This window comes from Falco biarmicus, chromosome 4 (assembly GCF_023638135.1).
Source record: "Falco biarmicus isolate bFalBia1 chromosome 4, bFalBia1.pri, whole genome shotgun sequence".
NCBI lineage: Eukaryota > Metazoa > Chordata > Aves > Falconiformes > Falconidae > Falco > Falco biarmicus.
Genome location: NC_079291.1, coordinates 14,154,724 through 14,297,602, shown reverse-complemented (window position 1 = coordinate 14,297,602; position 142,879 = coordinate 14,154,724). Strand labels below are relative to the sequence as shown.

General features: G+C 42.1%; 6 protein-coding genes and 1 long non-coding RNA gene across 15 annotated transcripts; 3 read left to right on the top strand and 4 right to left on the bottom strand.

Moving 5' to 3' along the window:
* Nucleotides 1-14,473: 14,473 nt before the first annotated feature.
* On the bottom strand, nt 14,474-61,036 carry GLB1 (galactosidase beta 1). The gene is made up of 16 exons (XM_056338479.1): nt 60,902-61,036; nt 49,428-49,597; nt 41,360-41,510; nt 41,011-41,071; nt 40,087-40,181; nt 38,621-38,801; nt 37,397-37,455; nt 36,412-36,533; nt 36,295-36,335; nt 35,735-35,847; nt 32,711-32,785; nt 29,398-29,487; nt 26,654-26,767; nt 25,402-25,533; nt 20,033-20,356; nt 14,474-15,973 (listed from the first exon to the last, which is right to left on the bottom strand). The coding sequence occupies exons 1-16, from the start codon at nt 60,953-60,955 to the stop codon at nt 15,713-15,715; spliced, it is 2,043 nt and encodes a 680-aa protein (XP_056194454.1). The 5' UTR covers nt 60,956-61,036; the 3' UTR covers nt 14,474-15,712.
* Nucleotides 53,764-61,023, bottom strand: TMPPE (transmembrane protein with metallophosphoesterase domain). 2 transcript variants are annotated; one of them, XM_056338480.1, is made up of 2 exons: nt 60,902-61,023; nt 53,764-58,335 (listed from the first exon to the last, which is right to left on the bottom strand). In XM_056338480.1, exon 2 carries the CDS (start codon nt 58,244-58,246, stop codon nt 56,930-56,932), a length of 1,317 nt encoding a protein of 438 aa, XP_056194455.1. In that variant the 5' UTR covers nt 58,247-58,335; nt 60,902-61,023; the 3' UTR covers nt 53,764-56,929. The 2 variants fall into 2 exon arrangements, with proteins under 2 accessions (XP_056194455.1, XP_056194456.1); XM_056338481.1 differs by lacking the exon at nt 60,902-61,023 and adding an exon at nt 59,156-60,469.
* Nucleotides 61,037-65,597: 4,561 nt separating the features above from the next.
* Nucleotides 65,598-72,681, top strand: CCR9 (C-C motif chemokine receptor 9). The gene is made up of 3 exons (XM_056338253.1): nt 65,598-66,703; nt 69,427-69,487; nt 69,983-72,681. Exons 2-3 carry the CDS (start codon nt 69,470-69,472, stop codon nt 71,144-71,146), a joined length of 1,182 nt encoding a protein of 393 aa, XP_056194228.1. The 5' UTR covers nt 65,598-66,703; nt 69,427-69,469; the 3' UTR covers nt 71,147-72,681.
* A 2,884-nt stretch (nt 72,682-75,565) lies between these two features.
* FYCO1 (FYVE and coiled-coil domain autophagy adaptor 1) lies at nt 75,566-127,004 on the bottom strand. 5 transcript variants are annotated; one of them, XM_056336939.1, is made up of 18 exons: nt 126,827-127,004; nt 119,542-119,726; nt 117,899-118,005; nt 116,492-116,617; nt 112,635-112,741; nt 111,590-111,733; nt 110,127-110,220; nt 107,086-109,716; nt 105,956-106,048; nt 104,802-104,920; nt 103,231-103,398; nt 102,644-102,793; nt 100,972-101,177; nt 100,487-100,631; nt 83,410-83,505; nt 81,266-81,476; nt 79,864-79,973; nt 75,566-79,449 (listed from the first exon to the last, which is right to left on the bottom strand). In XM_056336939.1, the coding sequence occupies exons 2-18, from the start codon at nt 119,594-119,596 to the stop codon at nt 79,374-79,376; spliced, it is 4,638 nt and encodes a 1,545-aa protein (XP_056192914.1). In that variant the 5' UTR covers nt 119,597-119,726; nt 126,827-127,004; the 3' UTR covers nt 75,566-79,373. The 5 variants fall into 5 exon arrangements, with proteins under 5 accessions (XP_056192914.1, XP_056192918.1, XP_056192919.1 ...); XM_056336943.1 differs by having other exon boundaries at nt 119,542-119,646; XM_056336944.1 differs by having other exon boundaries at nt 108,823-109,716; nt 126,827-126,999.
* CXCR6 (C-X-C motif chemokine receptor 6) lies at nt 89,979-95,722 on the top strand. 3 transcript variants are annotated; one of them, XM_056336954.1, is made up of 4 exons: nt 90,070-90,115; nt 91,382-91,466; nt 92,940-93,003; nt 94,276-95,722. In XM_056336954.1, the coding sequence occupies exon 4, from the start codon at nt 94,299-94,301 to the stop codon at nt 95,334-95,336; it is 1,038 nt and encodes a 345-aa protein (XP_056192929.1). In that variant the 5' UTR covers nt 90,070-90,115; nt 91,382-91,466; nt 92,940-93,003; nt 94,276-94,298; the 3' UTR covers nt 95,337-95,722. The 3 variants fall into 3 exon arrangements, with proteins under 3 accessions (XP_056192928.1, XP_056192929.1, XP_056192930.1); XM_056336955.1 differs by having other exon boundaries at nt 91,382-91,520; XM_056336953.1 differs by lacking the exon at nt 91,382-91,466 and having other exon boundaries at nt 89,979-90,115.
* Nucleotides 125,383-142,578, top strand: LOC130148428 (uncharacterized). 2 transcript variants are annotated; one of them, XR_008821558.1, is made up of 3 exons: nt 125,383-125,930; nt 127,290-127,423; nt 141,907-142,578. It is a non-coding gene; the product is annotated as an uncharacterized LOC130148428 (long non-coding RNA). The 2 variants fall into 2 exon arrangements; XR_008821557.1 differs by lacking the exon at nt 125,383-125,930 and adding an exon at nt 126,055-126,193.
* Nucleotides 135,252-139,116, bottom strand: XCR1 (X-C motif chemokine receptor 1). Its single transcript, XM_056336956.1, has one exon. The coding sequence runs from the start codon at nt 139,018-139,020 to the stop codon at nt 138,004-138,006; it is 1,017 nt and encodes a 338-aa protein (XP_056192931.1). The 5' UTR covers nt 139,021-139,116; the 3' UTR covers nt 135,252-138,003.
* Nucleotides 142,579-142,879: the final 301 nt, after the last annotated feature.

Below are 142,879 nucleotides of genomic sequence, written 5' to 3'. Positions count from 1 at the left end.
ATATTTCTAGTGTGTCTTTTTGCTGGACAACCACCATTCAGCAGGAAGCCTTATTTTTCTTAGGCTATCAATAACAAAGCACTCAGCTATGGCTGCAAAGACCAGACAAGACATTCAAATGCATCAGGAAAGGGCTGGAGAAGAAAAGTAAAAATGTTGCAGTGCCACTGTTCTCATCACCCTAATAAGAAATGTAAGTGGAAGCTCACCTTCATGTGACCTCACTCATGACACAAGACTGAAAATAAAAAGCAGCACACTTAAATACTCATGCACACACACACATCCATCATAATTAAGTTTGGGAATGCATTGCCATTAGCAGTTCTTCACTGACAAGTAAAGATCTGCATTAATGCAGATAATGAGAATAGCCGTGGAACATGTTCCTTGTGGCAAGAAGTGTCTTCCCAAGAAAATAAAATACTACTACTCAAAACCTTACAAGCCACTGAGTAAGCCAGTTGGGAAAAACTGTTGTAAGGGGTGGGCAAAGCCATCCGTTACCTATTTTGAAAAGGAAGAGGATGACAAATTGCAAGTGTTAGGTGCTTCAAAGTTTCACAGATGTCACTGAACCCAACAGCACGTCACTCCCAAGCTGGCATGGCACATTGTCCTCACAGATGTGATACTGAGAGCACAGGTACTGTGAACCGTTGAGCTATTCATCACTCAAGTGCATAGACTAACCTGGAAGGCAGACAGCGCACCGCAGTTACTTTTTTCTTGGTCCTACTCTGTGATTCCTCTAGTCAATAAGAATAAACAGGTCCTTTTGAGAAATCTTTGCAGACCAGGGGAAGGGCTGCCTGTGCTGGCCTGGCAAAACGATGGTCAGCAAGCAAAAAGGAAGCCATAGGCCCTTGAAGAGAAAACCGTGAGATAAGAGAGAGCCAGAGCTAAGAGCAGTGTTGAGGAATGGCACTGAGATGGCCAACAGCTTGCAGGCTGGTCCGGCTCTGGGCACACACCCTTTGGTGGGGAAGGGTGCTGAATCTGCTCATGTGTGGAATTCACAGGCCGCACCCAGCAGCATCGCCATAAACAGAGCTAGCGTAAAGCCCCTTTTCCACGCAGAACTCAAAGATGCTGCACATCCTTGCGTCGCTTTGTGCCCCTGCTGCCTGCGCACACGTGCCTTTGGTGCAGAGGGTGCCTGGCACCATCAGATCTCCCTCTGGGTGAATGCAGTCTTTGCATCTCTGTCCAGAAAACCTCTTCCACTCCTCCCAGTTATCACTACAATGCGCGTGCTGGACAAGCAATCATTCTGAAAACTGTGCTCTGAGCAGGTCTGCTGAACTGGGTGCAAGGGGGAGCTCACCTTTAAGTGATTTGCTCAGGAACCCACACCCTGGGAGATCATCAAACCTTGGTGGCATTCTCCTCTGTTACCTGGAACAAATCCTCCTCCCCCATGCCCCGAGCTACAGTGGATATTGCCACTCCTCTTTTGAGAGAGGGCTTTGAAATAAGAAAGGACGAGATAGTAGTATTAATACAGACAAAAATAAAGCTGGGATTTTCAAAGTGTCAGTTGACCAAAAGTGTCATTTTAGCTGAGCACGAGTTTCCAAGCAATGAATGATGGTATGATGAGACCTGCTGAACCATGAAAGGCAATGGACAGACATTTGAGTGAAGCAAAGCTGACTCATTCTTAAACCCACAATTTTACATTAGGGTTCCTCGGAAGGCCAGCCTGCGTCCTCTCTTCAGTTGTGCTAAGCCATCACAGAAAGACAGATGAGGGGAAAAATCAGCTTAATTATATTAAATACAAATTATGATGAAACGGTGAAAAACAAGTTGGTTGGTTTGTTTTCATACAGTGTTTAGGCCACCACAGTAACTCCCTAAACATTACATGCTTATCTTTTATTCTGAAAAATGGCTTCATCCCTTTTAATTGTGCAGAAGCAGCATCATGGTCAGCAGCTTCCTCCCAGTCTGCTCCTCTGAGAGCCTGTGAGGAACTGCTATTCTCCTTCCTGTACTATTACTACTTTCCACTGTCCCAGCACCAGCTCTGCACACCTAGTCTGAAGGAGAGTACAGTTCAATAGGCACTACAGTGCTCATCTGTTACCAGGATGCTTCCAGTCTAAAACTGCCAGCAGGGATCTACACTCACACCTTTTCCTCCAGGAGCTCCAGTTTTATCCAATACCTCTCTCAACACAGCCATATTAATTCCCATCCCTTACGCAAACATTTCCATTTTACTTGATTTACAGGTAGAAATCAAGGGCCGTATCATCAAAACGGAGCTTAAGGCAATGCTGACAAAGAACCCAACAGGACTCCACTACTCCAGGCATGAGAGAAACTTTTGATTAGGAGACTGGAAATGAACAGTCAATATAACCGCGGTGAGATTTCTAGCATTCGCATAACTGATAAGACCATTCAAAGGTCATATAGTGCTGGTCATATCTGCAGTCATCTTACTGTAACACAGCAATAACATATGCAGGGGATAGTGGCAGTCATGGAGAAATCACTCCTGATGGAGCAGGCATTATCAAGGAGGAGACACCGGGATCAATCCTTCCAGGATGATTTCCTTTTTCACAGTCATTCAGCAGCAGCAATACCCATCAGAAAAGTCAACAAAATCCCATCTTATGGGACAGTCACTGAGTCAAAGACACTTCTCACAGAAATGAGGCTCAAGAGTAGAAAAGCCCTTCATCTGTTCCAGACCATCAAAATCCAAGTCTCCTGCCAAGTCCCACTGGCATGACCAACCAATGATGCTGTTCTCTTACTCTTGGCAGAGCATATCTCTCCACACAACCCTCACATGCTCACCTCAAAAGAATATTGCTCACAGGCCACAGTCAGGCTTTCCTCTTTATTTCTGATCCTCCTTTGAACTCTCAGAAATGGCAGCATGTATATGGTATATCTCTACTGAAAAGAATAATTAATGTCTTCGCTTCTGCATCACTGGCCACTTGGCCTTATTTTTTTAAAAGCTGCTATCTTCCAGCTAGGGGAGGTGAGGCACAGAACAAGAGCTCAGATATTATGAGCAAAAAGCACATTTTTGTCAGAATCTCGGGGCCCTCCTAGCTCTCACTGGGGAAGATTCACATTTCAGGTTGGGTAGGGGCATTCCAGGTAAGAGCTGCCCATACTGTGCCTTTTCTGGTAGTCAAATTTGAGATGACCCAGCCAGGCAAGTCCCTGTCTGGATCCAGATTCTGCAAGGAAGACCACAGGTTAATATGAAGGGTATCTGAAGGTAAGTGGATGAAGACGAAGCTAACGCCATCTTCCAGTAAAAGATGTTCTTTGCTGGCACAGATGGTGTTGTCTGTCTTAGAACATCAGAAAGCAAGGATTCCTGTTTGCATGTGACAAAAAAAAAATCGCCCTCTGTGTAAATGCAGCCCAAATAAGTGATTAATCAATGCATCAGACTCCTTTAGTTTTTGTGCCAGTTGTTTTTTTCATTTTGTTTTTTTGTTTCAGGTCATCTTCGACGGGTTGAAGTTTCTCTGCGCTTTGGTTTCTTGTTTCAAAACAAGTACCAGCATGCATTCAGTATACATACCTCGGTAACTGCATATTGCACGCCTTTTGTTATTTCAGGTGTTGCAAAATAAGAACTACTAAAGCATTACAAATTTTTTGAAATTCCAGGAAGTTTGTTTCCTTGCTTTTGCTTTTAACAACTACAGCAAGTAATCAAGAATCTGATCTGCAAGAATCTGATATTTCCACAGATATGAAACCCTCATAAAAGGTACACTCGGTGCTGCCAGCAACCTGTAAGACAACAAAGACTGAAGGAAGATTGACATTATCAGATCTACTCTTCTGCTCAAAAAAGGCCAGTGGCATTTGATCAGCATTTTCTGAGAAACCCCAAGCATCCAAGTTCAGGAAGAGACTTTTGCACCTGGGACAGTGATTGAAACAATGGATGGACATCCCTGCAGGAAAAGCGTATTTCTCTCGAAGCACTGTGGTTTGGGCAGGTAGATCAAAGAAAGGGTCCCTCCCTGACTTTTAACCTGTCGCCATCACACACAAATAAGAGCAGTACCAGCTAGTAGTAACACAAAAGTGTCTTAAAGTGAAGACAGACCACAATTGATCTCTGTACTTGCTCATAACTGGTAAACTGAAATTTGACCACAAGTAAGACTGAATGACTTGTCTTTTCCACTACCAAAGTATGTGGGAAAGCTGTAAAAAACACGTAGAGAACAAAGAGAAGCATGGGTTTTCCTGTTGCTTATGCCCTTGCTGCTCATTCACAAGCACCAGGAATGGAAAGAAAATAAAGCTGTGTGATTGCAAGGTCCTGCAGACAAAGAGTGCTAAGAAGTTGCAGAGCACAGGTCTACCCTTGCTATCAAAAAAATCTTGTTTACACTTTCCAGAAAAGTGAAACCCGTAGCATGAGGTGTCATACAAAAACCTGCAATGCTACAGAGAAGGGGCTGAAGAGTCCACAAAAGGAAAGAAAAAGGAAGTTTGGATTTAGGCTGCTTCCTCCTCAGTTCTGCTTCACCAACCCATCCTTGCATAACACAGGTCAGTATTCGCTTCCTTTCCTCAGAAATATTAGGGAAACCCCAACACCCCCCCCACCCCCACCCCCTGGGGAGGCTGGCTCCCATCTGCTCCTGCTCTGGCTTTTTGCATGAATGTGCACACCACAACCTCCTCTCCCACAGTCACATGGAGTAAACCTATTAACTTGCTCTCCAGCTTAAGCTCACATTCTCCAACGAAGTGGTCACCCAAGTAGGATGCCCATCTTCTTGTGTCTACACTGGCAGAACATTTTGCATTTGAAAAGGCAGTTTGATGAAGATGTCCCTGCTCAGTACAGGGGGGCTGGACTAAATGATCTTTAAAAGGTCCTTTCCAACCCAAACCATTCTATGGTTTGGTTGCTTCCATGAAAATCTGAACACTGGAAAGAATAGATTTTTAGCAGCAGCTGCATTAGCTAACAATCTACACCTTTTAACCAATGCTATTGTTTGCATCATGATTCCACTTCATATTAAAACTATTTTAGAGTAAGCACAGAGTTTTTTCAATGTTATTGACATACATTTCATTACTTCTACTCTGAACTCTTACTAATTTGATTCTGATGGGGGAAATAATTTCAAAGTTCTCATGTAAACAAAAATTGTAGAAAGAACTCATGGATTTGTCTTGTTTAACACACTAGTCTTTATTAAAACTAACAGAATAAATCCACTGCACTGCTCAATCAGTACCTTATCCCACATAACCATAGGAATATGCCAGAATTTAGAAAAAAGCTAGCACTGGAAGCAAAATTTCAGTAATGAGTGTTACTGTGGAAGATTAACAGACAGAAAAAGGGGGTTTTATTGTTTTCTTTTTTTTGAAATCTACGGACTTTGCTCATGAGAATTTGCCTTGCAAATGAACTTTTGTTGCTTCTGTAGTGTAAAAAACTACACCACTTTGTAGACTCTAACAAAATGGGATTATGTAAATAAAATTTAAACAATAAAACATCAAATTAGCGTTCATGAAAGGGCACCTCTTAAGTGATAGTTACTTAACAATTTGTGTCAGAGACTGAGAAAGCAAGGTCAGCACCAAATATCCAAGGTTCTGCAGAATATATACTTTTTTTTTCTCTAAACTTTCAAGAACAGGTTTGTACATACACAGGGGAACTACTAATTGTGTCAGAAAAATAACGCCCACCTTTTCTGTAAGGTAATTCACAATAAAGACTTCAGTCATAATATGATGTGACTGAAGGCGGCTTGGATTTTCAAGAGGTCACTTGCCCAAATTTATGAACTGTCATGCCAACATAAACCACTGTGTATGTATAGGCTTCCATGTTCCTGAAAAAATGTAAAAAAAGCTCTAGAAACGTTAACCACTTCTAAAGAAATAGCTGTTGAAAAGCTGATACTACCTAACAATGGAGCAAATAGGTAGCTAGTATCAATATTCATTTTGGTGACACCTCCTAAAAAAATCTGCTATGTTTTCTAGACCTGAAGCCACAAGACCGCAAAATTACTGCTTTAGGAAAAGTGAAACAACACAACAGTGAAAAAAAAAAAATAGATCAGTGAGATCCTTCACAGAAAAAGCCATATCTGCATGGGCAGCGACTTGCACAAGCTAGATGGGTGTACTCCAACAAGAGCAGCGGCTGAGGATCCAGTACATGAGACCTTGTACAGACCCATCAGCCAGACATGCCCTTGTGACAGTAAAAATGCAGAGGGTCCCACACAGACAGGCTGCGGTGTATGGGGGCAGAACACAACTGGCCCCAGCAGTGTTCACGCAGACAATGGTTCTGTTTAGAAAAATCCCATGTTTTATTACCTGTAGCTTAGTAGACAGCTTCCACCGTCTGCACTGGCTTCCTTACCATATTGGGCTGCAGACTTAAACCGGGTAGTAGTAGCCCAACCACTATCAACCAGAGCAGATATCCCCAAAAGAGGCTGTAGCACCCTTATCCTTCTCCATTAAAAAAAAAAAAAAAAAAAAAAAAAAAAAAAAAGAAGCCATTTTTAAAGCCTTCAGCTTTGTCAGAGATCTTGGCGAATCCAACTGTTGCATCTGCTACACAGAAATCAAGACTGCCCTCCTTTAAAACAAGGCACTTTGCAGATAAAAAATACTACAATGAAACTGTGTATTCATTATTATAGACACAAAAATGTGTGTATTCATTGCTACGTTTCTTGCATTGTCACAAGACATCACGAACCATACACACTCTTTTACTCACAGCCCAGAAAGTTTCATCTCTTTCCACAGAAGAGGAAAACAGCTTTGCAATGCATTACTCTAAAAACAAGCCTTTGGTTTTGAGCAATTTCTTCCTAACATTTCTCAGGCAATGGGCAATTGTTGTCCTGAATCATGAAGGTTTGCAAACAAAACCCCTACCCCTTTTAGACTTGCTTACCTCATTTACTTCACATTTTGACACTTGCAATCAGCAGGGGGTTTCGCCAATTTGCATGAACACACTAAAACAGGTAGCAGAAAAAACCTAAGTATTTCATAAGAACAGGAACATTCTTTCCAAGTCAAACTACCATCACATTTTTGCACCAAAAGGCATACAGCCTGACAATAAGTAAGTAGCCCCCTAAATCAAAATATGCTGTGGAGTACAGGCCAAGATTGTTCAAAGAGAGCTGATGCTTTTAAATAATCTCAACTGCTGTACAACAGTTTGCACTGCAGAGTAAGAGATTTAGAGTTTTAGGTGTGTTTTTTTTCCAAACCAAGTCATGGTGAGCAAGCAGGGAGCAGCTGAATCTGCAGTCAAAGCTGAGTCTCTTCTACTAGAAAGAGTTTAAAAGCACTGAAATTTCAGCTCAACTTGGTAAGAACAAAATACTTCACCTGAGAGTTTTAGGTGCTTAAACCCAGAAAGAGATGATCAGATATGCTTGCCTTCAAAAGATGATACAAGGCTAGATGGAGCTTAGTCAAACTCAGTACCATTATTCTTATATGAAAAAATACATTTTCATTAAATGAGAAAAAGAAAACAAAGACAAATAATATGACCTGAGCCTCAGCCCCTAAGATAAAAGCATTCTTGTGTTCTGTGCCACCAGGGCAGACCCTTCACAAACTCATTACTCAGAGACAGAAGAAATGGTGGGATCCCTGAACGTTCTTTTGATCACCTTGCAGGACAAGTACAACAGCATGGTGGTATTTCTGAAGAAGGTACTTGCTCACCAGAAACCGTAGTGAAACTAAACCACATATCATCTAGCATTATTATTTTATGAACAACTGAAAGTACATGATGCATATCAAGGACTCAGAAAAAACATGGTTTCTACGTTGAATTACAAAGATAAAATGGAAGACAAGACTACGATAAGCAGTTGGGCAGCAAGTACCAGCAGTTACAGGTACTCACAGCGCTGCTACTAGGCAGATTTTTGTTAGGATTTGGATATATTTTCCCTACCCTGCACATCCAGCCAGGGGAGCTGAATCTTCACCCCAGTTCACCTCCTTTCTTTCATGTAAAATTTTCCTCTTGTAGCTATGAAAATCTGAAAACTACAGAGCCCAGCATCATTCACCTTTACCAGTAAGGCCACAGTCTGTAGCTGGTTGGTGGTAGCTGGAGGTACCAAAAGGAAAATTTTCTTTCCCCTCTCCACTGCAAACCTGCTTGGGTTTGAAAACAGAAAAATTTTTTTAAAAAGCCCAGAAAACAACGAACAACCCACTATTTACCTGACACATTACCATACTTTTCCCTCTGTCTTTACCAGCCTTCTCACCCAGATCATATTTTGTAACACTGAATATTCTTGTTTGCTTGTATCTCTATACTGCTTAAACATCCCCTGTTTCAGCCCTTTGTACTGTACCTACAGGAACAGGATAAACAAACTTCATGCAAGTATGTTACTACTGTAATCTCATTTCAGTATCTTTGCACAGGCTGGGTTTTTCAGAATTACAAAGAGAAAAAGCATCTTTTGAGGCAATTTCAGCATAGCTGGTTTCTACTCTTGCATCTGAACTACTGGCAACTTCTGTCCAAGTTCTCTTTATTTCCCAGGATAGGCAAACAAGCTTAACTTTGGGGTGGTATCCCTTTTTTTCCAATAAAATACATTAAGAGGAGTCCAAAATTTCACTAATACTAAAACACCAACTGTCTTGGTATCAGACAGTCAAAATTAGAAAGAACCCATAGAAGCTCTAGGTTTTCTTCAACACCTCCGAAGCCTTTGAGTCAATGCCAACAGACCTGAGAGGTTAGACTTGAAAAAGTAAAAAAAGAGCTACTTCAGTAGATACCAACCAGCGGCAAATTTCTTCTATTTCAACACAAGCTAGGTGGATGCAGAACTTTATGAAGTCACGTCTGCAAGTGTCTATGCTTGGCTGTAGTCAAAAGACTCACATTGTTTTAACTTTGGCTTTTGAAGTAGAAACTGCTCTGGATCAAAGAACCATAGGAATGCGTGGTAGCAGAAGTCACTACTTTGACAAAATTTTGCAGGAAACCATGCTAACCTGTGAGTTCAGTACTAGATTCTCAGGTTCTTCAGCACACCGGATCCACCTATTCATGATCAGTAGAAACCACATCCGCGGCGGCAAGTCGAAAAGCTTGCAAGAAAGTATGTAGAGTGTGCGCAGTATCCAGATCCACCCCTCAGAGCCTGAAGTCTTCCAGGAAGCCTCACTGGTACAGCAGAATATTTCAACATCCAGAAATAAGGTTTAACATGAAAGAGGCAAGCAAGGAGTGCAAATTTTCTTCTGCAGTTTCTTTCTTATCCCTTATGTGCCTGCAGTGAAAACAGTGACTAACATTTTTGGTAAACAAGAGAAAGGTTACAGTCTAAACCTCAGCAACAGACAGGGCATGAGGAAGGTTAATGGTAAGCTATCAGTTTCTTTTCCTCCTCCTCAACAATTCTACCTATGCTGCAGAAGGCCCCTTCACCTGTAGCGCAGGAACATGTCCAGATCCTGCAGCTGGCACACAGAACATGCAGCCATTTACCTTGTCTCAAGGCAAGTGCTTTGGAGAGTGCTGTTGCCAAGGTCCACAGCGAGGGGATGCTTCAGTTTAGACTACAAATCTAGTGTCACTCTGTGCACCTGACCAAAATTTGAGGGACTTGTGAAAAGGAACCTCTCTGAGTGGGATTTGGAAGAAAGGAGAAAGGCATAAGCAAGCTGAAAGCAAAGGCATCTTCATCCAGCTTGCAAACTTAACACTGGTTGGATGAAGGGGTGGAGATTAACTCTTCAGTCAGACAGACTGAAGGAAATGTTTTTAGTTTCTCTACACATAAGACTTGCCTAGTGTAAGAGGAAGAACCAGCAAGACTTAAGGAAGAATGAAACAGGAAAGAGAGAAGAATTTCTTAGCTATAGCATTAGAGGGATGACCCTCAATTTCCCCACACTGTGCTCAGATCTGTGCTCTGGCCCGCAACCACAGACAACACTGAAAATGCTCAGTTAGTATTGGCATAGTGCATACACTTTCAATGAATAAGGAAACTTTACAGAAAAATCCTTTCAAACTGCAAATATTGGCTGCATTTCCCTACTAGATTTGCACCAGTATTCCACAGATCCACTCTACTTAACAAAGGCCCTTTCCGTTGGAGTTTCAAACTCAATTCCCAGTTCCATTAAGGAGTCTTTTATTCCAACCCTTGCCTATCAAAAAAAAAATTTAAAAGGCTAAATTTTGATCATGCAGCTGTAAGCACAATGCCAAAGGGCAAGACAGCAACCTTACCATGATGTTTGCACAGTGTGCTATGAATGTGTGCTGGGGGGAGTTTCATTAGCAAGACTGTGCTTCCCATTACAACACTACAGAGTTAAAAGTGGGACCTTCCTAAGACCCTGACTTTGGAGTCCTATGTATATACTTGGCTCCTGAGGAACAGGAGCTAAATATGTGCACTAAAGCCCAAACCAAGAATTTTTAAGTACACCCCCAGTTCCTTGGCCACAAAGATCACATATCCTACATAAAGGGGACCGTATTACCGAGGGCCTGAAACAAGCACTGATTCTGTGAAATCTCTTGTAGGGAACACATGCTTTCAAGAGTTCCCCCAAAGCTGGGACTCTGGTTCATTACTCCCATCTTTTATAACATAACAAGCAACAGAAATTACCTTCTAAAAAGATTTTTAAACATACACAGTTTATTCAGCAAAACCACAAAGATCCCTGTGTCATCTTTTCCCAGCATTTTTCTATTCAGCTCTTTGCATCAAGTCCCAAGATCATCTCTTCCTGACCAGTTTTTTGCCTTATCACTGAAGGAGAACCATTAAAGCAGACCACATTTTTCTGTAGCTTCCAGCTCCTTTTGTCACGTGATCTTCCAGCCAGCACCTCAAGGCTGGCTACCACGCTTTCAAGTCCTGGCCTGCAAGACAGCTTTCTTGCAATTCTGTCACTTCTTTAAAAAAAAAACCTGCCGTAGCACCTAGACCAGATCATTCAGGACGTGGTCACCCTTTCACATCCTTGTCGAGTCCTCTGTATGTTGCTCTGAACCTCTTAAGATTTCTGTAAACCACCAGGGAGGTAAGAATATAACAGAGAGAGCACAAACCAGTCTCAGAGCACTAAGACATACTTTGTGCTGGCTATGGACAGTAAAAGTGGTAACTGGCTTACATACAGCAATGAAGACTTCAGCCAGCTGTTGACAAGTTTCCTAACAGCAAACACTAGAATAGCTTGCCTAGGGAAGGCTGGAATCCCCATCACAAGAAATTTTGAAGAACAGTTTAAACAAACACACTGGAAATACTTCAAATACAGATATCGTTGGCTTAGGGTAGAGAGGCATAGGGCTAGATCATCTCAAACCTTTCGTCTTGTATTATCTGTTAAAATGGTGTTTGCAGTCTTGAAAAAATACAACAGATTAAAAAGAAAATGTAGGGACTGCACATCAATCAGCTGTTGTTTTAGGAAGCATTTGCAAGCAAAAAGGGGAAGAAGATGAGTGATTGCAAAGACATGTAACAGAAAAACCATTCTCAAGCAGCTTCCTTCTGGTACAGAGACAACAGCCAGTAAATAACCAAGCTGCTGGCAGAGGCTCAGATTAGGATCTGTCAACACTGTGAGCTATTTGCTCAAATATGGATGGATTTCCAGGGAGAGCATCCTAGGAAAAGTGTCAGAATATCCATTTTACACATACAGAGATGCTGTTGCCCCCAGTGATTTGAATACATCCAAAATGAGAACACAAGGAGACTACAATAGTTTAGTCAGCCATCTAATTATATCAAAGTGACCAAGTCCATCCGAAGAGAGTAGATTCCTTCCCCTTGCAATCCAAACTTAAAGAGATTTGTTAACAGATTGCCTTCTCAGCCTGGACAATACAGTATCACGTCCTTCACAGCACACTGTTAAACACAGGATTCTACTTCTGTAATTGCCATTTCTGAACACCTGGCACATATCTGTCAGGTAGATAGTGTTTGCTGTCCCGTCAGGAGAATTATTTCTAGAGTCATACTCCTGTAAACATTCCAACTGTGCAAACAAATTAGTATTTAATTAAAAAATTGCAAAAGAAAACTAGGCACTGTAGAGCCCCCAAAGAGATGGGAGAGCAGGAAGACAAGGAGAGCTGCCTGCACAGAATTACAAAGGGCAGGGAGAGTCTAAAGAGGTATGGACAAGGTCAAGTCTCAACCCTGTGATTGATTCAGGAACCATGAAGTTTCATTCAACGCTTAGGAAGATAGTTATTATATGAATATAGAAGAAAGAGTATTCTTGTACGCAAGTTAAAAAAGAAAATTCAACTATATAGTGCACACTATTCACCAGTTTCATGTTCACCTACTTGCTCATTCATCCCAGGTAATCACATTTAAAGGCCTTCATTCACGCACAGGCAGGATTACAGTCTAAGCTTACAAACCCCACTCCAGGGCTGGAAAAAATACCTGTGCTAAGCTGAGCCCCTACAGCTATACTCTACAGGCAGATTTCAAATGGCAGCTCCTTACAGAACTTCAAAAATCACACCCACCTTCCATATAGGACCAATGTGAAATCTACACTTCTAAAACTGACTAAATCCAGGTTTGCACTGGCCTGCTGAAATCAGAGAACATTGTGCCCAATATTCAGCTGCTGTGCCAGCAAAGCACTTGCAAATTCCCAAGGACAGGCAGCAGGGAGGATCTGAGGAGCCACAACGTTAGCATTGGGAACGTTCCCTCTTGCCATGCCTTCAGGAGGGAAGTGGCTACGCCAGACAGCCCATCCCACTGAGCTTCAGCATCTGGAACAGATCACACAACTACACCACACATACTAGCTAGGGGTCTGACAATGTTTTCACACTATGCCCTTCAAATTGAAGCTAGACCCACCAGTGCGTTGACCACTGCGTCAAGGTGAGCCAGCTGACTCCTCACAGCCCCTCTTCTATGCATCTGCCCTCAGTCAGAAGGTTTCATTCAGATTTCATTTCTACCCCTGGACACAGCTGACAGAACTGCATTTGAGGATAGATTAAAGTAACTGATGTGCTTGAGACTGCAAAGGAGTAAATGCCATGCTGCCCCATTTTGTATGACATACTCAGTCCTAGCAGGACTGTATGCCAAGGCTAGGAAACCTAGGATAAGTCCCAGCCATGCAGTAGCAGCAGCGGTGTGGGCGCAGTGACCCAGTGTGTGGCATGGGCAGGGCAGAACACTCTGCTACAGCACCTACAGACACATCCTTGGGTAAAGCAGCAGCAAATGACAACAGGTTCTTCTTGGTAGTGCTGTACTCTGAAGGCTCCTTGTCACAGAGACCTCCCTTCTGCACACTCAAATACATACCACACTGCTTGGCAACCTCCAGCAGCGTTTTCATGTAGGTAAATCGGGATTAGGAATCAGGGCCCCAACTTTCAGTTCCTTTCTGTAGACAAGAGATAACTTCACTGAAAGCAGTAAGTAGGCAGGTGTGTTAATGAAGCTATTTAAGAGCCCTACTTGAAAAACTTTAAGCCCATTTTTCCCCATATTTGTTGTTCTTATTCTTGTATCTAACCAGATGCATGTTTGCAATCCTCAATGGAAAACCCTTCTGCTTGTAATATGATAGAGAATTATGGTAAGAAGTGAAATCTCATGTATTACACTACATTTTCACAAGTACACTGTAAAACAAAACAAAGTTAGAATGAGAGCCAGGCGTTCCATTCCCCTCACAGCACTAACTGCCAGGAAAATAAAAATACTCTTGGCTGTTAAAAGCCCTGAACTGTTGTAGGAGTAATATCTAAATAGTACTTTTACTCTGCACACTTCAAGCCACAAACCCCACAACTGGTATGAAACTAATTCTGTTTGATTCTTTACTTCCAAGACCTGGCTCTGAGGTAAATAATACTTCATAATAAACTGCTTGGAACACATTCTGGTGTCTGCATAGGGACGGTGCCACAAAAAAAAATATCTTGGGTTAGAGCAGACCACATTATTCCAAGAATGAAGTGTGTCTGGTACTGAACACACAGCACACAGCCATTAGACTTTGCATTTGGGGTGAGAATTTAAGAGAAGCTCTCTGGCTCAGGTGAAGTACACATGTCTGGTTCAAAACCCAATCAAACCTGTCAAACACATAGCAGAGATGTAGATACTCAAGTAAGCAGTGCTCCTTTTCGCACTTTCCTCAAGTGACAGTATCATCCTCACCAGCTGAGAAGAAATAGGCAGGTTTTGGCATTGGCCATCTCAGAAAAGGGTGGCACCTCTGGGGTCCACACAGCCCATTACAGCCTCTTCATAACACAGAAACAAATAAGAAATCAACAAGAATAACTTTGTCTTTACAGAGACTTTACAATCCCATTTCTCTCTTAATACTGTTATCTGCTCATAACTTCCTCCTCTCATTTTTCCTTCTCAAGCAAACAGAGAAAAGATTTCGTATCTAAAGAACCATTTTAATAATGTCAAATACAAATCAAAGGAACAAACCACAGATTATGAAAATAATTGATTCCATCGTCTTAATCTTGTGTTGTTCAAATCTCACCAAGGAGTTTGCATGACTGACATCAAAACCGTAAGAATTGGAAAGAAGATTCTGTTTGGTGTAGACATTCAACTTGAGTAACAGAAATTGTGCATTTTTGCAAATCAGGCGCTTACAAAGATCATCAGTTTACTTGAACAAACAGAAGATGTGGATTAATGAGTAAAACAGAATAAGAATTCTTTAACTTAAAGCCCTCCACATCCAAGGTGCTGGCCCATGAAAAAAAGATACTCCAGGCCCATTAGGGGGAAACAAAAAAAAAAACCCACCAAAAAAACCTACCATGAGAAAAAGAATACATTAAGGTTAAAATGTCTCATTTTAAGCTACATTCTGCAGGAAGTTAATTGGAGGCTACGGTCCAACCAAAACAGCCTAAATTCTGCGTATGTCCTTTTACTTATCAATTGACTTTAAGACTTTGGAGATAGCAGAAGGAAAGCAGTAAACAGGCTTTCCAAGAGGGAACAGATGGAGGCTAGAAAGTCCCTCTCCATGTTACTGCTGTTTGGACCAGCTTGCATTTAAGTGTTCTCTTCCACGGTTCTTCTCACTGTTCCCATAAGAAACCAACTTAAATTTTTCCAAGGTTACTTGCATAAACATGAAAAAAAGATATGAGGTCTGCTCAATGAAAGCCTGTTCAGACTAAAATGATATTGATACTAACCAGGTGATAAAATCAGCTGAAATTGTCTGGTCTGTTGGCAGCTCTGACCTGCCAGTCCACATGAATAAAACCAGCATGCTAGCAGGACCGTGCACCCCTTTTGTAAGCTCCTCTCCAGTTGCAAAACATGGTAAAAAAAAAGTCTAAGAGGGTTCCTGTAATGTAAACAGCATACAAGGACTAATTTCTACTAGGCTGAGACAAATATTATCTTCTAGTTGAGTTCAATTTCACAGTCCAAGGTAAATACTAAAGTTACAGCTTTTCTTTAAGAGAATTTCAGTATTTACCTCTGGGAGATTTTTTTTTTTAAAAAAAAAAAAGTCTTTGAAGATTTTAAAAAGTTGCCTCAGCTAAACAATTCACTTACTAACACTTAGGTCTTTAAAAACGTGAACTATGGTTTGGGAAAGGGAAGCAAAGTAGGGGGAAGATAAGAAAATACTCAAATCATTATAGATGGTTCAGCCATATGTCTCTAACAAACAGATGTGGGTCGTAACTTTCATACTGTGTGGTTGCATTGATATTAGGCTTGTCTACAAATTCTATCTCACACGCCTGAGTGCTGCAAGGAGAATGCTCCAGCTCCAACACTGTTATGTTGTTTGGCACCGATGAAAAAAGTATATTCCTTGGAACAAAAAGGGTCAACTGAGGACCACGGGCCGGCCAGTAGCGACCAAGATTAAAGCCATTGATCCAAATTTGCCCCTGTTAAGAAAGAGAAGAAAAAACCACAACATTTTAATAATTTGACAAATTACAAGACAGCTTTAAGCATAACACTCTTTACATAGTAACTGAACTTCCTCCATTTTTCAGTTTGATACAACACAAGGATAGAGAAATCTGTTCAAGAAAATGCTAAAGACAGTCAAAAGAATCTAAATTCCCTGATGAGTTAAAGCCATTTTAATATTTAAAGAGTGGTCAAATACTGCAGGAATTCCAAATATGACAACACCTAGGAAATCAGAATTGCAGGTTCCTGGCACTGAATTTTGCACCAAGTTTAAGACCAAAGCAAACCTGAAAATTGTATTTGCATGAAGCTGATTGTTAAAAGGAGACTGAACTCACAAAAGAAAAAAGCAGATCCTAATTCTGTTGTGGCTCTCTGTACAAATATAAGACTACACTACCTTGGTACTCCCTTCCTCTTGCATGATTTCATTAAAAAGATATAGCTTTCCTAAACACATGAAATTCAGATGTATATTATACTTGTAAGCACTTAGTCAAGAAAAGAACTTATGAAATCACACTGCAACCGAGTATTTTGTTGTAGTTACCTACGACCATTAAAATCTTTGGGGGTCTGCTAGCATTAATTTAAGTTCAATGAAATTGTGGTTATATATGTGTGTATATATATATATATATATTGGCATATAAACACTTTAAATTACTTTTTATAGTGAAGGTGGCCAGAACCCGTATTTCAAAATACTGTTCTAACATTATAAATACCTTAAGTTCAAAAGATAAAACAAAATTGGCAAGGGGAAAAAGAAGAAAGTCAAGAGTCATTTGTACACCACAAAATACACACGCTGGAGTGACACAAATGCAGATTTTTCCAGAAGTCTACAAACTGGTGACCTGCAGAATGTTTAATAAAACTGTAAATAGACTCCTACTAATTTGAGCTGAAGTTTGGCTCATTAAGCGAGGCAGAAGGGGAGAGACACAGCTGTTTTGGACAAATAATTTGCTTTTGCTCCTCCTAAGCATCCTGTCACCATGTCAGACGAGTTCAGTGAACATGAAAAGGGATGGGAACAGATAACTGTGTCTGTGTTTTTGCTTTTGGTAATCAGAATATAGAGATTAAAAACTAAGTGATGTACACTGATAAAAATAATAAAATAGTCTGAATCAGTGGAAAGTAATGACTTTTACTGCACTGAGTGATTTCTAAAATTGTCTAGGATAGCTGAAATTAGTATAATGATTTTAAAGCGTTTACTGAAGCACAATTGTAATATAGTGAGTACTGCTATTCAACCTGGTTTAGATATATTTTTCTTATGCTTTCTTTTTCAAGTATTTATGAAACTGAATTTTATGAAACACTCACAAGATAAATTTTATAAGGAGTTGGTGCATTTGCAAATGCAGGTGAGTTATTATTTCAGCTCTGTATCTACTTCCGTGGTATGAGATCCTATCTTGCACAGCTCTGCCAAGGTGTTAATAAGCTTTGACCTCAAACTTTTTTTTTCTTCTTTTTAATCAAGTTTATCTTGCTTTGTGGCTTGTTTTTGCTGTATTAAAAGGCAAGAAAAGAGCAATTTCTGCATGCTCACTAGTTTGCTTCTGTAGTAGTTTTAGAAGAAAACACTGCATTAATACAAACTCCCCACACAAGATGAATTAGTGAGTGTACCCACTAAGACAGCAGCCTACCTACTATAGAGTTTGGCTGTAACTCTGTGGGAAGTAGGAGTTTACCGTAGGAATCAACTGCATTAGGGTTCTACTGCAGGAGGAGTGATCAGACAGGTCTCTGCTCCTGATCTTAATCAGTCACTGGTTGTAACTTATTTTTCCGGTAAAGCTATAAACTTAATTTCTCAATTCCAAACTGTCGTTATTAAAATTGAAGTTTCTAAAGACTACGCACTTAGGAGTTTATATGCCTGGAACCAACAAATCATGACACTATACACACTATCAACAAATATGCCCTAGACAAAATAAAGGAGGGGGGATCCCTATCTTCAGTAACAAGATTTCCTTTGGCAGGGTCTGCAACTACAAACCCATGATTCCACTGAAAGCAAGACCAGCCCTGACTCCAAATCCTCTCCTCTGAAGCAAAAAACCCAACCAAAGTCCAATAAATCTAACCATACATGCAGGGGCATTGTATGGTTAAGGGCATCATGCTTCCTCAAGTGAGGGTGAAGGAAGTTTTATTAATAGTGAAGGATTTAAAAACCACTAAAGGCAAACAAGCTACTACATAGGTCACGACTGTTAATGCTGCACCCTCCCTTCAGGCTGTCCAGCACACCATATTCCTTGCCTTAATATGCAAAGGCAGGACTATCATTAGAACTATTGTGTTTTCTTGGAAAATGTTGTTTCCCTGGTTTTCCAATTACTCAAATAGGTGAATTTAAACCCCTATTAAGAGTCCCTCTCTACATCTTGACATCAGCAATTTATGCAGTGTCACTCAAGGAACTTGAGGCCCAGATACAGCGGGACCCAAGTGGAATTTACACCCTTAAAACCCTCTGCCTTAAAGGCATTTGCTCATTTGTAAAGTTATTTGGAAGTCTCTGTTTCCACACCCTGTATCACCTCAATCTTATTACTCCTATGTATTGTATTTAAAACTTTGGTCCAATCCATATAAAGCTTGAAGGATCAATTCAATAGTCCTACTTACAGTTCACTGGGATCATTTCACCACGACTGCATTAGAGGGTATACAAACTACGTAAAACAGAGGCTTCTATAGATCAGAAGAAAAGACTTCCACCAACACGTAAGAATTCTTAGAAGTCATTTATCATTTCACAGATGAGTTTGCCAACAGGCAGGTATGATCACCTTGCTTCCTTAAGAAGACTGGTGATTCATGGGGTCACAGACTTTACTGCAAAAGTCTCAGATTCCAGTTTCTGTGCAAAGAGCTATTTTTGGGTTTTATTCAGTGATTGTGTAAGACACGCACATATACAGGAACAGGGGCTAAGTTAGACTTCCTCATCCAAGCTCAGTGCCAGCAATGCAAAGTGCCTGCAATGAATCACAGTCCTGCATATTGGGAAGTGCTTTAACCACTACAATACTGTAGATGGATAACCAGCAACTCCTTCTCATACTCTCTTTTAATGGGAGTAAATTAATTATTTCAGAAAGAAATAATTTTGCTACCTAAGACTATCACAGGCACTTCCCTGAAGCCTGGACTTAAATGCTTAGGCCTCCAAGAGGAGTGGTACTTCAGTGCACACATTCTGCTCTCTGTGCCTCCCACCAGCTAGTTGAGCTGGTCCTTACCCATCCTGCATGCTAGCAGTTTCAAACACGGCACTGTGAAAACACACTCTTTGCTGCTCTACCTATGCTTCAGCTCTATGATAAGTACCCATTAAGAGACCTGCCCACAAGCTTCCATGGCAGTGCTCTCTGATCTGTTCAGTCTGGTTACAGGTAACTTCCAGAAGACAAGCAGTAATATCTTCCATGCATTGGATTAATTACCTATGGGCACAACACCAGCAGTTGTGTCCAGTGCTCTCTATGCTTTGTAACAGGATCTGCTGTTCCTCACACAGCACCACAAATATGTTCTTAGTCACTTTTAATCAATTAATATAACCAGGAAAGTGTACTGTAGCACCTCACTTTCTCCAGAATAAAAACCTGTTTTATCTCAAGACATGTATTCACTCCCTCCCTCCAAAAAGCTGTTTCTGCTCCACATCAAGACAAAACCTCCCCAGAATTAAATGCAGCATTTCTAAATAGCCTGATAGCTCATCTTTCTCACTGTTGAAAAACTAGTTTGGCTTTTTTTTTTTTTTTTGTGATACTCTACTTTCTAGACCAATACCATGATCTTTTGAATATGTTTCCCTTCTCTTAATGGTTTATCTCTAAGATTTGCTTAAAGCAAGGAATCCATTTCCTAATCGTTTAAATATATTTTAGACACCCCACCAGTACAACCAACTTCTACCTATCCAAGAGAGGTGGACTTTCAGTAGCTTTCTGAATGGACTTCCAAGTTTTCACAGCAAAAAGTTGTACCTTTGTCCAGCCAGGAAACTTGACATAGGTGTCTTGAGGCAAGTCTGGAATCCCTCCAGGAATTGAAAGTCTACCGGTGTAAAAAGTAGGTGCTTCATAACTAAGTGGATTGCCAATAAATCTCCTTGGTTGATCAAGGTGGCCATTAATGTCATGGTTCACTGCTCCATCTATGTCTAGAGGATAGATTTCCCATTCAACAGATCTCCTTGGTTGATCAAGGTGGCCATTAATGTCATGGTTCACTGCTCCATCTATGTCTAGAGGATAGATTTCCCATTCAACAAGTGTATCTTCATCAAGAGTTAGATTTGAAACTAGACCCTAGGAGGAAGAAAAAAAATACACAAACCCAAAATATAACATAATTAGCTTAATGTTGTTGGAAGTTATTTGGCTGCAACTATAAATCAGTCAGGAATAAAAGCTAAATCAAAGTACTTGCAACAGCTGCCAATCTGTGTATGAAAAAAACCACTAATGTGGTCTTCAACAAGTTATAAGCTTTGCTTAAGAATAAAGGGTTTCATTCATTCTCTGTGAAAGGCCTGTTCCTCTTCAAAGTTTTGAAGTTTTTCACTGATGCCCAAGGGGTTTTTTTCAAGCTTTTTCCCTGTAACTGAAAATTTCTGTTTTTCTTTAACATGAACACAATTCCAAAACCTGGGGCTTAACAAAAAGCAGAAGCAGCATTAAATATCATAAGTCTGAGATACCATCAAGAGATTTGGTAACAGTGAGTCACTAACACCAGACATTAACCTGCACGACAGCAGAGAAGGCAGTAGTTTACCTCCTACAAGTCATCTACAGCTAGCATACAGTATCACAGAATCAAGGCACATGCTTTGTGACCCCAATTCAGTGAAATACTTTAAGCTTAGAGTCAGCTTCAAGCCCACGGAGTCCTGTTTCACTTCCATGGTACAACATGTGCAGCACACTAAGGTGCTCACACAAAGAATGCAAAAAGCAAGGTAAGGTCATGATTTAAGAAGAATGAAAGGAACATTAAGTGACCCTTGCACACACCCTAATTGTGTTATAATAATAGTTTTTAAAGTGGTGTTTCAGTGCAATGCAAGAGGTTGATTTTAAACCGATGCTGCTACATCCATATAATTGCTTAAATAGACCCTGCATAGAAGATGTTTTTCTGTGCAACAATTTCTGTTGCAAACACCCCATGTCAAACAGGAACAAGCAAAACCACATTTTCTATGGCCTTGGAGAGCTGACACTATGTCATGTGTCTGTTCCGATATCTAATAAACATTGCACTGACTCCACAAGCCTAGTCACCAGTATGAGCACTAACTGGTTTTCTCTTCCTTTACCTAGATGCCCACTTTACAGAACAGGAACTTATTTTTCTTATATCAAAATAAAATATCCGTCCAGAGTTAAGTAGCAAAACTTTTCTGTACAACCTAGACTTTACTCTGTCTAGCAATCAATAGAAGTAATGCAATATAACTTCAGCCCAAACTTTCTAACCTGCCTCCCTAGTTCCATCTTTATATACTATGAACACTGTGATTTTTCAAATGAGATGAAGTGCCTACTAAGCAGTCTTACTTCGGTCTGCATAAGAATGCATATTCAACAGTCCAGATATGGATATAAGTTTTCCAAGTAAAAGAAAGGTAAGTGTCAGTGAGCATGTGAAAAAATATAGAAAAAACAGAACACACACTCTTCCTTCGTGTCCTTCAACAAGAAGACTTAGATCAGCAGAATGTTTTAAAACCAAAATCCTTTTAAGATTCCTTCCCAAAGCTAGATGTCTAGTTCCATTTCAAGCTCAAAAAAAGTGATTAAAAAATGCAGCCAAACAAAACCCAGAGAAGCTACGCTATTTACTTTAAAACGTGTGGCTTCACAAGGTAGGAACCTCTTCCCCTAAAGTTATTTTTGAAAGCACAAAGTATTTGAAACCCAAGGTATAATTATTCCCAGTTTTCACAATCAACATAAAGAAGAGAGTGCGGGAGTAACTCTATGGGAAGCAGCAGTGCACAAAAGCCAAAGCTACCCGAGAAAGGCTGCCTCTTGTACATGGAAGGATCCTGCTTTTAGAGGATTATTCTCATAGTGCATATCTACTAAAATTGCTTTTACTCTTACATCTTTAAAAGGTTGGAACTCTGTAGTGTGAACTTCAGTTCAACCACAACACTACAGAGCACCCCTCTAACCCTCCACTGTGCTACCTTAGTTTAGCACAAGGCACATAGCTTTCCTTATCACCTGGCTTGCTATTAAGTAAATAAATAAATGCAATCTTCCTGCTGCTTCAACATTAAGGTAAAACACTGGGATACTAGCTGCCCTCTCTTGCCACTCTGAAAAAGGCAAGGTACCAAAGACAGTATGAACAGAGTTGGCACTACTGCTACCCTCTGAACTTACATGCCACAAACACAGAAAAGCCCTCAGTTGCTGATGCTTCTAATTCAGAGGCTTTCATACATCCTAAAAGTTCCCACATATATTTAGCTGGTTCTGATTAGGATTTAAAGAACTGCATGCTTTCCAAAAGGTAAGACAGCAAAACTGCTTTTCAGCAGAGTGAAAGCAAGCTTAGCAAATGCTGAGAGTTATACTTTGCCTTGACTTATGAGTCTGAGCATAATTGGCAATGCAGCTAGAAATCCTCACCACAAAACACTAACTGGCCAATTAGACTCTTTTAAACCAAGTCTCAGCTTTGATTCTTCTATGCTGCTTAACCATAACTGATATATCCTTCTTCAACAATGTAAATGGGCCCACCTTACTCATGGCAGCAGAACACAAGTGTGAGAACAGTAGTTTCTGCCTACTGGTGATCTTGTAAGTCTCTTCCCAGTCCATGTTTTATGACTAAACCGGATTCCTTAACAGGTCCAAACTTGACCAGAGTTTGTGGTCTCATCCACTAGGCTAGTCAAGATGCCTCCACTCTTGGGTTTACTTTTTTCCCTACTTATAACCTTAAAAATCCTACTTCCTCACAGCATACGTGCATCTGCTTGATAACTAAATGGTACTGTTCAGGCACATGTCTTTCCTGTGATGTTTATCTTTCTTCTGCTCTTGCATCTAAACAAACCAAGAAACACTGAACAAGACTTTATTGTGCTCTGAGACACCTATCATAGACAGAATTCAGATCAAGAGAAAACAGGAGCTTTTAATTTACCTGATACCACCCTAGTACCAAAAAGCACCACAATCACCAGACATCTATTAATCTGGACAGTCATTAAACACTTTACACGATTTCTGAAGGAAAACTGCCAAATCAGTTTAGGCCAAGTCAAATCTAGCAGTTAGGGGGCTGCAAATACCTTCTTAATTGTAAAGTTTCATAATTACTTCATTATTACTTGTGGCCTAGTAATATCAAAAACTAAAATAGTAGCATGCTGTGGTACTGAACACAGCACAAACACAACACAAGACTGGCCTCTACAACACTCCCCTCTTCAGCAAATACCATACAGCACAGGGCAGGGGTCCTCAAACTTTTTAACCAGGGGGCCAGCGCGCGGATGAAGTGGCAGGCAGTCATCTGCGGCTGCTTGGTTTCCCCCCCCCCAAACCCTGGCAGGGGGGTCTGTAAATACCGGGGGCCGGATTGAGGACCCTGGGGGGCCGTATCCGGCCCATGGGCCGTAGTTTGAGGACCCCTGGCGCAGGGGATCCCATCAAGCCTAAAACCAGAAAAGTTTCCTTTTTGGCCCTGCTCTTCGTAGTGTTACATTAGCAGTACCTCCCCTGCATTGGGTTTACATGGCAAGGTTTTGGTAGCAGGGGGCTGCAGAGGTGGCTTCTGTGAGCTGCTGCCCCCATGCTGGTCAAAGCCAGCTCCAAAACAGACCCACTGCTGACCAAAGCTGAGCCCATCAGCGACACTGCCAGCACCTCTGCGATAACATATTTAAGAAAAGGTAAAATACCCAAAACAACCCCCCAAAAATGTAGCTGCTGTTACAGAGGAGTGAGGAAAATGGGAAATAAACAGCCCTGAAGATACCAAGGTCACTGAAGGAGGGTGAGGAGGTGCTCCAGGCTTTGGAACAGAGATTCCCCGGCAACCCGTGGTGACACAGGTTGTCTCCCTGCAGCCCATGGAGGTCCAAGGTGGAGCAAATATCTACCCTGCAGTTTGTGGAGGATGGCACACCAGAGCAGGTGCATGTGCCCTGGACAAAGCAGGAGTCTGTGCAGAGCCCGCACTGGAGCAGGCTCCTGGCAGGACCTGTGAACCTGTGGGGAACCCACACTGGAGCAGCCTGTTTCTGAAGGACTGCACCCTGTGGATGGGACCCATGCTAAAGCCCATGCAGCCCATAAGAAGGACCCACATTGGAGAAATTTCATGGACTGTCTCCTGTGGGTGGGATCCACACTGGAGCAGCAGAAGAATGCGAGGAAGAAGGAGCATGGCACAAAATGCTATCAACTGACCACATCCCCATTCCCCATCCCACTGTGCTGCTTAGGGGAGAAGGTACAGGAGTGAGGGTTGAGCCTGGGAAGAAGGGAGGCATGGGGGAAGGTGTTAAGATTTGTTCTTATTTCTTACTATCCTACTCTGTTTAACTGGCAATAAATCAATTTCCCCAAGCTGTGCTCACGACAGTAATTGCTGGGTGATCTCCTTGTCCTTACCTTGAACCCTTCATTGTACTTCCTCTCCTGTCCTGTTGATGGAAGAGTGGTAGAGTGGCTTGGTGGGCCAGCCAAGGTCAACCCACCACAGGCACTCATGCAGGGAGGTGACAATCCCAAAGAAGCATTTGGAAACTTGCTGATAATTACCTGTAACACCTAACGGTCCAAATCTGAACTGGCAATTTTGCTTGGTAAAGCGCTCGTGAGACAGCCTTTCCTAGCCACACTGAAAACACTGCAAGGGTATGCTGCTGGCAAATGCAACGGGACATGGAGAGATACACAGAAGTGTATACATACACACATTGGTACATATACACACGCAACTCCAGGATTCACAAGCCTTGAAGTACGACCAAGATCTAGACTGATTTCCAATCCATTACTGGAGTTTACCCAAACAGCTTTGCACAATTTAAAATGTTAGCTACAGGCTCAACTCAACCTGAAAGTCTTGTGGGCGACAATCTGGCTGACAAAATAAGTGAACCACAAAAAAAAATTTAAGAGATGTCTGTCAGTTTTTAATTCCACATCGATTTTGGTGACTGGAAAAACTCAAATGAAAACTAGTGAGTAGTTATATTTTGTGGCAAAGTTACAGCTGTGTAATCCTGATCTTTTTGCTCTTTCTAACCCACCACTTTCTTTTTAACCTGTGGCAAAGAGGAAAAACCACCACAATCCACTAACTCAATTTTACTTACCTTAAAGTCATTATTGTATCTACCAAAGTTGACTCTGCCCATATTCTCTACCAAGACATCCAGATTTGCTCCAGCCTTCCCAGTTATATTTATCATAAGTGACTTCTCCCTCTCAAGGACACCTTGAGGAACCTATATGAAATACACCAAGAGGAAGAAAACAATAACCATAAAAAACCAACAGAACTCTGTTATTTGTCTCTTCAACTTCCTTGAAGTAAAGAAAGAGGATAAAGGAAACAAAAAATGTAAAAACATTTATTTTCTTTTCCTCCTCTTGCATGCAAGCACACTCACACAGCTGCTATGTCAATATTCACATTTCAATATTTACATTTTACTACATCAACTGGATGTGCCAATAGGCAGCATTTGTCTAAATGACACCATCTCTTTCCTTATCTGATTTCAATTAACTCAATCAACTGTTAGAATCCTAGTGGGTTTTTATGCACCTGATTCACAAAAAGCAAGTTCTCAAATTTAGTCTAATGACTGAAAAGACTTGGGCAGTATCAGTGATTAAAAGGATCTTCATCTTCCAGCTAAGCTCACAACAATATTTAGTTTTATTTATTGACATGCCTACAACATAAGAAAAGGAGAGCTTGGCCTGGACACAGGTGATGACAGTAAGCAAAGGTCAAAGATAAATTAAAAAATAGCCTATCAAAGTCTGTGAATTGATATTAATTCTCATTAAGTAGGAACAAAACCCTGCTTAAGGGAAGAAAGGTAAAATTCACATCCTGTACAAAAAGCTGGTTTGGTTTTTTTTTAAACTTGTGGTCAGAAGCCAGTTTCATAAGGTAAGACACAGGTTCAAGCTTCCACTTCCCCCACCCTCAAAGGAGAGAAAAAAAAAGAAAAAAAAAAAATCTATGAAAAGACTGTAGAAAGCCACCAAGTACATATATCATTAACGTATTTCATAAACCTGCAAGTAAATCTAGGGTTTTATGGGGTTTTTTTCACTTAAGTCATGAATGCGTATCAACATTCAAATATCTCAAAAATGGAAACAATTACAATTTCCTTAGAAATAACAGATAGTCATATTTTCTGAAATACAAATATGAACATTTAGAATGATCAACTGTATACTTCCTTACTTCCTTCACCTGATTAAATAAGATTATCTAATAAAGTTCATTTGGTAAACCGGTGAAAGGAGAAAAGGCGGCAGACTATAACCGTGACTTTTTGTGAAGGTAATTCATGACAGAAAAGAATTCCAGCAAACAATGTTTACCCCATCAACAGAGACATAGGCACGATCATGGACTCCGTTTAAAGGTGAAGACAGCTGTGTTGGCTCCGTACAGTTTTTTGGAAGCGTAGTTCTGTACAGCACAAACCCAAAATACTAAGAAAAGAAAAGAAATAAAAAAGCCCCAAACAGATTAATGAATGAAGTCATTCCGTGGCTTCAGTTCAGGTAATGAATTAGAAATATCCCACATTCCTGCCTGCACGCTGAGGCTGAAATGTTAACTTTCATTCACTTCAGATAGCATCTATCACTCATAACAGCTTCAGATGAGAATTCACTTTGACCTTTAAGCAATGGGTGTAAATTCCACAAAGTTTCCGTTTTAAAATCTTTCATTAGAACATTTAAGTAACTTTAAAAGATAAGGGCCTTGGATATGAAGATATTTCCTCAATAAAAGCAAAGCAGTTAATGACCAACGCTATTATTTCTTCATTAAAATCAATAAGAAGATAGCTGGAAGATCCCCTCATTACTGAGTTTATGTATCAAACTTGAAAGTGCACTTGTCACCCAGTGCCCATAAATTGACATATTCATCAAATCGACATTATCTATTTTTAAAACTACCTGATTTACGTCAGGAACATTTCAGAATACTTTTTCATTAAGTTCCCCATCAGGAAAGGAAAAAAAAAGTCATAGTCATTGAATCTGTTCACATCACGAAGTGAAACACAAATTTAAAAAGTCAGAAAATGCATTCGTTGCCTCTTTTGCTCAGTAGCCACAAAACCATTTATCTTCTAGACTTTGATTAGAACATAACCCTGTGCTCTGGTTTCAGCTAGGATAGAGTAGCTGGTGTAGTGCTGTGTTTTAGATTTCTGATGAGAACAACATTGATAACACACTGATGTTTTAGTTGTTGCTGAACAGCTGACCCCTTATTCTATACCATCTACGCCATGCCCAGGTCCCACACTTTCCAATAATAAGGGGTGGATATAGGCAAAAGGGACTGTCGTGGTTTAATCCAGCAGGCAGTCAAACACCACATGTTTCTTTGCTCACTCCCCCCCAGTGGGATGGGGGAGAGAACTGAAAGAAAGGTGAAACTCGTGCATTGAGATAAAAACAGTTTAATAGGACAGAAAATGAAGAGAAAATAATAATAATGATATAAACATATACAAAACAAGTGATGCACAACACAATTGGTCACCACCTGCTGACCGATGCCGAGCCAGTCCCCGAGCATCAGCTGACACTCCCCAGCCAAATCCCCCCAGTTTCACTGTTCAGCCTGGCATCATAGAGTATGGAACATCCCTTTGGACAGTTTGGGTCAGCTGTCCTGGCTGTGTCCCCTTCCAGCTTTTTGGGCACCCCCAGCCTCCTCACTGGCAGGGCGGCATGAGAAGCTGAAAAGCCCTTGACTCAGTGTAAGCACTGTCCAGCAACAACTAAAACATCAGTGCGTAAATGTTATTTTCATCCTAATTCCAAATGACACAGCTACTAGGAAGAAAATTATCCCAGCCAAAACCAGAACACCCTGGCAGGAATAAGTGAGAGTAAACCATTTCTATTCTGCTGTAATTATTATATTTGCATTAAATTTGCAACAAGGTGCCCAGAAAAGTGGCAGAGGGCAGGGCAAGGGAGGGAAAGAAAAAAAAAATGCTAGGAAGCTTTGCTGGCTGCCCTGTTCTTTCAGAAGCTTTCTTAAGCAGACTACTAAGGGTAGGAAGGCCAGATGACAAAAGAAAGACCACTAGAAATTACATCCAGCCACAACATACTACCTGCAGCTTCTCTCATACCTCTCTAGTAGTGACTTGGAAAGGAGAAATGTGAGCTTTGAACCCCTACTTGACTAACACCATATCCCAGGCATCTGCTAATCTGCCTCTTCCTCTTCCCCATCCCCCAGCTGCATCACATTCTCTCAGAGTAGTAAATAGCACCCATGCTCCAGTCTCTTCTAAATTCAGCACAAAAGCTATCAAGGAACCATGCAACCTTAACAGAAAGGCAGAGCCCCTCAGCAGCAAGGGAAAGAACTTTGTGAAGGAAAATGAAGTCACCAAAATTGACCGGGGAACTGATGCATAGACTGACAGAGAGGGAAAATGGGAGAGCAGAAGTCAGCAGATGCCACAGGAAAATGAAGAGAAAGGTATTTTTCCTATCTCAGCCAGTGGGGTGAATGACCTTGACAGTGGGCTGCAGCAACTCCAAGAGGTTGCTTCTTAAGGGTTTCTCTCAATGCATTCTCTTGCTTTGCCATGCATGTAGTTAAAAAAAGGGAATACAAATAAGTAGGAGGCCCACAGAAGTGTCAAATAGCTTGCATTTCCCAATCTCCAGGCCCTATGACTTGTATGAGAAAGCAGCATCTCAGCCACTGTGCTCACTCTAATAGCAGGTGGAGAGAGGCAAAGAAAAAACAGAATAAAGAAAATCAATAGTGAAGAAAAAGATGGATTAAAAATGTCTCTTATGAACCTGAAAATCAAGACTTCAGAGAGATAAAGGTGAAAGCCTGGACAGCACAGATATCAACATTTATGGAAAGAGGAAAACCTCGGGTGTAAAATAGAAGCACTGTAGAATAGGAAAGGTCTCCAGTGCAAAATTCCCGGACACATTTATAATACTATTACTTCTGTGCTGAGATAAGGTGTAAGACACTGGACATAAGAAAAGTAATATCACAGAGGGTCATTCGAACAAACTTTAAAAAATTACTGCCAAGTGCCTACTGAAGGAATCCTCACCTGCTTTAGCTCAACGAAAGTTAATGGGTAAGTGCTTTTCACTGGCCCAGCAGATGACAGCCTGTCAAGAACCTCCACCACTGTACCCACCTGCAGCATAGAAAAAGCAGATATGTGAAGGTCAGTAAATTTCAATCCAAATATAACAGCTTGCCTAGCCAGCTAGCTGTGTCAGTCCAGAAAGCAAAGAAATCTTAAGCCTTTACACCATCCTTACGTACAAGTTATTAATACAATACAGTACAGAGAACTGATGAACACTGGAAGAAACATGCTACATGTGGAGCAACGTTTTAAAAATCCAGATGTGCTAAATTTGCTATGCATTCCTAAAAATAAAGTGACCCTTTATTAATGGGAATAAACCCAGGAGTTTCTCACGTAAGTTCTATAAACACACACAACTGCTCTGGACAAATATCACAAAACTTCTATGTTATCTAAATTTTGCCATTGATTTCCAGTGAGTTACTCTGGAATCCTTCTGAGCTAAGTAGGGATACAACTTGATTCCATCAAGAACTATCCAAAACAAATTTACCCTATTCAGTCTCAAATTATTTTAGAAACCCTAAGGCTGTAATTCAGTGTCACAAATAAGTAGCTGAACTGACTTCGGTGAGACTGGGAGCAAGGTTTAGGCTAAGCGCATGCGCAAGTATCTTGCTGAATATGGACTTACATGTGTACAATTAAATTGTCTTTTGTTGCCACCTGCTATTTCCTGCTGTGATTATAGTTTTATAGTCATCTACAGTTCTTTCTCAAATTCCACTGTCAATTTCAAGTTAGTCAAGATGCACACAATATGCCTAGTGTGTTACAAGTTCAAAAAAATTAATTGCACTCATATTATTCATGCAAAATGTCGGTCTGTTTCACCAGAATTGTTGTCGCTGTTCAGTGGTTATTACATATCAGACATTCAAAATATTTCTCAAATGCAGATTTACTTCCAAATGCTTGAGAAAAAAACCAGTAAAAAAATAATCAGGCATTCAATATAATCTAAAACCGATAAAAGCATTCACAGCAATATAAACTGCTGAGGCTGCTTCAGTAACAGAAGTACAGAATTTTTGCAAAACATACGTGAAAGTCAGCAGTGCTGAAATATTAAGATGTAAATCACTGTGCCAAATGCCATATGTGACAGAAGTCAGCATGAATCTTCTACACACATGCAGTTCCCTCAGTATAGTATTGGTTTAGGCTGGGATAGAGCTAAATTTCTTCATAGTACCTTGTATGGACTACAGTTTGGAATTGTGCCAAAAACAGCGTTGATAACACAGGGACATTTTAGCTACTGCTGAGCAGTGCTCACACAGAGTCAAGGCCTTTTCTGCTCCCCAGACCGCTCCACCAGCAATTAGGCTGGGGGTGCACAAGAAGTTGGGAGGGGACACAGCTGGGACAGCTGATCACCCCCAACTGACCAAAGGGATATTCCATACCACATGATGTCATGCTCAGCAATAAAAGCTTGGGGAAAAAGCAGGAAGAGAGGCAGATGTCCAGACTCGTGGCATTTGTCTTGCCAAATAACCATTACACATGATGGAGCTCTGCTTTCCTGCAAATGGCTGAACACCTGCATGCTGACGGGAAGCAACGAATTAATTCCTTATTTTGCTTTACTTGTGCATGCAGGTTTTCCTTTATCTATTAAACCGTCCTTATCTCAACCCACCAGGTTTTGCACTTGTACCTTTCCAGTTCTCTCCCCCATTCCACTGGTGGAGAGTGAGCAAGCAGCTGTGTGGTGCTTCGCTGCCTACCAGGACTAAACCACAAGAAGCATGCAGCTATAGATCTAAAGGGACTTTCAAAATAAGCTTATGTCAACTCTAGCCAAGAACAAGAAAGCAAAAGGAGGCCATAAGTATACAAAGGGTAACGCCATCACTGCCTGGAGGCTGGGTCACTAGTCCATAGCTAAGCACATTCACCAGGCACCCTGTAGCTTTCATCTCTTCAAGGCATGAAAGAGAAAGTTCATAGTTCTACTGATATTGGACAGCTTTATCTGAGAGCCATGAACCATGAGACTATGGAAGAGTCAAAATCTAATTGCTAGGTTCCCAAATGCTGGCAACCTGTGACAGCAGCAGAAGTGGCAGGCATACTGATAACTGTATATAATTAGTCAGTACCAAATATGAGGTTTCTGTGAACTGGCTTGTATGGCAAAACCTGCCCGAAAAGGTCTGAAGATACTCAAAGGTTGTGGAAAATGATATAGATCTGTTTCACCTTCACTGGCGAATCACTTTTATACAAAAAGTATTTCTGCCCACTTGAGTGGGATGACTTGAAAACACCTGTAAAGGCTTATCACTACCAAATTTTGCAATGCTTCAGCTGCAGTGCGTAACAGATCAGATACATCACTGATGGGAAAGATGGCTGTGAAATTAAAATTACAAAACATAAAATAAAAGCATTATGAGCTACAGTAACCAGTACACCAACTACGGTAATCCTTCATCTCAAAACAACATGTCTCCGCCCAGAAGAATTAATATAGCCAAGTTCATACCTGTTGTCTCTTCCATCCCCACTTAAATCATCCTGTACACTCACTGAAAGATCCCAGTTCTCAAGCATATTTCACAGAAGATTGTCCCTGGTCCTAAAACAATGGTGCCACAGACAAACCCCAACTACTCATGTGCATACCACTGTTGTCAGACAGGATATAGCAAAGTTGGGTTCTGCATGCTAGGTTCTGCATGCTCTTCTCTCCGCAGGAGACTTATTAAATTTCTCTCATCAGCTACAGATTTTCACAAAACTTGTAAGAAACTTTATCAATAAGACTTTCAAATTTATTGATAATGTCCCATATTCGGAACTGAAACACCCAGAAGTATTTAAAAGGTATGTATAGCCTACCGGCTGCTTCTACTTCAGAGGCATCACTAGCTACAAAAATACTCTTTGTTCATAGCTGTCATGCTAGCAGTCCCCCATCTATGTTACTCATACATGAGTTATCCTGGACAATCATGATTCTATTGTGTTAATAATAATTCAATTTCAGTTTAGTAAAACTTCAGGCATATACTACATATTGTAAAAATTATCTTCTTATATTGAGATTACAAACATTTTCTCATTTTCCACCACGGGCATGATTCTTAACTCTCAAGCTCTGCTCCTTCCTTCCTGAAAGTTTGCTTTCAAGGTTTCCCTCTTTATTTTGTATGATATCCAGATACTGTCATGACACCCTCATGAACATTTTTTGGAAAAAGCAAACATATAGCATTATGGAAAGATACCCAGCATATTATAGATGTTAATTTACCTTCTGCAAGCGAACCTTCCCATATGCAAATTTGGGTGTTGTTGGAGGGATAAGACCTTCTGGTAACTGCTTATACTAGAAAGGGAAGGAGGAGAAAAAAAAAACAAAACAAAAACACATGAAAGAAATACAAGCATGCTTTAATTGAATTCTCACTTTTAACTTCATAACTTACAAAAGCAGAACTTTGGTTAAAAGCAGGTAATATGACTGTGCTAAAGGATTAGTGCTGCATCTAGTCTGAGGGGGGGGGGTTAAAAAAAAAAAAAAAAACAAACCTGACTTGATCACATATGATAACAATTTTAATGACCATTCAACTTGTAACCATAAAAAGCATATCGAATAAACAAGCTGCCGAAGAATCACAGTGCCCTTGGAGCCCTCCTGTGGCTAAGAGCTTGTGTTACTGTCTTTTACAACCCTCTTGCAGCCAGCTCCCCAGCCCACGGGAGCTCAACTTAATGTTTCCAAGTCTGTAGGGCAGTATTTCCACCTGACCCTTCGTTAGCAGCACTTCTACATGGGAATTATTAGCCTCTTGTGCCTTTCCTTTCAGTTTTACTATACTCCACCACCACCTGCTAATCTATTACTGCCTGGGATGGTTTCTTTGAGGACAGGCCTTGAGACCTCCACAGCCTTCTCCACAGCTCCACAAACCCTTGAGGTCCACTGGTTAGCTTCCCTCTGGTCCTGGTCTAGACCACTTCCCCACCAGTCACAGGGAAGCATGACAAGGAAACACTCTGACTGCCAGGCTATTTCTGTTTACTTCTTTACTTCTAGGAGAAACCACCAGAGATCAGCAGGGAGAAGAGGTAAAGGATGTCCACCACCTTCTTGGACACCTTTGAGGAGTGGCAAGTCTAGACAGTGGCTTTCTGCCCCATACCCTAGCCGCCTCCTGAGCCTACAACCTTATTTTGTCCCTGCCATCATCCCCCTTCTCCCTTTCCTGCCATTACTTGTTTCCTGTAACGTCCACTCTTCTCATCTGTTTCATTTACCGAACATGGCCTTAACTGCATGCTACAGAGAAAAAACTGCAGACTAGATACCCATGTGATCAAACAATCTAAGCCTACATTTTAATACACTTGCACAAATGACCACCATTGTGAAGGCTAACTTAATCTGCACATTCGATGACTTCTGAGTGCTTACTTTGGCAGCTCCTAGGTTTTCTTTAAAATAAATTTGGTGAGGGGCTGAAAGGGCATTTTTCTTAAAGAGATTTTACTTTGATTTCAGCTTGAAAGTTTTAGCACAAGGCATGATTTTCTGGGCTTACACATAGTATATCCAGCATAAAACTCACTCTCAAAAGCTCAACTCTGCATTAAGGAGGTGTGGGTGGGGAGTGTATAGTTGGTCTTTTAAAAAAAAACCCACAACAGATCAGAGCAGTATAATTGCCTTCCTGTCAAATGTCAACTATGGACTGATGAAAGCCTGATTTATATTCCCAGTAACAAGTTCATTTCTTTCTGTGTTTGAAAATAAGAAAGATATTCAGGCTTAAAGAAAAGAAAAACTATATTCCCCCAAGACAAGAAGTCAAAAGTAAGAAGTTTCAGGCTAAACAGGAAAAATTAGAGAATGCTGTCACCAACTGAAAAAAGTTGTAGACTGAAACCCTTCTTTATTACATTAACTGTAAGAAACAGTAAAGGAAGATTATAATGTGTTAGCTTTGTAGCACAGCAACTTAATTGCCTTTCATCTGTTCCACCTCAAACTGCAACTGAGTAGATAAAATGTTACAGGTTTAGAACCCACAGCAGAGACAGGAAAACTTAACTGAGATCCTATGGATATGGAAGGTATGAGATAAACAAACCACACCAAAAAAAGCTGTACCATGACCCAAAACACCTTAGGTTATACTGAACACGTCAGATCTTATCAAGGCTCTCTCACTGCACTACAAACTACTTACATTTCAGATAGTGATCTTGCCTTGAAGAAAACCACTCAAAACAAGGACATCTGGGAATTTCTCTGGTGAGTAAAGCTGTATCAAGACAGGAGGCTTGCCTTGAAAGGCTATCAAAATTATGCCACCAACCGAAAGCTTAGGGATAGCAGAGAAACTGAAGAAAATAATCCACAGCAGGCCTTCCACAGGTACAGAGATAAAAGCGTGCTCAACCCTAGAGAAAGCATAATACACTTCTGGGAGATCTACTCCCATTAAAAAAAATGTCTTCTAGTGAATAGGGATGTTGCTGGCATGCAACAGGAGAGCACATACAATCCTGAGCCTAGGGATTCCTATGGGATCTGTTTTAAGCCTCATATGAACAGCCTCCAATGTAAGGCTATTCAAAATCCAGATACAGGTTCCATGTTTCACTTTGATCTCCAGTGTGCAAAGCAAAGCTGGTCCCACCCATTAGCTACAGTTTGTGGCATCACAAAACCAAGATGTGTTCATTTGGATAAGCACGCTCCTTCTCAGAGGCCCAAAACCGCAACATGAAGCTTGTGACACAGCCAGCCAAAGCATTAAGCTGCAGTGCATATCAGGTTGATATCAAGCGATGAGCCAGAACTGACTAAACAGCTGATTGATGCTGCAAGGGAAAAGCTCTGCCCACTCCTCCATCTCTACTCCCAGCCAAAACCTGCCTGCGTCCTTCTGCTCCCCTTGTGCCAGCACTGCCTCTCAGCTGACCAAGCGAGCCGATTCAGCTTACTAACCTTCAGCTGAAAGAAAACACACACAGGAAAAAAGCAGAGCTGAATCATTTCAGTGTCAGACCTGCACCTGTATCCCCTCTCTAAAAGGAAGGCGTGAGCCCTTGGGACAGAAAGGATAGCCAGAGAGGTGCAAGATCTTTCCCCTTTTGTAACAACAAGCAGATAGGCTGGCCTTAATGCCTTGTTCGACTTCATTTCCTTTACCTGCAGAAAATGGTAAATTCACAAGTAACTTATGCCAACACAAGAACAAGAGAGTTTGCAGCACACCAGGGATGTTCCAAAGAACCATTCTAAACATGTCCTGGGGACACTCACCATTCCAATTACTTCCCTCAAGGCAAAATATTTTTCTGTCAGATCCCCCGCTTCACTCAGTGGAGCATCATAGTCATAACTAGTGGGCTGTGGCATATAGGGCATATTAGCACCTAAGGGAGGGGAAAAAACAGAAACAGTAGAACAGTTGTTTTTTTTCCAAAGGTATCAACTTTCAGAATTCTTTCCAATCACAGTCAGACTTCGCTAATTTTAGATTCAATGTAGGCCTTGGTATTTGGCATAAAGAAACCCATTCCTGATGGAAGACAATGCCCTGAGCTCATACCACTCCGTTATACAGTCTTCAGAAATATTCTGAAGAGAAACAAATATATCCATGTTTCCACTGTTTCACAGTACTGAGTGAAACAGAAGTACCCTTTGAAAAGATAAATACCATATGTATTTAGTACAACATGGGGGCAACAGACAGAACAGCTAGCCAGTCATCTTCTGTCAGGTGAAAGCAAGCATAGCTTATTCTTTTACAGGATACATTACTACCTAATTCATAAAGAGCTCCCCTACATCATTATATCATCTAAACAATTTCTTACCATTCCAATAGGCAAAGTTAGTTCCACCTACAAACATGTACCTAAAAAGGAAAAAAAGCCATCCACTTAAATCAGGTTTTGCTGAATCGGGAAACAAAAAATAAAAATAACACTTACAGGTTAACGTTAGCACCACGTGCCAGGATTTCATTAAGTGTTTTAGCTATAGTTTGTGCAGGCACAACAGAATGATGGTGCCCCCAGTGATCCAACCATCCAGTATAAAACTCAGAATTAACCTGAAAGGAGGAAGCACAAAAGAGGAAGGGAAAACATGAAGAGGGAACAAAAACAGAACACGATGTGATTTAAGGTTACTAACTTTAGAAGGAAAGGAAAAAAGGCACCTTGACTCATTTGAGCCATACGCTAAGTCAGTCCTTTTCAGCAGATTTCTTGTCAAAGGAATTAAAGGATTGTTTCAACAATTTTATAAGGACATTGAAAATAATTGCCTAAGCACCAAAGAGCATGGATTTCCTTGGAACTTGTCAACACATACGTGTTCCACCCGCTTGGGATTCAAATAAATGGTGGAACCAACACATTCGCTGCAGAATAGCATATGTAGACTAGATGTAATGAAAAATAAACCTTTCAAATACTCAAATTGCATTCTAAATAATTTCATAGCACAGAGGTAATCTTGTACCCTACACCGGCCTTCTCCCTTTGTCAAAATAGCTTCCAGTGATCTCACATCCCATTATAGCTTGTGTAAAACCTCTAGGGTAGCTGAAAACAGGAAGCAACTTCGAACCTGCCCTTTTAATTTTGCTTCTAACTTCCACCTACACATGCACCTCACTAACTCATCTAATCATACTTGCTGTTTCCGCTGCTTTGTAAACATTTGTCTTCACAAGGAAAAATACTGAAACAAAATTAATACCTTCTCAGACTGAAACAGTATTTGCAGAACAGCAGTTAATGTGGATTTGCCAAACACACACAGAAGCACCTCTCTGCAGTTTTTCTGACTTGTAAATTATGCCTTCGTAAACATGTCCCTAAAATTGTCCAACACCCTGTTGTTAACTCCCCTCTTATTAACCATTGCAAGATTACAAATGATAGAAGAAATTTAAGTGAAAAGACATACCAAAGGGCCCATAGGTTCGCTGCCTCTTTGAGCTAAAAATGCTGCTGTGACATTGCCACCTATAAGCAGACAGAAATAAGACTGAGTTGCTACATCCATGACTTTTTCGGTCCTTCATTTTACTGAAATAGGTGTCTTATCTCCCTTCCAACACTTAACAAAAATGCAGACAAACACTGTTTTCTTTGATTCCAGCGTTCAAGTTGCAGAACTTATTTGAAATATATACATACATGTATGTATGCATGTCTTTGCTTTTGAGATACATCTTCTGAAAACCTGACTCTTCTCAGGAATGACAGCTTGGCACCATAAAGTTTGAGATTTTTCAGAACTCCTACTTGATCATTGGACAGTACAGGTCTGGGGATTCGGCACCAAGACTATGGGGAAGACAGAAGCCAGGGAATCTCAGAGAAGCTTCACTTCTGATCACTCCTAATGGCTTAAGCCATAGGGCTGGAAATAACTACATTCAAGAGCAGCTCACCATCTCATAAATGGTACACATGACCGAGTTCACAATTTCGATCTACTGTTAAGAAAATAGATTCCTGCTAAGAACACGTATTTGACTGTAGAGAAAATAACATACAAAAAAATATGGAAAGATTATCTTGGAGTTTGTTTTTTGTGCCTTAAGCCTATTATGCCAAGCCCATGCAGTGTATGAACATCATTAACTCTCCTATCAAAACAGCACTTTCTGTACACATTACAGTTGCTTAGCCATTCTTCAGGCCTGTATCACTGCAAATTGTGGCAGTGTGCACACTTCTAATGATGATCTTCAACAGTAAATTTTTTTCCAGTAAACCACTGGCTTAAAAAGAAATGAACTGAGAGCTGGATTCTGGGACAGACAAGAGGACACTAAAAAACCCAAAAAACATCAAACCCCCAAACCAAAAAACTCAACATCAAAAAATATATTAAAAAAAATAATCAATGGAATCAATGGCAACTATTACTGAGAATTTTTAGGAGATACGCACTATGAGCAGTGTAAATTGTTAATTCACCATTTCATGATGTGATGAAGTGATTACCGTTCTCTAACTGGGTACCTGTGGGTGATTCTTGTACATTTAAGAGTACATCAAATATACATAAGTGCCTACTACAGCATTTAAATGAAGCTGTCAGGTTTGTCAAGCAGCCAAAGTCAGTTTGTCATGCCACAAACACAACAGAATTATTTGGTAACAAACAATGGGCTCTAACCTGGGCCAAAGTCCACTGTTGCATAAAGACCCTGAAGAGCTCCACATTTCAAGTAAAATTGGCTTGCACCATCAGTTGTGAACAGCACCACCTCATCCCCAAGATGCTGGCGAAAGAGCTTCAGAAGGGAACGCAGATAGTCATAGTCACAAGTGAAGTAGCTTCCATACTCATTCTCTACCTGTACAGTAGAAGCAAGTCAGTAAAACAGTAGCCAACTTCAGTCTGCATCTGATACCAAAAATGGAAAGCCCAAATCCAACCCTCACCTTCCTTTGACAGCAATGCTGAAAATGTCATTTTAACTCCAGATCTGAGGACTAAGAGAAAACACTTCTAGGCACTCATTCCTCTCACCTGTACCTTACAGAACAACCATTGTGTGGAGGCAAATCATTTTCCCACAAAATCACCCTCCACATAAAAATCCCTACCCTAGCTACTTCACAACAGTGATAAAAACACAGAAGCTTCTATTAATAAATGGAGAGCTATGACCCACATCTCAAGCAGAACAATAAAACTATAGAACAGGTTGTGACATGATCAAAACAGCAGCAAAATTAAGAGTGCCAGAACAGAGACACCTACAAGGGGCTCACATGAGCAGCGAAGCCCTGCAATAGACTCAAAGGACTGAGAGGAAGACAACTCCATTACCACCAATAGGTACCACATCTTGCCCCTTTCCCAAGGGGATGGACTTTCAAGCTCTAGATCCAATGCCAAACACATCTGAAGGTCACTTCTGAAAATTCTGTTATAAGCATCTTATTTTGGTCAAAGAATTTCTGCCCAGTGCTTTTGCTCGATAGACATAATACATTATTCAAGAAAAATTATCTTGGGCATATTATAAGAAGGGTCTCCTATCCCATCCTGTGCCAACCGGCAGTTTTAAAAAAATTAAAACAAAGCTTGTATTATGGTCCAATACTAAGAATATGGAACAATCACCACTGCACATCTAGAAGGCGCTTAAGAGAGCAGGTACTCACCATGAACACACAATGTTGTGTCCTGAAACATTCACAACTTAATGTAGGTGTTAAGAACTTAAATGTCTAAATTTTGATGCCATTTTCATCACAAGTTTTAGGCTTACTCCATACTGCTTTTGCTTCTATTTGCAAGTATCCTTATTCCTCTTTTTCCTGTCAGAAGATTTCAGGCAGTTCTAGTTTTGTATTTATTTATGTGAGAACTGGCATGAAACTCAGATCTAAAAAGTTCCACAAGTTTCCTCTATTGCTTACTATAGTTGTGGGAAACAACTTTGATAGAGAAGACAAGTACACTCTGAATTCTGGAAACAGTGCATTCTGTTCTTTAGGATACGGGATTTTATCAGAAACTTGCAGCTACCTGAAACTGTTAAGGAACACCTGTGACATTACCACCCAACACCCATGGAGTGTCTGCAAGAGCAATATAAGCTCAGGTCCGTTTGATTTTCAGGAAGTTACCTGCACCATGATGATTGGACCCCCATTTTGATAGAGGTGAGGCCTCATCTTTGGCAAAAGGACACCCATCCATTTCTCTACTGCTGCCAGGTAATCTGAGATACACAAAGTATAAATCTTTCACAACTGTTTCTGTTTTTTTCTACTTTTTTTGTTTTAAATTATGTATGGGTAGTTTTTACCTACTGTTCTAAATATGTGAAGTATAAAAGAACAGCATTTAATGAACTGATGTGTTCTTATATTTGTTTTAAAATGTCAGCTTCCAGTACAGTTTACTAAAAAATAAAATATTTAAGTACTGATGAACTTTGAAAATCATCAGAGACACTTCAATATGTCTCACACATGTTGTCCTAATACATTTAAACAGAAAAATAAATGTGAATGTTGCTATATGTAGTATTTTTTTAAATAGATAATTTATCTCACAAAAAGCAGAACTGAAGTCAGATATGATATATAACTTTGTTCCCTAATATGCACTCCAATAACCACATTATTCTCCTGTCTCATCTCACCCCTCCATGTCTGGTCCATGACCAGGTAGCACATAAGAATGCTACAACTAGTTCTGGAATTACATGTACACTGACCAGTCAAGAGGGACCCCCACAATGAGTGGCCAGTTGGCTGTTGCAAAACCAAAAACCTCAAAGCTGAGCGCTACCTTCTTTTCCATCAGTGGTGATAATGACTTCTTTCTTGGCACCAATTTTCATGAAATTTGTCAATACTCTGGAAACTTTCTACCCTACTTTGTTCATTCTGTATACTTCGAATGCACACTTTTAATTAAAAGTACTGAAAATTCTACTCACAAGATAACTTAAGCTGAAATACGAATTATCTAGTAATGGCTTCAAACAGCAAGTTGCCTTGCTGCTAAAGTGCATTTTTGCTAGTCTTTCTTGATGCCTCTACCTGGATCAGAAGACCTGAGAACGATAGATTTCTTCTCCAACAGCCATGCAGGAAGGCCTCCCTGGGAAAAGAAAGGGAATCATTTCAGTGACCATTTCCATGGAACATAAGAAAAATTTAGCCTTTTATCAAAACATACACTGAGACCTTAAGACTGGTTTTCTACAAGTAACAATTCCCAATGAAAAAAGAATACCAAATAACCAAATGTTACAAGAAGTCACTTAGGAGGCATGGAATTTAATAAGTTAAACCAAGAGCCTTGTTCAAATATATACCAAGTATGTGTGTCTACTTTAAGACAAAAATACTTGCATTCCCTAGAAATAACTGTTACAAAAGGGTGTACCATGTCCCATTCTGCACAGATGTAAGGCCCAGCTCTCAGGATAACCAGCAAACCAGTGTCTTTAGCAAGTTGCAGGAAATACTCCAGATCTTTGTCACCAGAAAAGTCATACACGCCCAGCTGGGGTTCATGGTAGTTCCATGGCACATACCTATGAAGAGAGAAGATCACCTTCCATTAGGAAACTGAGACTAACCCAGAACTCCAAATAACAGCTGTTTGCACTACATGGCCCAGAGACTGTAATGCTGAACTGGTCTTCAGATCAGTAAAAAAGCAGAATAACTCCAGAGCCTTTCTTCTGTGAGGTACTACTTATGACAGAAGGTGTTAAAATTAATACTGAAATAAGGCTTAGTACTTTGCAGCTATGTCTGCACGAGTACATATCAATGCAAGAACAGGTGTTGTTAGTGCCATTTTGAACCCATGATGTCTGTTCCAAAATTTAAATAGTTAACAGTTTTGATGTTAGCAAGTCAGCTGCCAGTTGTATAGTGGTGGGAGGTTTGTGAAAAGGTGGATACTGTAAACCACTCATAAAAGAGGTGGTCAGGAATGAATTTGCCCAAAACAGCACGCGACCCTTTGCAAATGGATCATCCAGCTTGCACAAGGAATGCCAACCAGGCTGACAGGTCCACAGCGCTGCTGCCGCTAACAAAGAACTTAAAAACGTCCAAGCCTCAAATGATATTGCATCTAGGTCCTGAAAGTTTTTACTGACCGGGAGCAATGCAGGTTCTGGAACTGTGAAGTTAAAAGATGCTAAGTTGCCCAAGAGCCTGGACAAAGGAAAACTTCATTTCAACCAAGTAAACAAAGCTGCCAAACAAGCAGATAACCATTTAAAAGAACACCTCTGTCCTACTTCCAGGACTTAGGAAACCACAGCCTCAACACAGAACATCTCACAAAAGATAAAAATAATTTGCTTGGTTGCAAGACAACAAAGAAACATGTTATCTACCAACTGCCACGCGTAGGTGTTGTAGCTTAAGGCCCCTGCTTGACAACCCTGAGAGTTTTGGCTTGGTATAGTACTAAGTGGCGGCCGTAGCACAGACAGACATTAAAATTAGGGATGAGTACAGCCTGAGCAAGGATTCAAAAGAATGGGAAACTCATTCTCCATGCATTAATTTTTTTGCACATGGGTTTGTAATCCCTCTTAGAGAACTGTTGCCACTGTTCCAGGGAGAACAAATTTGAGAAAAAAAAAATTTAAAACCAAAACTGTGGTTAGTCAAGCAAAGATCCTCTCAGGCAACACTATTCTTACCGTCTGCATTTGTTTACATGCTCCAGAGTTAATTTTGTAATAACTACCCAAGAGGGAAAGAAAGTGCAGAAAACACTGCTTTTAATAAGCAAGAAAAACAGGAACCTTCACATGAGCACACTACTGAAATGGCCATGTTCACATGTACGCATGTCTGAGATTCAAATACAAAAATTACAATCTTTCAGCAACTTTAGTTAATATTATAGCCTCACAAAGGCCAAAATCTTAAGCCTCTGTTTGAAAATATGAAGCTTAAAATTCGTATGCCAGGATGGAGTCAAAGGAACACACTTAGGCATCAAAATGCAAATTTCCCATTTACATAGTGTATTTTATTTCTTTCTCAACCTGCTCTAATGTTTCCAAAGCACACAACTGACTCATTTGTAAATCAAACTAAAGTTGAATTTAATGAATATATGAAATGTGCATTTAATGAATATATGAACAATGTGAAAATACATTCAACGTTCATTTGGTTTTGTGCATTTGTCTAAATTTCAAGCAGAGCAGTAAAGTGATCGCTGACAACTAAGATGAAAGTAGATAAAGTAGAAAAATATTTTAAATGAATGAATGACCAACCTACCCCAAATAAACTAATACCAGAGTATCATATTGTGCTTGCTTTCCTTGTTTCATATACCATTACCCAAGTTATCACTGCAGAATAATTTTAGTTTTCTCTAAGCTGTAACAACTACGTTGTTTCCAAAACTATTGCTTAGACAAAGAGAATTACTTCAAGTTTTTTATATATATGTGAGTATGGACTTGTCAAGGACAGATAAACCTAACTCCATTTGTTCACAGGAAAATTTGCCTAAAGGATTAAAGAAAAGGAAAAAAGGTTATGTATCCTGACTTAGCAGGGGGTTTGGTACTTTGCTCATAGGAGCACTGTACAGCAGAAAAGGGAAAAAAAAGAGAGGCTAGTTGGTATAACATTAACACAGAATAAAAATTAACCATCAAAGAACAACCCACTATTTGCTGGGAAAGCAGTGGGATATTTTGAGGATTATCCCAAGTGTCTTTGGTAGATGTAACTATATCCCAAGCTTTTACTGACATTTGGGTGATGTAATACACAGCATGCTTTGCAAATGGGGAGCAGTTGCAAATCTGTCAGTGAACATGACGAGGATTCTAAGTGCTCCTTACTAATGAGCAATATGGTCTGGCATCAACAAGGAATGACAAGTTAGCACTTTTTAATTCTCTCTTACAAAGGAAAAGGCAAAATACAAAATGAGAAATAAGACATACAGAAGTGGTATTAATAGGAAAAGGATCTGCAGGTTCCACTGAAAAGTACCATCTGACATTGAATCACCAACATGACATTGCAATAACAGACACAGCTCTTTCTGGGAGGAATTACCAGGCATGTTGATGTAGCAACTCATTCACTGAAAAAATGTTTCTAGCAGAGAGCTGCACCTGTTTGAGCTAAATAAAGATGACTAGATATTAACTTCATAACTGTTTCTCGCTGTTTAAAATACTACTACAGAAAAACAGAAACAGCTTATGTTCCTTTCTCTTCAGGCAACGAAACAAATTACAAATAACTGATAAGTAAGTTACAGGTTAATCTGGGAAAAGACTTCTAGCTGAAATTTAACTACACCTTGTAACCTGTTAGTTACAAATATATACTCATTGGAGAGTTTTACAAACTTGTTCTAGAAACAAGTCTGAAGGTCTAATATTGTCTGAGGTAAGGACAAAAGGGTTTATCCAGCTCCCTTATGTTCAGGATGGAAGAAGATAGAAAAATTCTTCCAGAAACAGTTTTAAACTATGTCCCATGCTTCCCCACAAGGCCAGGAAAAAAAGCAGGTTTCTGTGGAGAAGGGAAAAAACTGAAGAAAAAAAAAAAAAAATCACACTAAATGCTTTCTTACAGAATGATTCATGATATAAATTTGTTACTAATACACTTTAATCCCCCAGTATATTTTGTACAGCTAGCAATGGCCTTAAATAATTTGAGGCCATTAATTAAATAATAAATTAAATAATTTTACTTCAAAATTGTTATTATTAGCAAGCATAATTTCTATATACCATTATATAAATTTGTAGTCAGTTGTTAATTCTGTACTGCTTTAGCTACATAATAGTTAATTTATAAAGGAATGCCACATTTCTTTTTTCAACCTGAAATGTGGTATTTCTTCTGTATTTGAGTAATAGCATTTACTTTCCATTTACACACAATTTCCAAGGTTCATCCTATACCCTTCCTTTTCCTTAAAAGTCACAGCTTTCCTATTTCAGTGATGTCAAATGGCAAAAAAAACCACTTTAACAACCTTAATACACAGCATAACTCTCTCTGTAATACCAGGTGGGGTTTTTTTAGTAGTGTAAATTTAAATAGCTTGTACTAATTTCATAAATAATAGAGTAGCATTTTATACACACTAGTTAAATCACACATTTATGAGTCCTTAGAAAAAAATGTAAATTGTGCTTATTTTTTAATTAATATTTTAACAGCAGCTCTTTCTCAGAGGGACTTTCTACAGGTTTATCTGCTCATTAGTCAACAAATACAGTAAAACAAATAAAAGGTCGACATTCTCTAACTTTCTATGGATTTGTAAGGTAACTGCCAGTTCTTACAGGAAGCTTCTCCACTGATCTGTAAATATTTAGCCCCATCTAGTGGTTAATTGTTTATCTTCTCCATACCAAAAAACCCAAAGCACTAATTTCCAGTCCTTTCCAGATGTCTTTGATAGCATGCATTTCTCCTTGGCAGACAGTACAGAAACTGAAAACAAGGACAGTTACCCCTGTATGACCAGTGCCTCTGTGTGCTACTTGCTGAGGTCGGGAGTGAAGCTCCCCGGTGGTACTCCATCATCTTCTGGCATGTCACACCAACCACATCAAATTTCAACCTACTATTTGAAAGATTTAAGCCTTGATATCTTAAGCTTTAATGCAAGATCAAGCTTCCTGTCACCTGTTTTCTCATATTCTGTTATTGCTTAAGATGTTTTCAGGTGCAGATGGTTATATACATATACTGACTTCACCCGTTCAAGAGTCCCAGTTGAGGTGCTGACTCAGTCATTAGTTGAATGATGCATCAAAGCATAGCAAGTCTTTTGGAAATGAGGCTGCAGAGAACAGGAAGAGCAGCAGGTCTGGCTTGCTTTGACCATAAGGTATTTATGAGGACAATCCTATAATAAAAGGATCCTGTTTCCCTTGAAGTAGCAAACCTCATTGAGAGCACCCTGAAAAGAACAAGGAAGGCTCCCATATTTCAAATTATAGCAAGACCCTTCCTTGTCTCATGGGAAAAACCCCAAGCAGCAAAATCACAGTCTCCAAGGTTGGGAGTCCAGCTACCATATTCTGCCAAAAGGTCTGGCAGTGCTGCTGCCCATTCCAGAAGGACTTCACATAACTGGTATCTCAGTCCCTTGATAATGTTACTGATCTAGGAAAGAGTAGGCAGAAGACGACAAAACAAAAACACAACTACTCATCTAGAGCAATTTCCATTTTTATCAAAATCACAGCAGAATTGTTGGGGTAACATGAAAATTTATTGTTTCATCTTAATAATCAAGAGCAGTAAGACTGGATTATCTGCAAACTTTAAAGAAAAACAAAAGGGGGTTTGGCGGGTGGGTTGGTGGGTGGGTTTTTTTATTGTCAAGAGAGAAAGAGAGAGATCAGTGTCAAATGGGAAGATGCATGTATTTGATCCTTGTAGAAAATGCAAGGGCACAGGGATACTTGCTGCTTATAAGATACACATTTCAGAGCTATCTCTTACCATTGTAGAAAAAAATCCAAAGGTAAGCAGTGATGGGGGAGAAAGTTAAAGAATGCCAGTCTGCTCTACAAAAAGAAAAGGATGTTGTAAAAAACCTGTTTTCTGCCATTGGTGATCCAGCAACACCATCTAAGCCCACAGGCCACATAACCACAGGGCAACACTTGCTAGCTGCACTGTGCCTTCCGTGCCAAAACAGAAACAACTCAGCTCTTCCAAAACTGACAGAGACCAGTTGAACCTGCAACCCAAGACAATCCCCACGCCATCCTGCACAGTGGTAGGACACTACTGTAAAACAGGAAAGCACAGAGGAGATCTCAATAAGGCGGGGGGCGGGGGGGGGCGGGGGGGAAGCCCTAGTTATTGGGAAATTACAAAGAAGGACAAAGCAACAGGGGGGAAAAAAAACACAGCCCTGAGGCAATTTTGCCATTAAACAACAGTCATGGGGTGAATGGGAAAGAAAACATTCCTATCCCAAAAGACCGGTGATGCAACAGAGACATGAACAGGCAATTAAAGAAAAAAGGAAGAAACAAGTTGAAGAAGCTGGAAATGAACAGAGGGCACCAAAAATATATGGGCGTTGGGAGAAGAAGGAAAATAAATCAAGAGACATAAGGGAAGTATGAGACACTATGGATCATATGTGTCGCAGAGCCACTGTCAGGACCCAGGCTGATCTTCAAGCCAGACATCAAAAGGTATAATTTTCAGGGCCATTTGAAATTATTTTTTGCTGCAATAAAAGTAATTACATGGGCAATTCCAGCAACTCTGTCCTGAACAAGTGTGTTACTTAATCCCATTGTTCTTATGTGATGTGAAGGAAGACAGAACTTGCTTGATTAGAAAACAACAAAAACCACCCCAAAAGACACACACCAAACAAAAAGTCACTGCATCATCACAACACTGGGAAGGGTTTTAAGACATACCAAAAAATTGAGGTAAATTTGGGGTGGTGGTGGAAAAAAGGCAACTCCTTTTCTTTCCCTGCCATCTGTTCTTCACAGTCTAACCCTCACTAATCACACCCAGAAGTACACAAGGCAACCGTGCAATCTGCAGGTCAAACAAAACACTGATTTCAAGGCAGGAGAAGGAGAAATAGTGCAACACTCCTGCTGAGCAAAGTAACCTGGCTTACAGAGCCAACACTGCCTGGCAGTCCATAGCACACAGGCAGGCTGTTTTGAAGAGAAGCTCTAAGCCTTCTAATGCTTTAGGAAAGAAAAACAAACATGCTTGGGAATTAGAATCATTGCTTGAAAAGACTATGCCTTACACTTCTTCACCACTCTTCCCTTTTTTTTTTTAATCTGTGCCTCACCTGTTGTAATTATGTATACAACCAGGTAGGAAAGACAAGAAAAATGGACTAAAGGTTCAGTACACACAACTGAAAGCTGTTTAAACAGTATTATTTTTTTTCAGAGAAGTACATCTAGTTCCCAACCATTTTTCTAAATTTAAACACTCCTGGTGAAATAACATTACTGCAGCTTTTGCCAGTATCTCCAAGACTTTAGAGTGATACAACTTAGGCTGTATTAAGAGGTCATTGTCCCCTCTCACCTCGTCTGCCTTTTGAACAGAGATTACAATGCCCTTGGCAGAAGCAAAGCACATATGTACTAGGTTCGCGTGGCCAGGGTTTGATAGCAGGGGGGCTACAGGGGTGGCTTCTGTGAGTAACTACCAGAAGCTTCCCCCATGTCCGATAGAGCCAATGCCAGACGGCTCCAAGACAGACCTGCTGCTGGCCAAGGCCAAGCCCATCAGCAATTATGGTAGTGCCTCTGACACCTGTGCAATTGCAGCTGGAGAGGAGTGAGACTATGTGAGAGCAACAGCTCTGCAGACACCCAGGTCAGTGCAGAAGGAGGGGAGGAGGTGCTCCAGGCACCAGCAGATATCCGCCTGCAGCCCACGGAGGTTAACAGTGGAGCAGATATCCACCTGCAGCCCATGGAGGAACCCATGCTGGAGCAGGGGATGCCTGAAGGAAGCTGTGACTGTGTGGGCAGCCCATGCTGGAGCAGCTCCTGGCAGGAACCATGGAGTGAGAAGCCCAAGGCTAGAGCAGGGTTGCTGGCCGGGCTTGTGACCCTGTGGAGACGCACACTGGAGCAGCCTGTTCCTGAGGGGCTGCACCCCGTGGAAGGGACCCATGCTGGAGCAGTTTGCTAAGAACAGTAGCCAGTGGGAAAGACACATATTGGAGAAGTTGTGGGGGGCTGTCTCCCGTGGGAGGGACCCCATGCTAGAGTATGGGAAGAGTGAGAGGAGCCGTCCCCCTGAAGGAAGGAGTGGCAGAGACAATGTGTAATAAACTGACCACAGCTCCCCATCTCCCTGCACCACTTAGGGGGAGGAGGCAGGGAATTCAGGAATAAAGCTGTGCCTGGGAAGGTATAAGGGGGAAGGTGTTTTAAAATCAGTTTTTATTTTCTTATTATCTTACTCTGATCTGATTGGTAATAAATTAATTTTTCCCCAAGTCAAGTCTGTTTTGCGTGTGACAGTAACTGGTGAGTGATCTCCCTGTCCTTATCTTGACCCACAAGCCCTTTGTTGTATTTTCGCTCCCTCGTCCAGTTGAGGAGGGGGAGTGATACAGCAGCTTTAGTGGGCACCTGGTGTCCTGCCACGGTCAACCCAACACAATATAAAACTGTTTTTCAGTTGCCAAAGTTTACAGTCCAACAACTTATTTCAGGTCACATTTGCATCCTGGGTTGTGAAGCAAGAGGTGTTGCTTATCGGCAGGGAAGTGGACTGCTAGCTATGACCTGCCCAGTTGTCCACCTATGCTGTTAAGAGGTCACCCTATCCACCCTTCACTTCTCCAGAGCTTTCTCACCTATTACTTAAAAATTAATAAACCAAGTCACAATGGTAGCATTCCACTTAACTACTACTCATACATCTCCCAGGACTACAAATCACTTTGAAAGTCAACAGCTACTTACGTTTGAATGGCATCAAGTCCTGCCATCTTCATCTTCAACAGGCGGTCTTTCCAGTAATACTGGGGCACCCGTGAGTAGTGAATACTACCTGAGATGTAACGGAAAGGCCTCCCATCCTTGACAAAGCAGTTGCAGCCATAATCAATCCCAAAACTCCTTTGGGGTATATTCTGTGTACAAAAAAAAAAATAAAAAAAATTACACAATATAATCTCTTTCTGCCTTGAAAGACATGGAGAACAGTCTACACAAGTCTCTGGATTGTCACAATAGAAAGTACAATGGCATTAAAATTAAAATGGTGAAGTGCTCTCCATTAGCTATACATATAGCCTGCCTGAGCTCAACACCAAAGGACTACAATACATCTGCCAACCACACAACAATTAACAGGATTCACTACTACACCAAAATATGCCACATGCATTCTGCACTTTCAACAAGTACGTAGTACCATCTCTCTACAGTGATACATTTTGCAGCTGCTTACACCAGTACAAATGGTGAGGAATCCATAAGGGGAGACTGGGTGAATGCCAACACTTTGCACCCAATGCTTCAACTTACTAAACTGTTGGAAAATACGATCCTAATTCCAACTCTTACTGCCATGCTCAAGTCTGGAAGCAAAAGCCAGCTGGGAGCTTTTAAGGAACAAAATGCACATTCTAAATACTCCAGAGCACAAATCCATACATGTTTGAAAGCTTAGTTTCTAGTAAGTATATAACTTTGATAGATCAGTCTGGCAAACCGCATACATTTATGTAAGTCATTAAAAAATAGTCATTTTTTGAGGAAGTCCTACTTTCAATACTTTTACAGCAAAGCACACCCAAACCCAGTGGACTTAAAAAAAAAAAAAAAGCAGGCAAATTAGGAATAAGAGTCCACACTTCCTAGCCATAAGAAAAATACCTTAATTTCAAGAGCATGGGATTACTCCTCAAGCGAGCCTAGTGAGCCTATGATCTTAGCAAAATTTAAGCTACTATGACCAACAGTAGTACTTCCTTTGCTTGTCAAAAAAAACAAAGGAAAAGCAGAAGACCTTTTAAGTGCCTGGCCCTATGTCTTTAAGCACTTTTAACTTTAATTTTTTTATTATTTTTTAAACAAGAGCTTTAACATTTCATATCTTCCATCTCTCATTTATCTTTGGCATCCCTGTCACCAGTACTACTGTTGTCCTCCACACATCACTGAATAGTTGGTTGTTTGTCTTCATGTTCTCTAACTTGGCATTTGCATTTTATCAGATTCATTACTGAGCACATAAAAAAAAAATCCCTTCAATGAAAGTTCAGTACGGATCTAGGAAGTAACATCACTTGACAGCAAATGTAATCAGTTAGTTCTTCATACCTACCAGAAAATAAATCAGAAGTCAGCCAAACAAACCTCAGCATTTATTGGACATTGTAATAGTCCAAATAAAACACATCTTAGAATAGTGTAAATTAAAAGCTGATGAAGCTGGCCTTGTTCCTGAAAAGATAGGCCTTGGTCTGTCCCTTATTGAGAATGGGGCTTAGCAATTAGCAAGTTGATTACATGAAACAAAAGTGATGACATTAGAAAGGCAAGAGAGATACAGACCACCATACAACCCCAGGTGACACATACATACCCCTCCTCACATGAAAGCCATCCACCTTTGGAGGAAATCTGCCCAAAGATTAAGTAGGGATTAACAGACCACACTGTTTTGAAGAATATTCTCATGTAACCACTTCTGTTAACTAGTGAAAAATTTTGTTACAGTACTGTGTGCAACTACAGGAAGAACAAAAGGAAAGGAATGGAAAAACTGAAATACAGCAGGCATGTATAACCATATAACAGCAAGCACTGAGACTCCCGGCCAACAACTGGACACAACTGCCAACCAAGAGCATACTCTTAGTGCAACAAGACAGCAAAAAGGAGCCAGTGCAATGTGTCAGAGGCCAAAAGAACAAGAGTATAAACTACTAGATGGAGTAAAAAGAAAAAGCTCTCCTGAAAAATTGAGGATGAAATTGAGTCAACATGCCTATCCCTAGACTGTCATTAAATGAAGCGACTGAGCGAGGTAACACTCCACAAACATTTGAAGACTACGAACTCCAAGGAGAAGGAAGACTATATGAAGTTGCAACTGTGATAAAGGCATTTATTCACAGAAAACCTAAAATAAAGTTGTGGAAAATGTCTTCAGTGCACACAGCAATCCAAAACAATCTGCCAACAGTGAACAAGTGAAACTGTCTCCGTGGTGGACATGTAACAACAGATGTGAGAAGATGCAGCCCTGAGCTGGCACGGAAACAAGAACTCAAGGGATTGCCAAGTATTGCATAGCGGAAGCTTTTTAAGCCCTGATTCCACAAACACAGACCCATTCTTAACATTTAACAAAGAGTTCCATCAAAGTTGAAATAAATCTTGACTCAAAAGTATGGACATGCCAGATCTGCACAAAATCAGAACCTTACAGAGCTGAAAAATACAAACCAACTGCTACGGAACAAAAGTAACTTGAAGGTTGGAATTCTCCCTGGGAAATGATGTTGTATAACTCCAGGCTGTTAAACCTCAAATAAATTACCACTGCAGAGGATGCACAGGTATGCCCCATCTGCTTACTTCCCTTTCAATTCAAATATATGTGCCTTTTTGCTGACCTTTAATTTATAACCTGCATCTTCATTCTTGGGCATGCTGCACCAGGATGGAATTATACTGTGTGTATCTCCAAAGGAAACCACTCACCCGTAGGAACACCAAGCAGATGCTTCACATCCTTCAGATTTTTCTACTCCAGGGCACTGTGACAAGTCACACTTGTTCAGCACTTCAAAATGATCATGACCACATGAAACTCAGAACTCAGGTGCAGCAAAGCCACACTGAAAGACCATTATCCCCGGAAATAAAGAAGGAGAGTCAAAATAAATTGCTGTTATTTCCCTCTGAAAGAGCATTTTAGCCCCGCCTTTAAACTAACCACATCAAAAGGCCTATGGAAAAGACACAATCCATTTATGGCAGGTAACTGTTGAGAGATGATGAAAGTTCAATCAACTGTTTACATAGCTCTACCCTCAGGGTACAGACACCTCTGGCAGAGAAACAACGCTTTCTTAGAACAATAAAACAATAAAAAGCAGGTATTAATTACGGAAATAGTCATCATTGAACTGGTTACCATTTAGAAGCCACACTTCTAAAGCTGTGACCATAACTGTAAATCACCTTCCTTACACATACATTTTCTGATACGGTATTACTATAGGTGTGAGAAGGAGGAAGCTTCCAGAGTACTTTGTCCGATTCACCTTATTCACTTCCCGCTGTAAATAGACTTCCCTTCATGACCAATTATTCAACATTCCTTTATTGCCAGTGCATGACACTACCCACTGCTCGCAGACCAGGGCTTGCAACAAACCCAAAACAATTCTTATGAATTTGTGTCTGGCTCTATCGCTATCATATACTCATGGTTGTGAATATGTGCAGGAATGAATTCCCTGCATCTTGCAGAAGATGGGGTAGTGGGTCTGCTAGTTTGGTAAGTAGATTCAACAGACTAACTGCAACACATCCTAGAGGATGCCAGTTAATTCATACCACATTGTATTAATGCCCAGCTGAAAACTCAGACCCTTAGAGGCAATGGTATAGTGTTGCATCTTACATGCTCAGAATATACTCACACGAAAAAGGGAAGAGCTACAAAATTTGTCCTTTCTTAAATCAAGTAAGAATTTACTTTTACAACCTTAATGCTCTTTCAACATATTGTAACATGCATGTGTTTCAACAGAGGAAAAAAATCATAGCTTCAGCACAAAAAACTATTTAACAGTGGCTAGAATATCTCATTCTCCAAATTCACAGGGCAGGTTTTTTTCTTATTTGGAAGGCAAAGAAATACAGATACAAATCCTCAATGAACTCCTCCACCTAGCATCTTTTATGTGGACCATTCAAGCATAGAACACCCCTTTCTCTACCCCAAAACCTAAGTACCAAAATTCATTTTCTCTTGTTCCTTCTTAGTATCCTTCCTCTGCCCTTGCATTGGTCCTTTTCACTGTATCACATCCTCATCTCCCTAGCCTACACTTCTTCCCCCTAGTAGGCATTAGGCAAATTTAACAGTGGCCTGACCTTTCCCACTTTCCACCATGCCTCACTTAGCAGTGTAAGACCAAGATTTTTCCAACAAAACTAGTCAGATTTATTGTCAGTAGCTTTCTGTGGATAAATAGAATTAGTGTGTTAAAACTATTCAGCATGAACTTCTATAATAAATACTGGTACAAAATAAAAGGTCATTAGAGGCATCTTTCTTGATAAGCAAATAAAGTTTTATTAAATCCCAACATTTAAAGCATTTGTTATACCACAATTTACATACTTTCAAATCCACTCTATACTGATTATATAATGTAAGAAATACAACTTTCACAAAGTGATGATACTATTCTATTTTGATATTATTCTGACAGTGATTAATTCCCCTCCGCAAAGAACCAGCCTTCTATAGGAAGAAATATAAATTAATTTAGTTAAGTTCTCCAGATCAAATACATTACACACACAAAATAAAAGATTTACAAAAAAATATTTTAGATAATTAAGTAGCACAGCAATTTTTTTTTTTTCATCTGGAGTACCAAACACAGGTCTATATCAGGCAAATTCAAGTCAAACTGGACGAAGTATAGAAAAAGCCTTGAAGGACAATTAGGGATTGCTGTCTGACAGAGATTTTAGAAAAGGTAGGTTAATTCCTCCGTTTACCAAAAAGAAAGTCAATCTAGGATACTTTCCATTCATAATTCAAAAAAAAGTGAAATAGGAAAAGGCTTTGAAGTGTTTTGGCACAGGAGGAAAATATTTCAAGTCACAACTAATTACCAAGCAAACAAGCTTTCAGAGGGAGACTTAAAGAAAAAAATTACCAAGAACTAAATTGCACTGGGAGAACTCAAATTTATGAAATGATAATATGACCATGTCTAAAAGGATGTGTATGTGCTCCTGAAAGGATACACAAAGATCTTTCAAAACGGGTACATACAATGTAATGAAGAAGTTATCTATGCACCCCTGGGATGGAAGGACCACTTCAGCCAGGTTTTGCACAATTTGGGCAGAACGAAAAGAGAAATAAAAAGGGTACGGGGAAAAAAAAAGAAAAAATTAATACTAGCAACTCACTGGGAAACTAACACCAGCTAAAATTAGTCCCACAAAAGCCTCCTGATACGGAAATTCACTTAATGTCTTCTTAACACAGTAATAACCCTCATCATAACAAAGGAAAAGCTATCCTCCTGGACCCCTGGCCTAGAGGAAACCCTCTGCACTACTAAACCCAGAACAAGGCTTTTAAATGAAGGCATGTTGGTAAATAAACAGAGGGCAACGGGCTATCAAAATTCTCTCTGCAGCAGACAATTTGACACTACACTACACCACGGATGGGCAAGAACCACAGAAGGACCCCATGCAAGTGGTGGACAGTGTTTAATACATGTGGAAACTTTAAAATACTTAAAGAGATACTATTGCACAAGCATGAAAAGAAAGTATACCAAATTATAGGTGCTGGGAAACAGAAATTATCTAGTCTGACTGGTCTGAAAGACTTCTCCGGCTCTTCCACCAACCTTCCAGTGCACGACACATTTACAGCATTTCTCAGCATTCCTGCGAGCAAAACCACAAGATGTTTGTACAGAGGAACATGACACAAAGCCAACTTAGCAGTTCAAAGCTCTGCCCTGGGCAGGGGCTGAAGGGACTGGATGAAACGAAACTTCAAAATTTCACTTGGAGAAAAACTCAACTTTACAAAGCCTATGGTACTCTTCAAATACACCTCCACACACCTCCCGCAAAACTACAACAGGAGTTGCAGACTAAAATATAAGTGTGTCTTGTTCAGCGTCACACAGGAAGGCAGGAAAAGACTGAACACCACAGTTCTGGCCCTGGCACCCTTGGTCTCCCATGTAAGCACTGATCTCTTTGGCCCCACGCTATGTGGGTTTGCCTGAGAGGAACCCGGTACTGGTGAGCAGAAAGGCTGAGCAACGGAAACCCTGTGGCTACAGCTGCAGACTTCAGAGTCAGAATTCCCTGACAAATGTATTGTTCATGGCGTTTCATACAGCAACACTGAGTGGAAGGGGGGGAAGAGAGGAAGACATACAGAGGTAACTTTCATCAGCCTGGACAATATACACACATTAATTTACATCCTGACTTTCTTATATGAACACAAAGATACGGAAGCAAGAATGTTATTATCTTCTAACTTGTCAAATTTTCCAGAACGATATTAATTTGTGCTAAGTCTTTCTAGCAAAGACAGAGAAATTCTCCATCCTTCATTATCCTGTAGCAGTTATTCTGCTATGTGCCTATCAGACAACCAGGACATTGATATGCAAATGCTATTAAGAAGAGTCACCTGCTGCAGAATTGGGGTGTTTTCTTCCTAAAAAGCACACCATTTATTTGAAATATTAACACTTTACACAATTCCAAGCATTAACCTATTTGCATCATTTTCAAATAGTATCGCCTTACTCTTACATGAGAGAAATTACAGAAGAGAAATTAAGCATAAAAAAATTTACAGAATTAAGAGAAAATACACTATTTCAGCTCTGGATTTTGTGCTTTACATCAGGAGGTATTGTATGCTCAGACATCATGCTCAGAACAACAGAAGTTATGTTAATGATGCATCTTCTTTCTCATTTGCTTTGATTACAGCTATTTTCAATAATTACTAGATGCCCAGTTATTCTAGGGAAAATGCTTTCAGAAAGACAGATACTTTCACTCTTTGATATCTGTCTCTCCAGCTTTTTAACCCAAAAAACTGAATTTCAGGAACTGATGCCTGGCAACTTACTGTACTGGTAAGCAGCACAGACTGGAAGCCCTAGCGCATGCTGCGGACAGCTAGCAGGATAGATATCCAGTCTCAATAAACAAAACTTTCTCCTTCCCATAACCCTTGTAGCATAAGGCTTCTACAGTTTACATATACTCAGTGGGCACTCTGTAGTCCCTTTTGCAAGACACGCATGAGTGATTGCACTGCAAGAGATCAGAACTTGACCTGCCTGAGATTTGATAAGGCAGCTGCCTGATGGATAATAAACAGTGGAACATGGAGTAAATGCAGGACACATATAATTACTAAACATGCACAGGCCACATTATCTCCATGACATCAGTGTTATCTTTAAATGCAGAACCTCATTAATAATGAACCCAAAGAATTCATTTCTTCAGCATTTTAACATGCCCCTGATTTGTTTCATAGGCCCAAAATCAGTTAGTGTTTTCTGCTCAAACTTAACAGAACCTGCTGAAGTCCACCCCAACACATCTTCTCCAACTTCCCTGAAAATGGATTTGCTTTCAAAGCAGTACAGCTAATATACTGACCAAAAAGGATGGCAGAAGTCTTTCAAACTGATAACTCCTCAAGGAGAACGCAGAATTATCTCTGTTATTTCAGCTCTGCTGCCCAGCCTCATGGGTATTCCAAAGTACATCGTCCCCGGGCTCACATAGACAAAGGTGTTCTGCCCAACTTTGTACAAACCAACAAAGAATGGATTCAGAAGATAAGCTCCAGCATTTAGTGGGAAGATCTGCCCTCCATGAGTATGACCAGAGAGAATTAAATTTATGTCTGGTCTCTCTTGAAGGGCCCACTTTGCTGCAATTGGCTGATGAGCTAACAGCACTATTGCATGCTCACTGCTACAGCCTGTGAGAGCTTTTTTTAAATCCATGCCATGTCCTGAGTAGCATAACACATCTGCTTCAATATCATCAACACCAGCCAAGCAGAACCAGTCATCAGTGCTCTTTGGTGAAACAATCTTCACATTCTCATTATGGAGTGGATGAATGTTAAATGATTTTAACAGCTCAAACCAGTTGCTAACATCTGATGTGTAGTATTCATGGTTTCCTGTGACAAAGTAAGTCCCAAGAGGGGAGTTAAGCTCTCCAAGAGGCTCAACAGCAGGTCGTATGATCTCTGCCTCAGCGTCAGTCAGGTCCCCGACAATCACAGTGATATCTGGTTTTAAAGCCTTAACCATTCTCACAATCATGGCAAGCTTGGTCTTCCCAACTGTAGGCCCGAGATGGATATCTGAAAGCAACACCACTTTCAGATTATTCATTGTTGAGGGCAGCTTGTGAACTGGAACCTCCACTGAATTCACAGTAGGAGGCTGGGAAGCGTTTAACAGCCCGACAACAGTCAGCACAACAGTCAGTATGACTGCCAAAACTGGTTTCATTGCTGTTCTGTTCTTGTTGCTAGTGCCTGCCTTAGCGCCTCTCCCAGCCAAGAACCTGTAAGCCTGCTCTACAGAGCCTAGAGTGAAGAGGAAGAAGATAAGAATGATATAAGCCCCCAGGCAAGTGTAGGCAGCTAAAGAAAAGAAATAGGGCTCTTCCGCAACAAGAAATAGCAATGTAAAGAAGCTTGAATGAGCCAAAGCTAGAAACATGAACACAGCTATTTTCCATGGCATGAAACAGAAGGAGCTGGAAGCTGAAGACCTGGAGAACGTGGTGACTGTGCTTCTCCAAACATGAAGAGATCCTATTAACATGAGTGCATTAGCAAAAAGTGCCATCTGCAGCCTTAGAAGCCAACGCCGTGTCCCAAGATCAAGTTTTTCCGCCAGATAACTGCGTGATAGCATCATGGAGAAGAAAACCACTCCTGCAGCCACTGCAGCCTTTGCTTCAAGGGGCAGTTGCTTGAAGGAGATCATCTTTGCTTCCTGACAGTTTCCTTCTGTTCTGCAGAAGCCTCCAGTAGGCAATAATGTGGTTATGAAGGGATGCCTTGGGTCAACAAAGCCTGCAACCAGGAACCAGTATCAGCCGTTTTAAAATATTACACACATTCCCTTTTTCCCAGACTGCAGCAAAGGACACTTACTTTGCACATACTACCCAAGACACAGGGTCATGCAGAATCACTATCACAAAGACAGAGAGGAGATTTCCTGACGTGGAATAATCACACAACTGAAAACACTGCATACCGGCAGCCCCCCCTTCCAAGCTCCCTGCTTGCCTCCCTCAGTAATTCCCCCTCCACCGCCCTACTAGCACATGCTACAGCAGCAGTGAAATCCCCACTGGAATGGGAGCTACCAGTTGCCACTGTGGTCCCAGAAACTGCAGATGATGTACGGGCAGATATCCTTGTCTCCAGTTGCGAGTAAAACTTCCCCAAAGCCTCAAAATCAGTACAGCCAGTGAAACCCACATTGTGTTTTGCTACTTGCCTCCTGCTCACTTCTACATCTACAGTTCCCAAGACTCAACACCTGTTTCAGCATATCCAGGTCTAACAGGATGCAATTAAGTTGAAAAGGAATTAAAAAAAAAAATCACATGCTGTGCTCCTTTAAAAGTAAAGGGAGCACTAAGTCTCATGTAGCTCTGTTCCCAGACTGAAAATAAAAAAAGCAAGCATCAGTTCTGTTTGAATTGTACCAGAAATCCCCATTTTGCTCTGTATTTTGCTTAGAGTTCATAGTGTTTCTGTTAATGCCCATTTTTCATATTTCTATTTAAAATAAACCTACTGTTTTATTTTGAACAAAGATGAAAAAGGTTTAGATGGTCTTTCACAACATACAACAGAGAACAAGTTTGAGGTAACAGACTACCTTATTTAAAGCCACGCAGCAGCATATGCTTACTTTCAAAACAGTTCTTGTCTCTCAGTCCACACTTAGCTAGAGAAAAAGTAAGCAACCATTACAGCCAAAAATACCTCAGAACTAGGGCACAAAAGCAACCTTACAGGGCTCTGCAGTGAGCCTGAGCCAAGAAGCCTACAAACCCAAGTTTCCCAGGCTGCTTTATCTGCAGCATTTATTTTCCCAAGCTAATTTAAAAGAATATTAGCACTTCTGTGATGATAGGACCCCATTATATTTTGAGGACTAGACCAAGTTTTTAAAAGATTCCTTCCCACCCACTGCTTGGTCAGGGAACTGTGAGTTCACAGAGAAATCATGCCTGCCAGCCTCTGTTCCTCAAGCCCTCTCAGCTGTTACAAAACTGTTCTTGAAAAACAGTGCTATTTCACACACGTCTCTACAGAAAATAAAGCCAGGAAGATAAGAGGATAAGAAATGCCCTACTGGTTCAAGTCCACAGTTCCTCTAGACACCAGGCCATATTTTGTCTGGACAACAGCAATAAAAACATGCTGTTTAAAGAAACGACACAACCCTGGCCACTGTCTGTGGTCTCCTCCCCACGCAGTCCTCCAGCTGATAAAGCTGCTACATTAGGGATGCCAGAAGGCAAATCCTTGCCCAGTCATTTTCGGATGTCGTTTATAAACCTAACATATTCTAATTAGGCTAATACTTTTTAAAAATCTGTTAAATACCGTCTACTTCTACAATCCCTCATAGCAGCAACTTCCTGAAATTTGCTACATAAAGTATTTCATGTGTTTTAAACTACTAAATCCACCAAGTGTCCCTCTTCTAATACTGCCAGCTTTGGTGAGTATAGACTCTCTGCTCCTCTCACCCACCACCTTCAGAATTTAGTAAGGTGCAGCCCTTAAGCCGCCACCGCCCAGAGACCATACTTACGGTGGCGACGCAACCTTCCCTTTGATAAAGGTCTCCCATGAGGCTGCACTGCTTTTTGCACAGCTTTAACCACCTCTGCACTATTCAGCTGCAACAGCAATCGAGATAACACTAACACTGCTTCAAACCCAAGCCGCTGGCGACAAGGCGCGGCTCCACAACAACTGTGAAGACTGTGAAGGATTTGCCCAGGCCGCTGGCTCGGCAGCGGTGCGGCGTCACACTGGACAAGCAGCAAGAGAGTCGCTGCCGAACCTGGGCAGAACAGGAAAAACTCCTCTCCCTCCTCTCGCACACCACAGGAAGAACAAGCTTTCCCGTGGGATCTACTAATGGAGTGACGGCATAAGGTAACTGCAGCTCGATTCGCCCCCCACCGCCGCCACGGGTGGCTTTGCGAGGCCTTGCAGCGTTTCTCAGAGCGGAGCCTGAAGGGCGGAGGGCGCAGAGCCGGCAGCCGGCCTCAGCCCGCACCTCCGCAGGCAGCGAGCCCTCGGTCACCCCCCGACGGCGGCGGCCCCCTCAGCGCGGCCCGGCGCGGCGGGAGCGGGCAGCCCGCTGAGGGGAGGGAGCCTCCTCCGCCGCCACCGGCCCCGCACGGCGCCCCCGAGCCGCCACCGCATTAAAAACGCACCGAAGTGACTCGCCTTGCCCCGGGGACGAGAGGAGGCCCCTGCCCCCCGCAGCCGTGCCCGCCCGGCGGCCCCCCGCGCCCCTCAGGGCTCGGGGCCGCCCCCCGCAGCCCCCCGGAGCCGCCGCCGCCGCCGCGCGGGTACCCTCCGAGGGGGGGAGGGGACTCACCGCCGCCCGGAGGAGCCCCGCCAAGCCGGCCAGCGGGAGCAGGAGCCGCAGCATGACGGACGGCGGCGGCCAGCCAGGAAGCGGCGGAGCGGGCGCTCCTCAGCCCGCCGGCCCGCGACCCGGCGGCGTCACCTGACTGGCCCGGCCCGGCCCGGCCCGCCCCCCGCTGCCTGGGAACCGCCGCGCGCAGCGCGCGCACCGCCCCTTCCCGCCGGCGCCCGCGGCCCCGCACCGGAGCTCTGCCCGCCCCGCCTCGCTCCGCCCCCCCAGGGCACCACACGGCTCCGGGGACTCGCCCCGGCTCCCCAGAGGGGACGAGGGAGGCCCCCCGCCACCCGGGCGGGCAGAAGGGGCCGTACGGCCCAGGGGCTGGAGGACGCGCCTCCAGCGCTCCGGGCCGGCAGCAGCGGCGCGGCCACCGCGGACCACGACGCCGGCGGGACGGGGTGGAGGTGGGAGGCGGTGCCACGGCCAGTCCGGCCCCGGGCGCCGGCGGGCTTTGGGAGGGGGGCGGCGGAGCCCAGGGCGAGAGAGGAAGGGGCAAAGCCCCGAACGGGAAGGGGCCGGTTCACCCTCCTGGCCGCCAGGGGGCGCTGCTGGCTGACACTGAGCCTGCTGCTGCCTGCCAGCACCCACAGACCCCCTCCTGCAGGGGCGCTCGCCCCCCCCCCCCGCTCCCAGTTCGTACCTGCACCCAGCACTGCTCCATCCCCGCTGCAAACTCGGCATTTGTTCAATTTCACGCCAGTGACGATTGCCCACTGCTCCGGTCTATCTAGATCCCTCTGCAAGGTGTCCTGTCCCTCAAGAGAGTCAACAGCACCTCCCGGTTCGGTAGCATAAGCAAACTTGCTAATGGGGCGTTCAACTCTTGCTTGAGTTTTTACACTAACAGATTGTTAATAAAAATACTCAGCAGAGCTGGCCCTAGGATTGAGTCCTGAGGACCACCACTGGTGGCTTGTCTCTAGCCAGATGTAGCCCCAATTCACTGCAACCCTCTGAGCCCTGCCCTTCAGCAGCTCTCTACCCAGCATACCATGAACCTGCTAATCCCACGGCTGGACAATTTGTCCGGGAGGATGCTGTGAGGGACACAAGTATCACAAGCTTTACTAAAACCCAGAAAAAGAACACCCACCACCTTCCCTTCATCCACTAGCCAGGTGAAATGTCAAAACTTATAAACTTACTGAAATGTCAAAACCATTTAAGAGGGAAATAAATTTAAAAAATGTGAGATAAGAATCCACATTAGTATATTTCTGATGTACTTTCTCCCCACTCTTCCTGACTTGTTTAACACAGTGAGGCAGAGACATAATATAGAGCTTTTCTTTTAACACGATCACTAAGGATTACAAAGTAAGAATAGACATTTGACAGTTAAATTAGGGAACATTTGCAAAGGACATGCCTGTGATCCTTTAAGGTGACTCAGCTGAGTAGCTGGATTCTGCTGACTACCAATGTGAAATCAGTTTCTGCTGTCACAACTGTCATTCAGCATTACCACGTTACCAATCTCTTCAGCAAAAACAGTGATAATATTGTGTGTGCTGACATCATTTACTGAATGAAATATTAATCCTCCTTACTGGAAATTAGGTTTGGTCCTGTAAAACATTTCAATAAATAAAGTTATTAAAACATATGTCTAACTAGGATGGTCTGATGCAGTTTAAAGTGGTGAAGCCAAAATACATTCTCTTGAGTAAATTAAGGACTGGAACAACTGTGCAAAATTGATTTTGAAAAACTTGTGGCTAGACTGTTCTTTGAGAATTTGAGAAAATGAGAATGCATCACATTCAGAAAAACATATTCTAGCCCAAAAAGAACACCTAAGCCATCTGTCATGGTTTAACCCCAGCCAGCAACTAAGTACCACACAGCTGCTTCCTCACCCCCCACCCCTGGTGAGATGGGGAGGAGAACTGAAAAAGGTAAAAGTCATGGGTTGAGATAAGAACAGTTTAATAATTGAAATAAAGTAAAAATAATAATAACAGCAACAACAATAACAATTGTAAGGAAGAGGAGAGGGAGAGAGAGGAGTAAAACCTAAGGGGAAAAAAAAAAGTGATGCACAGTACAGTTGCTCACCCCCTGCTGACCGATGCCCAGCCAGTCCCCCCAGCAGTGATCGGTGGCTCCCAGCCACCTCCCCCCAGTTTATATACTGTGCACAACATTCTATGGTATGGAATATCCCTTTGGCTAGTTCGGGTCAGCTGTCCTGGCCACGCTCCCTCCTGGCTTCTTGCGCACCTGCTCACTGGCAGAGCTTGGGAAACTGAAAAGTCCTTGATTTAGAGCAAGCACTACTCAGCAACATCTCAACCATCAGCATGTTATCAACATTATTCTCATACTACATCCAAAACACAGCACTGTACCAGCTACTAAGACGAAAATTAAGTCTATCCCAGCCGAAACCAGGACACCATCTAAACTGAGAGTTCTGTAATTCACAGATTTCAGCATCATTAAAAAGGTCAAATATGTCTTTCTCAAAATACCAAGTCAGAGAGACAAGGCTTCGTGACCAAGGTAGCCTGGTTCCCTGCAGGGGCATCTAACCCTGTGTCTGCCATGGCGAACTTGTGTGACAGCAGGGAGGGAGTCAGACCTGTGTCATTGCAGGTGGCTTCTGGTTGCTCATACCTCGCTTTCTGCAGACCCAGCATGTTATGCCTGGGATCAGATTCACAGGAGTGCTGCCTGCGCTTCCACCTGCAACCAGGTCCGTTGGGGGCACGTTATCAAAATAAATAAAAAAGAGAAATCAAACCAGGCAGGTCTTACACATCTCAAAATTTACATCTGAATTTGCAAACACTCTTGATCATTGTATTGACTGTCTACACGAACTGAAAATGGGAATAAGAGCGTCCTTTATTTTGCTCTGTATGGAAAGCCCCGGGAAACCCTGTGTTTAGTCTGCATAAGTAAGTAACCTGGCTGAAAGTGCATTATTGGTGGAATAAGAAATGCTGAAAAGATCTACAGAACCATACTTTTGATTTGCAAAGTGTTTGCGAGTGCCTAGTATGGGATGATACTATGCAGGGTCATCTTTGCTGGAAGATATCAGAGACTACTCAATGGAGAGAAACTTGCTCATCAGGAATAGCGCTGGTGCTTTGCCTTGCCTCACCGCGCAGAAACAAGGAACAGATGAGGTGACTTGTCAGGTCCAGTCTTATATTCCTAGGACTGGCCTTAAGTGTTTCGATCTATAGAAAGTTTCTGTGTAACATGATTCGCTTGCGTACGAGAGGCACTGATCTCACCGAGTGCAAATAGCCTCCTCACAGAGGACAGTGAATCGCAGCCACAGCCTCTCCTAAACAGACCTATGGAGGGGTTGTTGAACCTGTGAAACAGCCTGTTTGTAGAGAAGCAGGTTAATGCTTAAACACCTAGGGAGAGGAAAATAGGTATATTAAAAGACAAATTTAGCGCAAGCACAATGCCATTCTCACTGTGAAAAAAGGAAGCTTCTCGGTCAGCCTCAGCAAAGGGTGTAACCCCAAGTTTTGTTCTATTTCTGCAAAACCTTGCCAGCATCTGATCAGCCCATCAAGCTGAGTACATCTCTGCCATTAGTACATGCACTAAATGAGTAGCTCAAAAAATCGTTGCCAAGTTATGCTTAAAATTAAACACCCTAAAATTAAAAAGAAGATATATAAGAAATGCTGGTGATTTTAATTTTAGCGCACGCTTTAAACAAACAAAAAAACCCAACCCAAAACCAAAACAGTGTTACACTTGCAAGTTCTCTTGGTGAGCACGAAAGCAATATATTTGTAAGGAAAACAGACAGAGATGCTCTAGTTTTGTAATTATATGAGCTGGAGGGAAATCACAAGTTATCCTATGACACGTGCTGGTATTGCAAGAACAGACTGCACCATCTCCAGTTTGGTTCAAAGCACATTAACTGTGGATAGCACTGAGCAAGGATGCAAATAGGGAACCAGTTGGGCAGGAATTTTTCAAGATTTGTAAGGTTCACACCATTCTCCTGCTTCTGTTCCCACTGTCAGGGGCAAAAATGTTGTCAGTGAGACTCAATGAATAGCACGTGGCAGAAAAGTAACAAACAGGATGAGCAGCTGCCCATGTTCTGATCTGGAGGTTTATCTGTCCAGGGACTTTCAGAACCATGGAACTGGCTGTGTGAAGTGGGTAGTGTGAAGTTATAACTTTGCCTCTAGGGAGAATGAAACTAAGTCTAATTAAAGTCTCTTAAATCCAGAATGTGAGGGCTCAGATTCGTGGAGGAGAGACTAAAGGATGTGGAGATCCGTTGCATCAGGGACTTTGCCCATGGGCATGCCTCTACCCTGCTACAGTTAATGTAGCTCTCCCAGCACTGTATCACCTTGCATTACACCAAGGGCCAAACTAGCTTGAATTAGGGGCAATTACCATGGGTCTGCTGGCAGGCAGCTATCTGCCATGCTGGAGTAACTTGTGCCAGAATCCAGAAGCTACGCGCATGCTTTCACACCTGTGCTTTCCTTAGATGGTGCCCTGGGGTCCAGCTGACAGCTGCTCCCCCCCCTCTCTTTTTCTAGCCAGAAGTTCAGGAGGTGAGAGGGGCCACATGCCGTACAGAGGTATCATTGTATACAAACCCACACCTGTTTCAGGAAGAGTTTCAGGATTACAAGTAATTATTAAAGCTATAAAGACACATTCATGGGGATTTTGCGGTTGAGTGTGAAGCACCTTGGGCTCCTTGGCCTTGGAAGGGGATGCTGGAGCATGATGCCACGTGACAGCTGAGCCCAACCCAAAACCTAGCCTGAATCACTGTTTTCTTCATAATTGAACTGAGCCTGAACTGCAATTTGGAAATTTTCTTGAACTGTGAGTTGAACGAGCATCGGTCACAGCTGAACACCATCCAGCATTTAAGCAAAACCCCAAGGTGCTTGGACTTCCTGCAGAGAGGGGAATTTAAATCACTGTAATTTGCATGCCAGCTTGCCAGGAAGAAGACATAAGATGTGCGAGTTCATATATTTATTAACCACTTCTCACTGTCTTCCTCTTCAAAACCTTTCCTGCCAGACTCCTCTCGGTAGCTGTTGGCTAAGACATGTCACCAGCAGGGACTTCATGCAACTGCCTGCAGTCCTGCCCTGGGTCTCTCCAGCTTCTGCGGCAGGAATAGCTTGGTCTTTCCTCTTGAAGGTGGCACACTTTCATTTTGCTGTTGCTTGCAAAGCATCTGGTGTTGCAGGGCATCACACAGACCCTGTGATTCCAGCCCCCACTTGCAGCTTTGGTGGGCAGCCATGGGGAGCTGTGTCTGTGGGCCAGTTCGGAGCAGGCAGGACTAGACCTGGCTCCCCACTTCTGTCCCAGCCTCCCCAGGAGACACTGGTGGCTCCCCAGACAGACTCAGTTCTTGTCTGGGAATAGTTTTTTTTCCCCAGTGAAAGTGTTTTCCAGCAGGACACAGCTATACTGGGAGCAGTTTCTGATTTGCCCTGTGCTAGATGATGCACATGAACAGAAAAATGATCTTCCCTTTACTATTGAAAGATCTTGCCAGGAAAAAAAACCAAAGAAATAATAAAAAAAGAGAAGATTGCCATCTGTGTTTGAAACACCTGACCCATGTAAACCACAGAGAAAACAGCCTGTGACAGGTCTAGTTAGGCTGGGATCCTGGGAGCACACACCCACCTCAACCTACAAAAAGCCCAAAGCTTAATTGTGGGTGCAAAGAGCAAACACTGGGTACGACATCTGGGCTGACCCCCTGCGGCAACTGTCCTGGTGAGTCTCCTCCTCTGTTATTCATGTCTGTCTTTCCCACATGTAGCCTCCATAGAAAGGAAACCAAATTAAAAATTGACTTTTTTTCTTAATTTTTTTTTTTTAAAAAAAGCTCACTCGCCATTGACCTCACCCAGTAACAATGATCTTTTCGATTGCAGTTTACGGTAGGTCTGATGGCTGAAAGAAAATAACATAAAAAGCCCCCTGGGGATGCGCAGCTGTGCACCCTTTGAGCAGATGCTACAATGACATCTTGGAAACGGGTACTGGGGAGAAATCCGTAGCTCACTGCCTGCCTGCTGCTGGCCACAGCCACCTCTGGGTTGTATGTGGCAGGTCTCAGCCTTGATAGCCAGATTTTGCGCTGTTGTGATGGGGATGAGGCTCTGCTGGTTTGAGATTTCAGCTCGCTGAGGAGTCTCTGAGATCAGGAGTCACAGCAGGTGGAGCGCAGCAGGTCTGACATTGCTATGTAGCTGAGGATGAGTCACACGCTTAGTGCAGCAATTCCTGAAACCATGTTTTTCCCCCTAAAATCGGCAAAAAGGGATCAAATGAATTTTGATTAATAAGCACCCTCTCTGCACCTCCTGGGACATTCTGTTGCTTGTCAACTTTTAGCGTACTATGAAGTTCACCATAGGAAAAAATCAAGTGCTGGCTAGAACATCTGAAAGCTCATTGTATCTGAGCCCACATGATTGTTATTATTAATATAACCCGTAATAAGTGCAGTGGTAATGACAAAGCAAAACAAGGTGGCCACTGTGGTTAGCACGCTGCCTCTTCTGTGCTGTCAGTGAGGCCATGACACTTTGCTCCTCAGGCAGCAGGAATCCAGCTTGGCTTTTGGCTGTCCCTGTATTTAGGGTGATGTGCACGAGCCTGCCTGTGAGGAGGGGGCCGGGGTGGTGCAGCCTCGCTGCCTGCACCTGGCAGGGTTGGTCACCCCTCCAAGACCCTGCTGCACCCACTCTGCTTCCTGGGCTGGAGCCAGATGGGGAAGGGGACAGGGACAGGGACGAGGACAAGGAAAGCCCCTTGTGAGACTGTTGCTACCGGAGTTTGTTGTATTGAGCTGTGGCTGGGAGAGGCGCATTTTCTGCTTGTTTCAGCAGACCTGTCCAACATCATTTGTGTATGCATGGCTATAACTGGTCTTAATTTCTACACATTAGGACTTACATGTTGTTTGTCTGACTTATAAGCACTATATAGGGGGGTTCTTTCCGTCTGCTTGCATATTTTTACCAGTGTTAATTCTGTGCCATGCTGTAGCATTAGTATGCTTTGGCCATACACTTTCCTTGGTTGTCTGCTTTGAAAGGAAGTAAAAGAATAAAAATATAGTTTGACTTTTCTGCATCAGAAATTCAACTACTATGCACAGGGTATACGGGGCATCATTAAAAGCCAGATCTGAGTTTTTGTCTGTGCTTGAAACTCCAGGCACCAGCATAATTCTGCATACCTTGATGGAAAATTTAAAAACTAAGAACACATATTTATGACTGGTTTTATTTCTTCAATCTATTTTTAAGCAAAAACTCTGTGTTTAGACTCATATTCTTTTATTGCAAAGATCTCATGCTGCCTACTTTGCTCCTAAGTAACTCACATTCATTGAAGTTGCTTCATAAAGATAAAAAATGGAAGGATTAACCCCTAATTTGTGCTTTCTGAACACAATCATTTCTAAATAGACGAAAACAACTGCATTAAATTTTTTTTTACCAGATTCTGAAGCCCTGCAAATATTTGCTGCAAGTGTTCACTTCACACCAAGAACAGGCAAAGGGATCAAAAGCAGTTCGGGCCAGAGGGTGCCACAAACAGACATGGCTGCAAACACACTCACCAGCCCTAAACGTAGCTGCTTACAGCAAACTGGCTTTGCTGATGAACAGGGCTAACTCAGCACCGACATCCCGAGGAAAGATCTGTGCTAGCTGAAGAAAGGTCCCAGGTAGTGCCAACAGGACCCACCTCACGTTGTCCCCAGGCTTCATCCCCAGGCTCTAGCACAGGCAGGCTGGTGCAGAACATGTTGAATACTCAGGAGCATCTGACTTGTGTCGAGCGCACCAGGCTCAGCTACCTTTTGTGGTGGTAGACTGACTTGAAAAGCAGTCTGCAGCAGGAGAAACCTGTATTTTCAGGTTTACTGGGGCATAATGAACGGCTTTTCAGGCCAACATCAATGAAAATTGCACTTAAACTCACAGATAAGATGTGATAGTCAGACATTATCAGTTGCTACAGAAGATGCAAATATTTTGACACTGCAAACTACTACTAAAGGCAGGTATGTTTCCTTGTTAGTTGCTAGACAGCTTAAGAGATAGATTTCATTTATTCTCATGGATCTTTTGGAAGATACGGCGCTTTCACATTTTCACATTACTTTCTTTTTTAATGTGCGCACTGGGGATTCTACATCTTATTAAAAATGAGATCTCAATGACTCTAGTATGTCAAAGGCCTCAATCAGCATGGTGCTATAGAGAAGCCAAAGACCTAATACAGGCTAAATTTGTAAAATGCAAACAGCTAAATAATTCAAACCAACGACATTAATTTCTGTATAGTTTGTTTGTCTCCCAGCCAGACTGGTTTCAAAGGGTTGAGGTGTTTTATTAAAATAAGAACAATAAGAAGAAAACAGTTCTACTTCAAAGCTGTTTCAAATCAGTTGGGTTTCCCCCATCTTTCCTCTTCAGGTTACAGAGCTGCCTCCAAGACTGAGTAAAAATCTGGCTGAAGATGGCAGTTGCAAGCATAGTGAGTATACAGCTATGCTGTTGTGTACATCTCTGTTTTTCTTTCCCCTCTCTTTGCCTCCATCAGTTTTCTGCCTCTCTTGAGCCAATGATGCTATCCTACCATAGCAGTAACACAGAGCCTTCTTCCCCACCTCTTTTCAAAGTGGGGATTTTGCATTTTACTGGGTATTTGAAGCTGCCAAGCCAACAGTGTTTTGAATGATCTGACAGAAATAATGCTCTCACCACCTGCCATTTTAATAACTGAAGCTTGCTGGAGGTGGTGAGCTGCTGTTTTGTAAAGAAGTTGTTGCTCAGCAGGTCATTTTTATGTCTTTGCTGTGCCACACACTTCAAACAATCTGAAATGTGCTGTGTTTTGCTGGCAGCCTTTGTTCTTTCCCATCTAAAATAGAATATATTGGGGATCTTCAACTATATCTGGTGGAGAAGGGCAAATTTATTCTTTACTGAGCCACCTCTCAACACACATTTACTTGATGTCCCATTGCAGGTCACCCACCCTAGCAAGACCAGCCTGGATTACTACAGGAATGACAGCGCGGTGCTGTCCCTGTATGGAAACCCTGTGAACGACACAGACTTCATGTGCAACAAGAGGCAGGTCAGGCAGTTTGCTCGAGCCTTCCTGCCAGTGTTTTTCTGGCTCATCTTCTTGGTGGGCACAGTGGGAAACGCCTTGGTCATGCTCGTCTACTGCAAATACCGCTTCAGGAGGAGCATGATGGATCGGTACCTGGTGCATCTGGCCATTGCAGACCTGCTCCTCCTTTTCACCCTCCCTTTCTGGGCCAAGGCTGCCTCTGATGGCTGGATCTTCAAGAACTTCATGTGCAAACTTGTCAACAGTATGTATAAGATCAATTTCTATGGCTGCAGCTTGTTTCTAACCTGCATCAGCTTTGACAGGTACATCACTATTGTCCAGGCAACAAAAGCTAAAACTTTCAAGCGAAGGCAGCTCCTGCACAGCAAACTCATGTGCTTGGCTGTTTGGCTGATGTCCATGAGCCTGTGCATCCCAGAAATCATGTACAGCCAAAGCATGCGGGTAGGTGATGTAACAGTTTGCAAAATTACATACCCACCGAATGTCAGCATGACCTTCAGAGTTACTGTCCTGGCCTTGAAAGTCACAATCGGATTCTTCCTCCCGCTCCTAGTCATGGTTATTTGTTATGCCCTTATTATCAACACTCTCCTGCAAACCAAAAGATCCCAAAAGCAGAAGTCACTGAAGATTATCATCATGATCATCACTGCTTTCCTCCTCTCTCAGTTCCCATACAATATTGTTTTGCTGGTCAAAACCATCAGCACTTATGCCAGGGTGGTGTACAACTGCCAGGCCGCCAACCAGCTGGACATTGGGCTGCAGGTCACTCAGAGCATCGCCTTCCTCCACAGCTGCCTCAACCCCTTCCTCTACGTCTTTGCTGGCGAGCGATTCAGGACAGCACTGGGCAGGATGATGCAGAGCAGCAGCTGCTGGCGGAGCCGGGGCCAAGAGCAATGCTCCTCTGCCTGCAACAGCCAGGAGCACAGCTCAAACTGGTCCTTTGCCATGCTGGGGACACGGCGTGTGAGGAGCTCCCTTACCCTCAGCACCCACTTGACCTCCTCTGCTACGCCCCCTCCTTGCCAAGTCCTTTTGTAAGGTAGTTCCCCCACTTCTCCCCTCCAGAGGAGCACCAAACTCTTCGGAAACCATCTGTATACCCCAAAGACTGTCCCAGAGGAATGGGGAGCGCTGGGGGCTCCTTACATGCCCTGTCCTCACCGTGTGGGAGCCAGCTGGGGCTTGCTGGCTGAAAGGAAGGGAAACCTTCTGCACAGGGCAGCAAATGGAGCAGTACTTGCCGTACTGAGGACAAAAGCTATCTTTGTGGCAGCTGTAAATACCCAGCCCATCTGCAGCTCAGACCACAGCCTGAAACAACAAGCCTTGCAGGGAGGCAATAAAACCGGCAGCAACAGAGGCAGATGAAGCAGGATGAACCACCCATCCCGTCCGTAACACGCAGCAGGAGGGGGTTCAGCCTTCATTTGTGTTCCAGCCATGGTCTCCGACAGAGGCGGCCAGGCTTGGGAGCGCTGCCCGCTCCTACACCAGATGCCCCCGCCCCCATAAAAGAGAACAGCCTTTGGCTCCTGCACTGGTTTACAGCAGTAGGCAAATGCTGCTCTCTGTGCCCGTGCAGACGCAACTCTGGTTTGCTGTACAGGTGGCTCTTCTTGCAAAGCAAAGCCCATCGTTCATGTTCATAAAGTGCTCGTTGCAGAATTAGATCTATCTTTCTCCTGTGTTTTAGCTGTATACAATTTATTTGCTATGGCTCCTATTTTGATACTAGAAACAAATCACCTCACAATAAAAATTTGAGGGTGCCAGAGACACTGAGTTGTCTGTCCCGGGGATATTTGCCATATGGTGCAAAACTGTAATAAACCAGAATGCAAAAACCAAACCCATGATTCAACAGACTGCTGGTTGCACGCTGATTTCTTTGCTAACGGTGAGAAAATATATTTAGCTTGGGGACAGTAAGACAGAGAGTAATTAAGCATCAAGCCTAATGTGAATGAAATTTGAAGTGAGACTTCAGGTTGATGGAGGCAGCAGTTCCCAAAAGCAGTGTGCTGTAATGCGTCCCGCAACTTCTATAGGGCTTTCAGCGAGCCGGTGTTGGTGCCCAAGGCTGCAGGGCATCGCAGGGCTGTCCCCCCTCCCTCGTCCCCTCTCGGGGCCATGGCATCACCTGACCTGCCCAGCCGCAGCCTGCACCTCCCAGTCTTCAATCGCAAGGTGTAGTGCTCAGCAGATTTTGTTTTAAATAATCACGTTTAACCTGTTCTGCCTTCTGGCAATTATTTCTTGCAGGAAGAAAGTGTTTTCTTTGTGCATTAATCATTAAAGCATGTCAATAAACACAAGCTTTCTGCAAGGTTTGGCACTGCTTTTCTAGCCAATACAGTACATCTGAGCAGATGGTGTTCTATTTTCATATACTTCGATTAATGAATTTTTAATTTTTTTTTTACCTTCTCCTTAGGGAAGAAAATGGTGAAAGATTATGTATTTTTTCACTGTATGTGTAAGAAGGGTTTGGGGGAGCTTTTGCAATTTGTGTTGAGCTCAATGCAAACGGATGCTGAAATTCTGTTAAATAAAGGCACTGCCAGATACACTGAGGGGATGGACTGGTTGTTTCTTGCCCACATGTCCTTCCCAGGTTTGGCTCTGTACACGCAACCTGTTTCCAACGACAGGATTTACCTCTCCCAAAAAAGGCCAAAGGAAAACGTTGCTAACACGGTTTACTTCACATCTGTAACCCCTGGGGTGTGGGAGCCACGGCTGAGGACCCCGCTAGCGCCAGAGCGGGCTTAGGCTCCTGAGGCGAGGGGTGGGGTGCAGTTTTGGGAGGAAGGGCAGGTTTCTGAGGGCAGAAGGAGGGAGCATGCCGGGGGCAGGCGCTTCCCCACAGCAGCTGAGCTCCACGACACCTTCCCAGGGCTGGGGTGAGGGTGCTCCTACCCAGAGGGTCCTCCCGGCCCCAAAGGAGCCCTGGAGTCATGCAAACAAGCAAACAAGCATGCAAACTTCAGCTGCTGCTGACCCACGGGCCTGCCCGGAGGCCTCGAGCTCCCCTTCCCTGCACAGCATCCCGCCGGCCCCAAGAACTAGATTTTTGGGGACTTCTCAGAGAAGGTAAAAGCTTCTTCACTCGATGAAATGTGGTGGGAAATTTTCTTGCTTGGTTAGCAGGTGAAACTGTTGAGGGTGGTGAAACTGCGATGAACTTTCAGCAGTTTGGGGTGGTGGGGTTGTCCTCCGGTCACATCCCGCTCTGAGTCAGGCTGCTCACCGCAGGGAGCCGGGGGACCAGCCCCCTGGGGCAGATTTGCCCTCACCGGGCTGTCCCACCAGGGCTGCTGGCAGCCCAGCAGCTGCTGCTGGCTTCCCAGGTTGCTGGCACTTCCCAAACTTAGTATTGCCTCCCCTGCCCCATGGCCCCTCACATCCCCCGTGGGATGTTGCCTGAGCCTTACCCACAGCTCCAGCAGCATGTTCACCAAGCAGTTGCTGGAAGCCCTGGGAGAGGCCTGAGATCTACAGCTCCCCTACCCTCTCTTTAAGGCAATTTGTTCCCAGATGTTCCCAGTTTTGTGTTGCTGTCTCCTCTGCTGTCCCTTTTCTTTGAAGGAGCAGCTTGGCTTGCCTCTTCCCTAAGCACTCGCCCCCCCAGAGACCCTTCATTTTGGCTCCTAGTCCCCATCTGAGACTTCTGAGAGCCAGAAGCGTGCCAGGACCTGAGATTTTACCCAGGCAGGAACCAGACCAGACATGCCTGCTGGCCTAACATGCTCAAACTATGCAAAGGCTGGAAGCCCCACCACAGCAGGGACAGTAGCTTCAGGTTGTCATTGATCTGCTGTGATGAAGGGCTCAGAGGTAGCCACAACCACAGCGCAGGCAGTCACGTAGCCTTGCACTAGCCTGCTGGTGGTGCAAGGAGAGGAAGCTGGGAGAGCCGATGAGAAACTTTCACTCTCTGCAGGCAAACCCGCCTTCCTGCTGCCTGCTCCTGCCTGAGAGACGTGCTTTGTAGAAGTGCCTCTTCCAGAGAGCAGAAAAGCAACAGAAAGGTGTGAAAGAATCACACTTAGAGCTGTGAGCATCACTGAAGTGACAGTAGGCAAAGTCGACCAGGTGTTGATGCTCTGAAACCAGAACCATGGATCGGAGTTTGGTATGTGCAAACCCATCATTTCCAAGTATGGTCTGGATTGATTATCCATCATTTAACTGACCAGAGGCCTTAGTCTCAGTTCCCCCGAGTGCTGCCTGATTTTTTCAAGCCCTCCTGGGCCATATACATTTTAAAACCTTATATTTGGACTTCAAAGCATCCCTGTGACATTTCAAGGACTAATGGAGAGGATACCACTGTTTCATGGCAGCTTCACATGGCACCCACAGTAGAATGTCATACCGGATGTGCCAAGGCCAATTCTTGGGGCACAGGCCAAGAAACAGGTGGGTTAAGAGCCGACATAAGGCAGCGCCAGGGCAGGGAGAGCCTTGCCCCTGGCATCAAGGAAGGGAGGAGGTATTGTCCAGTACGACAAAAGATGGATTACTGGAGATGTACACAAAGGCTTTCAACAGCTACAGCCTCTCCTGCAGAGCTGTTGTACAGCAAGGTACAGTCACTTACATGTGCATCAGGTATATGTAAAACTCAGTCTTTGCAGGTCCTTTGTACTCCAGGTTAGGCTTTGTTGGATACTCTGTCCTAGAGAGAAGCCCCTGAGCGTGGTGTGGTGGCTGGTGCTCCTGCTGGAGCACAGGGACAGGAAGCATCGCAGCCTCCACCTCAGCAGCCTCCACCTCAGCAGGAAACTCCTGTGAGGAAACAGAAATAACTGAAGAAAGCAGCAATGACTGGTCATGACAGGGCTTGCTGTCCTCCTGACCCCATTCAGATGGCCCCAGTAGCTCAGAGGAGCCCACCCGCTTACCACGTGCCCTGGGGCTGGGACTACAGATGCAAACGCATTAGCGACAGGTGAACAGTGCCTGCGCCTCACACATCTTGCCCTCCCACAGCCATGCAACGTAATGCGGGCAAACAGACCCGTCCGGGACCGGAGGGAAGCCAGACGGGAGCCCTAAGCTGAAGAGCAGCGCTGCTCAGGGGCATGGACAACAGTGAGTGTGTAATTGCTGTCCTTGAGGGTGCTTTGTTTTTACCTTGACGGGGAAGCAAAGGCAGATGAAGGTGTTTCTCAGCCATGGGGCTGTGCCCTTGCTGAGGCAGGCTCAGCTGCTCCAAGCCACCAGGACATGGTGATACTTCCTCTAGCTTGGGGACTGACTCACTTAATACTTATTTAATGATCTCTGCTGTTGCTCTGTTGTACTGTACAGACGCAGCCTTTCTCCACCAGCATGACAAACTATTTTCCATTTTCCTTATCTTGTAAAATTTTTTTCTGCTTAGAAGTAGATCAATCATCTGACTTACATTCCAAACAAAGCTATCTCCGCAAGGCAGACAAGGGACACACATTCTCAATGATAGAGAATTTTATTTTTTTAATTCCTGAGGTTAAAAAAAGAAAAAAAAAAAGCATCAAGAAACATTCCAGTACACAACCGTCTACATCTCTGTAACTGTACAGAAGCTGGTATACATAAATCTCTTTTTCCCCTATCTGGAGCATGAAGTTTGATGTGAACTGGGTTTGCAATTCTTTGGCAGTTAAGACCAAAAGATGTTTCTTAACAAGTTATAATCTCAGTGACTGAGCATAATTAAAACTATAGTGCAATTTCAATTTTAAGAAAGGAGTGAAGTCAGGCTTTTGTAGCTTTGCTATTTTGTAACATGGTACACTCTTGTGCAATACATCTCTGATTTTTCATAAAGCAACATTGAATAATGCTGAGTAAAGGAACACTGTCATTTTCTTAAAGCAACTACTACATTCCTTCCTTCACATAAACTTCTGCATAACTAAAAAGACTACATTCCATTGCTCCAGCGCCCAGGAAAAACACCCAGTTGCTTATGCTGACCACAATGTATATACTCTCTTTGTCCCCTGAGTGTGACATCCCCTGCAATTAATTTCATGATCAATTTAAAATATTTCTTTTCTCTTAATTGCATTCCTGAGGATAATACAAGGCCCAACTCAACTAGCCACCTGAGCACCTGTAAATAGATTTATCAGCACCCCTGGCACAGCTCACATGAACAAGTGCTTTATGAATGGAGGTATAAGGTGCTTGAAAGAAATAATCGCTTTCACAAACCTATATTTGTGCTAAGTCCTTTATTGGGTTTCCATGGCTCCAGTAATAAACTGTCCGGGACATTCAAACAAAAGGTCAGTACTAATGACAGGTTCTTTACTGTCTTCTCTGCATGGCCTCTGAGGTGGAAAAGATTCCCCCTTCTAGCTGACATGAGGGGATTCCTGTTCTTGAATAGCTGCTTTAAACAGTTGTGCTCCTGTCCACTTGTTGTACCTTATTCACCTTTTGAAACTTTTTCTCCTTCTTAAATGCTCTCCTCTGTTAGAAGCAAATCTTTTCTTTTCATCTTTAAACTACAGGTTCTGGGTCCCACTCTTAGCCCTCTTTCAAAAAGCAAAATAAGCCATAAAACTACTCTCATGGGGCAGGAAAATGTGAAGAAAAGGTACCGCAAAGACTCAAATGCTAAATAAAAATAATTCAGTGTTTTTATTCCCCTCCTCCCAAGCATATGCCTCAGTCAGCCTCAACACTGTCTACATAAAAGATTTGCAGGGAAACATCTGGCTTACTAGATGGAGCCAATTACTTTAAGGGTTACATAAACAGTGGCTAAAAAAATGTTTGCCACAGGATGAAAAACATGTTAAGAACTGGGATGCAAAGAGGAGATCAAGAGGTAAGTCTGTCAAATAATTCTGAATGGAAATATTTCAAATACCTTTGAGGAGAGATGTATTTTCGCCTAAGATACTTGACAATGTCCCTTTACCTTACATTTGGCATTTTAAGAAAGATATCCTAGTAAGATTAGTATTCTAACTAAAACAACAGAAAAACGCATTTAAAAACCATACCTAAAAGCTTAAAGGAAAACTGCAGCAGACTTCAGTAACAGCTCAGTGAAATTGCATAGCGTATGGTACACAGTACTCCATTTTTAAGCAATAAATAATCTCTTTTTGCCTAATTAAATATAAAACATAGCTTCAACACTGAAATATGCCATAATTCATGAAGTGATCTGTGCGCCGTTTATTGCCTGTTTATTGCCCTCTTCAGTCTCTTGTCCATCTCAGTTTTCATGCACACAGCCAGGTAAGGGTTTAACTGCATTTCAGCCTGTTCCCTCAGGAGGGGAGTAAACCAGCTTGCACCTTCCACTGACCCCTCTGCCTGGCAGAGGCTGCGGAGCACACCACCAACATGAGAAGAGGTGTCTGAAGGGAAGGGAAAGGGAAAAGCTATTGATGAGCCAGACACCTAAAATCTAGGTGCTCCATGAAACGTAATCATTCTTTTACGATCTTTTTCAAGCTCACTGTATTTTATACATTGTTAACAACTGGAATGAGTGATTAGCAACCTCTAGCTTTATCTGCAGTATTCTTTTCTTTTGTATGATCAGAAATTTCCCCCTACCTCAGCTGCTGCCACGTAAATGTCCAACACTTGTCTTGTGATGCCCATCTTTCAACCAACCAGCTTTTCCATGTAGGAGATCCCTTATGAGTAATGGATTTGACCAGCAACACATAGACACCAGCTGGACGCTCCTGACTTCATTCCCTAGCTGAGCTGATCCTTCCAATTCCCTGCCCTTGTTTTTACATTTACAAATTTGCTGCCCCTTTCCTCTCTCCTAAATCACTTGCTTCAGCTTGTGCTTGCCCTTTTTCCTTCTTTCCTCTCATGTTTTATTTTCTGACTCCCACCACAACCCCTGTATAGCAGCTACAGCTGCCACCAAGAATCTACAGGGTTCCTGGCAGGCTGTGCTGTTCTTCTACCAAACGCTGCACAAAAACCTTCCACGTCTGAGGTTTCCTTGGGAGAACAAGAACTTTAAGAAATCAGACACACCTGAAATGGTGAGGAGGGCTGGCTCGGGAGAAAGAGCTTTTCTCCTTTCTCCTGCTAAGTGTTTTGCCTTTCCCTCAGAAGACAGGATTTTAAACCAGAAAAATCTGCTTTCAGATATTTTGACAAGAAGTTAAATTCTATATAGAAAGCAGATGGTTTGTATGGAAATTCTGTATGAATGAGAACCCAGTCTTCCCTTAAAAGGTAGTGTTTACAGCCAGCTTTGTCCCCAAATCCAAGATGGAAAGTTAGCAGCTGGCTAGGGCAACTGCAAGGGTTAGGAAAGGGACAGAATACACTAACACCGGGTGGAGAGCTCATCAAGGCTGGATATGCATTTGGGTTTGGATGGACATTTTGAAAGCAATTCAAACTTTATTGCTATCTTCCACATGATCTGGAGAGACTGTTGACCTCCTTAGAAACTGTGCTTTCCTGTAAATGATGATGACTAAGGTGCTAAAGCAGGAAAAAGGAATGCTCCTCTTCCTAATATCACACAGTGAGCAGTACTTTATTCCATAAATGATACTCCTGATTCTGCCACTGGTACTCTCCACAACAGCTGGTTTCACTGGACCAGCCTGCAGAGTACAGTGAGCAAAAGTGAAAGGAGTTGCTGCTTCATGTTGTATTATTTTGTCACTGGTATTCAGTACCACAGCATTTGTAAAAGCCAGTTAAGACTTACCAAATCTTAGCCCAAATTGTTAAAAACCCTGTGTTTGTTGTTTATAAAACTTGGAAAAGATAAAAAATTCTAGATGGATTACGATATATGCCTGTGAAGATTGAAGTATTGCATAATTGTTGTTCTGACTGTAAAAGCAGTACAGCAGAACAGAAATGGTTATGTTTACTCAGTGAAGAGGTCAACAAAAATATGCATTTTTCTTTACATTTCCTTTTGAAGGATATTTTTTTGGAAGAAAAGTAATCCAATTTCCAGTAGAGAATTTCAGTTTGCATTTAGACACCCCCACACTTATTTTTCTCCCCGCTGAAAAAGATTTGGTTATTATTGACCTGTTAAATCAAACAACATGGCTTTTCAGCAATCTGTACACAGTACAGAATCATTAGTGTTCCTAAAAAGGCTTCCATTTTTTAGTGTATACATGTTCTCTAAGTGCATTGTAAGTATTGCATAGTTTCAAAGTCTTCAAACACAGTGGTAATCATAATGCTTACATGTACAGAAGTAATAGCATTTCTTAAAAATGTAATTTAAAATAACACAGTATAGTCAAGGCTATGGAAAATCGCTTCCATCATAGATGACAGGTCGCTCGACAGCCAAATGATAAAACACTCTTTTTGAGATAAACCTGTCAAGAAAAAAAAAGAGAGCAAGATGATCACTTTAGCTGAAGCCAACTGGACAAGAAGCCTTAAAAGTATATTCAGTCTTTCAGTTCATACTCAAGCAAAAAATTGTTGTTAAAAAGTATGCCTGTGCAAGGGCTGTCAGGTTTGTTGTTAATAAGATGACAATTCTGACTAAACTGTCTTGGAAAGAGTCACAGATTACTTGCTTACTTCTGTTTACCTTCCCAGAGGTTGAAACAGAAAAGTGGAATTCTCCTATGAAGGAAGAAAAAAAACCACCAACAAGCAAAGGTCAGGCTGAAGATCTTCTGGCCAGCCGGGACCAATTTCTCATACTTCCTTCTGAATGGCAGAATACTGGTACATCCGTAAATACAAGCCCATTTCACCTTTTGCACCCAGCTAGGACTTACCTAGAGAACGTGTTGTCAAATATCAGCGTGTAGATTCCAGAGTTTCTGACTTTCACCTGTCCTCTGACAGTTTCCTTATGAGAATTGCAGCGGGTCATAGGAATAAGAACCTGAAATTCAATACAATCAAAATGAAACTATTTGCCCTATAAATTGTCATTTGTCTTGAGAAAAATACTTAACTTGAGCCATCTTGAAACTCCCAAAGTGCATATGTGCCTGCAAAACCATTTACTTTTACTGATTAGCATTAAAAATTCACCCAAACAAAAATCCCACAGCGAGACAACTGTTTTCCTTTGATAACTTCTTTACAGCATTAAGCTATGGCTATAAATCGGCGCTTGAGAGATAGAATCAAATCCTGATCTTTTTAGTGTTAATCTAAGCAAGTTTACTAACATCAGCAATGCTACATTAAATCTATACAAATATATCCAAGAGCAGGATTTAGCTAAATGTGTCTTTTAATATATGCTTTTATACTCCCTATATTATAAAAAAAGCTTTCTCAGCAAATCTTAATTGTTTATCTAACCTTACAGCAAAAGTGTGTGTAACCACCTATCTTGCTGTAAAACCCTAGCAGAGACAGTAGTCAGAACAGCAGCTGATGTAGATCAAGGATGACCCTATAAAATCCAAAGTTTTATCGAATAGATATATCAAGAGGAAAGCAACTTTTACTTTTCATTCAGCTTTCAGATTCAGAAAAAAAGGAGATTCTACATGGAATTAGTAAACATGGAGTGAATTAACTCATGCTGCATAAATGTCTTACTCTCACAGTGAAATCACAGCCTTAGAGTTCCCCCTACCGCCGAGTTGAACACTGCCTTGTCTTCATTAAAACACTGCAGTTAGCTGAGTAACACAGATTTACTTAATCCATAATCCTCATGAAATATGGACAAAGCATATAAAAACTGGTACCTTGGGCACTGGCAAAGCAATTTTGCATGCCATCAAGGCATTTAAATATATGCTTTGCTGTAAGAAATGCAGGTAACCCAATCAATTTATCTGTCTTCTTGTGACCTCTGCTCAAGAGCCTGGCAAGATCAGCCCTAAGCACCCCACAAATGAAGTAATATTGAGGAGGGAAAAAAGAAGAATTTTGCAGTCTTGGACTTCTATTTTTGCTTAATAATAGTGGCTGAATTTCAGGTGTGACCAACAGAAGCTACAGTGGTCTTCAACTCAACTTTTGCAGGCAACATCAAATAATTAAACACATAACTCTGCCTTCAGCAGAAGTGTGGCTTAATCGGAGAAGCAAGTCCTTAATGCAATAGCAACTGGCACTCATGTTGAGACCTCCTAGCCACACCTGCTGATTCCTCCAGGTGGCTGACTGTAGTGTACTACAGTCTCTAAGGTACTAAGGAAACAAAGGTCTTACTTTGCATTGATCCAGTGGTGTGTCTTCTGATTCTTGGTAGACAACGCTGAAAGATATACTTTTAGGGTCTGATGAAAAGATCCAGCTAATTGTCAGTCCCATCTCTGTAACAGTGATGGGAATGATACTGTAGGTGCTGGATTTAATGAACAGCTCTCTGTTACTTTCCCCAAAATTTAAGATCTCTTCCACTGTAAGGGGTAATTTGATCCTGTGAGAGAAAATACAATTACTTGAAGACATCCGATCTAATTACTCAAGACAGAAACAATAATCAATGCTTTTTATTTTCCATCTATTTGAGGCAGACTCCACAGCAACTTTGGGACAGGTCCACAAGGTACAGGAAAATTCAGCCTTGGACGAATGCAAGAACTACAGAAAAGATGACTGATATCAAGCACTCTCTCTGCTCTGGTAAATGTGTATATTATTCACTTACTTATTTCATTTTGACTAGAAAAATGTAGTGCTTGAATAAAACTTTTTAGAGTTACTAGATAAAAGTAGTCTACTGCCCTCTACTGTTCTTTTGAAATAAAAATTTACGCAAAGAATAGTGACCTGATTTATTCACCTTTCTAGATATCATTCGTAAAGGAAATAGGGATCAGGCGTACAGATGGGACAAAGGGATGGAATGTGAACAGCAGCTCTGTCTAGATCCTCTGAAGCACCTAGTGCTACAGCTTGGTCTGTTTTACCCAAGCAAGCTGCATAAAAGCTGATTCAAAGTACTTCCAATTAAAAAGGAAGTTCTTAGCACCATGATCCTGAGTCCTGCAGCATTATATTATCCTACCTCATTCTGATATCTATTTCAGACTGCAAACAGTGAGGCCCTTAAACAGGAGAATGCTGCCTGCTTCCTTCAAGAGAAACCTCTTAATTTCCAAGAAGCGTGGAACTCACCTACATTACCCTAATTAAAACTAATCTAACATATCATTCTTTTAGCCAAACAAATCGTTTCCCAATCAATGAGCTCACAGTAAATCACAGCACCGTGATTTGTCTGTCAGCAGCTATCAAAACCCAGCACATTTACCAGAAGATATCACACAGTCACCATGATGATTTACTGTTCTAGAGTAAGGAGGAGTTCAGTTTCCAGCCATGACTACACAGGGATCGTGGCTGATTTATTATGGTAACCATTGTTACCTCCTCTCCGGCCAGAGAGGAAGCTCCATATAAAGTTTCGCTTACCTTGTTACTTTTTCTGTTTAACTGAAGTAACTGCTGGGGTGTCTCAGGTAATCTTTGATTTTAATAAACTAATGCTCACTCTTCATTTTGCCCTACAACCCAGCTATGATTTTAGTTACTGCTTCATTTACCTGGTTCTCCAAACAGCAGCAACAAGGTTGAAACATGGACTAATTTATCTCCCTGCAGTCAAAAGTTTAAAACATTCCCCATAAATAAGCCAAAATTTCTAAGCTAGGATTAAGGGGAGAGTGAGATAAGGGGAATGTCTCTAAGTCATGGGCATTTTCATGTTAGATTCCCTTCTTGGCTGTGCAAGTGAGATGCTGTATCACTACTGCACATGGACTATTGATTTCAGAGCAGGATACATGGAGAGAATTGTGTGCACACAGTTCACAGAAGCTGAGCAGAGGCTCAGCTGAACATCTTATGCTATGGCATACATCAACCAGAGCAGGCAAGACAGTTTCTGTAAGGCCACCAATAAATAATAGCTACATGCTCCAAAAGGCCATGAATTCCATCCCTGTGACAAAGGTCCAACTAGCACCACACTCCTTGACTTGCCCTTGCAGTTTCTTCCAGAGACTACCAGAACTACACAGCCTTCTCTCTAAGCCCCCTTCCTGTTCACAGCATCTCCTGCAGTAAGAATAAGAAGGAAGGTTTTTTGATGTGATGCGGACCCAGATTTTTCTTTCTTATTCCCCACCTGCACTAAAGTTTTTCAGGACTGAAGACAGAGGGCCTGGCTCATTGCTGCTGCTCTGTGTAGTTGAGCTATACTCTCTGCTCCTCCTCAAACCAAATTCTACTGTGGGACATAAGTGATCAGCTCTTCCAAGAGTCTGCAAGGCTTGTGCTCAAATAGCTGATATCTGAGCTCAGACTTTATTCTTTCAGCCTGGGAGTAATAAAACTGTTCCACTTACATGACTTCTCCTGACTTCAACAAGCATATCTCAGCATCTTGAGCAACTTGCCACTCTTCCGACTCATCAAATGTTGAAGAATTACACGTGCTGTTTCTAGGACAAGGAAAAAGAGAAAAGTCATGATTAACTACTAGTATGTGGTCAAATACCACCTGCATGCTGATGCCTCCCTAAAACAGAAACGTTTTGATAGTCATCACGCTAAATTCTAGAATTCTTATTTTACACCTTCTAGTGACAAAACTGTCTGGGTGAAACTGCAGCCCCATTCTGCTAACCACTGTGCACAAATGTAAAACTGTTCCTATCCCGGTTTCATGAGCTAAGAGGAATACAGACATCCAGAACTTTTCTCTACGGTTTTAAGATAAATCCCCTACTGAGACGCTGCCAGGTTTTAAAGACTCCCTGGCAGGTGGAATTCTTTAAGGAGGGCAGACACGAGCAAAACAGTCTGAACTTGTTCTTGAAAGAAAGCTTGTGCAGGGATATCACGTGGATTTAATCTGTGAGGTGTTTTACAAAGAGATTATCCAGTTCCTTACCGTGACAACGATACACAAAACATATTTTATCACTATAGAATCACTACCATGTGTCTTCTTTTCATACAAGAAATACTGGATGGTTCAAACACAAATACACCAAAGAAGCTGCTACAAGATGACAAAGCAGGATGCCTTGTCCCCACCATGATGTGTCCAGGAGAGCAGAGGAAGCAGATGAAGAACTTGCTAACCACTCCTCACCTCAGAAAGGGTGCTTGCTCTGGGTGAACACTGGAATAGCACCAGCTATGAATTACAGGGCTGGGACACAGACAGAAGACTGAATCTGACAGTCAGTGAACAAATGCTGATAGTTTCCAAGTAAGTTAGGGCTTCCCTAACTGATACTTTGCTTCTCTGCATCTCAGTAGATTAGGCCATCATTCCCAGAAAAATGCCAAGGATTCTTATATACAGGGAACCAACTGGTCAGTTTCTTCCAAAAAACAGTGGAATCTAATAAAATGTAATATTACTTATATGTGCTTCTGAATCATCAAGTGTCGTCATGTAGCAGGGCATAATTGCCACATATTCCATAGACCAATTCTCAAAACCAATGCACAATTTGTTACTTTCTTTTAAATCCTACAGGACCTTGCTCTACAAGCAGCATTGCTGAGTAGAAGAGCAAGAGAAAATGTCTCCAGGTAACACCACCTTCAGCTGGTCATTAGCAGCATCTGAATATACTGTGTCAGCACATGCAACCACATGTGAGTTTAGTGGAGTGACACTACTGGTTGGAAACAGGAAGAATTTACTGTTATGACTGCAAATTAAACTGCACTTGCTGTCTACATGTTTCCTGAACTCATAAAGCAGTGTTATCTGTGGAATGCATGTTCTCTTACTCCTGTAGCCTTTTCGGTAATGTTTGACTTTGAAAAAGTCATACCACTACTGTTAATACCCTAAGGAGACAGCTGTGACCTGCAGGGAAGACTCAGACCTGTGAGTAAGTGCCAAAACCTGAGCTATAACCAAACACTACGTGCCAACTGAAATGTAGGAATGACATACTACATGTTGGTTCATAAAAGTTAATATAACATCTACGCAAATACTTAGCAAGTGATAACAAATAATTTAATTGCTATCTTTATACAATTAGATAAGAAAACTGATTCTGAAAAAACACCCTACAAAACTAAACTATAGCTTGTAAACCTATACATATATTTTGCTTGCACAGTGGGAAGAGCAACAGATTTTATGCTGTGATCCACAGAATTGTCCCATTCCACCATGGTAAGTACACAGCTTTAACTTCACAGCCTTGAATTCATACAGACCAAGAGAACTACAGGATTACAGGCTTCCTGGAAGTGTCAACTCCATGATTTATCATGCAACGCCATCAGTTCCTCATTTAATTCACTAATGTCACCTTTCTTTTAGGACCCTGAAGTGTAAATTAAACCCCAGGGCCAATACATTTTCCATGTTCTCCTCTAACCATGATTTTCCTTATTCCTGCTGCTGCAACCTAAAAGATGGTCAGGTGGTTAGCTTGCCACTTGGCTGCTCGAACCAATAAATTCACCGCACCTACTCACTATAGGGTAAGGGAAAACTAAGTCTCCTACTTTGTCTTTTAAACTCAAGCACATTACCATCACAAAGAAAATCCTGTTCCTTGCCATGATATCCCACAGAGCCAACAGTTTAAAGTGAGCCTGGTAGCCTTATGTGGAAAATATGAGAAACACAGTCTCACGATTTAACTGGAGCGCTTGCGTCTCTGAGAGAATTTATTCTTGCATGACCTATTCACACTAGGTGGCAGCATTAAGGATGTTGCTGTAGCTTGCCAGGTCCCCATCTTAAGAATATGCAAGACTGTTTTCTCTTCTTTTTCTTTTCAAAGTGAAATGAAGTGGGGCTGAAAAGCAGGAAGAACTGAAGCATGGAAAAGACACCACAGCAAGAAGAGAACAGTTCTGGTTCAGCAAATCCTTGTGACAGATTGTCAGAGACTGGCAGGGTATTTTGAAGAAGCATTACATGCTCGTCCTGTTTTTGTGCTCTTCCTCAGGCATCTGCTTTTGGTCACTGTCCCTCAGTTGGATGGTCTGGTCCAGTGTTCCTGTTCTTATATATGGAAATCATTTCTTACAAATGATAGTAAAAATACTGTGACCAACATCATGAATGGCTTTGGGAGTTAAAAATAGGAAGTCCCTTCCAGAACTGAAACCCGAAGAAAGCTGGTTCGACTCTGCTCTCGACAATTTTCTGTTTTCATAAACACCTGAGGTCTGGCAGCTCAGAGCTAGGTGTCTAAGGCATCAGCTTCATGTGGCTGAGCAGTGAAATCCTGTCAGCAGTGCAATGATTTCTGGAGAGAACTTCAATTGTCTAGAGCTAGAACTTTACTGAATTGTGTGAAAGCCAGAAACCTGAAACAGAGTGGAGGCTTTACAGAGCCCCTAACAGCTGCTTAGCCCAGCAAGCACCTCTGCAAATGTCTCTAATACCAAGAAACAATGGAAGGCGTTATGCTGAAGTGCACCAATGATTTCCTGGGCCTGCTGTTACCAGCAGGTCAGACCCATCCCACAAACCCTAACTTATCAGCCTTCCTCTCCAGCCCACAAAGAGAAAAAAAGAAAGAGGATGGTGAAGGATCAGAAGAAAGGATGCACAGATAGCCCTTGGCACGGGTGAGAAGAAAGGCATGATTTGGGATGGAGCACGGGGGATACAGAGCTCGCTGAGTTTTTAACAACATGCAAGACAGTATCTTGCATGAAGGATTGTGTATGGGTGGGAAACGAGATAGCAGGGTTATGAGCAAACCCTGACACTTGTAGGGATGGGAAAGCATCACACAGGGAGCTGATAAAAAAAAAAAAAAAAAGTATGGACATGAAGATCCACCGCTATGTCCTGTGGGTGACCTCCATATAGGAGGTCTCTATAGGAAATCCCAACCATTTCTCAAAAAAGATGTATGATTTAACTATGCTACATTATGTAAGAAAAAAAAAAAAAGCCCAACCAAAACCAAAAAACAAAAGGACTCCCCGGCCTCAAAATTTGTTACAGATAACGTTTATCTGTAAAGAGCAGAGGCAACTGGTGCATACAGAGAAAGCAAGCTAGGGAAACAATCGTGACAAAGGGATATTTCTGTGCTCCAAGGGAAAACATGCAAAATTTTTTGAGATTTTTTTAGTATTGTGATAACGGAAGAGGTTTGGTAAAGGCTCTGAGATGAAGACAGCTTTCAGTTGTCAGTCAAATGCTGCATTTGCAAGAAGTTCCGACAACAGGTTTCAAAATAACCACTTTGGGATTACCAGGGTGCTTTCAAGTTCCCTCCCCAGAAGGAGGCAGCAAACAGATGACTAGCGGAGCAAACACTAGTAATAGCGGCAAGCCACTGCCCCAAAGATCCTGAACACTGCACAGTCTGTATGCCACCAAGGTTACAGCCAGCTCTGTGAGTAACCCTAGCTTTTTTCAGTTGTGAGGTATTTGCTCCCAAAACCAAGCTGTTTTTTTCTTAGATACCTTTGAATTTTCTCCTTGCACAGTTCTTCAGAGGCTATTGCAGGAAAATTGAGGCAGAATTATAGAAGAGTATAGCAGAGGCAGTTTCTGGCTTGGGTTTACACCACTACCCACCAGGAGCCTCAGGCCTTCTCAGCAGAGCTGCTGCCTAGCCCCCAGTGCCCAGCCTGTACCTCTGCAGAGGCTGCTCCATCCCAGAGCCTCCCAGAGCCCGGATCCCTGCAGCCAGAGCGGTTTCTGCACACAGGGGGCTTCACAACTATACAATTAAACATTCTTCAGACTGACCCGCTCAGGAGTAACAGCTAGTCTCCCAGCCCTCTCCCTCAGACAAACTCACACAGCCCACCTCTGTATTTACCATTATTTCTAGGTTACAGTGATAATTCAGTCATGCTATAGTGGCTCTCCTGCAGGCAGACTGAGGCAGGCCACCCAGTCTTACAGAGCTACATGTATGCAGACACACACAGCAGCCCTCACCATTCCGATGCCAGAGAGGGCTTCTTTGAGCAGTCCATCAAAAAATATTTTATGGAAACACAGTTTATGAAGCAAAGGAGGAAACAGGTCAAATTACAGTTAGGCTAGCAAGCTGAAATAAAGTATCTCTGAATATCTTTCAATCCCAATTTTATGATAAAGGGTTGAATACTGCTGCTACTGCAGTCGTCTTCGGTAGAGTTTATTAGAAGTTACACAGAAGTGATCCCAGGGTTCCTTGTGTATGAGTAAGGGCAAATGGATGTCGGGAGGTACTGGTCTCCGTGGGAAGGCCATCCCTGCCTGTCAGTCTGAGAAAGGAGCATCTCTGATGACTGAGGAAGCAGCCCTTGCAATGAGATCACTGTGAATGAGGCTAACAGAGTAGATCAGATGAGCCCTCCATAAATGCATGATTAAGACATTTCAAAAGCAATTCTGGTTTTAAAGAATTTAAATGGGCCTTGATGGCAGAAAGGGCCAGTTGCTGGCCCTCTGCAACACAGTGGGAACTTTACCTTTTCTCAGGGCAGACATTCACACCGGTTTAGGGTACACATGCTACCACATAGCTTGGCCACCGCTTTATCATCCCTATATCCTATTTTGCATCTGAAAATAACCACTACAAGCAGGTGTCTCTTGCAACCTATTGTTCCCCTGTTTGACAGGAACAGTTTGTGAATATTTAACACCTTGCCACAAGTTTGTTTCTCCAAGACGGAGGAATTGCTACCACATGCAATGAAACACAAGGGAGAACTCAATTTTAAAGAGCCCCACAGGGCCTTGCATTTCTTGTGCAAGTAGTCTTCTTTCAGTAAATGATGCTGTAGGGTTAAGTCAAATTTGGTGCTGGAATTTTTAATACACCTTTACAGGTACCAAATTCAAGCACTCAGAGATACAACCATACCGCTCTACAGGACAGAGTCCCAGAAGAACTCCAGCTACTGTACCACAGGCTGCTGCGAAGATCTAATTGCACGGGCTAGTTTCTCTGAATACTGCCTCCCCCTCTTGCAGAATCTGTCCCTGAGTAAAACTACTACTTTTCTACACTAATCATAGCTTTTGCAAAATGAGTCTCCAATGGCTATCAAGAGCGGCAAGGCTTGCTAGGGAAGTGAGCACAGCTGATAAACACAGCTAGGAAACACATCTAGGGAGCCACCTGAAATGTCACGTACATTGCATGCAGTACATTGCTTTATGGGATGTGCAGGTACTGGGCTCCTCCTATGAAGGAATACCCCAGGAAAGGTTAAAGAAAAGCTAAGGCTCATGCCAAGTTGTGGTGATGGCCAGGCATGTAGTTTAGTTACAAGGAGTGCACAAAAGATGTCCCTAATTACAGCAGAAACAACAGCAGAGTATTGCTTTATTAAGCAGCATTGCCCTGGCACCTCCACTTCCCTGCACCCTCTCAGAGCCTCTTCACAACTGTTTCTTGTACACTTAGACTGTAATTCAACTCCTACTCATGTCTTTGCTGTAAGTGCAAACAGCCACCCCTGCAAAGAGTAGGCCCCCTCTGGCTCCCTTGTAAATGCACAGAGGCTCTCCCAGCTTCTTCCCTTGACTATGAAAGAAAATTTAGCAAAAATACTAACTTTAACTAGAGATGGGATTGCCTTAAAGGTACCAAACTCAGCTGGGGATGGTCACCAACACAATACCTTTGTAGCAATCCCTAGCTCACCTCAGATGGGCAAGAAATCTGATGGAAAACTGTCACTAGAATAATCTTGCCCCAGAGAAAAACAGAAAACCTAGAAGGAATTGGAAAATCCAGTACTGTCACAAAATATGCAGGAGTCGTTAAAAAAGGTAAGTGATAAATACAGATTAAGTTTCAATTCTACAAAGAATTCTTGAAACACCAATTTGATTCTGGACATTTCAGACAAATGGCCACATGTAGGTGAATTTGAACTGGATCTTGAGAGCACAGCTTGTGCATACCATTGTAATTGTATTAGTATCACTCAAGAATCAAAACAAAGGAGTAACAACAAATCTTTGGTCAACAACCACAAAAGCTGTGATGCAGCAGCACAGGCTTCAGCACTGATAAATAAAGCAAACTGCTGCTTTCACATTTCCTTTGAAAGATAAGATGACTGCATTCCCTCAAGATGTGACACCGTCTAGTAAGTGACTATCTTCTTGACTTTAGGTGACTAGACAGACAGTTTTTTAAAAAAATAATCACCAAACAAAAAAGAAGCTTTAACATTTAGAAATATCCAAACTTGAAAGATTTTGTTAGTATCATAGATATCCTCCACCCTGATATGCAAAATTTAAAAGAAAGGGTGAGGTTTTGTTCACACTGTTGAAGAGACTGATTTTGCATTCTAGTTTTGTTACTAATTCTTTTCTGATGTCTTGTTATTGCAGTAGCTCTTTGGTTTATACTTGCTAGTTTTTGAAAAAGGCTTTTAGACAAATGTTTTGGGTATTTGACCTCAGAAGGTATATGTTAATTCTCTCCTTTCCATTTATGCTCCAGCATCTGTTTTTCCAACTGATACATGCCTGAAAACTTCTCACTTCTTCCAACAAATATATCTATGAGATAATTTCATCTTTTCTAATTGCAATCTCAAAACCCTTTTGTAATGAAGTTGGTTTATTTCTAAAGCAAGGCACAATACATGATGTTGATGAGCATTACATACCATTTTTTTTTTATAGCCTGTATTTATTGTGATGGCAAATTATCTTGTTTATTATTACATGCTAAAATTACTTTTTTATAGAGATTTATTTTAAAAAGATTGATTTGTATTGGATTTTCTGTTTGGAACCCTGAGACAACAGAAACAAACAACTGGCAAGATCATTATTATTGCTTTTTACACCCTGCTTTTCAGGTGCAGCTATTAAAGCAGGACAGCTGATTAGCACAACAGAAATTAGACCATGGAGACCAAACAGGGAAAACTCCTGTCACCTGATACTACCAAGCTCCTGGGGTGCCCAGTTCCCAGAGCAGTGGAAATGATAAGCAGTCACCTTCTAGTCGCAAATATCCATCTGTACTGGGGCAAATCAGAACAGCATGTTCTGACTCTCCATTACTTGCTTGCATTTCCATTTAATCAATTTGAGAGTTAACTGTAATAGACCTCAGGGCAAATCCTGCATTAACACACCGGACACTGCATGGGTGTCTTCGGCTCACTTTTCTACCCATAATGTTGTTCCTATCCAATTTAAGCTTCTACTAAAGCTTTTTAGAACCTAGACTCAGTCCATAGAAACCCTAACACTTCTTTGCAAATAAACTCATCCTGCTCACTGTCCTCCTAACCAGGGAATCTTTTTCCTCCTTCCTCCCTCCCTCCCTAACAAAATGCTTTCCTGCTATCTCACTTCAAGTAGAAAGATTACTACTGTTCTTTCCTTTGAAGAAAGCTGGAGTAACTCCAGGAACAGTCTGACAAGGTGTAACAACCCTGAAGTTTGAGACAACATACAATATGGATTCTGACTTAGGTGTGTGAGTAACAAGCAGGACACTTTAAGGGCTTCTGGCTAGAAAAGTATCAGGTAACATAATAAGATGCATTATGAATAAATGAGAACCTTTTAAAAAGAAACTGCTGGACTTTCTTTCTCTTAAAATTAACCATCCACTGGGCCGGGGGTGGGGGTGGGGGGTGGGAGTAAAAAGGTTACCAGTCTGTATTTTAGTGGACTGGAGAGGCTGGTGCTGGTCTCCATAAGATAAGGTTCTCCCCCTGTTTTTAACTTTCATACCAGGTTATACACACTTACAGACTATTTTCAGTAGCAAAGATTGAAATTAATTGCCAGAGGTGGTCAGCTGATCCAGAAACTGTTCAGCCTTATAATACAGGATCAGCCTTCAAGAAAGCCTTCTTGAACAACTCTGAGCTGTAACTTCAGCTTGTCTGGAACACAACTGAGATCTAAAAGTTTTCAGCTTTAGCAGCTCTTTCTCAGTTCCTTATTGCTTTCCAGCATTAAAAAAAAAAAAAAAAAGGACTAGAAATCTCCATACCTGACTTTGCCTTAAAAATGAGTGTACAGTCCTACAAGGTTAACCTATTTCTATGCATGTAGGACTTCCTTAATTTTTCTTCTTTTTCTCCTTTCTTTCTTTTTTTTTTTTTTTCTCCTCAGAGGGGTTGGTAATCAGTCAAGGGACTTAAGACTTATTTCTCCTGCTGTCAAACCAAGAAAGAACTTAAATGGCTATATCCAGACATGAGAAAGAAGGAAAAGAAAGAAAACTTAGTAACTTTTAAGATCACAAGAACATAACATGAACATAAATTGCTAGACCACCAGTTGAAAGGTCATTTTCAAGGACCCCCATTAATTCTTCGCTATCTGTTTGATGGTGTCAGTCACCTCATCTCTTTCCTAAAACATGATCCATAAATTCCGACTTTAGGAGCTCAACTAACTGAGACATGTAAAACATGTGACATGTTAACTTAGAAAGATCTCTTCCGCAGCATTCTGTTCTCCACCAATATGCAGATTTGCTCATGTCAGCATGTGGGGGAGACAAGAATATCAGAAGACAATGCCTGCTATTTGTATATAAGAAAATTCTTTACAGCTGGAGTTCAACAGTTATCCTGGCTTGGCTTCCATATGAAATCTACTTTCACCAAAACCAAATTAGGGTATTAATGCCTGAATTTGAAAATTCCTGTGAAGAACATTAATGTAATAGGAAAAAACTTATTTAAAATTTTAAGTATTTCAGTCTGTCCAGAGAGTGAATGTTATGTCTTATTATAGCAAAAAACCTATTACAGATTAAAAGTGGGCATTAAAAAATCTTCCTTTAAAAGAGTCAGTAAAACTCTCCTGAAGGCTAATTTCCAGTAAGCTCGGGCAGCAGAAAGAACTGTACTATTTTCGTAAGGCTACTAATGTAATGTTACATTGTCAAACTGCATAACTGAGCACCTGATAATCACTTTGTTTCAGCTTAGAGGGATACGCCTTTCCTTCACAAGAGGCAAGAACCGTCAGCCAACTGCTGTTGCAAAGAGTATGTAAAAACAGTGTTTTAATTTTTGTTTCAGTATACTTTGCCTTGATGTTGTTGAACCTAACTTACTTTTGCTGGTTATCTTCATCCTGTGCTTGGCCTCCATCTGAATTAAAAGCGAACTATTTTATAAAGAGCCAGTAATTTTTCAAAGGAGCATGCAGTTTTATAGTACTTCTCTGGTGGCTAACACTGCACTGGCCCCATGGAAACTACTTTTTGAGTAACATTCAATCTGCTGTATGTTATAACTCACACAGGGCGAGGCTTTTCCCCCAGTCTGAATGATTCAGAGATGAATTCTGCTGTCTTATGCTGAGTAATATCTTGTATCAGGATTAGTCTCACAGAAACATGTTCTTCGTAGCTCAAGAGAGAGGACATTTAACTTTAGGCTAAATCTTTGAAAACCCCATTAACCTGTCTCATAAAAGATTTTATTTACAAGTTAAACAGCCTGCAAATCTGGTTGTTACTGTTACAGCTATTACTTCCTACGTGCTGGTGACAGCCCTAACAGAAAACGGACCCTTACCATGGGGGGCTGACAGTGCGATACTGCATCAGCTTTCGAGAGGGGTTGTGATGGAGGGGGACTGGCAGAGAAGTGGTCACTCCTTTCTCTGACAGTAATACAAATATTTGAAACAGATGAACTGAAATCAAATGGGGCAGAGGCATTAATGAAAACCCTCCATGCTTCCAGTAAGTCACCTAAGAAGGGGAAAGGAAGAAGTGCCACCACCTGATGATGTGACTAACATCTGAACAATGAGCTAAGACTGAACTGAACCAAAAGCTTTAAAGCGCTTGCTCTGACACTCAAACCCTACTTACTGAGAAAGGTCCAACCCAAGCCAAACAACTCTGACACTTAAAGCCTGACACCTGAGCCTAAAGGCTGAATTTGGCAAAATGAATTCTGTTTCTCTCATGGGTTTTCCCAGAAATCCTAGATCCAAATCCTAACCCACTGACGTATTTGAAAGCTTAATCCATATTCTGTTTTCAGAAGCCTCTTTGTAATTGTATTGTTTATGCTTTTGAGTCCCCATCACTATAAATCTGGTAATAGATGATGTGTATAAATCCACCAGCTGTTGTGTTTGGGTCCTGACTGTAAAGAAAATCCTCTCCAGCAAATAAGCATATTTGCTTTTGTCTGTCATGGATGCTTTATTACAACTCTTATCTGTTAGCACGTGGGATTTTGTCTGGATGCATTAGGACTTAATTTGCTGAGTAAAAAAATCTCAATGTGTCTCCTTACAGGCTGCCTTTAAAAAGCAGGCAACATGGCAACTACAGATGCTGTTAACTTTTATTATAACTTCTCCATCAATGATCCCAATGAAAATGGAAGTGAGAATCTTCACAGATTTACAAATGTCTTCCTGCCCTGTATGTATTCAGCTGTTTTCATCCTTGGGCTAGCAGGAAATACACTGGTCTTTGTCATACTAGTTTTCTACGAGAAACTGAAGGTGCTGACAGATATATTTTTGCTGAACTTGGCTATAGCTGACTGGGTCTTCCTTTGGACGCTGCCATTCTGGGCATATTCTGCTGTTCAGGAGTGGACTTTTGGCACTGTGGCATGTCGTGTTATACGGGGCTTGTATACTCTGAACTTGTACACTTCGATGTTAACTCTAACGTCTATCACCTTTGACCGGCTTATTGCTATTACTTTTGCCACAAAAGCACATGTGTGTCAAACCAAACGAATGACATGGGGCAAACTGATCTGTGTCTTGATCTGGGCGATCTCACTAGCATTTGCTGCACCACAGTTTATTTTTAGTGAGGTGTTTAGTATTGATAAGGCAATATGTCAGGAAGAATACCCAAACTATCGCACAGAACTAGTTCTTGAAGTGATCCAAGTGACCCTTGGCTATTTTATTCCCATGCTAGCCATGGTCATCTGCTACTCACTAATCATTAGAACCTTACTGCATGCCAGGAGTTTTCAAAAGAACAAATCTCTAAAAAAAATATTTTCTGTAGTTGCCATATTTATTCTTACTCAGTCACCCTATACTTTCTTGAGACTGTTAAAGATCATAGATTGGAGCTTTAACTTGAACAGCAACTTTGAATATGCAATCATCATAACAGAAGCTCTTGCTTATTTCCATGGCTGTCTTAACCCTGTTCTGTATTTCTTCATGGGGGTGAAATTCAGGAGGAACTTACGGAAAATTATTAAAAACTCAAGATGCATTAAATGGCAAGTTACAGCTAAACAGTGGCAAACCACAGAAGAGGAAGGCTCTAAAACTTTTACTGCCTCAAATAATGCAGATGCAACAAGCATGTACCCGCTATAGAACTGCCTAGAAAATCTGGCAACTTGTTTTTTTTTTGGTAAATACTGAGATAAGTAGCCTGCATGAAAGAGGAAATACAATCCCATTAGTAAAGATATTGTGATAAGCTTTAGGCTAACCTATCTTAATCATGATACTTCAGTGTTTCCTGCTTTTCCTGGACAGAGCTGATCCTAAGACTGCTAACTGTGCAGAAGATATTAAAAAGTATAAAAACAATGAGATAAAACTGTGCTCTTTGTAACATAAAGCTAACTTGGACTTCATGACACCAGAAGGTCTGGAGACATTCACCAAACCTCTGGCCTGATGGTTTTCCATGAAAGGTGTTTGTTAACAAAAATCTGAGAATGCCTGGATTAAAAACATGCACATTTCAATCTTCATGATGGGTTTCATGTGTGATTGGGGCTTTTTTGTGGGATTTTTTTGTATTTTTCCATTTGGGAGAAGGTCTCCACACGCACTCTGTTAGTGTTCATCTAAAATTTCTGTAATAAAGCGGCATTTTCATCGGCCTTCCATCTAATACCAGGTTCATGGTCTGAATCTCCCATACACATCTTTGTACCTTGCTTCTGATGACAGAGTTCATATTGCCAGATGACTGGACACCTGTAAACACAGGGATATCATACTGCATGTAGGCTCTAACACTGAGCAGTGTTTCCTTAGATGCATCTCTTGCCCTAATTTCCACATAATCCTTGCACCATGACATCTTTCCAGCCTGTTTTTCCTGGCATTCCCTTGGCACCCTGGTTCCCTTGCTGGGAAACTCTGGATTCATTAGTTGTTCTCCTTCCTTGTTCCTGCAGTCCCTCCTTTCCACCTCTGACCTTATCACTTCCCAGTAGGAGGCAAAAAGGTGCACGGGGGCAATGCAGATTGGTGCAGAAAGTATGCAAAAGCAGAGTAGCAGAACAGGGGTGAAGACTGGAATAGGGAAAAGAAAGATGGGAGGTTGGAAAGGAGCAGATGGAGGGCTTTATGTGGCTGTGGGCTGCCTATGATGAAGGCAGGGTTGGGTCTGTCCCAAAGGCTGAAAGCATTACAGCTTTGAAATATCAGTTCTAGCCTGTTTCAAACCATTCTTGCAATAACCACACTCACTTTGAATGTTCCTTTTCTCCCCATTAACACTCAGTCCTTCCTACCAGATCACTTCAAATCAGCAGTACCTGATCCTTACTGGCACCACTGTGTCCACGTCACAATTTTCCTTTTAGAAAACAGTTGCTTAGCCAATTCTTCCCTTACTACACAACCCCTCTTGTTTCTCCTATAGTTTCTCCTTAAAACGAGACTAGGAAGGAAAGTGCTGTGCTTTCACATCTATGTGGCAAGTGAAGCTGCTGTCCCATATGCAGCTGCAAGGTGGACTTTGCCAGCAGAGGGTGGCAAGAGGTGCTCCTGTCCCCACTCCTCTCCACGGCTGGTTTTGTGCTGGGCAGCAAAGGCTTGAAATTACATGCATTTCCCCCTTTTGGCTGCACTGGCACCCTGCCTGGCCACGTGTGCTGTAATTAGGTCAGGAAAGAATGTTATGTATCATTACAAAAAAAAAAAAAAAAAGAAGGGGCAAACCAAAGCAACCACAATGCAGACAGGCTGAGACATCCTTTCTACCAAAAGCAGTACCAAGGTGTGAATAAACCCTTTAGACTCTGTTTCGTACCAGGGTAGCGGTACTTATTTTTTTTTTAACACTTCTGCCATCTATGATTATGATCCTGCTGCTGCAACATTTACTGCAGCCATGTAATTCCTACAGTATGTTAAAATGGAAACAGGGCACTGGTTTACCTTGGGGACTTTGACCCAGTGCTACACAAATACCCTGACCTTCGTTTTAGAACACATCTGCAAATGTGAATGTTTTAGAAGTAAGAGTTCAAAAATACAACTCTTCAAAAGAAAACCCACAAGCCTTGAAGAAGCAGGATGCACCGCAGTTGCACAGCTTATCTGAGCTTCTCACATTAAGATATCGGGTTGCTCCAAACTCACATAACAGACCTGAAAGCATGAAGCAACTGCTGCCTAATTCAAGCTTTAGGAAAGGGCTGCTCCAAGGTCAGCCAGAGTTACAGCATTTATCTTACCTTGCCACATACCTGCACAGCTCATGACCAAGATGAGTTTTATTTGGTTCTCAACTGACCTGTACTGATAAAGGCGGTCTCTCAAAATCTGCTATTACGAAGTAATGCCATTGTAATAATTTCATGTCACTTCAAGGGAAGAACTACAGGGGCAGGGTTAAGTGAAGAAAACAAGCAAAAAGTAGAGTAACAGTACAGTAGACACCAAATGGGGGACAAATAGAAAAGAAAATGTCCTTTAAGATAATTCACTGCTTTGAGCACAAATTTGCATTTCCAGTCTAGCAAGGACTCACACCCAAAATAAAGTCAAGTCAGTGTAAAAATCGCAGCCAGACACAGCCAGCATAAGGCCATAAGAAACTATGTCAACAGAGCATGTCTATCACATATCTTCTTTCTACTTGGACCAGCCACCCTCCCTTCTCTTCCCTCTCTTAGATGCTCACCTCCCTCCCTTTTAGAGCTTCATCAATGAGTTCAAATTTCCGGCAAAAGACCAAATAACTTGGACTGTTTTCAGCAGAATCCCAATAAAGTCTGGCCTGAAAACTTACGTATTTGTATGCATTCCTCAGACATGCACGTAGCATGCAAAATCTTATATCCTTTGGATCTTCCCCAGGCACAGCATCAAAGCAAATTCCACCCTATATATTCAATTCAATGCAAAGAGAACATTATTGGGATGCCAGTGGATTATTATTTACATGTCAGGACTACCTCAAGTCTCCATATAGGAATCAGGACACATTTAGCTGGACACAAAAAAAAAAAAGATCAAAGGTCTATATGAAGTCAAGGCAGTCCGCCAGTCCAGTACAGCCAAGAAATCTGCAGCAGTGAGACCAGTAGCTCATAAAGTCCCTGAACTGCAGATCCTTGGAGTTTGGGAGAAAACACACTAGGAAATCATCAGTACGTCTACTATGGGCTACTGTCAAAGACGGGACAGAGGGTTAGCGGAACGTTTGCTCACACTCAGTATAGCAGCTCTGGCATGTTTACCCTCAAACACCATGGTATCAAAAGCTGCATTATCTGCTTGTGTGTTACGCTACACTCAGGCTTCACGTACACATATACTCCTCACTACAGAAACAAGTGAGAAACTTCTGTGCTGTCCTAATCAACGCTGCATTCTGCTTTTTTTCCTTCAACATGTGTCACAAGTGCCACACCATCTTCTGACTCACGTATCAGTTTCTAGATCTCTACCATAACACAAAACTACACACTCAACATGAGATGCTCAAGACAACCAGTGTAAGAAAGCCATTCTCCTCTCCAGTGTTCAGGCTAGCGAGACCTTTCAAACATAACAAGTGTCATGGGGAAGGGCAGGTGTGGACTGCATTCTCTGCAAAGTATGTCTCAAGCTTGAAGTATTACCACAGTAGGAATCTCCCCCCTGCACATAAAACTGATGAACCAAGAGCAACAGGGAATAAAACGCTACTTACTTTCCTGCCTATAATCTGTGAACAAGGGGAGATGGACAGCCTTTAAGAGTTTACACAGTGCAAGTAGGATGTCGTATGGGTGCCCTTCAAGAATAGTATTCCATTGTTAGTGGCAATCCCTCCTTCCAGCTTGAATACTTTGTGGGACAAGATGTATCTAGCCCAATCCCAAGGTGAAAAAAATGGTGACACACACTTAATTCTTTTCTCCTGGTTGTATTCTCCAGAGCTAACTCACCTGTGATATCCCCTCTGCAGACAGCATAAATTCAAAGGAGTAAATTACACTTTTTTCTTCTCAAAACAAATGAACAAACAGAAATTCCCCACCGCAAATGGTCCCTTTGCCAAACAAAGGCAATACTAACTTCACAAGAGCATTGTGAAGTTCAGTTCATTCATGTCTGCCCAACACACTATAGACATGAATATACTATCAGTGTCAACAGCATACAAAACAGGCAGAATACATAGAACTTATTTACCAAGAAACCGAAATGTATTTGAAAAGGTTTTTTTGCAAATAAACAAGTCTGTACAGTCTGCCTTGTACCCACATTGCAAGTCACTGTGGTTTATGCCGGAAACTGGTCTGATGGGGGCATGAGCGTCTAGGTCTGCTTTTACAGCAGCAGGCTGGTTACTCTGTGGCTATTTTCAGTTTAGCACTTAGGTTTGTCGCACTTATTTTTCTGCTCAGAAGCAAAACAAGTTCAGAATTTACGTGAACTTGCTCTTTTTTTCTTCTTCTCAAATATGTAAAAGTTTTTCAAAGGTAATATATTTTACAGAACAGAATTTTCATAAAGTATTTGAAAACATTTGAACAACAGTAAAACAATATTTTGTATAAACATGGATATACATTAAATTATAGAACTAAAACATAGTTTGCAAACCAACTACTCATTCAGATGGCCTTAGGTCCTCTTCATTGCTAATTTACGTAGAAATAGCTGTAAAAAAGTGACTGAAAGTTGCATTCAATCTCCTTTTCTTAAGAAAAAAATGAACAAACTTGTGCCAGATTTAGCTAAGCAATTCCTGTTCTTTCTTTTCTGTAAATTTTTACCTTTAAAGTTGTAAGGAATGCTACAGAAAGAGACCAGTTATTTCACGCTCCATTCAATGAAGCCTGACATAAGACCAGCACATCTTTCCTTATTTTTTCCCCACCTCCTTGTTCTCTTCATATTAAGCAATGGTGAGCCTGAAAAAGAGTATTGCTTAGCTCCTATTATAAGTTAAGTGTGAATGACCAGCTATCCAGCATGGACGGCAAGCTGATTTTTAATGGTGACAGTGGGACCAATGGCAACACAGAATTGCGACTACTCCTCTGTGCTGTGGTAAAGCAGGAGGAAGGAGAGGATGGAGCTGTTTGGATTTGCTAGATTTGATGCTGACTGTGCAAATAGGCCAAAACTATTTTGTGCTGGTTTACTGAACATGTGGCTGGGAACAGAAGTGTCTTCTCTTTATGCAGATGTTGGCTATCCCCACTGAATGGAAAAAAAACCTCCAAACCAACACTTCAAACAATATCCAAGAGTCCCCTGCCCATGTAGCAGTGTTTACTCACAGATCTGTCATGCTTTGATCCAAAGACTCTCCCTCCATCTGACTTTCATTGTGGAGAGAGTCTGATTCCTGTACTCGGCACAGCTCCTCATCAGTGATTATATCAAATGCTGCATCATCTGGTGGTTTAGAGGCTTCACTGGCAACTGTGCCATAAAAGGACACAAAAAGAAACATAAACAATATTAGTTGGCTGTCTGGAAAACAGACAAGTAAAACCCTTAAGGGGGAAGACTGGGCCATTCCTCTGCCTTAACAGAAGCATTAGGTAACTACTAAAACCAACTGAAAACCTCAGGCTGACTGATAGTCATTTAATACACATGCAAATTTCTGTCAATACCAATCAAATGAAAAGATGGAAGTAGTCCCACCCTGAAAACACTCTATGAACATACAGGTCCTTGGAGCAGGAAGTGACTATGTGGCTTCTTAGAAGATAAGAACCCTACTTTCTTCTCCACAGCATACAAACAATACACTAACCAAAAGCTCTCTCAGATGGTGACACAGGCGATTCCAATGAAGCCGGTGATCCTTCCTGGTTGGCACTGGATCCAGAGTCATCTGTGCTGTCCACAATGACTCTAGGCTTATTAAAGCAAGCTCTGCAGCAACGCTCCTTTTTTCCACCAGGTTTTGTCACCATGTAGTTGTTGCAGCAGTAGTAGCAGAAAATGCGACCACACATCCTAGAAATGATTCAAAACCAAAGGTGTTAGAATAATACCACGTACAGGTGGAACATATCTACGTGACAGTTTGGGGCTGTGTCACAATGGTCATCTTGTCTGCAAAAGCCCAAATACTACATCTGCAGCAAAACTCGTAATACAGACTGTGCTGCTTTCTGAAGTGAAGAAAGTTTTCTTGACAAGCACAGGACAGAAATTCACATTCACACTTTGCTGCCTTAATAAATAGGGAAAACAGAAAACCCCATAAAAATACTAAAAAATTTTAAATATACTTTTAAATATAAAGACATAAACAATTAAATACCCACAAATGTGCAATACAAATAATACATGTATAAAGTACACAGGAAGGAAATGTACTTAATAATATTACATAGGCCAAATCTCATACTCAGAGCAAAACTCTATTTGATTGGAAGGACTGTAAGAACACATCCATACATCTCAACCTAGTAATCAACCCCTCCCCTTCAGACAGGGAAGAAAAAACAGTATTGGCACATGCAAGTGCATTCATGCTTCCTGTCATCTCTGTTCTGCAGTCTCTCAGTATTAAGCCTGTCAACTATTTTTTAATATACATGTTAAGATTTTCATGAAGAAAAGCACCCAGCAGGGATGACTGTTATTTTTGAAGTCTTAGTGTTTGGGTTCTTTTTCATAATAATTTAATCATTAGTAGGTGAAAACATGAACACGTTTCACAGATTTTAGTACAAATAAGTAATTTGGAAGCTGGTACTGGAAATGGCTCCACTGTTCATTAATACCCACTGAATGTTCCCTACATTCATATGCAGTTAAAACAGTCCCAAGACTACACACCTTGCATGATGAGTCAGGTCACGAACAGTAAAGAGCCAAAAAAAACATACCACCAAGACCCTGAAATGTATCTACTTAAGTACGTTTGAATAAATCTAGATCACGTAACTAATAAATTCAGGCAGGCTAACTGTATAGGAAATAACTTAATATTAACTGTTTTAAAAAAGATTACTCTGCAATTGGTTATTATCTCTGAACATACCTACTGTAAGTAACCAGATTTATAAAGGCAAAGCACATTGGATTTATTATGGAACACTTCTACCACTAGCAAAACCACCTTAGTGAATATTGTTCACAGCATGCACAGAGCAGTGCATAATAAATATATTAAAAACACAGTCCTTCAGAGAAACACACTATGTAGGGTGTGATTATCTTTGTTTCCAGAAATGAGAAACTGACAGACTCCCCAAGTCAGAGCTGCATCCGGATCTTTGCTGTAATACATGTCAAGGGACCTTTCTATTAATGTCTCCTACGCCCTTGTGACATCATGTATTCTTTCAGACTCTACAATGTCCTCTATCAATGGTTTTGACCGAAGAACTGTGCTCATTAAGAAGTAATCCATGTAAATGATCATCCTGAATTTTGCTTTTGAACAGTGTAACAGAGTTCAATGAACTGACCTGCAGTGGTGTCGGCGCACCATCCATGAGAACTCTCTCTGGCAGTCCAGACAATGATTAACTTCTGTGTCCCCCTGCCACCTTTGCTCTGCACTAAGCTTCTGCTGGAACTCCAGAGCATCTGATTTTTGCCACAAAGCATCCTTATCTCTGCACAGACATAGTTAAAAAAGAAAAAAAACAACACAGAAATTATCAGTCCTGGTTTACTGGTAACCAACCTCAATTAGAATGTTGATGAAAGCTTCCTGGTAAAAATTGCTTTGCTGTTACTTCTGAGGAGCTTTCAGAAATAAAGACAGATCAAGAAACCTACTGAAGCTCTGGCGAAGGGGAAGGGGAGAGGGGAGAGAAATACATGCCAGGCAGAAAGCTACATATTTTTGCAAAACAGACAGCAAATTAAGGAGGAGATACTATTGGGTTTTAGATTTTTAACTGCATTATGAAAATGGAAAATTTCAACTGCTGATGAACTTGACCATTATCTTCAAGTCAGGAATACAAGACTGAACCACCTAGGCAGTATCCCTTAACATCCTAAGCTAGGATTTTAATTTCCACTTGCTGTTTATTTTGAGGCCAACCTGATAAGTTCTATCAAACGTTCTTCAAGGAACTGTTTTGTTCTCGTCAGGTCATCCAGTTCAGCAAATAACTTCTGATCACTGCTATTTTTGTCTGCTGCCACCTTGCTGAGCTTCTCACTGTAATCCAGGACCTTCTCTTTTGCTTCATCAGCTTCTTTTTGGATCCTGGTCAAATACAAAGGCAATTAAGAATGTTTTTTAGTTCATGTGAATTCAAGTCTTCCCTATGGAAGAAAGGGGTCTGTCACCCTGATAAACAGGTAGTTTCAGTCAAATTGTTCTCAAAAATACACATTTTTTTATAGCTAGCCAGAATCTCTCCAGTTTTCTGCATCACAAAGTGCACACAGATCCATTATCTAGTGAACACAGTCAGCAATCAGCAATTTCTTGGATGCCCTGTTTATAGCAAAGCTTATGGCAGCTACCACACTGGGAATAAAATTAGTGTCCTTGGAAGCTAAGATCAGCAGCAGCTGCAAAGTGAGCTAAAAAGGGAAAGTCCTATAGCTGCAGGTTGCTCAGCATTTTCAGGCTGCATACAAAAGAGCCATTTAATACCTACTCCTCCATAGCCTTCATGTTCACAAAAGGGAAGCAAACCAGTTTCTCACAACATTCTTCTAACACAGATGCAATTTAAAAGCTAAAGCTTGAGACAACTCAGTTCACTGCACAGTCAATGTAAAGAAATGTCACCAGGAAGCTTCCAAGAATATGAGTCTTGGCTTGACAATATGGCAATTTCAGTACTGTGAGACCTAGCAATGGATGAAAAATGCTACCGCAACACAACATGGAGGGCTGACCTGGTCTGAACTCACTCAGCCAATTCAGCTGAATTCAAATATTTTGATGACTGATTTCATACTGACAACCTTCAGCACATAGGTAAGAGTCATCAGACTTCCCACAAAGACAGATGATATCAGCACAAAAATGTGAAAATACAAAGGCTTTGGTTAAACCATCAGACCCTGTGTGAGCCCATGCCTCATGAAGATCTATTTTGGACTGCCAGATAATCCACACCACACAGGCCTACCCACATCACAGACCTTTGAAACACAGCCCACATTAGATACTTAAAACTAAGAAACCTGACAAAGACATGCAGGATGTGGTCCCATTCAAATAATTCTTACTGATTCCCTGAAACTTCACGAAGAGGAGAAAAAACCCAAACTGGCGAAAAGCACAAATTTTCCATTCCTTATAAAGAGAGCCAATATTGGTTTTTAAATTTTGTGACTAACCTATAAGGTAAAAGGGGGTTATAAATTGTCTTTCAGCTTCATAAAGGACAACATACAATGAATTTTGACCATCAGCTAAATTAACAATACAATAAAACCTAAACCTTGCATTCATGTGTGCTGTGTAGTTTACATATTTCTCATCTGAAGTGTCAATCTAATATTCCTGTCAGTGCCCATGAACTATTTGCCCTATATAAACCCCGTGGCATATGCTACTTCATAAACCACAGCAATTTTCAATATGCTTTGGTTACTGGCCCCTTGCTTGGCTTACAATTAATGGCTTGTGTAAAGAACCCAAACTCCCACCTTTCCAAGAGCTCTCTCAGAGATGTCACCTCCTCTTCCTTCTGCAGCCGAGCAGATTCTGATTCAGACAGCTGTTCTCTTGCTTCATCCAGCTTTCTAGATAAACTCGTGTTCGCAGCCTAGTGAAATAAATACCGTATTTCTTTACACATAAAAAACAACACTTCACCAAGCATAGGATGATTACCAAGACACCTAAACAATGCTTTAAAAGAATCAGTTAAAGCCAAACCACCAATTAAGATATTATTGTATAAGTGGACGCTAATCAGTTGTGTACTAGTGATTGATTACTTCTGTCACACTGAATAAGGGATAGACTCTACAGGAAGACAGTATTAAGCTGGTAATTCTTATTAGCCCATGTCAGTTGAGTTTGCTTCCTTATCAAGGAAAATCTCTCAAAGATAATGGCAAAAGAATATGCCCTAAAATGTTTTTCTCCACTTACAAGTTTCAAAAGAAAAAAAAAATGGAAATGAGGAAAATCTTCTTTATTAAATCTATATGGAACACAAAGGACAATGGAAACAAAAACTTCTTTCACAGCTAGCCTCTCCAGAGAATGCCAAACTTGGAGCCCTCAGGGAACTAACTAACTGCATCTAAACGTGTACATATTTCTGCTAGCGGGCAGGGCCAGGTTCAATAACCTTAACTTTCTTCGTTCTGGATTCCTTACACCTCAGTACAACCCTTCTAACTCAACTGTTTGACAAATGCATTGCAAAAATCTGACTTTTTTCTGGCTGGGTTATTTCTCAGGCAGATTAATTCTCTGATTCAGTGCCCCTTGCAGCCTGCAGACAGCTGGATCCACACGTGTGGCTGTGTGCAGTGGGCATGCAAGGCCTAAGACAGACACCTTTTAAACCTGCACCCCCATTTAAGAAGTGTACACATAACAAGGTCTTACATAAAACCCGACTAGCTTTCAAAGCAGGACAAATCCTAAGTGCCATTGTGCTTTTCATAATTTCTGTTTCAGTGGCTAACTTTCAGCTGCTGAGTATTTTGTCTGCAGCACCCATACTTATTGAAGGGTATTCTCAGACACACAGCTAGCCATCACAAATGCTGCCTGCCTTCTCAATTATAACACTTATGCCTGCTGACACAAACACCTCTGTCTTTTAATCAGATCAAGCACCTACTTGTAACTCCGCAATCTCTTCCTCTGCAGCATGCTGTTGTCGCTTCTGCTCCTCAAGTTGCTCTCTTACTTTCCCACACTCTTCACTGACAGCCTAGCAGAGAGATCGAGCAAGGAGTTAGCATTCCTCTAGCAGCCACCCCTTCGTCTACAAAATTCCCAGCTGTGAATCACATGTGCTTTTACTGCTATGTATGGGATAAATACAACACCACTGTCACGCTCATGAAAGACGATGACAGATACCCAGTTCACAGATTCAAGGCAAGTCCCCTCTGTGATTTACTGTTACTTTCTATGGGCTATTACAGTTCTCAACAAAAAGAAAGCCCAACTTGCAAAACACTTTGGCTCAAAAGAGTGAAACGGTCCAAATCATATCGACGTTTAAGAAGCCTTTATGAAAATGAAACATAAATGAATCTACACCATTTTCTCAAACTCATGGGATTTCTGGATACCACCACTGGCATAAGCCTCTGATCAACTGCCAGAATTAGACATTATCTCAGAATGGCAGGACAAACACAATAAGATCTTCAGCTTTTAGGTGTGCTGCTTCACACATACAGGGCTGACACATTTTTCTGGAAGCAAAACTTTGATCTTCTCGGCTGCTACCTTGACCAGTTGAACGCAGACATATATGAGGGAATTAATGGCAAAAGTGTCTGGTCTCAGTTTAAGTTTGCTTTCACCAAAATCAGTTTTAAGGAGAAGCAGCGTTAACAGGTGCGGGGAATAGGTCTTGCAATGTTCACATTGCAAAAAACAAAAAAAATCACAGCTGTGACCAGAGGGAACAGTTACAGAAGATGCCACTTTCAGTGCCAACATAGGAAATCATCACCTCTCCATTGCTGGCTGGCTTTTCCATATCACATGGCCTTTCCAGTGTGCTCAGATGGCCACACTATACATTTCCAAAAAACTGTGAAGTGTTATTTTACCTCCAACAGACCTAGGTCAGGAGTGTAGAGACATTTTTGGATTCCCAGGCTAAGTTGTGTGCTAGTCTCAGAGCCTGACCAACACAAACCTTAGGATTTCATGCAGTAATTGCTTCAGCAGACACTAAAGCAGGGGAAATCCTGTACAACTCCCTCACCTATGATAATCACATTAATTTACCTTGAATTTTGTCTGATAATTTAGAATCTCAGTGCTCATTTGAAATTTTATTGCAGACAGCTCTTCTTGGCTGGTCTCTTGGAAACTCTGTGCCTGTTTCTTTACTGTCTCCAGCTGCAATTGCAGATTTGGGACAGCAGCAGCACATATTTGAGCCTCGTCTAATTTCTCTTGCAGGCTCTTGTTCTCCTGTCTGAGATTAGAGGTGTCGAGCTTCAGCTTCTCCTGTTGCTCTGCTGCCTGTTCTTGCAGTTCTTTGAGCCTTTCTGTGGCCTGGGCTAAGCGTTCTTCTGCATCCACCTTTTCAGAGGTCAAGGCACAAATCTGAATGCCAAGTTCAGCCATGTCTGTGTTGGTCCTGTGGAGGAGATCTTTGTTTTCTTCGTTTTCCATTCTAGCAGCTTCCAAGTACTGCTTAACCTTGAACAGCTCTTCCTTCAGGTTCAGCAAATTATTTTCCATCTCAGCTTTTTGATGGGCTGCTGTCTCCTGCTCTTTTTTCAGCACTTCTTCTCTTTCTTTACATTGCACCAATTCTTGCACGTGGTTTCTGTTGAGTGACTCAATTTGCTCTGTCAGCTGCTGGACGAGTGCCTTTTGCTCTCCCAAGACAGTCTCTGTGATTGACAGCTCACCTCTCATCTGCTCGCTCTCATTAGCGGTCTGTTGAAGCTTGACTTGCAGGTTGAGGACTTCTGCTTGCAACCTAGACACTTCACCTCGGTTGACCTCCAACTGCTCTTCAGTTATGGTCAGTCTGGAGGCCAGTTCTTTTGCATCCTTTGCCAGAGAAGCTGCCTGCTCTAGTTGGTGTTTTTCCACTGATTCCTTTTCTGACGTGAGGGATTCAATAAGCTTTGTCTGATGAAGGCATGTCTTTTCAACACTGAGCTTTTCTACCTCAAGAGTCTCTGCTTTCTTCCTATGTCTTTCAGCTTCTGCTCTTAGCTGCTCACATTGGCTCTCCATGCCTTGCAGTTCTACCTCCTTCTCTGTGAGCTGTGACTGGAGACACTCTTCGCTTTCCTTCAAGGCGCCTAAGCTTTTTTCCATTTGTAAACTACGCTGTTTGGCACTCTTAAGCTGTCCTTCAAGTGAGGCATAAGACTCCTTGGTGGTCTCCTCTTTTTGCTTTAGTTCTTCATAGTCTGAGTGCAGAGCCTCTAATCTCTCCTCCAGAATTTGGCTTTGCCTCCTAGCATTCTGCAAATCTTCATCCAGCTGTCTGTTCTCGCCTCGGAGCTTCTTCTCTTTTTCATCAACTGACACCAGGGCATCATCTATCTCACTCTGAAGCTGTTTCTCTGAGGCTCTCAGCCTGGCTACCTCAGCTTCCAAGGAAGCTTTAGAAGCTTCCAAATTCTTCAGCTTCCCTTCCATCTTGTTCTTGGACTGCTGCAAATTCGCATTCTCCGCTTTCAGCTTCCTGCTCTCCTCATCCATTTCGCTCACTGCAGAGTTTTGCTGTTCTGTCTGCTCCTCCAGCTCTTTGACTTTCTGGCTGAGATGCTCTTTCTCAGACAAGAGTTTCCGGTTTTGCTCCTCAAGGCTACGCACAGTCTGACTCACCTTTGTTAAGCGACCCTCCTGTAGTTCAAGTTGCTCTGCTTGCGACTGGGATTCCTGCTTCAGTGCTCCTTCCCTCCTACCATACTCCTCCTCAAGTTTCTCTTTTTCTTTCCTTGCTTCCTCAAGATTTTTTTCCAGTGACCCCACCTGAGCCAGCAACCCCATTACCTGGGTCTGGAGCTCAGCCATCTCCTTTCCTTTCAGGGTCAGGGCCTTCTGAAGTGCATCCATTTCCTTTGCCATGGTTTCCAGGCTCCCAAGCAGCTTTTCACTCTCTTCTTTGGAGTCAGCAGTGAGGCAATTGTATCTGGATTCCAGTTCCTTCTGTGCCTCTTCTTTCAGCTGCAGCTCCTCCCTTGCTGCTTTCAGCTGAGACACATGTTCATCATTGAGTCTTTGCATATCTGCCTTTTCCTTTTCTGTCTCCTGAAGCTTCTCTAACAGAGCCCTTATCTCTAGGGCAGAGTCACAGTGAGCTGTTGCTTGCTGTCCCTTTTCCTCCAAGGCAGCATCAAATTTTGAAAGGAGGTTGAGTTTCTTCTGTTCTATGGCACTCAGCTTGGCTCTGAGCTCATCGATGCAAAGATCCTTCATAGCAACCAAAGCCCTAGAGGCCTCCAGTTCCTGATTCAACACCTCCAGTTTTGAGGCACAGTTTTCCTTGCTGGTCACAAGCTGTTCCAGCTTTGTTGAATATTCCTTCTGCTGCTCCACTGCATTCAGTTCCAGTGACTGCAGGCACTTCTGCAGGTCATGAACAGTGCTCTGAGTGGAGTGTGAAACCTCACATTGCTTTTGTAACTCTGTGATCATCTTTGTCAGCCGGGAATTCTCCTCACTGTAGTTATTGCTCTTCTCCTTTTCTACCTGTACTTGTTCTTTCTGCAGGCGGACAGCTGCCTGGAGCTCCTGGTTTTCCATTTCTAGCTGGTGAATACGATCCTGAAGTTCCCTCTGCCTCAGCTCAGCCTGGTCAAGTTCTACACGCATCTCTTCAAAGCTCTCAAGGTGTTCAACATTTAGTGAGCTATTTGCATCAGGGCTGGAGGGAAACTCTTGAGCCTAAATGAACAGAAGGGGAAAACCAGAAAGTTTAAGAAGTATTAAACAGGTATTTGAATTATGTGCTCAAATGAGAGCAAGTTCAGATTTTTAATGCACAGTGACGTTACATCTTGCATCCACAGCACTACAAAATACCAACTCACAGGAAATGGGGCTTGTTTTCAGAAAAGATAAATGAAAACATATCTATCTGCAGCAGTCTTCTGAGTATTTGTTTTCCTCTACAGGATTTGCATGTTCAGTTTAATCAGCTACCTGACAATTCCCTGTACTTTTAATTAATGTCTCTTTCTGTAGTTTACCATTACAAGAGTCATAATCACCATAAAACTACCAAGCTCTCTGGAACTATGCCATTAATTAAAGATCTACCATGCCACATAAACATTTATTTGTAACCTGCTTACCTGCAAATAATTGCTCACTAAACTGCTCATGCTGGAACTGCGACTTGGGGGCTTCCATAAATATGCTGAAGATCCAAGCGAGGACAGTGTCCTCCTGTTGATCACATAGAGAAACAATATATGAGAAGTCTAAGCACATACATATATGCGTTTCTACTCTGATATGCAAGATTTATCTAATTGTAACTACCACATACAAAAAGACATAACTGCACCTGGTGTCTGGGCCAACAACCACTGCAGCTGACGGAAAACAAAATAGGGATATCAAAGGCACCTATAAAAGATTATGGGGTCGGTAGCTGTGACTTCCCACACCCACAAGAACCAATGCAGCTTTGCACTAAGAAATTGTATTGCCGTGTAGCGACGGCTCAGTCAGATGGTGGCAGCATGGAGTTCTAGAAAACCCCCACTGATACGAATGGATCTGCGTCAGACCTAGTGGCTTTTGTAATCCTTCCGCTTTGAGGTGGGATCAGACTGTAGTGACCGCGTATTGCCACCTCTATCATTGCTGCAAATGAAGCACACTTGGCTGTTCAATCACTACATGTCTCAGCTCTTAAAACAGAAGGAGCTAAGAATATTTCTTCTTGTGCCTGTGAAGAACAGTGTGGTGAGTTGACCTTGGCTGGACACCAGGTGCCCACCAAGCTGCTCTATCACTCTCCTCCTCAGCAGAGCAGCAGAGGGAGAAAATAGGATGGAAAAAACCACCTGTGGGTCAAGACAAAGGTAGTTTAATGAAACAATAGCAAAAGTCATGTGCGTCCAGAAGCAAAGGAAAACAAAAGATGTTATTCTCTACTTCCCATCAGCAAGCAATGTTTGGCTATTTCCCAGGGAGCAGAGCTTCAGTACGCATAGCAGTTGCTCCAGAAGACAAATGTCATAAATAACGAATGCCCCCACCTTCCTCCTCCTTTCTCTTACCTTTTATATCTGAGCAGATGTCATATGGTATGGAATATCCCTTTGGTCACTTTGGGTCAGCTGTCCTGCCTGTGTCCCTTCCCAAGACCTTGCCCATCACCAGCCTGCTGGGATGGGTATGGGTGGGTGAGGTTGGAGAGACAGCCTTGATGCTGTGCCCGCACTTCTCAGCAGTGGAAAAAAACCACTGGTGTGTTATCACCACCTTTCTAGGTATCGATACAAGCACAGCACTGTGAGGGGTGCTATGGTGCTCAGCCAGACCCAATACAAATAGCTTGGGATTTGGGCCTAAACTGCACTTACTGGAAGTACTCCATTACAGAGCATCAACTCTGATCTCTGGTACACAGTATACTGAAGCAAAAAAAAGGCCAATTTGGTCATAGACTAATCACATGGAGAAAGCGTATACCTGGTGTAACACAAGTATTCCTACCTTCAAAAGCAGAGCTTTTACAGATTCTGTAGCAGGCAGGTATTTTATGGTCCTGTTAATCCAAAACAACGAAGTGGTTCTATCTTACCTGGCAAATGCTGGCCAAGCAGCATCTAAATCATAGCCTCTTGATGCCAAGTCAAACTGAACGTCAGTGAGCTCATAGAGTTGACCCACAATGTCAGAACTCATTTTGGAATTCAGAAATGGACTTCTTGCATAGTACCAGTCACTTCAAAACAAACAAACAAACAAACAAACAAAAAAAGAAGTAATACTCATTCACAAGGAAAAAAGAAGAAGCAGTTTCACTTGCAAAAAAACCCCCACAACATCATTATTCACTCCAACCCAGGAAAACTATGATATGTTATTCTAAATGCAAACTGAAAACAACCAGACCCACCAACCAATATCCCATCCTTTTGATGTGAATGAAAATTAAACAGCTTCAGTGAATTCCCCATAATACCTTTAGATGAGCCCCTGCACAAAATATTTTTTGCTTTGTGCTTGAGCAAAACACTGGCAAGACAAAATATTTATACCTATTCATACACTGGATAACCACACAGTAAACACCTAAAGCACACACTTAATACATCAAAATTGAGGAACAGAAAGCAGCAACCAGAGTTAAGTACACTGTGTAAATAGTTGGCTTTTTCTAAATGCCCTAGCAGTGCCCCTCCAACCAACTACAAACTATCTTTGGTGTTCCTTGGCTAGGGGCAAGCTGTTCCTCTGCATGACAATCAAGAGATACATGCAAATGCTTCCTGGGGCTTTGCGCAACATACCCAAATTAATCCTCTCTTGTGATGTACAGTACAGAAGATCAAACCCAGGATCATCAATGCTTATAAAAATGTCACCTTTGAAACTGACATACAGAAGCATCAGTACCACCCACTCCACAGACGTTTAGCTCTAACAACTTTCAATCTTTACCAGCCTAAGAGAGGTATGAAGCAGTGACCCAAGCCAAAAGGTCTATTATTCTTCCTATCCTATTACCAGCTCTCTAAGCCAACCATTTGGAAGGGTTTCGATTTCTTTCAATAGCCACTAGGTGATGTTGTTTGATCACACTGAACAACACCCATTAGTTGACAAGGTACTTTGCTATTCACCTGGTCACCTTGGTGTTCATAAAACATTGCTGCAAGGTGTCTGCTAGTCTTTGGTGAACCAGAGAGTAACGAAGAAATGCTCTTCCTTTTCCAAGAGATGTTCGTAGCTGGAAGGGAGAAACCACACAAACAATAAAATTCTAAATACCATTTGCAATCATGTAGAGACATGGCAGAACAGTCTACATACCAACACAAAAAAACTCACAATAAGCCACTAGGTGTAAAGGAAGTCATAAGAACTGCCAGTGAGAGAACCCTTCGCCCAAGACTGTCATTGGGTGAAATCTTTTTTGAACAAAAAAAATTTTATCTACAGTTGGCTGTTGTCCATTTTATATAAATAATGTATTAAAAATATATAAATAAATAAAATAAAAATATAATAGAATAACAAGAATATAATATATATTATTATATGTATATAATAAATAATATAAAAGGCATCACAGGACCACTGAATCATCTAATATACCAGGCACATGAGTACAGCCCATGCTAAGTACAATTCCCAATATGAGGCAAAATCTCAGTGTGCCCAGAAGCCAGAAGTGACAGCTTAGGTTACTTAAGATGTGTCTGGCGACAGCTGGAAGAACTTTAGGGCAGATCTAGTCACAAAACAAAGATCTACACATATACAAATACACAACCTCATGGACACAGTAAACCCAGGCAATGCAAGAAGTCTTACTTAATACTTACCCATTAAGTTGATAAAAATCTAATTCTTACTTCAGACCAAGAGCAGCTGCATGACTGAAATTAATGGATCTTTTTATGAAGACAGCTATTAAATCAACATAAGGGGGATCACAAAACCCAGCACTAAATTTTCCTATAGCTATTTACTTGGGGAATTGATGTTTTGTTTTGTCTTTTACATTTGAACTATCTGCTGTCCTGCAAAATAGTGAAACACTAAATAGTAGTGCTACATTTCTCCTTTCCATAAAAATCAGTAACCAGTTTAGAAATGGAAAATTAAAATGATGACAGAATTTCTCACCAGCCAGACATGCTCCCAACTAAACTGTTCATCCAAACATCTAACCATAACAAACCAAATATATTCATGATTTAAAATGGAGGCCAAGGAAAATATTAGATCTGCTGAGGCACAAGTTAGTAGGTTACTGTAAGTTTTGCTTGAAAAGTTACTGTGAAAGAAGGCTCAAAGGCCACACAAGCTTCCCCTCCTTCTGATCAGTATTCCACTGTGGTGAAGTGAGAGTAATACTTCAGCTTTCAGTTTCCTTGGTTTTGCTGTTACTGGGCTTCCATTCCAAACTAAGACACAGGTGCCTTGTTTATCTCAGTAATCCACTATATGCAAAAACGTCCCTTATACATGGAATGATGAAATGTGGAGCAAAGGAAGCAACACCTTTTACTGCTTTTTATTTTTTAATTCTATAGGACACAAAGTATGAAATAACATGGTCCCCAAAGGCTAAGTATCACGGAAACAGCAAATTTAATTTGCCAACTGGTTTTCACCCTCATTCACCCTGTAGATGTGCAAATACTTCTTCAGAGAGATGCTATCCCTGCTCTGTGCACAAAGCTTACAAACCTTTTTCCTAACTAGGCATATTTAGTGAATATCTTAAGAACAGTCAAAATAAAACCCACCAGAAGCCACTGAATTAATCCTATCTTTACTCCCATTGGTTTATCAATTTAAATCACAATGCCTTTTTTAAGCACGGATGTACTAGAACAAATGTATATGATGAGAAGTGGAGAAAAATATTTACATATATGCAGCTACAAGTAGCCAAAGACTATTTGACTAGGAAGCAAACCTATGCCACCTCCTGCTAGAGCCCTGCTAGAATTCAGGGAGGCAGGCAGTGTCTGGTATTGTCAGTGTTTCCGTGTTGACTGCAAACACTGTGGCTAAGGCCCAATGTATGGCTGTGAAGACTTGGAAAGCTGTGTATTCAGTGTAATCACCTTTTTCAAGGGGAACTACCATAACTCACTGCTCACCTAATGTCATCAAGTACAAGGCTCTCTATTTATTTAACAGATGTGCAGTTTCCATGGTATTCCCGTTTGCTTCCTTGCTCCACCTCTCTAGCATATCATGCACCCTAATATTAGAAGCTCTGCAGGTAAAGCAGAAGAGGAGGCATTATACTGTTAAATGTTGGACCATTCTTAAAAGCAACTGCCAATACTCTTCTTTCCTTGTTTGCTTCTATCTTTGAAAGTCAACAAGTACCGCGCAGTGAGCAAATAAATGACATATGAAAGCCTTTATAGTTCTGTCCAGCCAGGTTCAAAAACCGGCTGCTGATTTCCACCTGTAATGAAGAGGAATAACCAACATTTTTCTGTCATCTGTCATTTCAATCCTGGATCCGAGTCTGCCAGCTCAGTTATCTGAAACGGTTGACTGATTTTATTTTTTTTAGAGTTCATATTCCTAAACCACAAGTTAATAAAGTTAAAACTTCCACAAGCTAATCTCTATGGCTGCACATAAACTGAAATAGAATATATCCTTCTTTCAAACAATAATTTCTGACATCATGCTAACCACTAAACAGCCATAGGTACTGAAGAAGGAGAAAAAAGCAGGGCAGCCTTTACATGTGGTAATATACAGGTGATACCATAGGCAACAGAGTGTTGAAGGCTACAACGCAGTCACCTTTACAGAGAAATCATATTGGCTAATGCTACTGAGAATTTAGGGGCCAGTATCTACAGTCAGGGGACCTTCCCTGCAGTAGCAGTCACTGTCTGTGCTTCTCCAGTCTTTCTGGAAGTAGTACGATAGTCAAACCCAATTTCTACAGCTCTCCTCTTTCCTTTCCCAGTGGTAAAACAAGCTGGAGCCCTTCCTTTGCTTGTTCACCTTGGAACAGCAAAATTCAATATTGCTTAAGTTGCTGAGAGAAGAAAATGAGGTAGGAAACACAGAGCCTGCCTCTGCTAGAGTATCATGGCTCTCTTTCAGCTGACTCAAACCAACATTACCTAGAGTGGCTGTGGAGGAATTGCTAAGAGAATAGGGAAATCTGGTGTAAATTGTTAACTTGCCAATACACGTTAGCACTGCTCACAGATACAGAACTGAGTATCAGGACAATGCTGGCCAGCACCACCACGCCACTGCCTCTTTTACCCGCAGGGAAAGAAGCTCTTCTTCAGACGATTCTGAAGACTCAGACAGGATCAGCACAGAAAGCTTCTCACAGTACTTATTTCACCCACTCATTGAGCTGAAGACATAACATGGCTGTTACAAGATTAAGCTTTTACGACTGTATCTAATAAAGCTTTTTGTCCTGTTCATGACAGCTCACCCAAGGGAATAATGACAACCATCTCGAGCCATTACATCATGCTATTTGACATGGAGGAACAAAGTTGAGACAGAAGATGAAATTCTGCTCTCAGTGAGTCCTCCTCAGCTCTACTGACCAGGTGAAAAAGTCTTAAGAAATGTCAAATATGGTGAATCTTTCCTCTTACACTTAGAGCCAAGTCCTGCTGTAAGCTGTGCTACAGATGGCAGGCTCTACCCTTGCCTTGATTTTTCATTCCTTTTTAGAGAAAATGGCACAAACTTTATCAAAAGGCAAAGCACAACCAGAGACAAACGGGACCACTCACTTGTGTAAGTGGTCTTCAAAATAAGCAAGAGGCAGGCTATCTAATCCTATATAATTTAGTGCCATAGTAAAAAGAGTAACCTTGTATTTTTATACTTTACATGAGAAAAATAAAAATTCCCAAAATTACACTGCAAAAAAGCAGTGTAAAAGTGGTTTCTGCTGCACTTTGAAAAGACACACCAAAACATTAACCACATAATTATGACGCTTAACTGATCTACTTACTTCTGTAATAGACTTGACAAAGCGGATTCCATCATTAGCTCCTTTGACTTTTGCCAGACAGTCACAGAAATAATCCCAGTAGTCTTTTCTGTTCCCCAACAATGTGTTTTTTTCTTTCTGGTCAAACTTAAAAAAGGAAAACAAAATGCAATAAGCAAAACTTAAATATAAATATACTTATATATAGCTACTTGGAATTCTGTTCCTTTCCCAGTAACACGTGCTTTCATTACTCTTAGTTTTAGCCAATGTATTCACAAAGGAAAGAGACATTGTACTGCACTGATGCAATCCAGCAGCTACAAAAGCTACTTTACAGACAGTAACAGATAATAATGTTCTGGGTCTAGTTAAAATACAGACATCCATTCAAAACTGCTGAAACAAAGGCTTGCAAGAGATTCAGCGCTGTTCAAGAGCAACAAACTAACACCCAGTTGCTGAGAGATCTGCAACCAAGTGTGGCCAATAACACACAGGCAGGTACCAGGAAAACCTGCTCTACCTAAATAAGTTTCAGAGCAACAACGCAGGGAGGGCATGGACTGCAGCTTGGACCTTTCAAATCCCAAAGGATTCTCCAGCTTCTGCTGAAGCCTCTGCAACCCAATTAAAACTCCCTTGCCTAGATTAAGGCTAGATTAGCACTCGTTGTTGCGATCACTGATGTGATTACAGTATGTGTAGACACAAGACTATGAAAATTGAATTACTTAAATCAGGGGTCCTCAAACTACGGCCCGCAGGCCGGATACGGCCCCCCAGGGTCCTCAATCCGGCCCCCGGTATTTACAGACCCCCCCGCCAGGGTTTGGGGGGGGAAACCAAGCAGCCGCAGATGACTGCCTGCCACTTCATCCGCGTGCCGCCCCCCTGGTTAAAAAGTTTGAGGACCCCTGACTTAAATTTTGAGGACAGACAAAAATTACCACTCCAGATTAAATATCAGCCTTTGGCAGTAAACCTTCTATACAATTAAAATGAATTTCCAAGTGAAATTGCTAAAAATTCTGTAAGTTCCTCACACCAGTACATTTGCACCATGAACAGCTTACTAGTATTTATTTTGCATTAAAATGTTGCCAGGAACTTATTAGCTGTTTTTCCAAGTTAATTTATCAGAATATACCTTTAAAATCAAGCTCAAATCTTTCAGATCAATAAAAGAATGCCTCACATTCTTCAACCAAACTGTCAGCATTGCCTTTTGCTTACATTTATTTACTTTATTTGAAGTACGTATAATAAGCCGCACACACTTCAGTTCACTTACTTGGGGGCAAGGGGAAGAGACTTAATTGGATATTTATGATTATTTGAGTTAAACCCTGCATACTGAAGAGGCAATCAGAGAAAAAGAGGCCTACTTTTGATGGTGGATTACAAATGAGACACGTCACATTTTACCTGAAGAAGGTACTCAAGCTTGTAGGAGAATTTTTGCAAGTTGACACTGTCATCTGTGATCGGTTCCCCTCCTTCTTTAAATTCTTTACTTAATTCAATCACTGCATCTTTAAAAAAAGACACCAAAATGGTTAACTAATGCAAGAGATATATAGCACTGAAGCCATAAACAACTAAATAAATGAGGGTTCTGCCTGGGCATTATGCATGTGTATTCATGCTTCTTTCAGTTGAAATGTCTTAATGACAGTGCAGAAACCTTACTGAGATGCTTGCAATTTAAGACCACCTATTAAAAAAACCCAGAGCTCAAGCTATGTCAGTCTGTTGTATGGACTATTTCTTGTTCTTAAAAAGAGCAAAACTTCCTTCTGATGCTTAGCAAAACTTGTTTAACAGACAACTGCTAACTGGTTCTTCAGCAGAGGAAAGAGAAATAACTTTTTGCTCTCTCATGTGCATGTTAAGGTATTGCCACAGAACAAACAGAATTCTGATTAGAAAGGACAAAGCATGTAATCTGCTAAAGAGGATCAGTAACACGAGAACAGTCATTCAGTCAGCACATTTATCTTCTCCCTGCTTTATTCAGGAAGGTTCAGTTTGTGCCAGTTACAAACACAAATGGAAAAAATAATTTATATTGAAATAAGAACACAGCAACTCCTCTTCCCTAAAACCTACACCCACAGTGGGTGAGAAAATCTCAAGTCAAAGCAAACTCTGTTGTCTCCCTGGACACACTGACCCAAAAGAGTAAATACACTCAGCATCAGAAATTACTGATTTTGAGCCTGCTTTTCACTTGGTTTTGTACTTCTTTCCGGTGCCTGAGTGAGCCTTAGCTCCCAGTCCCACTTGCAAATTAAAATCTCTTCTTGTTAGAAGGCATGTAGATCTCCTTTTTTATATCACAGGAAGATCCAGATTCCCAGCTTTGGTGCATATGGTACCTTATATTTAATAAAGATTAAAAGGAAAAAACCTGGATCTTGGTATAGGGCTGATTAGGACAGAGGCAGAGCAGAAAAATGGTTATGAATCTGCTGCCAATTTTGACTGCAACAGAGCTGTGGAAAATAAGGTTGGCTACTGCTAGTGGAGGACAAGCTAGGTGCCCAGAAAACATGTTCTGCAGCAATGACAGCTGATCCAATTCTCTGGCACTTTTCCTCTGGGTCTCCACTCCCAGTTTGGTTTGGTCTCCTGTTTTTTCCCCTTCCACATTATCAGCAAGTCCACACCAGCTTCCCATCAAGCAAGGGTCTAAAACCCAGGCCTTCTTATCTCACATAAAGTCTTTTAATAGCATAGCTCTCTCTCTTTATGCCATCAAAGTCCTAGCTCACAACGCACACCCCAAAGGCACTTTTTTTTTTTTAAATTGTAAAACTTATTTCTCATCTTGTATGTTTAAATTTGCAGGATTTAAGAATTTAGGATCCTGTAGAATGTACAGCACATCTTCGCCAAAAAAAATCAGTCACATCTCTATTGAGCACATCACACACCTTGGACTATGTTGTTTTAATTGCTGCAGAAAAGTGTTACATAACTGAAAACACAACTCCTAGTCCCTGTTTTCTAAAATACAGAGGACACAGTCCAGCCTCCAGGATGAATCTGTCAGCCTGGCACTGTACCTTGCAGGTCTCTGATAATCCGCTGCAGCTGGCTTTCACCACTAGTTGCTGCCATCTTGAAAACCAAAGGAGCTCCCCTTCTGGGCTGTCAACCTTTTCATCCATCTAGATAAAAACAGCAGAGTTCATATCCTTGATGACCATTGGGCTGATGAAGATTATTCTTCTCCGTGACACCTGCAATTCTGTGTAAGTCAAAAATAAAAGGAAAGTCTTTAACATCTCAAATGGGCAGAAGAGAGGTGCTTTGGCATTTTAGATCCTGTTTAGTAATGAATTCCCATAAGGACAACTCTTTTCCAGCAACCTCCTTTATATTTCCTTCTAGATTTCACTTTCCATTTCAGTTATTTCTTCAGTTACATCTCTCAAAGCTACTGAGCAAACCATAGAGAGCAATTTTCTCTTCCTGGAGTTACAACACAGTTAGTCTTACAGCGCAGCTCAGGCTGGCATTTCATGCAATTCTCCTTTGACCCTGACAGAGGTTCTGATGACACAGGGCTTTCCCTCCCAAAACCCTTTGCCAGATTTTCCCTACAGGATGCAGCGTAAAAAGATACAACTTTTCCATTTCAGGGGGATTTTCAAAACACAGGCTAGCCACAGGCCAAGGAGTCAAAAAACGATGTGTGTTTGATTCTCTGGCATCGGAGCATATTTTTAACTCATAAGAGCTACTAAAAGATTTATCATTACCTCTTATATAATAGCATTTGACTACGGCCAATGGCATTAACTTGCACAAAACTGCAGAGCAACAATGACATCAGTGCAGTTGCACTAAGGACCTGGCACAGAGTACAGCAGAGAGGGCAAGACAGGGTATGTCATCAGTCCCTCCTCGCACGCTTGGGTCATGCCTGCTGATGTCTGAAGCTGGCTGCTTGCTCCCTTTCCTGCTGGCCTAAGTACTAGTGTGGGGGTGACAATCTTCTTTACAGAGGAGGATATCCTGGAGATTAAAGAAAGAAGCAGAAAGGAAACACAGGAAAGAAAAGATTTACCTGAAGGGGAGTGAGACACCTACAAAACAGTAAACAAAATTTAATGACTGTAATTAAATTGGTTAGTGGAGTAGCTACAATGACCTACTTTTAACCTCATTTCAAAAAATTTCTCTTTGTGTTACTGTAAGCATGTCTGGATCTCCAGCAACTACTTTTTTTTTAATTCATTGGTCAATTTTGGCCAACCTTGACAGAAGGTAGAGGTCTTCAAAATATTACACTCCTCCATGTGTAATCAGAACAGGAAGCTGGGAGGAAGACGATGAGCAGAATTCCTCTTCATAGAAAGGCTGCAATGAGCAACCTCCATTACAGGCTGATACCAGAGAACCCACTCCCCACCCAAGTGCATTTTCAGTGTATAGTAACAGCAGAGCTCACACTGCAGACTTGGTGTAATTCAGTGAAAAAGTAAATCAGATCTGCAAGACAATTTCACTGGAAACCAAGTTCCACTACTTTCTACTGCTTACAGAAATATTTCCCATTAACATAACTATTCTGGTCTAGCCATTCCAAACAAGGGCACTTCATCACATGGGCCTCACTGGTATCACAAGACCTGTAATTATTTGGTGCCCACAATTCTATACCTGTGCTAACACTCTGCAAAACAGAACAGGCAAGTGAGGATACTGACTTGTTAGTCCCTTGTGTAATGTAAACATCATTTATCTCACAAAAGCAGATACTGTCAGATAACTGCAAGGCAAACTTTAGGAAAGTGGAAAAGGCAACCTACCTGGCCACAAGATAACACTGACAAAAGAATATTGAATGCAAACCTCACGGTAAAGATGAGGGAAGAAACGGGAAAAGGAAGCCTCTACCTCTCAGGACTGTAACACCACTGATTTAGTTAAATAATTTCATTCCAGTACTTTTCTGGAAAAAGTACTTCGTACCTTGTCATTGCAGGAAACAAGCTCCAGTGGAATTTACTGCAGCTGTGCTGCTAGCTTTTCTCATTTTGTACCGTGGTACATAAAGCTGCACATCCATAAAGCTAAAGAACTGTTCTCTGGAAATAAGGGTCTGAACTGCAGAAAAAGACAGTGACTCTTCTGTCATGCACACACACATGCTTTTACTAGGCAACTCAACCCCTTGTGCTTCAACACTGCATTGCGCTTCAACACTGCATATAAAGATACGTGACTGACAAAAATGCACACTGGGCTACATTAAAAAGAACAATTAAAAACAAAAGGCAGGCACAGCATGAACGTCAGATAAGGTTTTCATTTGGAGTTTTAAAGCTTGGTTCCATTCTGAGAAGTGAAATTTTGTTGCTAATTTTCCTCCTTCGTTTTCTACACCAACAAACCTTCACATTTCCATTACAAAAGTATGTTTTTGGAGGAATATTTGTTGTATCTGTTAGTACCTCAAACAGGAGATCATGCAGTAAACCTATGCTGGGTTTCCCACATGCTCACACACATAAACCTTGTTTTGAAGTGTTTGAGCATACAAACATTCAGTAATTAAACATATCTTGCAGAAGATATGTGTCCAGAAAAGCAAATTTAGGGTGTCATAGCATAGCAGAAGACAGTAATTAAATGAAGGGCATAAAAACATTCACATATTTTACAAATGCCTAGCAGAAAAGTATCATGTTTATAGTTCGGGGCTCCTTACAGTTGAAGCCCTTTTGTGGGGAGGTCCTTGCACTTTAGGGATATTTACATATTACAGTATAAGTACGCAGACTAATGACACTCACAGAATCCTGCTTGCACCCCTAACCTGACAGGAGAGGCTGACACAAAAGAACCAGGAAAGTTTTGTGTAATCTTTGTGTAAACTCCCTGTTCTATGGACAACTGGCCTGCATTCCCCCTCACCCCCATTCCTTGTATTTGCAAACTGTTCTTAGAAAAAGATCAAAACTAAGCAACAGATATGAGTATACTAGTGGCACGATACGAAATCTGTGAGATAGAGTTAATTTATAACCCTGAGTGGGGAAAGCTGGCAACTCTAACAACTTTTTTTAATGCTGCACCTACTGAATTGGACCTCCTCTAAGACCTGACTTAAAGCCCCTTGAAACATTACACTGAACTTTGACAAAAAGGACAGATGTGTTAGACCAGGGATACAGTTGCCTGAGAATACAGTGCTTTGTCTCTGATACTCCTCATATCAATAACTGTTGCACAACATGAACTCAAGTGACCGCTCTCTGCAAAGGGATGAACTTGTACGTATCTCTCAGAGACAACCCTGTCTCATCCCTGCCTCATGATGAGAGAAGCTGCCTGTTTGAGGAAGCGGTCAGTTCAAAAGGAGAATAGTGCCTCTCTGATAACAGGAATTGCACAGAATTGTACTAGTATCACTTTTAACAAACTCATCTGCCCTTTTTCCTTAGGACATGCCTGACCTCACCCCATGTCAGGAATGCTACACTGTGTTTACTAATACCTATGAGCAAACCTAACCATAACTCTCCCAGAGACTTACTTTTCCTCAGCTGCTCCCACCCTATTTCACTCCTCCTGGGAAAAGGTACCCCCTGCTGCCTCAGTGACTGTATGGTGAATTGAAAAGATAGGTTTCATTCAAAAGTGAAAAGTTTTTTTCCCCTTCACACTCTCATTCTTCCAAGCCATTCTCCCCATGTCCATACATACCCTCGCTGCCACAAAACCTGCTCTTCCTTCTCCATAACTCACTCAACTATTTAAATTTCTTACACATTCTTGAAGCCAGGTACCTGATGCTCAGATGCTACTCTGAGGAGCATCATATCGATACGTACAGAAATATAAAAAACAGAGGACTTCTAGCTGCAAAGGAGTGTTGGTGACTCATGACTCTCAACTCGCTCATTTAACAGGCTTAGTCTTCAAAAAATCTCATGTTGTTTGGTTTCCCAAGTTGGTCTCTGAGCCTTCTTAACTTCCTCAGTAAGCTTGGCCTGACTAAAGCATCTCAGCCACCTCTGAGACTTTGAGACTGTTAAAAGCAACAATCGTTATATCCTAACTCCGAAAGGGAGCTTTCCTTAGCAGGATTTTTTTTTTACCTCTGTATCTACCGTTCCACACTGTCCCTCCAAGCCAAGGTTTCAGAAGTACTTGAAAAGGCTGCCTCCAATTAATGGTTTTGGGAAGTTTAGTAGGTGGGTGTTGAGACTTGCCCATCTGCAGCGCTCCATCTGTCCTCCATCCAGCCAATAGCAGCAGTAGCTCCCAAGGGCAATTCCCAGCCTCTATGTAGTTCCCACTGAACTAGCAACAAACGACACTGAAATTACAGGTCTTGGTCACGCACACGTAGATCAAATGGGAGGTAAGGCGAGCACACTAAGCAAAAACCACACTGAGACAACCCAAACTGACAGGCCACCTAGTGAATCATGCTACCCCAGAGCCAATGGCAAAAATTCTTATTTCCTTTCCTCTGTAGCAGGAAGTGCAGAGTATTTCCTGTCCGTCTTGGGTTTCTGTCTCATGGGTTTTCCAGTGAAGGTCACCATTTTGAGGGGATGGGGAAATTTCAGAGTTACAAATCTCATTTAGAAGCCTTTGGAAGAGAGGCCTGTATGAGACTGGACCACCGAGCCAGCTGGGAACAGACAGGCTCACAGACGATACAGGCATGGCATGAGCCCAGTTATTCAGGGATACCCTGATCCGACTTGTTCACTTTCAAAACCTACGTTGGCTTGTAGCAGTAGCAAGACCTTTCCTGTGCCCATCCTTCTTCCCAGCAGTAAATGAAATGTCATGGTGGACAGATGCAAAGCTTAACTGTTTACAATTATCTTCGCTCAGATCACTATACCATCAGCAACCACAGAACACTGTGATGGACAAAAACCAAAGGGAGGGGTATACTAGTCAAGGCTCTGTGCAAGCAAGTTTCCCAGCACTATTTCAAGCACCAAGTTTGAGACATTCTACTTAAAAGGTTCTGCTCCTTCCACCAGCATTACAAATTGTAACGCCTTCTTCTGAATACACTTGGGCAAAGTATTTAACATTACTACTACTGTAGAATTTCTGGACACAAACAGCCATCACTCCCTGAACAAATTGAAATTACTGCATGAAAACATGAACTAGACTAGATACATGCTGCTAAAAATTTTCCTTGCATCGGCAAAAGGCAACAGAAATAAAATGACAGTAATACAAGCAAATAAAAATAATAATGTGCAACAATAAAACCACTTAGGGATCTTTGTACTTCCCTTCAGTTTAATAATCTCAACAACATCTAAAGAATACTAGAAGGGTTCAGTGTTTATTTGACAAATAGGCAACTGTTAATTTTTAAATTTGATCCACTAAGAAAAACAAATAGCAATCTGCGTTTAAAACAATTTTCAGCACTACTTTTCCTTGAGTCCACCAGATAATTTCTGCAATTTTACACATAATTTTCTTCACTTTTGAATAGTTTTCTCTCCCTAGTTATTCCTCTAGATCTTGATCCCCCACTGACCAAGTTTTAGAGGACCCTGGCCTCCAGGATGTTAGTACAAATTCCTGTTCCTTTTATGTAACCCTCTAGCAGTGGAGAGAGAGACTGCACATACAATATACCCTTTGTGCTATCAGATGGTGTACACAAGAGGCTCCTTTATTCATGAAAATCAGAGTCCATAACTAACTAACTGGCTCTTCAGAAGAAGTGAAACCATGTTCACAACAAACACCATCAAATATATATACTACAAGAAAAGAAAAACTGACTATCACTTGTTTTCTACCACAGTATCTTAGATAGAACTTTTTAACTGCACTGCAGTCTCCTAAATGTGAATGTTTGGAAACACTGGAACATTTTTTAAATTCAAGCACTCCCACGAGGCTCATTGGAAGACTTCAGGAAATTGCCTTGTACTTAACAATATCTGGAAAACATAAACCACACTACTGCAAGGCAGTTTCTCTCCTCTGCTGCATGTCCTGCAACATGACATCAGAACCGAAAACAAGTGCTGACAAGACAGAGTCCATGTTTTACCCTGAGTTTAATCCCAGCTTGCCTCCATCGGCAGTGCAGTCAGAGATGGATAAAATCAAACACTGTGACAAACACAGCATTAAAGAGGCAAAGAAAGGCCTGGTACTCTCCCTGCTTGTTTATACTGGAAAATAAACTCTGTTTCAAGTGAGAGGCTGAACCGGGAGCTTGACACCTACAGCTGACCAACCCCATACGCCAAGCAAACATTTGCACAGGCAAAAATCAGCAGAAGCTGGGTGCAGTGACCCGGGCAGAAAACACCAGGGCCCCGAGCTGCTGAACAGGCAGCAGCCACCGATTCATCAGGTTCCAAAACAACATGACACAGCCCCTCCACAGCCCGACTCACCACCGCAGGACCTCTGCCCAAAGGAAATCCAGAGCCTAAAGGTGACCGACGACCATTTCAACTAAAGCCTTGCCTTTTTTTTTTTTTTTTTTTCTTCTTTTTTTTCCCCGTGCTCGCACTGGATTACCGGGATCAACGTAAACTGGAGGAGGGCCGGCTGCGAACCCGGCATCTGTTCTGGAGACAGACCCAGCCGCCCCGGGTGCCAGCAACACTCCCCCTGTCCATCGCCGCAGATTTGCCGACATAAGGGCAAGCGGGATTAGGGCCGCTGAAATATTTGCCCGTCAGCACTTTGTAGAGGGTGAGGGCACAGGCACGGGCACGGGCGGGTATTCGGTTTCTAGCAGGGCCCCGGGTGACTGCTGCTCCTGCAGCTGCCGCCACCGCTGGGGAGGTCCCGGAGGGTCCGTTCAGGGGTGGGGGGCAGCGGGGGCAAGAGAAGGCAGCGCTTATGTCGGCCTAACGTCACCGCTCACCGGCTGGAAACGATGACACCCCTAAGGTGGCTGGACCAGGATGGCGGACTATGTCCGCCTCGGCGCTGGCCAGGAGGGAGGGCGAGCCCCTCAGGAGGGAGGGCTCCTTCGAGGCCAGCACGGAGGCGGACATCGGCCGCCACCCAGGGCCTGCGTGTGCGGCGCCGGTCACCCCGCCGCGGGCGGAGGCAGCCCCGCCAGGCCGGCGCTCAGCCCGCCACAGGGCCGAGCCGGACTCCCCCCACAGCCGCCCCGGCGCTGAGGGGGCCGCGGCGCAGCTCTCCCCCTCTCCGTGCCCGCCGGGGCTCCTCCCCTCGCAGCCCAGCTCCGAGCGGCAACAAGTGGAAGCCGCTGAAGTTACTTCCCCCGCTACCTCCCACAGCCGCCGCCGCTCCCCCGCCGGCCCCGCCGCCCTCCGCGCTCCCTCAGCGGGGTGTGAGGGAGGTGTAGCACGTTACCTGCGCGGCCGCCGCCATGTCGCGGAGAGACGGCCAGGGGTGAGGCTCCGGCACCGCCGGCCGCTCCCTGCCGACTACAACTCCCGTGAGGCCGCTGGAGGTGCCTCCCCCCCCGGCGGTGGCCTGGTGCCGCGCTATGGGCGCCTGGTCGGGCCAGGCCGCGGCAGTCCCCTCAGCAGGGCGCGGGGTGGGGTGGGGTGGCGGGGGATGGCACCCTGGCGAAAATAAAGGGGGTGAAAATGGCTCTGGGGGAAAAATCGCTGCTTCCCCCTGCAGCTGCAGGATTGGGGCAGTTTTCTCTCAGGGGTGAGTGTTTCTGGTACTCTCAGGCAAGGTCACCCGTCAAGAGGTGTAACTTTTTGATATAGTACCGACTTGTTGCTTTTAGGGCAATTAAGCATGGCGGTTTTTTCTTTTTCCTTTTTTTTTGTGTTATTTTTTTTGGTTGTTGTTTGTGCATTAGTTCATCAAGCTCTCTGCACAGACAGCTGAAGTGAATGTGAAAGCCAGGAGTGATAAATCCAGTACACAGCAGATTTCCCCTTTCTGTCCTTGCCAGTTGACGAAAGGAAGATCTTCCCACAGTGAAAGACGTAGGTAAGGATTAATAAAGGCCACGTACAGTAAGAGACTGGGAGAAAGCGGGTGTGAAACTGGAACAAGAAGTCGCTTCTTAAGGCAGGGTGTGGGCGGGTAAGTGGGGCACAGGGTTCCCAGCACTCCCACACCGTCTCCCAGCACCAGGTTCCTTCTACAAGCAAGCTGTTTCCACTTTTCCTTTTCAAAATTTAACCCTTCGATAATGCATATGATTCTCTGCAAGGGCATTTCTTTCACAGCATCTGAATAAGGCTATGCTGGTTTTCCACTTGGAAGTGCTTGGAAGCTAAGTTCCTTTGCTTTTTTCTGCATTGCTTTGGTAAACAAATGATTTTAAATAACACTTGTGACCAAACAGTTTGTCATCAATTCTTTCCACAATGCTTGTGACTGTGTTAGCGTCATAAACTTCAGCTTAGGCCGCCATAGGTTCAAATCATCATATTTTCAAGACTTGAGGAAATACATGGGGTATGTAGTCACGCCATCATCCTCATTTTTTTTGTCCTCAATTTAAAGATGACTAAGTGACCTTGAGTTTTGGTGATTAGTCTTCATCTAATGTATGGGTTTGAATAGCTCAAAAGCATTTTATTGTCCTCAGAAATGCAGGTTATAGGGCTAAACATGTTGTGGGCACATAGCTTGTGAAACGCAATAGGATGTCTTACACAGTTTGGAAGCAACCTTCAGGGTGACTTCTCTTGGCACACTGCTGCATCATGGAGTACAGGCCCAGGAGCACCTGCTGAAAACAAATGTTTGCTTTCCATTGATCTGTCGACAACTGGGTATTTTCCAAAAGTAACCTCAGAGTCAGCAGTTGCAAATAATGAGAAATCAAATCCCAGATAATTTCACTGCAATGGATTATTTTTCACATATTTTTAGAAAGTCTTTGTGCAATTTTACTTTTCACGTAACCAAGTAAAATGGATTGTTCCTCCTTTTAATTAAGTAGTGACAAGCTACTTTCAGAAATATATAATTATTGACGTTAATTACTGAATTATTGCCTGTTTACGCAGACATTAATTTCTTCAGGGAAAAACATGCTGTTTCCAACTAGGTCCGTAGCTGACTCACACTTCCTTAAATTTTCTATATTTTCTCATTTCTTAACAACAAAAAAAAGTTCAAGATTTTTGCTTTTTGGAAGCTGCCTTGAAGAAACTGCTTTATCTGCTCCATTTGTGTTGCTTTTCTTTATTTTTATCCTGATAAAATTTATTAACTTACTCATAAACTATGATAAGCTGGATGGGGATTACAGTCAATTTTACTAGCCCAGGAAAGGCAATGTCAGTCATCCCAGCAAAAGGAAAGCCTTTGTTGGGAAAAATCTTTTCACTAGTTGATGGAATGTTACCTTTGCAATGGGAAATATATTCTGTAGAGGTAGCCAACTCAATCAATTTCTATTTAATATGTATTAAGGATCATTAAAGGATCATGCTGTATTCTTTAGGTTCTGTTCCATATGGCTAAAATGTAGGCCAAGATAAATATTTAAGGGCTAAAATCCACTCATGACATCAGAAGTTAAATCTAATGCTAGCTGCAGTCCTTTTAGAGTGATTCTGAAAATACAATTTGAATGTGGGTTGGTTTGGGTTTTGGTTGAGATTTTTTTGCATATTCGTGGCAGTAGGAGCCATTTCTATACTTTGCAAATAAGTTTGCAAATAAATACAGAATCCTTTAGTTTTAATTGTGATGGATAAGTGTACTCTCTTTTTATGTGGGAAGAGTTTCCACCATTCAGGCAAGCCAGTTTACATTCACACTGTCTAGCTTGTCTTTGTGACAGATGCACTCCACCTGTTTGAACTAACTGAATTTTGGTCCATGCAGATGCTCAGCAAGTAGGCCTAACCAAAGTTCATCTTATTGTGTGAGGCTGTCAGTGAGAACCTAGCACTGAACCACAAAAAAAAGGTTTGGCTGGAGACTGGGCTGATAGGTGGCCAACACTGCATTAACAGCAGAAAATCTGACTACAAATTGACCACTTTACACTATAAATACCTGCAGCCATCAGGGTCCATTGAGTTCTCCCTCCATAGCAGCTGGCTGCCCAGCAGCGATGTCGCCTTGAGTAGGGACGCCTCTCAAGGTTACCCCTTGAGGCTGAGGAATCTCTTACCTGACACCAGGTATTGATGGGTTAGTAAGTGGCATTTTTTGCAAGCGTGTAACATTTAAGGTATCTATAGTAAGCTTATGCAATTGTCTTTGTATCCCATACTAACTTTAAGTGTACTAAATAGTATTGACCACCAATCCATCTGTACTTATTTATTATTTTCCATACTAAATGTACTAATTAGAACTCAAAAAACTAACTACTGGCTCAAGTCTGTCTGAGTCTCTGACTCTCACCCTGTGACCGTTGTGAAGTAAAATTACACACTGTTATTAATCAACTCATGCTGACAACACTTTGGTGCCTCATTGACTACAGCAGGACTTTGCTAAACCCTCTTAAATAACTGGGATCTATCAAAAAAACCCCAACCAGACCCAGAAAAAATGTCTCCTGTGGCTATCAGATTCTATGAATATTTGGTCTCTGAGTATGTGTCCATAGGATGCATTCTTTCTGTCTGCCTGACATCATTACATGTGCTATGTATTTCCTTCTATTTTTTTAAAAGGTTAATTGATGTTATATAATAACTGGGGAGGGGTTTGCTTCCACTAGGCACTTGAGGTATTTTATGAGAGCAGCAAACTCCCAGTTTCCCTGGTCACCCTCAGTGGATTAACATACCATTGTAGCTAGACTGAACAACAGGCTGCTGTTCATCATCAGAGACCTTCTGTGACTGCAGGGAGAAAGCTTTGGAAGCACTTTTTGCATTTGTTTGCATTCGGTTTTGAATAGGTAGACAAATAATTGTCAATAGGTATAAAGCTGGAAGCTGGCAACGTAAAAAGAACCAGCAAAGCTCTGGAAAACCTGTAGAAGCAAACTGGGCATTTTAGACAAGGTGGCTGAAGGGCTTGGAAGAATATTCTTCTAATGTCAGGTCAGCTTCTGAGACTGACTTCCACTGAGCACATTGGGGTTAGGAGCTATCACTGCTCAGAACTGGCTGCATTTCACTCCTGTGTGCACAAAGTAGGTACCAAGATTTTGAGCTCGTTCAGTGCTGGTTCAGCTGAACCAGCAATGATGTAGGAGAGCCAGGACACAGACTCTGGACTGTGCAGTTTAAATGAACCAGTCTTTCATGTATATATAGACATGTGGCACGTGGGTAAAGAGCATACTAAGGCTTAGGTGATTAAGAGCTGGTTAAGATGGCTGGAAGGGTATCACCATCAGGAAACAGAACTTGACCTCAGAAAGCAGCATTGTTTGGAGGAATGAAACAAACTCGGAAATATTTTGGATTTGGTATCTTGGCAGTTCCTGAATATGGAGAGAGTACTCCATTCCTTGCACTTTTCTTTGTCATTCTTGGTTCTTTGCTTCACTCCAGCCAGGATCTTCTGTTTTACACTGCTTTTCTGATTTAAAACTGGAAATATTTATACATTGAACATCTATAGAGCCTAAAACTTCTATCTGAAAATGCCCGTGATCTGTCATAAGGGGCTGGCTCCCTAACAAACCTTTCCCTTGCATATGGTACCTATTGAACCTTTGCAATAAAACATGCTGGTTCTCTGTGTGGCAGGGATTTCTGGTTTACATCTCCATGAATGAATCTTCCCAGGAAATGTATTCCTTTACGTTTCTACACCTACATACAATAGCAAAATGAGAACTTTTTAAGTAACGCCAATTTTTTAGCAGGCATGATCTCAACTAGTAATCACTTCTGTTATGTGTTCATTGCACAGGTCAGTGAAGGCTTTGGACATCAAAACCTAGCTTTTCAGTTTTGATTTTTGTGTTCAGTTCTCTTAGAGGACTGTGTTATTCAGGCTGAATTCTGCACTAAAACCAAACTTTTGGCACCATTTACTTGGTTTAATGTTGCTCCAGCAACAGCTCATAAAAATCAGAGTAGTATAGATTTGAAGGGATCTCTGGAAGTCTCTACTCCAAACCCCTGCTCAAAGCAGGTCAAATCAGATGAGGTTGCTCAAGGTCCAATAGAGTCTTGAGCCATCTCTCTGAGTCCCTGTTCCAGTGTTTGACTACCCTTGTGAAAAAATAAGTGCTTATTGCCTAATAGAAATATTTCATGTTCCAGCTTGTGTCCATTGCTGTGCACCTCCAGGAAGAGTCTGTCTCCATCTTCTCTGTATCCTCCAGTCAGGTAGTTGCAGACACAGTCTGCTCTCCCCTCAGCCTTCTCTTCTCAAGACCACATGAACCCAGCTCCCTCAGCCTCTCACCATCCATCATGTTCTCCAGCCCCTGACTAGCTGGAAGGCCTCTGCTGGATTCCCTCCACCACATCTATGACTTGCACGTACTGGGGAGCTCAAAACTAGACACCTGCTCCAGATGCAGCTTCACAAGTAGCCAAATAGTGGGGAAGGATCACTTCTCTGGACCTGCAGGCTACACTCTTGATAAAACAGCCCAGGCTGTGGTTGGCCACCTTTACTGTTAGTGTGCTTGCTGGCTTATGTTCAAAGACCCCTAAATCCTTTTCTGCAGAGCTCCTTCCCAGGCAGCTGACCTCCCCAGCCTGTATAGCTATTCCATCCCAGACACAAGGCTTTGCAAAGTAAAAACTGAATAATAATTGTGTTTACAAACCACAAGTTCTTTCCTGCAAGGCCAGCCTTACTGGGTTCTGTAATCTTTGACTGCTCCAACATTCTTACATGAAGAAAGTGAGAAGCAGAGAAAGACTGCTAGTGGCAGCCCTTCCCCATGGGTGATTGCTGTGAGATGGTTTCAGTGTTCTTTGTGTTTTAAATGTGGATAGGGTTCTTTATGTGAAAAAACAGACTTGAGGCTCACTTTCAACATTCAGTATGCTCAGGAGCTAGTCAGTTCATCTCGAGAGCAGCTTTATGCCAGTAAGTGAAGCACTTGTGTTTGTCCCTCCTTTATGATCATATACAACTGGTCTTCATAGGTTGTCTTTACTGGTACTTCTTAATGTCCATTCTCATTTTCACTGACGGCTAATTCTCACATTATTTTCCTTTCTAATTTTTGTGCTTCCTTTAATATTGCTTCCTGAAGAACACATAGGCATCTAATCAATAAAGCAAATATCAACCAAACCTCTCCATTTAACACATGGCATTCCTATTTAAACACTGGATGAGCAAGAGCATTTTAAACTGCTGAGTAACTATAAGGAGAAGATAAAATAGAATTTGGTTTATGATTTTAATAACACTGGTGGTATTTTCAAAATATTGAGTTATAGATGGAGGTATCCTGACTCCTAATAAAAATACTTCTGGCAATAAGCAGCGCACGCGGTGCTTTGCCCAGTGCATTGCACCTATTTATGAGTCTGATTCTTCCTCTGATTGTGAACAGAAGCAAAATTATCGTTGATTTTAGTAGGAACAGAGATCTTTCTTAAATGTGTGGATTTTAAGTTTGCTTATTTTATTTAAGACAGTTTACATTAGTGGTGGAAAGGATTAATTTGGTTACCTGCCTTACCCCTTACCAGTGAAGATTTCTCCTATTGGCAGATTATTGACTGCTATAGGCTCCCATGTACGCACAGAAGGTAGGAGCTCTGACAGGCTATGGCAGTGATGCTCAGTTTTGTGTTGACCTGCTGAAAAGACAGATAGGGAGAAGGGCTCAATCCAGCTAAGCTGCTTGTGGGAGAAGATATTGTTCATCCCACTGGGTGGTACTTAATGTGGACTTAATCAGAGCAGCAAGAGCATGTCCATTTAATTGTAACTTGCTAACAGGATTAAAGGTGCCATCCTGCATAAAGGTACCCCTGGCACTGTACAACAGTTGTAGTACTGCGACCACTCAATCTGACATTGCTCCCCTCCTCCAAATACAGTGTGGTTTCCAAAAGCAATGAATTTCTCCTTTTTCACTTCATGAACTTCTTTCTTTCAGTTCTGCATTTGCTCAGACCACATAATAGTTGATTGATTGATTGAAATTAAAGGTTCAAGGTCCCCTGAGCATTGTTTTACCTAGAGCAGTATGTATTTTCCAAGCATCTGGAGCTCCCAGCAGGAAAGAGATGCACAGGCTGCCCACCCCCAGACCTGCCCTGGGCATACCTTGTGGTTTTAGCAATATAGATATTTATTAACATATGTGTATAAACAAAGATGGCTACACCAATGTATTTCGTCTTGACAATAGATAAAACTCCAAGTGCCTTAGAGATCTCTGTGCCCAGTAGCAGAGTTTGGAGAGGGGGGTACTACCCATGGCAGAGGAGAAGTACTTTGGGACTACTTAAATAGACTGGACATAAAGCTGTCTGTGGGACTGCTCAGGGTACATGTGATGGTGCTGAGCACATTGCCCAATATCATTGCAAGGTGCTATCTATTGCCTCTGAAGGCCATGGTGATCAGGGGAGGTCCCTGATAATTTGAAAATGGCAAAGGTCATGCCCGTTTTCGAAAAAGGCAAAGACAATCCAGGGAACTATAGGCTGGTCAGTCTCACCCCTGTGCCCTGGAAGATGGTGGAGCAAACCCTCCTGGAAGTCATTACCAGACAGATGCAAGACAAAAATATTTGGGAACAGCCAACACAGATTTACTGAGAAGACTGTCTTCTACAATGAGACAACTGGTTCTGGAGATGAAGAGAAAGCTGTGCATGCCATTTACCTTGACCTTTTTACAAAGTCCCCCACAGCATCCTTGTAGCCAGACTGGGGAGATACAGACTGGATGGGTGGACTACAAAGTGAATGAAAAACTGACTGAACCATCAGGCTCAAAGGGTAGTGGTCAACAGTTTCAAGTCTTGATGAGTGGCTGGTTATGAGTGGCGCGCTTTGGGGTGTCAATACTGAGGCTGATGATACTGTTTAACATCTTCATTATCAACCTGGATGATGGGACAGGGTGCAGCTTCAGCAAGTTTATGGATGAAAACCAGATAAGAGGGAGCAGCTGATATACACTGAGTTGTAGGGCTGCCGTACAAGGAGATGGCAGCAAGCTTAAAGCATGAGCTGACAGGACCCCTGGAAATTCAGCAAGGACAAACGCAAAGTCCTGCAACTGGGATTGCCTAACCCCCTGCAAGAGCATGGGCCTGGCTGGAAGTCAGCTTTCTGGAAAAGGTCTAGGAGTCTGAGTGGACAACAAGTTCCGCACGACTCACTCATGTGCCCTTGCAGCAGTGAAGACTAGCTGCATATGGGCTTGCATTGCCATCAGGTTGAGGGAAACCTTTATCCCCTCTACCTGATGTTCATGTGGTCACATCTGCAGTACCATATCCAGTTTCAGGGGGGCCAGTACAAGAGAGAGACTGATTGACTGAAGTGAGCCCAGTGGGGGACCACCAAGATGGTAAAGGAGTTGGAGTACATGACATAGGAGGAGACTAGATTGGCTGGGGTTTGTTTAGCCCCAGGGAAAAACAAGGCTTAGGGGAGATATAATGGTTCTTTTCCATTATATAATGTGAGGACATAACCAAGGCAAGGAAAAGGTAGCATCATCAGGTTGCAGCAAGAGAGATTTGTTCATGTAGAAAGAAAAAAATCCACCATGAGAGTTGTTAAGCATTGGAACAGGGACTCAGAGGAGTTATGCAGTCAGTCCCTGTTCTTGCAGATTTTCAGAGTTTGACCAGACAAGGCCCTGAGCAACTTTATCTAACTGGAAAGACAGAACTGCTGTGAGCAGGGTGGAGGAGATGACCTTCAAAAATCTCTTCCAAACTAATCGATGAAAATTCACAATTGCTTCTTTAATTGAATATACTTTAACTTTAATAGGTGCTTATCAAAGGTGGAGAACAATAGTCACAGTGTAGTATTCCACTGAATTTCTGAATGTTTATTAGTACCACTTCAGTATATCAGAAGGGGAAGCGTCCACATTCTGAGTTACCTTGGTTATAGTAGGCAGCAGTACAATTGGGTAATAGTAAGCATTCCCTTTACATGCTCAGATATACTGTAACAAAATATGCTTAAGCTACAAACAGGTTTAAATAACTTGTTAAAAACTGGGCAGAGAAGAATCATTTCATTGTCTCATGCTTCCGTTATACTTCTTTACCTTTTTTAGATATCTAAATCTGAAATGTATTGACAGTAAAGATTTCAGGATAGTGTAGCTCTAGGACAATGACTTGAATGACGGTTTGTTGAAATGATGCAGGTGCATGAGACCTTGACTCACCATCACAGCATTTTCTTCTTGTAGAGCTTTGCTGTTGCCTGTGAAGTAGTTCTGGCTTACCAGAACAGAAGAATTTGGACTAATTTGTCCTTCAGTAGGTTGTCTGTTCGTAATTGACAGTATTGAGTCCCCAGTCCAAAGTCTCTTGAAGAACATAGAAGCAACCATGTTAATTTCAAATGTCTCTTATCAGGAGACAAGAGCCAAAGGCTGGTCTCTACCACAACCAGACAAATGACAACTTCTGCCTTTCCATGGTTTGTCTGAACACAGGTGAGTTCCTTGTGGGATTAATGAGTAATCTTTTTCATTTTTTAAGTTTTAGGCAATAACTGTAGTAATGGGAGACCAGCACTGACTTGTTCAGAAAGGTGCATCTGATGATAAGGGACAAGATATGATTACCTTATTCTGGCAGCTAAACTGAAGCACAAACTAGAAACTATGTGCGAGCTCTAGGAAGACTATTTGGATATGTGTCGTACATTTTGCCCCATTCTTACGCTTTTCCTGCTTCTGGATACGATCAGAAATAGGATATCGTACTATGGGCATGTCTGAGTTTCTGCTTTATATAAACTGTACAGCAGCTGAGAAGAATCTGTTGTCTGCTCCAACTGATCTTTGGAGATCAAATGAAATAGCACGAAAACAACACAGAGACATTTTAAGATGGCTGCCCAAAAAGCCAAAATGTTGCTTAGAACCTTGCCAAGCCATTGATTGGTGCCACTGCAAAGCTACCTTGGCTTTCTATACAAAGGCTATGAAGTAATATATTCTGGTTTCTTGAAGCTTTGTTATTCATCTATACGGGAGTACACACTACATGTTACACTGCCTGAAGAAAAAAAAAACCAAACACAAAACCACCGAGCTATCAAGAAGGGTATCAGTTTCTGTGAGAAAAAAAGCCACAGGGTTTGATTGGTATAATCAGAATGTTAATGGTTTTGTTGCAAAAATGCATGCTGTTGAATTCAGTTCCCTCAGCTTGCTTTTAGTTGGAAATCATGTTTTAGTAGTCGTGTAAAAACACCTATGCACTTAACAGAACTAGTCCTCTTAGCAACATTTCCAAAGCTAGCTTCATGCAGATGTTTCCATTTTACTTCCCATCTGCCCATGGAGATGAGATGCATGCATGAAATGGAAGATTTCCATGTGGCCAGGCAGCTGGTTAGATCAGACACTCACACACATCAAAGATATGAGTGTATCTGGTATTTAGAGAGATGTGAAGAACATCAAAACCAAATGCATGGCTAGCTTTGCTGATCAGGTTTTAAGCACAATATGTGAAAAGTTGTGAAGCAGCAAGCATTGAAGTATATAGGCTAAACCCTGCTGCTCTGGCTTCCTAAAACCAATTTTAAAAGGCCAAACATGAATTTTAGTTTTATCCTGATATTAAAAAAACATTTTGTTCTTGTGCCGTAACTTTTTTAGAAACTTTAATCCTTCTCAGCACCGTGGCAAAGGGAGAAAAGGAGGGAGAGAGCATTTACAGGCAAATATGCTCCTGTGCTGCTCAGTAGATGGGCTGCTGATCCACTGCAACCACCTGAAGGGATATTTAGAGACTGGAAGGTGCTTGTGGCAGGAGCAGTAACAGGAGGAAAAATAATGTCCTAGTGAAGTATCTGCTTAACAGCTTGCATTCCTTCTAGGGCTCTCCCAAATTTTCATTTCAGACCCAAAAGACTACATTTACACTAGGCTAGTTTTACATATATCATTATCTACCAACAGATAAAAGAACATATGCACCGAGAACTTCAGAGACTCAGGTCTTGTAGCTATTGTCAGGCCAGTTAATCCTGAGAGCCCCAAAAAGAGAAAACCAATGAGTTCAGCACTGAAAAACACTGTAAAGCATTAAAAGCTACAGAAATACATATGTGTCTATTGCTATATACAATCCAAGCATTTTAAGTCAGGCCAGAAAGCAACATGTAATAACATTGATGTTAAAACCTGGTGGTTTAGCTTCCAAAGGAAAAAGAAATACTCTTACTGCTTTTAAGAAGAAACTATAAATGAGAGAAAATCCATCTCACTGTGCAAAAAATCGTGAAGATGAGACTTACAGGCCAATGACATAATTTCTCAGTATTCTTAGCTTCCATCCCACTGCAAATACATTTTTTTAATTATTTTCCATACATAGCATGTTTGCAAAGAGTAAATTTGTGTATCTTTCTCAGGGAAGTGCCTCTAAGAACTAGAGGCTATCCATGGCATTTAAAATCTGAAAGTTCATCCAGGATTAGTGCTGATAGTTAAGTCTCACTTCAGTAGCTGGACGCATCTTCACAGTGGAATCTGCCTTGAAAGGAGATCCTGGGGCTGGAGACTTGACCATTGCCCCAGGGTAAATACTGACTGCATAAACGTAGCAAATGACTCTTGAACTTGACTCCAACAAATACATAGAACAGAGGGTTGAGGCAGCAGTGAGAGAAAGCAATTTTACGGCTGATGTGAAAGGCAAGGTTCGAGTCTCTTGCATACTGACAGGTAGGTGCTGGAAAAGTAAGCAGAAAGCTGAGGATGTTGTAAGGTGCCCAGCTCAGGAAAAAAGCCACCACAATAACAAGGATGAGTTTCACAGTTCTGTGCTTTCTGCGAGATCTTGCTCTGAGCAGGATTATCAATATTTTAAAGTAACAGAATACGATAACCCCAAAAGAAAACAGGAAGAGTACATTTCTCTGATAAATGTCCATCTTCTTCCATTTCCAGTCAGCATAATCACAGATCTTGATCCCGTCCAAGTTTTCTTGCACCGTGGTGTGAATTATCTCAGGAACCACGATTAATATGCTACCAGTCCAACCAACCAAGCTCACCAGAAAACCGCAGCGCTGCGTCTGGGGTCTCAAAGTTGAAAGTGGGTTCACTACAGACCGGTACCGCAGGATAGTCATAAGAGTCAAAAAGAAAACACCACTGTAGTAGCTGATGGAGAAGATAGCATTCACTGCTTTGCAAAGGAACTCACCAAAGATCCATCCAAAGGACTGGTCCACTGCCCAGAAAGGCAGCATGCAGGAGAAGACTAGATCAGAGACACAGAGATTTATGATGAAGACATTTGTTAAAGATGTAAGGTTTTCATATTTGAATAGGATCCATAACACTAGAGTGTTTCCTAGCAGGCTGAGCAAAAATATCAGAGTGTACAGGACAGTAGTGAGATGGGTGTAAAATACAAAATAGTCACCCATTTCACAGACGTTGCTTTCATTAAAAGAGTATTCATATGAGTAGTTATTGTCTGAATCAGGTGAATAATGTTCTCCATCCATTTGTCTTTGCAAACCTCGTGCGGTTCTCCAGCAGCTACTTCAAAGAACTGCAACAATCAAACAAAAATTTTTGTGGAAATCAACCCAGTAACTAAACTCCTGCTGTGGAGACTTCTGTTTTAAGAGACAAAAAGAAGTACTGAAACTACTTTATTTGTCCTGGTTTTGGGAGAGAAAGGAGTCATTTCTTCTTACACTAAAGCATAAACAGGTAGATACTAAAGCTTTACTCTCAAAGCAACGTCAAGATCTTACATACTTAAGAAGACAGAAACTAAGATGTTTCTAAACCAATATGGTTGGTGACAACTGCTAATTATTAAGCTTATAGTACGTGAAGGTTGAAGGTGCATTCTTTTTTAATGTAAGTATCTTGGGTGCCAAGACTTTCAAAACTGCTACTATTTTAAAAGTTTTCTGGAATGGTATCAAATTCCTAAACACTTTACCATATAAATGATTCTTTGTCACTGAGGTTCAGCTCTGCATAAACTTAAAAAGCTGAGCAGTACCAGTATCAACAAGTGTAAGCAATAAGAATGGAAAAAAATGTGTTTCTTACAGATTTTTGTCTTGAGGCTGGTTGGTATCTAAAAAATCTCCAAGCTGTGGTGGAAGCATCCTCACGGTGGGCGCTCGGTGCCTCTCTGTGGCCTGCTGATGCTTGGGGGTTTGACATCACACACCCCTTTTCCAGGGGGTGCTGCTCTCTGCCTGCCTGCCTTCCTGCAGGTAGGAATTTAATCCCAGCTGGATGGTTCGTTAAAATTGGCCAACAGTATCAAAAGTTACTAGGGCTTGGAAGCTGACATTAAATCAAGTGAAAATACATGGTCACAGTAGCCTCATTTCTTTATGAAATTAAGCTAGAAAACAGGTATAGAAAAACCAGTAATGGCTCCAACCAGTGGTTCAAAGTGGAAATTAACATTGTCTTGGATGAAGGTTTACCTGCAGCACCATGTTTGGATCCTGATTTGCCTGAAGCCAGTAAGAGACCTGCCACTGATTTCTTTGGAAATACAGTTGCAAGAAAGGAACTCCATGACTGAGGCCAAAACTGTGCTGGTGACATTTTTCTTTTTTTTTTTTTTTTTAATTAATGAGGGCAGAACCTGCCTGCTACAGCCAGGAAGACACACTGCCTTTGGAGAACAGGAGGGTTATGTCTACACCCAGAAAGCAGAAAGTGTGCCCAGGAGTGCTGCTGGCTGCCAGCATTTAATACCATCCACGGGATTAGGTAGTTCAGGTCAACCAAAGCATGGCACAGGCAGCACAGGCCGGGGACCATCTACCCATTGGGATGTGGTTTTGGAGGTGAGGGATGAGTGGGATTCGGTATTGTGACAGCAAGTGGCCCTGGCTCGTTTATCACCAGTCAGTCCTAACTGGGAATTGTGTTTGACTGTACCATGCTGCCATCTTCAGTCATGCAGGCCACATCGCTGCCGAGGCAGTCATCCTCTCTGGTTTTGCTTAACGGTACAGATGACACTTAAGCAGTACATGGGTTAGATTGGGGTCTTGACCACCATCGTGTCCTGTTTCAGCTCAGGCCGGAGGTATGACCCCTCCCTAGTAGCTGTCCTAAGGGAGCAGAGGAGCCTCTTTGCAAAGAGTGAAGGTTCTCCATGGATGAGGTGACAGTGCTGACTGCTGTCTTCACCACTTATGCTCTCCTCCCATGCTGGCCACCCAGTGCCAGCAAGCCCCGAGGCAGGACTGCCCACCCGCCAGGAGCTCCACAGCCAGCAGGGCTGCTGTTGGGCTGCTCCTCACCTCTGCCACAACTGCTGCTGCCGGCCCCTGACACAGGGACCTTTTCACAAAGACCTCAGCCCCCATCCCTGCCTCTGCCTGGGAACTATTCTGACCGACACACATCCTGTCCCTCATCACCCCATGTCAGTCTGTCCTTCATACCGCTGCAGAAGAGCAACCAGTGGTTAGAGACCTGGGTATCCACTGCAGAGTGCTGCTTACCCTCCTGCTCACTGTCAGGAGCTGAGCAACACTTGTGAGGCAGAAAGCGCCATTTTGCAAACATATTTTGAGATTATGTCAGATGATGGTTAAGTGCCAAATTAAAAAAGGATGTGAGCCCACCTATTTTCTTCATAGGTCAGGTGATAAGAGGTGATAAATTGTTTTACAGTCCAAACAGTCTCTGTTTTTCTGTGTCCATCATCCTTACAAGCACTGATGCTGAGTATGCAGGCAGTCACATCAGGCAGGTGCATAGCTGAGATAGGAAACCCTGCCAGGAACTTGTGCTGTTTCCACCTCCACATATTTGTGTGCATGCATCTTACCCATCTGACTCGGAAGGCTCTGTCTTGTACTGTGGCAGGAGCCAGCAGAATTGTTGCCTGGGGCCAGGTGTCTTCCCTCTGATTTTGTGCTCAGCGGATCCAGAGAAAGTAGAAGAATGCTTCTGTGGAGCAGCATGCTCTTGGTTGCTTCTTAGTCCTGCAAGTTACCTTTTGGCTAATGCTCCCGTTCGCAAAACAAGTTCATTTTTCTGTCTTGGATTTCCCCCTTGGTGTTCCTGCCAAAGCCATAAATCTAGACAGTGGGCATTTAAGCAGCCAGAAAAAGACACTGTTAGCAGGCAGATGAACTTGAGGGCCACTGACATGCCTGTGCAAAGCTACACAGCAAGGTGTAGTCGCCGCTGCCAAAAGCTCCCACCTTGGCATGCAGGGAGCCTGGGGCAGGCTGAGGTGCACTGCAGCATCCACCACCACATTCAGCTCCTCAGTTTTCAAGCACCCATTGACTCCCAGGTGCCTTGTCCTCGCCAGGCCACATTGTCTCCCCAGTTCTCTCTTGGAGACATGGTAATGCCTCTGCTCACCTCAGCTGTTGCTCTTCTTCCCTCAGCCATTGCACCTTTCCCGGGATGGTGTCCTCAGCATTCCTCCTGTCTCCTGCCCTCTGAAGAATCTGAAATTGTGCAATCTGGCTCCTCCTCTCCTGTTTGCTGCAGGGTGCAGCTGTTGCACCACTGTTCACACTGACTGCAGGCTGCCTGGCGCATGGTACCTCTGCACTGTGCTTCCAGTGCAGATGAGACCTCGATGAAGGATCTCACTGCTGACCTGCCCTCGGAGGTGGCTTATCATTCTCAGGGTAACAGAGGTTTGCACTGCGTGCTCAGTTATAACCAATCTATGCAAGGCAGCATGCTATGCCATGTCGCCTGGTGCTGGCTCCATGTAATTGCAGATGGAGGTTCCAGCCTACAAAGCATCAGACCTCCTGGATCAGGACTAAGTATGTGCTTTGATGCTGTGTTTATACCCGCTGGGAAGCCCTCCATCAGGTCAGTGATGGTAAGGAGTGCCTTGTGGGAAGCTAAGGCACTTGGATCTTCTCCTTTTGCTTCCAATTCAGTAAAAAACTCCTGGAATCAAAACCTGTATTTTTGATGTATTGTATTTTATCTCCCCTCTTTCTACTCTATAAATAAGAAGTGCTGTGCATGGATTTTCAGTTAAGACATGTGCAAAGGAGATGAAAAATGGATGTGATTGAATGAACAGGCTAAGAACATGTTAGTGTCACACATGAAATATGAATCATGCAACTGTCTTCAGTATATATATAATGGTACAAGTGAGAGCAGAAGTTGGCTGAAGAATGGAAATTACCTGAATTTCTGTTGTCAGGACAAATAGGAACAGAGGAAAACCAGAACCTACAGTTTAAAGTCATCCTTGCCCTTGTGAAGAGCACTTAGCAACGTTCAACATCCATTTGACTTTTGGCCAGAAATAACTGCTTTTCCAGAACCTGTCATTTTCTAGCAGTGCTGTTCTTTGCCTTGGAGCATCATGGAAAAAGGATTATTTTT

Coding starts and splice junctions, on each gene's coding strand:
- CXCR6 (XM_056336953.1), top strand. CDS start 94,299: ATGGCAACTACAGATGCTGTTAACTTTTATTATAACTTCTCCATCAAT.
- XCR1 (XM_056336956.1), bottom strand. CDS start 139,020: ATGGATGGAGAACATTATTCACCTGATTCAGACAATAACTACTCATAT.
- TMPPE (XM_056338480.1), bottom strand. CDS start 58,246: ATGATCTCCTTCAAGCAACTGCCCCTTGAAGCAAAGGCTGCAGTGGCT.
- GLB1 (XM_056338479.1), bottom strand. CDS start 60,955: ATGCTGCGGCTCCTGCTCCCGCTGGCCGGCTTGGCGGGGCTCCTCCGG. Junction 26,768..29,397: donor CTTTCGTTGAGCTAAAGCAG/GTGAGGATTCCT, acceptor TTCTTTTCTTAG/TATTTTGGGTTTGTGCTGTA. Junction 25,534..26,653: donor CCTATGTCTCTGTTGATGGG/GTAAACATTGTT, acceptor TATTTCATATAG/GTTCCTCAAGGTGTCCTTGA.
- FYCO1 (XM_056336939.1), bottom strand. CDS start 119,596: ATGGCAGCAACTAGTGGTGAAAGCCAGCTGCAGCGGATTATCAGAGAC. Junction 109,717..110,126: donor TAGTGAGCAATTATTTGCAG/GTAAGCAGGTTA, acceptor CTGTTCATTTAG/GCTCAAGAGTTTCCCTCCAG. Junction 102,794..103,230: donor CGTTTGATAGAACTTATCAG/GTTGGCCTCAAA, acceptor ATGTCTGTGCAG/AGATAAGGATGCTTTGTGGC.